The sequence below is a fragment of the Apteryx mantelli genome, chromosome 26 (assembly GCF_036417845.1).
Source record: "Apteryx mantelli isolate bAptMan1 chromosome 26, bAptMan1.hap1, whole genome shotgun sequence".
In the NCBI taxonomy this organism is placed as follows: Eukaryota; Metazoa; Chordata; class Aves; order Apterygiformes; family Apterygidae; genus Apteryx; species Apteryx mantelli.
In genome coordinates, this window is record NC_090003.1 from 6592146 (window position 1) to 6734066 (window position 141921).

At 43.3% G+C, this 141921-nt stretch overlaps 6 protein-coding genes across 16 annotated transcripts; 2 read left to right on the forward strand and 4 right to left on the reverse strand.

The window, feature by feature from the left end:
• Positions 1–7070: 7070 nt before the first annotated feature.
• CORT (cortistatin) lies at positions 7071–8132 on the reverse strand. The gene is made up of 2 exons (XM_067311284.1): positions 8031–8132; positions 7071–7286 (listed from the first exon to the last, which is right to left on the reverse strand). Exons 1-2 carry the CDS (start codon positions 8130–8132, stop codon positions 7071–7073), a joined length of 318 nt encoding a protein of 105 aa, XP_067167385.1.
• On the reverse strand, positions 7212–23733 carry SRM (spermidine synthase). 7 transcript variants are annotated; one of them, XR_010886378.1, is made up of 10 exons: positions 23560–23733; positions 23290–23410; positions 23094–23186; positions 21789–21942; positions 20939–21027; positions 20454–20594; positions 19396–19518; positions 18564–18821; positions 11353–11572; positions 10512–10577 (listed from the first exon to the last, which is right to left on the reverse strand). XR_010886378.1 is itself a non-coding variant. In XM_067311002.1 (8 exons), the coding sequence occupies exons 1-8, from the start codon at positions 23703–23705 to the stop codon at positions 18804–18806; spliced, it is 885 nt and encodes a 294-aa protein (XP_067167103.1). In that variant the 5' UTR covers positions 23706–23733; the 3' UTR covers positions 17432–18803. The 7 variants fall into 7 exon arrangements, 2 of the variants coding, with proteins under 2 accessions (XP_067167103.1, XP_067167105.1); XR_010886379.1 differs by lacking the exons at positions 10512–10577; positions 11353–11572 and adding exons at positions 14526–14544; positions 15222–15286; XR_010886377.1 differs by lacking the exons at positions 10512–10577; positions 11353–11572 and adding an exon at positions 7212–7286.
• A 2911-nt stretch (positions 23734–26644) lies between these two features.
• EXOSC10 (exosome component 10) lies at positions 26645–43010 on the reverse strand. Its single transcript, XM_067310937.1, has 25 exons — positions 42852–43010; positions 42154–42290; positions 41579–41702; positions 40979–41083; positions 40357–40522; positions 39449–39560; positions 39086–39161; positions 38802–38912; positions 38234–38377; positions 37721–37911; positions 36844–37000; positions 36072–36220; positions 35705–35755; positions 34831–34942; positions 34142–34192; positions 33514–33592; positions 33226–33347; positions 32827–32922; positions 32120–32194; positions 31536–31623; positions 30537–30610; positions 29780–29948; positions 29235–29296; positions 27388–27464; positions 26645–26824 (listed from the first exon to the last, which is right to left on the reverse strand). Exons 1-25 carry the CDS (start codon positions 43008–43010, stop codon positions 26794–26796), a joined length of 2718 nt encoding a protein of 905 aa, XP_067167038.1. The 3' UTR covers positions 26645–26793.
• Positions 43011–43534: 524 nt separating this feature from the next.
• Positions 43535–112813, reverse strand: MTOR (mechanistic target of rapamycin kinase). 4 transcript variants are annotated; one of them, XM_067311215.1, is made up of 60 exons: positions 112775–112813; positions 111612–111774; positions 111132–111240; positions 110303–110365; positions 109594–109826; positions 109021–109221; positions 108143–108277; positions 107406–107681; positions 106993–107101; positions 105644–105830; positions 105333–105461; positions 103833–104077; positions 103372–103587; positions 102506–102711; positions 101859–101981; positions 101641–101730; positions 101456–101548; positions 100809–100943; positions 100312–100441; positions 99866–100116; positions 98962–99003; positions 97871–97957; positions 97209–97376; positions 96827–96939; positions 96273–96435; positions 95923–96015; positions 95028–95174; positions 94092–94234; positions 92748–92910; positions 92468–92613; positions 74163–74238; positions 72424–72563; positions 68990–69090; positions 68501–68616; positions 67012–67089; positions 66516–66623; positions 64403–64528; positions 63229–63360; positions 60227–60342; positions 58777–58894; positions 57781–57987; positions 57069–57169; positions 56701–56797; positions 55967–56065; positions 55263–55385; positions 54430–54612; positions 53633–53767; positions 53154–53328; positions 52788–52923; positions 51859–52006; positions 51026–51148; positions 50352–50434; positions 48807–48879; positions 48205–48279; positions 47517–47652; positions 47033–47098; positions 46251–46331; positions 45873–45953; positions 45095–45200; positions 43535–44526 (listed from the first exon to the last, which is right to left on the reverse strand). In XM_067311215.1, exons 2-60 carry the CDS (start codon positions 111729–111731, stop codon positions 44511–44513), a joined length of 7671 nt encoding a protein of 2556 aa, XP_067167316.1. In that variant the 5' UTR covers positions 111732–111774; positions 112775–112813; the 3' UTR covers positions 43535–44510. The 4 variants fall into 4 exon arrangements, with proteins under 4 accessions (XP_067167316.1, XP_067167318.1, XP_067167317.1 ...); XM_067311217.1 differs by lacking the exon at positions 110303–110365; XM_067311216.1 differs by lacking the exon at positions 98962–99003.
• On the forward strand, positions 84580–89728 carry ANGPTL7 (angiopoietin like 7). The gene is made up of 5 exons (XM_067311053.1): positions 84580–84999; positions 86755–86855; positions 87175–87369; positions 88251–88449; positions 89559–89728. The coding sequence occupies exons 1-5, from the start codon at positions 84618–84620 to the stop codon at positions 89726–89728; spliced, it is 1047 nt and encodes a 348-aa protein (XP_067167154.1). The 5' UTR covers positions 84580–84617.
• A 350-nt stretch (positions 112814–113163) lies between the features above and the next one.
• Positions 113164–118953, forward strand: UBIAD1 (UbiA prenyltransferase domain containing 1). Of its 2 annotated transcripts, none has more exons than XM_067311021.1 (3): positions 113164–113381; positions 113711–114271; positions 115229–118953. In XM_067311021.1, the coding sequence occupies exons 2-3, from the start codon at positions 113749–113751 to the stop codon at positions 115714–115716; spliced, it is 1011 nt and encodes a 336-aa protein (XP_067167122.1). In that variant the 5' UTR covers positions 113164–113381; positions 113711–113748; the 3' UTR covers positions 115717–118953. The 2 variants fall into 2 exon arrangements, with proteins under 2 accessions (XP_067167122.1, XP_067167123.1); XM_067311022.1 differs by lacking the exon at positions 113164–113381 and adding an exon at positions 113551–113598.
• Positions 118954–141921: the final 22968 nt, after the last annotated feature.

Below are 141921 nucleotides of genomic sequence, written 5' to 3' on the forward strand. Positions count from 1 at the left end.
TGCTTGCTTCCTGCAGAATCTATGACACGCTGGCTGATACTTTGGTTTCTCATTCTTGTTTGATGCTCAATAATGCTGGCAAAGGTGGATCATCTCATGAAGGCCCCTTTGTGAAAGCTGCTAGTTAAATAAAAATAGCAACTAATACTTATCTGAAAAGAAGAATATGCTCATACACATACAGGCGCTTTCTCCTCCCAGCAATAACAGACCCAGTAATTTCATATTTTATATGAAGCCACAGCAACAAACAACTGCCAAAATGCAAGCCTGCCTATGACTTTACAGTTAAAGGGTGGGAGGGCATTCCCTTACCTCACTCTACTGGGTTTATGTGCTATCTCGCACAGCTTCTGAGTCACACAGTATTTAGACAGTTTTGCTATACAGCGACATTCCCATTTTGGTTCTGGAATGGACTGAAAGGCCGGGAGCGGTATTTCTTCTCAGTTATTCTGCTCCTAGCCCACTCTGTCCCACTGCATGAGAAGCTGCCTTCCAGCACAGAACAAGGTTCAGTTATCCTTTTGGGAAGAGCAATCATAAGGCACTTTCCAGCCTGCTGGCTCCCAGCAGTGGGTAAATTCATCAGCTCACAGATGAAGATGAGCATTGTTTGCAAGCCAATATTTCAGAGCAAGAAAACTGCTGTTTTACTCCCCACAGTTCTGGGCTCCTAAAGTGAACATCCATGGCTTTTTAGGCAGCTGCAGCTCCCTGCCTGTACACCTGCACCTAAGCTTCTGGCAGGGCAGCTCTCACCATGGGACTAATTTACCTCTGACTAGATTAGCAGCACAAGGACAAGGACAGAGGCAGAGCTCTTACAGCATCAAAGGCTTGTTTGGAGATGTTTCCTGACCTCAGAGTTTCACTCTGCAGCAGGGGACTCCCTGTACAGAATCTTGTCCCACCTGGAAGAGTTAAAACTCTGTTTAAGAAGTTATCATAGAAATGCTCTCCCTCCCCTTTTTGTAATAACTGAGCTGCTGCCTATGCTAGGCTCACCAATTAATGCCGACCAATATCTTCAAACCCATCCAGACAACCTGCTCTTGTTCAAATATATATATATAAATATATATATATACACAGTAATTTTTATGTATTATATATATATATAAAAAAAGAGAGTCACGGCTAAACCTGCCATATTTGAATACTCTTTCCCTTTCACATAATGGTGACACAGCTACAGCTGTGTCTAGAATGATGGACTGAAACAATCACCTAGGGGACCAAAAGCCTCCTGCACCATTTCTGGAATGTACAAGCCAGGAGCGGGCAACTTTCCATGGCCATAAATCCTTGGCTCCTTCCTGTCGAGAGGAGGCTAACGTGCACCAGTCAAGCACAGCCTGGTGAAACAGAGAACATTTTTAACAGCACAATTACTTTATAGGGAAACAATCTTATGATAGGAAGTAGGCTTGACCTCAAGCCAAATTCAACAAGGTCCTGCTATACAGACTGCTTATAAGTTTTTTACACTATGCATTAATTGTTTTAAAACAAGATTCATCCAGGTCCTCAAGGTATTGCTAGGAACAGAGACTTCCTCATTCCCAGCTGAATGCCCTAAGCACAGGGCCTTCCTCTGGCACAGCTACTTACTCCCTCTGCACTGTGGTACAGCCACACAATGTCCCTTATCCAGCCTAGCCTATCACTTAAGACTAAGACATTCTCCAAGGAGGAGGAGGAGATGCATTTGAATTGTTCAGATTTCCTTCACCTCCTAAATTCTTCCTCTGAGACTTTCAGCAAGCCCTACATAATTTTAACAAGTGGGAGGCAGACTGGAAGAGGCTGATGTTGGTTCAAATCGCTCTCTCCAAAGCTCCTATCTTAAGAGACTGAAATCCTGGCTTGCTTCATGAGGTACTTCTCTCTCAAGGCTGCAAAACGAGGTATGAATATAGGAATGAGAGCTCAGTCAGCTCCAGAGGTGCTGGAGTCAGCGAAGAGGAATACATAGATCAGACATGTCTGTTGCAAGACAGCTCAAAGGCTCAGTGCAGGTAGTGAAATCAATCTCCTTTTGCGTAGGGTATGACTGCTCCTTAGCAGTCTGGATTACAGGCTGATAGCTTCTAGAGTCTCTGCTTCTATTCCCAGTCTTCTGCAAAGGGCTTATTCATGCAAGGTGATTAACAGCAACGTGCTGTTCTGCATTAGTTTCCATCTCTCTCACACTACATATGCCCTGTGACTCTCAACTATTTCCTGTTTTAGAGACTCAGTAATTATTATGAAATAAAAAGCAACTTTAACCAGAACAGCTATTCTGTAGTAATGTCCTGTCAGAATCTTCAGTCTGGAATTTTCCTCTATGCTGACAAGTCCCAGTTTGCTGTGTATCTCTGGATAAGCAATTTCTACCTACCTGCATTTCAGCTTCACATCTCGGGCAGGCTGTAAAATAACCATTGCCTTAATGGTAACTCTAACCTTTACTCCTTATGAATCTCTGAAGGAAAGCTACATCTCTTAAATCCTTCCTGGAGCAGCAGAGAACACGTTCTGATTCCCCACCTCTCCGGCATTTGCAGCATACAGTTTCACCAAAAAGCACAATACGTAACACTGCCTATCCTTCTGACCTGTTCTACAAAAGCAAACACAGGCATTACAGTGCACTGCCTACTCCATCTTGCTCCCCAGCATTCCCCTCTCAAATCTCTGCAAGTTCTATCCGGGCTCAGCAAAAACAGGGGGGGAAAAAAAAAACGTTGTATAAGACATTTTCCCAAGTCACCAAGAGGTCATTTGTGCTCAGAATTTCCTATGTTGCACATGTCTTACATGAAGTTACTGTGCATTCTGAACAGTCAAGACAGTAGCTTCTTTCGCTGGATACCCACAGGATACAAAATCATTCACGGCCTGCTGTTGCTGAAGGTTTTGCGAATACGGGAGCTCAGAGAAGTAACTGAAGTTAAATCTTCAGAGCCCACTTCACAAGTAAGAGAAGCTTTCAGAGCTCAGAAAGCAAGGTCACTGAAAAAGCTATATACACTGAGTAATAAAGAGAAAATGAACAAAATGGCTTATTCGACTTGTGTTACTCCCACTCAACAAAACAGATTGGCAGAAGAGTCCACAGAACCCCAGGCAGAAGCCTGTGTGGCATCATGGTTAGAACATGACACGGAGCAAAGTCTCTTGGATCAGTCTCCAAATTTCCTACAACCAAGCCCAAGGCATGAGGCAAATCTCTTAGCCTATATTGCCAAGAGAGAGAAACAAGAATAGCTGCGCTTCTGTATCACAGGGACATTGCAGTTTGTTACTGTCTAAACAACCAACTCATCAGATGAAGGCTGTCAGAAACAAGCATGCTGTCAAGATACTTTCTGTGAGCCACTGTGTTCAGTTATAGCCAAGAGCAATAGCAGAATTTCCTAGACTGAGTGAAGAGAAAAAGAATTCCCCTTTGGTACAAACCTGCTTGCTCTTTTTCCAGCTTGTCCAAGTCCATATCTGACTATTCATAACCCATCAACCCCAAGATTTTTTTTTTTTTAATGGACTTACTGCCTTTCAAATACACATGCTCAGAGTCTCTGAGCAGAGCCAAAGATAGATAGCAACATAAGACAAAAGACACCTTGGTCAACCTTGTACTTGATTCTCCCTGCAATCTTAGGCTTAACCTTAATTTTCTATGGATGTAATCAATGTTAGAGGAGCCTCATAGGCCATGCATTGTTTGAGAGCGACAGATTTAAGTCCATCAGCCTAGACAGTCCTGTCTGTCCCCACTAGATTTAACTCCACTTGCCAGCCAGTACCTTTGTCAAGTCTGGTCTAATTATATATCCCTCCACTCTCCCAGACTGAAAATGCACACAGCACAGTATTGACTCCCCCACTAGCTTACCTGGGCAGCATATATTAAAATATTATCTTCACTATTAAAAGGACATACAAACAAGTCACCATGGAGGATACTAAGTTTCAAATTAATACCTAGCTAGTTCCTCTGTGATATCTGCCCACATACACGCATACTTTGATCTCAGAGCAAATGAGGTTTACTCTGTTTTCATTGAGGAGTAAGTTACCTTAAACTACTTCATATTTATCACGGGATAGGATGTGCACACACAGAGTTACCCATGGGTATAATATGCTGTAGGTTCACAGCTGAGCTTGTCCCCTTGATAATTTCTTCACTTGCCCACAGCTTGAAGCATAAGCATGAACTAGCTTGCAGTTAAAAAAAAAAATTAATTCAGTGAACAACACTGTAGCATACACTGAATTAGGAGAGGTCAGCACTGCATGTACTAGTTGACTTTGAGATCTGGAGATAGCTCATATGTATTATCCATTTGCTCATACACACACAAAATCATTCTGAGCTGTGACAAGATTTTAAAATGCACTGGCTATTATATTTAAAGAACAAACAAACAGGGTGCCCCACAAATCTTTCCCTTCTCCTTGACATACACCACTAGAAGATTCCCAATTCTTTTGTGAAACATTTAAATAGTAAATACCCATAGATGACACTACCTATAACCCTTCACTATACCCCACCACTGAACCCGATTTATCATGTAAGCTCCCTAATATTAAACACCATCATTAGGCAGGATCCAGCATTGCTTCAGTCTCAACACACTAACTTACCAAGGAAACTGCAAAACCAAATCCAGCGCAAGCACCGATTTCAGCACTGATGAAAGAAGCTGGCTCAACTGTCTTGGCCCCTATCCACAGCACGTGCACTGGCTGCGCAGACTTCCTGCTTGGTGCTCAGCCAGCGTGCCTCAGCCTGCATTAGCAGGAACCAGCTGCAGGGATGAAAGAAGAGTTCAACTTCCAACTTAACTTCCAACCTTGAGAGCAGCCTGACTCCTCTCTTCCAGGAACCATTAAATAATACAGCATGCATAGTCTGCTGAACAGGCAGTCTCTATTAGGGACAATCTCTTATGTCCCTATGCTGTGGGGTTTCTCATTTGCACCACACACTGTCTTGAACATTATCAGAGACGATATTTAATGATAGATAATATGGCAACTCTTATGAAAAGAAATCTCATGAATTATTATCCTGGTTGTTCTCATACTGCTAAACAGGTCTTAGTAACAACAGCAGTAATATTTAGCTTTATACAGCACTCATCATCCACGTCTTTTTTAAAAAGATTTTTTATTTATATATATATATATATATATATGTATATACACACACACACACATATATATACACACACACACAGAGTAGAGAGTCATCACCCCATTTTAAAGACAGGGAAACTGAGGTATTGAAAGGGAAGCAACAGCAAAATGTGAAAGCCAGCAGCAAAGCAAGGCATAAAACCAAGTCGCCTGTGTCCCAGCTGGGTGCTGTTGGCAACACAGTTGGAAAGCTCCATATCCCATTACCCATACACTGAGTCACTGAGTTCCCCCAGCAAGGATCTTATTTTTCATTATGGAGTGAAAAATAAAACAAGCCACAGGGCTCTAACTCCTCCTGCAAGCCAGAGAAACACAGCCAGAAACTTCTATGGCAAACGAGGCAGTGAAAATGCAGCCTGACACAGAGCAAAGTGGCAGAGACAAGCCAGCCCGTCTGGGTGCCCGAGTGGTTGTATCACTCATTATTCAGGGAGAGCGGGGGGAGTGGGAAGTGTTACTTCAACTGTAAGAAAACAGGCTGGCTGCTGATTAATCCAAAATGCTATGGAGATGAGACCCCCGCCATGGTCAGTGCCCCCCCCCAAAAAAACCAAAGTGTGAAGGCTCAAAAACAAGCCACTTGAAATAGGTACTTTTCAGTTCTCAGTGGTGGCAAATCAGGCCTTGGAAACAGGCTCAATAGCATCACATAGCTGGAGTCTCTACTATGTGTGATTGTTCCCAATAATGTAGCTCAGCTCCAGAACTCAACCTGTTACTGTTAAGCATTAAACCAAATTGAGCAATAGAATTTCATGTTTCACATTTCACAGGGTGAAATGTCCTGACTGAAGAAAAATAACAGAAAAAAAAAATCACAGGACACCAAGAAACTGCAACAGGACCAGGAGCAGTCAGAGCTGCAGGACCGTGGATCACAGTGGGTTTATTTCGGCCAGTTTCCGTTACAGACCCCAGCGTTTCAGACACAGATACGGTCCCGGAGCACCCGGGGACCTGCTGCGGGGATACCTGGTGTCGAAGCAGAGCTGGCCGGCCACGAGCTGGATGCACACCCCTTCGCACACCTCCGGCAATCCCCGGGCCGCGGCGGCAGCTGCGAGCACCGCCTGGCACTTCAGGCATCCACCCCCAGGCCACAGCGGGCACGGGAAGGAGCCCAGGGGACCGTCCTCCCGCACGACCGCTTCTCCCCGCGATCAGGGCAAGCGTGGAGGGGATGAGCAGCCCCTGAGGCCCAGCCCAGGAGCCTCCCTGGTGAGCGCAGGCGGGGGACAGCACGTCCACACACAAAACGCTGGCCCACCGCCCTCCCCACAGCCCGGTGTAGCCCCCTCTCCTGCCGGGGCACTGAAGCACAGGGCTCTCCCCGCTTGGCCACAACACCCGGGGCCCGAGCACGGCCGGGGCGAAACAAGGGGCCCGGGAGCAGGCCGCGGACGCGCCGACCCACCTGGTCCCTCCGAGGCAGAGGGGGCAGCCACGGCGCCCTCGGGAACGGCCGCGCCCCTGCTCCCACAGAAGGGCTCCTCCTCGGAGGGGACAGCCGCGACTCCTGCGGCCCAGGGCAGGGCCCCGCCGGGCCGCTCCGCTCCGGCGAGGAGCCCGGGCCACCCTCGCGCGCAGGCGGCTGCCAGGCGCCCTCCCAAAATGGCGGCCGCCCACCATGGCTGCTGCCCAAGATGGCCGCCGCCGCCTCCAACGGTCCTAACGGCTTCCAACGGCTGCCGCGAGCCCTTCCCACCGCCGAGGACCCGCCCCTCCCCGGCCGGCGGCGCTGCCCCGCCCGGGGCACAGAGAGGCGGACACGGGTCCCCGAGGCGCCATGCTTTATTCCGGGGGTGAGGGAGTGACTAGGGGCGGCCGGGGCGGGGGCGCGAAGCCCGGGCGCGGCGAGGCCAGGCCGGGGGCTAGCAGGAGGTGAAGGTTTTCCAGAAGAAGTTTTTGCAGGGGGCCTTGCGGTCCCGCTGCGAGAGCTGGGCTAGCCGCCCCAGCGCGGCCCGCTCCTCCTCCAGCTTGCCCTCCTCTTCGAAGTCCGGGGAGGCCGCCTCGCGCCCCGCGTCCGCGCCCTCCAGCAGGCCCGCCAGCATCTTCAGCAGGGCGTCTTTCCGCACTCTGGTCTGTTCCTGCGGGCAGAGAGCAGCGGGGCAAGAGGTGAGAGCCTGCTCCCTCGGGGGGCGAAGGGAAGGACCCGCCACCAGGCCGTGCAGAGCTTAACGCCTGCTTAAATCTCACCCCGCCTCGCAATTGGGGAAACTGAGGAATAAATAAGGGCCACAGCAGAGCGGTGCTAGGTGCTGAGGAATTTGTGGCTGCCCGGGCCGCTCCTCCCATCCCCTGTTCCTTGCCCAGCCAACTGGACGGAGAAAGGCATGTGTGCGTTATCATAACCGGAAAAGAGCTGCTAACAAATAGGCGCAAATTAGCTGCAAAGTCCCTAGCTGCCTGCAGTAATTAAGTGTCAGTGAATGCCAAGCTGCCTTTTCTCCTGGAAAGCCCCCGCTCCCGTTTGGGAAGGTCAGGGAGAAGGTGGAGCGTCCCCTGTGTTACTCGATGAAGCGTATCTGAGACTGCAACCCCCTGGGTAAAACGCTGGGAGTTGCATGCAACAAGGGGAGGGCTGGGCTGAGGGGGAGGAGAAGCCCCAAATACCTGAAACAAAATATTTAATCTGTAGAAACAGCTTTTATTTCAAGAAGGTGGGGCAATAGCCTGAACTTGGGGGAAGGCAGAATGAAAGAGGAGTTGCTCGGCTCCATCCCTTTGTAAGAGCAGTTTCAGAGCACTGTGGTTTTGGGCTTGAGGGATTTGCTTCAGTAACAAGAGCTGTGAGTTACGTTTCTCTTAACTTCATATCAAGCAAATCTGACCTTGCCTGAATATTCCTGGTCTTTGTGACTCATTGGCAGAGACAGCTGGTACCGGCTTAGCTGGATAGAGAGTCTGACAGGAACAGATCCCGTTTCCCACATGGATGGGGATCTTTGAAGTGAATTTTTGTGTGAATTCGCAGAAATGCCATGGTTACTGCCGGGATCATTCTGTCTGCCCACTGTCTCTGTCCGCACTGGTATTGACAGGTTCATTTACTAAGGGCTACTTGGTGAGCAACTCAAAAGATGGAGAAATACAGGTAGCAGCAATTATTCTGGGTTTCCTTGACAGAATGTTTGTGGATGTTTTTGAAGCATTTCCTTACCCACTAATTACTTATCCTGTTTCCAGGCAGCGGAAACTGAGGCATAGAGAAGTTAGATGCTGTCTGTAGTGGAAATAAAGATAAAAGCCAGCCTGTGTCCATCCTGATTCCCATTCCCATGCTGCCGGTACAGAAATGTCTGAGCCTTAGGGAAACAGGCTGGGGAACCCAGCTGAACACATCCCCTGGGTCATGCCTTCCTCATGAGCTTCTTTCCTAGCTGTAAGCCCTAGGTTTTGAGATATCTGCTACAGATGAGCTCTGTGACGTTAGAGCCATCTGCTAGAGATTCAGATCCTTAGTAAAGAGAAATAAAATAGCTGTACTAAAACTCTCAGGAGGTGAACTAGCTACTTCAGACTCGGAGGTGGGAAGGAAAAGCTCAGCCTGCTGTTAGAGGATATTCCCTACGCATGATCGGTTGTGGCTATTAGTGGAACTAGGCAGCTCTTGCCCTGCACTGATCCTTTGCTAATATCCTTTTTTCTGATAGCTGCTCCTGAGTTGCAAGAGACCAAGACTCATTTGGCAGCAGCTAGGGATCTTGGCACTGGTGGGTTGTGGGCACACCTTGAGGTTGATGCCCAATTCACTGTACTACTACCAGTGTGTCAGAATGCACACATCCTTCTTCTGCATTTTTACATGTTTTATGCCAGGATTCTATGTATAAGCTATCATACTTCACAGTTAAAGAGATTTGTCTGAGTTACAGCAATGGTGACTGTAAATACTGATTCATCAGTATCTAACAATTTTTCAGTTTGTAAAATGCTTTAAAGAGAATCATTATATCTATTTTGATAGATATTGGAGGCATTATTTTAATTTTTACCAACGCCTTACTTAGTTATTTGTTCCACACAGCTTGTTTCTTTTTTTCCAGCAGCTTGCGCTTCTCAGGAGGAGTTCATTTTTTAAGTATGGGTTTGTTATTGTAAGAATCTACAGCTGAAAGTTTAGTTATCCCCAGAAGGGTTAATCTCAGCCAGCTGCAGAAGCCCTGATCTCTAGCAGAACGCTATCCCTAGTACCTCACACTGTGTATGTTTCTTTCTCACAGCCAGTTTTGTTGTTAATGGGATGTGAGCCCATTCCGAAAGCAATAAGACACTGATGGATGAGCTGGTGCCGATGCTGAGACAGAAAGAATGATATGGATACGCGCAAAGGAGAAGTTAGTGCCTTTGAGACCAGCACTGGGATCCTTCACTTCTCTGGGTAGCTCCTGTCCAGGACTGAAATAACAGCAACATTATGGATACAGCAATGAACTGGACTGGCAGGGAGTCGCACGGCTAACCACAGCTCGGAGGATCTAACGGATGGCAAGGAGCAAGCAGGTGAGGAAAACGGTGGGGCAAACGGCACAGGGAGCTTTCTTGTGATTATGTTATGGTATTGCTTCCTACCCCTCTGGCCTCTTGGGGAAATAGTCCAGCAAAACAAAGTTATTACAGTGCTGTAGCTATTACAGTATTGCAGTTTTGCTGGTTGGTAGGATAATTATATTGCTATAATAAGTTCTGCCACTGCAAAGAGCTGTGCTGGTCCAGAGTGTAATTATTCTAGCAGAACTATGTCGGTATAACTCCCCTTGTGAATACTACTCTGGAAAAAGCAATTTTATTCTGATATAATTACTTCATTTATTATTCCTCTGTTACTTTTCTACTGAGCCCATCTTTTAAACATTTGTCCTTCCCATGGGTCCTATTTAAAATATCATCTCCCTTGATCATTTTACCAATTACATATCTTTTCCCTTCTTTCTCTCCCTGGTACTCTGCTTCATTCTCTCACACTGTACTCTTTCAGCAACCTTATTTTCTCCTTCTCCTGTCTGCTCCGTTCTCTTCTTTGCCAGTTTTTGCTTAGCTCAGACTTCACTTTTGCAGCTCACTGGAGTCTGTCCTGGTACCTTTCCTAAATAAACCATCTCTTAAGCTGTAGTAATAGCTCCTGCTTCAGCAGCGCTGGAAGCTGTAGTGCCTTGCAATATAGAGGTAGAAGAGGTTGCATCAGGTAATGCCCAATTGCCCTTTCTGCCCTTCCCTGGCTCCAGGCTGCTCCTGCGTGCTCCTGTCCCACCCAGCTCCTGCACAGGGTGCGTTATACTCACCCTACTGTTCTGTAACGCGAGTCTCTCTTCTCCGGGCAGCGCAGTGGCTCTCACGCTCCACACCAGCAGCAGAACGGACACCAGGCTGGCCACCAGCTGCATGATGTACAGCCTGTGACTACCGTGCTCAGTTAGGAAGACTCGGAGAGGGAGCTGTTTCTGGGCTCTCTTCTGCCTCAGACAATGGCTGCAGCCCCTTTTATAGCCCTCCCCCTAGCCTGGTGGGTGACGCAGACAATTAAGTCTATATCAAAGGCAAATTAGACTTTGGAGAGGTTGTTAACACTTGGCTGCTTGAGTGGGATACTTCAGTGCCTCTGGGCTTTCCATGTGCCAGACCTGCAGAGCCTGAGGAAGTGAGGGTTTGGGATTCTCCAGTAACATGCTGTCTCTTCACCCCGAGAAATTGTAGGCGCTATCTGTGCCTCCCCTAGTTAGCCAAATTCTTCTTGGGAAGATAATGCTGGCCAGAACAGGCCAGCAGCTTGCACAAACCTCTAGCCAATGCTGGATGATTCAGAGGGAAGATGTAGAACTTCTGGCCACCAATACTGAGATATGGGCTTGGACCCTCAGCCCTTGTGTCCAAGCAGTTCCAGACTCGAGGGGTTTTTGGATCAGGATCTCTGCTTCAAATGATGCATCTTATTGTGGAATCCCAATTTGCCTGGCTTTCTCATTATGGTAACATGGGGATACAGAGGAGCATACTGCAGCTATGCAGTAATATAATCTCTCTCTCACCACCAAGCCTTTCTCCAGAGACACACACCCAAGAGCAAGTCCTCCTCTGACTGTAACAACCAACCCCCATAGCCAAGAGCTAAATTGTTATCCTTATTTAACACATACAAAAACACAGGCAACTGACCTGGCCAAGAGGATGCTGTGGCAGAACGAAAACCAGAAGGCAGAAAAGCCCGTTCCCCATTCCTGCCCCTTACCAGCATCACAGTTCCTGGAAGCAGCATGATCAATCTTTCCCTTCAAGCAATCCAGCTCCTAACGCCAGTTATACCACTCTGGGTGCTCAGAGACAAAAGATGCTGTCTCTTCCATGCCTATTTTAAAAGAAACACTGGATTCCCTCACTGAAAGATACAAAGAAAAAGAACTTTTCTGAGTGATGCGGACTTTTGGGGAAAGGTAGCAATCCAGCAATTTCTAGGAATGAGTTTTCATCAGAAAGCTTTGTAACCTCATTGCTTCTCATCCACTGTTGTGAAAGCTGGCTTCCACACATCGGTTTTAGATGAAACCTTGCCTGTTTCCTTTTAAATTGATCTTGCTAGTTTATGAAAATGTATGCTATTACCTTCATAATGTATTCTGTCATACACTTTCCAGCCTGTCTGGGGTTTGAGATACAGCAGTCAAGTACCAGGCTCCAGTGAGTAAGCAAATCGGAGGGACTTGCTAACTGACCCACAGCCAATTTGCTCGAGTAGGTGTAAAAGTGGGAGGACAGCAAATGGAGAAAGCACAGTCGACTGCTCAAGAGAAATGAAGGGCATGTACCTGTGAGCATGAGATGTGGCTGGGCTGACAGGCAGGCAGGAGTTGGATCCTGTACTGTTGCTTATGAGGCAGGACTAAACCTCATGGGCCTATTAGCCCAAAAGCTAGACAGACCACAGAGGCTGTGCAGCCAGGTCTCCATGCTGAGGGCCATCTGGTCTAACCAAACTGCTTGTTTTATTAAATATGGTTTTGTGTGGAGCTTTGCCTTCTGAATGGAGAGTTTTCTATAATGCCTCACTGAGTGAATGGCATCACAAGTGTGCCTGGAGGGGAGATGCAAAGGGGACTTGATGTGTGAGCTGAGAAGAGCAAGAAAGACAAAGCGACATCCCAGGAGGCAGTTTGGATGACTGTAGTTGTGCAGGACGATGCTTCTCTACCAGAAAGGGATGATGTACTGAGCGAGAAATCATCTTCTAGGGGGTCCACAGGAATGTAAACAGTGCGTCTGCCCTAGGATTAAAGGGCAGTAATAAAATAATAGCTTTCTCTTTAAGGGGGTTGGCTTGGGAGACAGTTTCTGCCCAGACATGCCAGCATCAAACCTGTGGCCCTGTTGACCAGCACACTGCAACCAAAAAATATATTTCTCTCCTGGGCAAGGCTTGGTGTCTCTGCCCTTATGGTGATAAAATTTGCTCTTTTTTGTAACTGAAAAGAGATGAACACATAAGTCCAGGATTGCTCTTCATTCCCACTGTTCCCTATTCCCTGTCACATTGGCTCTCTGACCTTTAAGAAGGCCCTAATTGTTCTTTTACCAACCCTTAAACACCCATTGCTCTGTACAGGGAAGTTTAAGATCTTCCCTTGGAGGAATAAACACTTCTGACAATTCTTGCCTTGATTTCCTCTTACCATTTTCTCTCTCTCAATTATCTGACTCACCCTTCAGAAGTCTTCCTCCTAGATGCTCTCTTCTGTCCAGTCACACATGGTTTGAGAGGGTGTCTGCCACTTTACAATTAGGGTGGATCTATCTGAAATCAGCATGACCGGGAAGATATCTGTGGGAGCCTGGTAAAGGAGGGCATGCTCTAGATGGAAGTTCAGCATAGAGGGTGACTTGAAAAGGCCTGGCTAGACAACAAGGACTTTGGCTCACAGCATGGCTTCAGCAGAGAGATGCAGGGTTGGTTCAGGAACACAGCAGAATATCCTGGCACAGCCAGGTGACACAGCCACCTTCTTGTTGTGATTGAGAGCAAACAAGTAATACGCAGGGGGACAGGTTTGGTCTTTGAGTGAAGAGTTGCCTGCCCTCTCCTCAGTGCGTCTGTTCAGCACTGTCTCAGCAGTGCCAGAATACAAAAGCTAACACCATGGTTGGCACCAAATGCCACATTGAGGAATGAGGTAATTTCTCAATTGCTTTTCTCTGTGGCCTGGATGTTTGCTGTCTTTTGCCTGTTTCTTGCCTGGTCTGAGTTCAGATCCCCATGTTTTCTTGAAGCACGTAGCAGAATTGCACCAGGCACCCAGATCAAAGTCTGGTTCCCAAAGGTGAGAAACTCAATTGCAGCTGAAGGAAGGATTCAAATGCTTTTGCTCTCCCATCACTGGAACCCTTTCTCTCCACCCTTAAGGGCCCTTAGTGGCAAAGGGCAACACAATAAATAAAGCAATAGTCAGTTGTCAGTGGCAAGCCAATTTGTTCACTGAAATCACAGCTCATTTATCAAGCCAGGCTTGCAGTATTCCCTTAGTAACAGCATCGCCTTCCCCGGGGGCCTCTGAGAAGCATGCAGGTGGCCGTTCCAGCCATGGCTTTCATCGGCACTAATCTAACGAACCCAAGGAAGAGACTGCCTCAGCGTGGGCTGGAGCCTACAGTTCCCCACTCATCTCTGTAAGAGCTTCGGAGCAGGTGCAGGGAGGAGGAGGGAGAGTACCGCAGGGATGCTGCTGTCAGAGCATGCACGACTACAAGCCTGTTAAAGCTCTCGAGGGAGGTGGACCTGGGGGAGTTGTGCTGCCTTCTCTGTCCAGCGACCCCAAAGGGGCTGGAGGAGGATGAAGGGAGGGCGAGTGTAACGCTTCGGTGCTACATTCAAAGCTTTTTGTTATTTAAATAGGCATGCAAAGTTACACATTTCAGTTTTTCCACCAAAAATCATCCTCAAAAAAATCAACTAGTTGCTATGAAACACTTCTATTTCAAAATACCTCCATTTTCCACTGAAAATATTTTGCCTGGCTCCAAGCAGGAGGCATTTCAAGCTGTGAAGCAGGTTGATGACACTGGTGTTATTGCTTACTGACATATGAACTGACCTTTACAGCTGAGACCACCAGACTTGTGGTGGCAAGGCTGTCTGGACCAGACTTGGATGGAAATGGCTTTTTGCCACTTGGATTTCCTGAGGGCTTGCATATGCACCGTGCCGTGTGGGAATTCAATCAGAAAGAGCTGACCGGTGACGCTAACACACGGGACTGAGAGATTGTCAGTGCGCGGAACAGACGGCTCCGCTTGGAGAGCCTCAGGCACGGATTCACACGCTGCACACAGGCTGAGCCTCCGGTTATTCCTCTTTCACAGCTGAAGGGGGACGAAACACGTGCAGGGTCACCGCATACATCATCCCGCCCTTATTCCTGGCATGCAGAATTAGCTTTGTTAAGCAAGTTCCCTTGCAGAGATGACCCAGAGGAGAGCGGCGGCGGGCTGCGGCGAGGCGGGGCGGCCGCCGTTCAGTACCAAGGAGAGGGCAGCCCCCCGGCTGCCGGCAGGCTCCGGGGCCAGCTCTCCTCCTTCGCAACAGGCCCTTCAAACTCTATTCGCCACGGAGCTGGCGTCCTTGAAAGGCCTGCCGCTGAGAGCCTTAACGCTTGTAATAATGCCCCTGCCTTTATCTGCTACACACATCACTGTTCCATAATTGAAATTCCCTGGCTCTAATTCCCCACCTTTTGCATATTTTAAAAGCGTTTAACTCCCTCCAGTACGTGGCCGGAGAAGAGCTTTACTTAGTCTTCTCAGCATTTAATTTGGGTAAATTTCTCATTTTACTTTTTAATGACATTTTGTCTGACTCTCTTTGTCTGGACCTGAGCTGCTGCTTCAGGCTTTCGTCCAAACTTTTACCTCTTCTTTCACCTTCCATTTTATCAGAAGAACTTGCCTCTCCCTGAACTTGATGGCAGTTGTTATTACTTTTTGACTGTTTGCTTATTGAGGCTGCTGCTCTCTGATGAAAGATGAATTCTCATTCTTACCTTGGCAGTCTCTTGCTCCAGCCAAGCTCCATCAATAATTCAGCCAGGCCTCGATAACGTAAGCTCTGGATGAATAAGACATGCCAATTAACTGGCTGAAAGGGCTCAAGAGATACAGGCAAAAGATTTCTCTTAATTTTTTTAAGCTGTTTTCTGAAGTTCTAAAAATTGTTGGTTCAATGAATAAAGCACAGGGCAGGGAGTCTGACACCGTTCAAAAGGTGCCAAGAGGCTTAGGCAGTTGGTGTGCTGAAGCCCATCAGGCTCTGCTCCCTCGCCTGCCTCCACCTGCTCCGATATTGCATTGTAAGCTACTTGGGACAAGGCCTATCCCTGATCGCACAGCTCCTGGCTTAATGAGGTGCTGCAACATGACTGCAGCATGTCTACACAAACGGCATCTTTGTGGATCTTTGCTTTGCTTATGAACAGCCTGACATGACTAGCCTTGGGCAAAAGCCAGCTAAAACTCCAAAAGAGTGACTCAAGTATTTTAGTTGCCCACCTAGAGACACTGCAAAGATTGCTTTTGAGTGTTCAGGGCTCAATTATGTACGAGGCCCCATTAGTTTTCTCCTGTTGGGCATAACCCAAATTGCCAGTCTCTTCTGAAACCCCAGCTTCCTGTGCTACAGCATCCCGCAGTGCAACAGCTCAGACCTCGCGCATCTGTGGAAGGGATAATCAATCTGCAGACACGCAATTGCCTGACAGATGACTGCCATGCCAAATACTGTTCTAGCAGCTTAAGCAGCATGTAGACCTCATGGCAGCTCTCAGCCCAGGGGTGACTTTCATTTCAACAGTCATAAAGTGCTTGGAGCTGCTCACATGGAACCAGCTATAGACGCACAAACTCTTGTTCCCACTTTTGCTGCATTGTTAATGAGTGCTTGATTCAGGCACTGATCTTTATCTTCACCTGTTGCAAGGCGCTGAAGCATTTGGAACTGCCTATAAGTAACGGTGATTTAGAATTTCTCAGAAATTATATATAGGACCCTGTGGATAGATCATGTATGATTTGGATGGCAAACAGCCTCGTCTTCCTGCTCTTGTTGCTGGCCAATTGCCTGGGCCACTCACTCACAGCTTTGGAGAGAGCTCAGGGAAACAGAAGGAAGAACTGGCTGCACAGAGGTTAGTAACAGGACTGATGGAGCTCTTCCCCTCCTGGGCACTGTTGTACTCACCCAGGCTGGGTGGAAGCCTTGAATTTGTTACTAGTTGGCAGCTGCTCTAAGGCCTTCCTGGACTACAGTCCTGGCCTTGATTCCCATTCCAGGAGAGAGGAGAAGATGCTAGAGGTAGTTTTCTGTCAAGGATGAAGGGCTGAATGGGGCTCAGGTGCACAGCAATTTAAACAGAAGTAGCTAGAACCAGCCTACAGTACTGGTCTGTTCTTTATAAAGACTTGAGCAATGTAAATGCACAAATAGCCCTCTGCAGAAGGACAGATTTAACTAATCAGTAGCTGTGGGAGAAAGGGAAGGAGACAGTTATCCCAGACAATTAAGAGGCAAGATGTGTGGAGAACTTCACCAGAACCAAGATTACACCCAAGAATACAAAGGAGATCCAGACTCAGCTCTGCAACTTAGCAATGCTTTGCAATATCTTTAGACCACAAAGAAGCTGTGCTGATACTGGTAGCAAAAGAGGAAATTGGGAAAGTGAAGTAGTAAGTCTCATCAGAAAGAGAAGAAAGTAGAAGGAAAAACTGACACTAAGGAGGTCCCTTGCTGAAGGCACTCAGGAGCTGCATCAACTATGCTGTTTATATGGTCACAGTTATGGCAAAGCTCAATCCCAACCATTGCAGAACTCTGTTCCTCCTTGTTTTCTCTTACCAAACGAAAAAGTGTCTCTCAGAGCAACCAGCCTTTTCTTGGCTTCTCTTGATGCCACCTAGTGACTGTTCCTAGCTTGTTCAGCAGCTTGAGTCCAGTGCAAGGCTCGGACCCACGGAGCCACTTAGCCACAGCAATTTTTGCAGAGGAAAAGATGGTGCAACTGAGTGGGGCCAGTGATTGACAGGACCCAAGCGATGCTTGCAGGGAGATGGGCAGCTAGAGAATAGCTTGAAAAGCCAGACCAGAAGCAGTTTGGACTAGAGAATAGCTGGGATAGAGGGTACTGATTTCTAGAGGGTAGAGGATGACAGAAGCTGGAGTTGTTACGAAGTAAAGTTACAACACAGTACAAACAACTGTATCACTCTTCAGAGTTTATTTTTGATGATGTTTGTCATCCCTAGAGACAAGGGAGAGAGGAAGTCAGACCACCTAGAGAGTGCCCTTGGATGTCTTCTGACAAGCACAGCAGACATTCAGGATCTCCATTTCCACCCCCATACTCTTCCCAAAGAAGCATACTGACCCACGCTAATGACACCTTAACCAGAGCCAAGTGTTTAATTGATTGCACTGGAGTGACAACTGCACAGTGGTTGTGCTGGGAAGATACCCACTGCACAGTGGTGGCATGGAGTCTTTAAAACAAAAATGAAGAGGTGGAGGCAGATCCATCTCACAACAGAGTACAATGAAAACAACGTACGCATCTGGGGGTTCTGGGGGCAGCACTGGAAATAATGATGCCTCTTAAGGACTAGCAAATACCCAGGCCTGAGGCATCTCAGCATGATTGAGATCAAAGTCTTGTCAGAACAACTGACTCCCCTTCATCAGTACTGTACAGCAGGCAATGGATCTAAGGTTTGTTTTTTTTATATATATATATATATTTATATTTATATATATAAAGCGCCTATCACTGTATTGATAAACATTCTTTGGAACCACTCTGACGGCAGAGGTAAGAACAGGAGTCAGCCTGTTCGTACCTCAGCACTTCTGTTTCCAACCAATTGAAAAAAAAAAAAAAAAACCCAACCCAAAACAAAACAACCCACAAAACTTTGCTGCCAGCCTGCCTGGCTGGTGTTTAATACTGCTACTCCATCAGGGTTGGAGGGAGACCTATTGTGAATGACAACGGTTTGCACTGTGACTTCTCCGACTGTGCTGCAGAGCAGTGCAGGTGTCACAGAAGGGCAATGGGACATGAAGGCTCTGACCCGTTACCAGTTAAAACGTCTCAGCAGCAGGGAGCTCCCGTTAGGAGAGAGCAGGCTAACTTTCCACACAAAGCTCTTGCTCTCTGTGTTTAAGGCTGAATTAGCGAACCTTCTGGACTCCTCCCAAGTTTCAGAAGATCGCCAGATGGAAATACGTGTCAGTTATAAATATACCATGTCAGTTGAGGGGAGGAGGGAAAAAAGGAGAGGGGATATAGAACAGGTGTAGGGAGGGGAGGAGAAAGGAAGAAAAGACATCTTACGTTTCCGGTACTGGAAAGAACAGTTTTGACCCCACGCGATAAGTCACTGCAGCTTTTCAATAGTCTTACGTGGCTTATGCCCCATCATCTTTCACACATCATCAAAAGGAATGTTGGCTGGCAAAGGGTTAAACAATCCCGCACAGTGGGGAGCAAATCTGCAGTCTGCTGGGAAAGTCCCCACCACATCACTGATGATCTCAGGGTCCAACTTGAAGGGAGAAAGCAGCTTCTCAAGTCTCACACATCACTCAGGGCCTGGAGACAGCCAAAGAACAGAAGTGTGAAGATGGACCTGCCACTGCTCTACCAGTCCTCTGTAGATGCTTGGCTTCAAAACACCACAGTGCCCTCATCCCTAGGACTCTCTGAGCAGGCCTCTATTTCTGGAACCTCCAATTGCAGCCCAGCTAGGAGATGAAGGAATGATGCAGAAATACAGACTGTCCTTCGAAAAGGCAGACTGAACTACACCAGAGCATCCTTTCTTTACCCCAACTGGCAACAGAAACCACAGCCCAGTTTTTATCTAAGACTTTTGGAGCTTTCCAATGGGAAATACCAATTCTGCAGGCTCTTAAGCTTGTTTTTGGTCAGAGAAGTAGAAGTGATCTGCCAGCAAGTCACGGGACACCAGCCCAAAAGGTAGTTGAACTCCAGTCTTCCCAGACTGATTCATGCTCTGCTGTATCATACAAAATGCTATCCTGCTTTGACTTGCCTGCAGAAGCCTTTAGGGCTGCAAGAAATCCTCAGCCCTGTATAGTCCTAGCCAAAGAAAAGTCACACCTCCGTCTTGATGGAGGAACAGCAGCAGCACAGCCTTGCTTACCTTCCGTGCAAACTCCGGCAGGATGAAAGCTGCTCGATGGATGTCAGAGTTGTAGTATTTCAGACTCCTCTCCTCCACTTGCTGCTGTGAGAGCTGCTGCACAGGCTCCCGGAAATTTGTGTTCTACAACAAAGAAGCCAGGTAGCATTGTAGCACTTGGGTAATGAGCAAAGGGCTGTGGGATGGGCATCCCAATTCATGGCAGAGAACCAAGAGGACACCTAGGAAAATGGATGATTTTTTTTTTTCTAGTGTGAGGTCACAGGTTTTGCACAGCTTGAGCCTGAGTTTACACTCCCTATCTCGTGTGACTACCCCTTACTCATGGATGTCCATGTACGAGGACAGGCTGCGTGTGAGCAGTGCCAGACGAAGCTTTCATATTGTGCCTGAGCATCTAACAAGCAAGGCTTTTGTGCTTCAGAGCAGAATCCACATCGGTGTTAAGTCAGGCATGGTACGTGCTGCCAGCACCCCGGACAAGTCAAATGCAGCAGCAGCAGTGCAGCTGGCTCCCTAAACCAACATGAGAGTTGCGTTGCAGGCTAGCTGCAAGGACTAGAACTAGCGAGAGAGCCGAGGTTACCCTCACCGGTCGGTGGCTGGAAACAGATCTTTTCACTGTCAACAGCCCACATGCTGAAACTGAGCATCATTTGGAGGCCTACATACTGGAAGATGCCCCGAAACATCTAGCATGCCCAAAGCCCACTTTACGACAGCCAGTGTCAATAGGCCAAAGCCTGAACAGGCTTTGGAAAGTGATATTGGTCTCCTTCCTTCCAAGTCTGCTGTACTGAGAAGAAAACCATCTCTTCCTTTTCTAAAGCAGCTGGTTACATTACTGCTCAATGCTGCGCTTCACTGAGGCAGGCTGCATTGCAGCTTTGGGGACCTCAGCTGTCAGCCTGGTCCTAGCACAAGCCCAGAGGTTTCTGGGCAGGCAGAGCTCGGTGCCACAGCACAGGCTCTGCAGGATGCATCCTGGCAGGCCTGAGGCAGGCTCTGTGGGTGCTTTCAGGGAACAAAAAGCAGCACTTCGGGTGCCTGAAACTCACCGAGTTCTTGCTGCACAGCATGAAGCCGATCTGCCCGCTGGGATATGTGGGGATGGTGCAATAGGCGTATTCCACCACAGGAAACAGAGACTTGCAGAACTGACGCATCTCCTTAATGAGATCCAGGTGCAGCCACTGGCACTCACCTACAAGGAGGCAGAGAGACAGGATGCAGGTGAGAGCTGCCCCCTCTGCTCTGCACAAGCCTGTGCCAGGTTAACAGTGGTTCCAAGTCCAAACCTGCTCTACTCTGCACAACTCATGTGGGTTCAGAGGCGAGCAGAGATAAAAGATGCCAGTTTAATACAAAGCGTAGTCCAGCACTTAATGAGCTGACAAGTACATATCAAAAATACTCCTGCACCTGGAAGCTGAATTGGATTTCACTCACTGGGTCATGTCTCCCCAAGAAAACAGTCCCCTTTGAGCCTCACACTTTGCATGCAATGGTCTGGCATTAGCTTCTGCCCAGGGAAGACAGCAACCTCACCTTGGCAGCAGAGAATCCCATCTTCTCGCAGAGCTGTCTTCATCAGCTGGTAGTAGGATTCTTTGAATAAACTTTCTGCAGGACCTGGGAGAAAAGGGAGTAAAGAGATCTGTCAGGAAGGGAGTCTAAGAAGGTAGATTCCCAAAGATTTTCTAAATGTCCACACTGTATGAGGACTGTACTGGAAAAGAGATATTTCAAAGAGCTTTTCAGTGATGGAAATAATGTAGAAGCAAAGAGTTTTGAGCCTGGGATTCAGCCCACACCTCATTAGTGAGCCCAGCACCTTTCCCAAAGAAAGTCCTAGCAGTTGCCTCTTGCTTCAGTAAGATTTGTACAAACTGAACTCCTGCTCTGAATTGCCCTTTAGAGATGTTTCTCTCTGTGTTGACTATAGCAAAAGGGAAGCTGACTCAGGCACCCAATGTTATGAAATGAGGCAGTATAACTAAATTTAGTCCCTCTCTACCTCAGTTCTTTTCTTCCGAAATGCAGCAACCTCGCTACAGCCATCTTTAGGCAAGTTAGCTACACCAGCAGCATGTGAGCTAGTGCTTCGTTAATGAGCACATGTGCAAAGCTGCCAGTGTGGTTCTGCACCCCTGGGGGATCCTTGGATTCAAGGATCAACTCACTGCCAGAAGCAATAGCTGCTGGAATGGGGTTTTGAGGAAAGAAATGTGACAGACAGCTGGTTGAAGCCTTGCTAATACAATTTCCTGGTGGTCATCCTTCCCTTTCTCTACCGGAAGAACTAAGTCAGTGACTTTAAAGGAGATCTGGCAGGCCAGAAAAGCAGGAGAAAAGGAAGGAAAGCCGTACCCTTTCACAGGCAGAATTCTTACCCATGGGGTCAGACGAGTCCGTGATAATCACATCAAAGGCTTCTTGATTTTGTTTCATGAACTCAAAACCATCTCCCACATGTAAGGTCAGCTTAGCACTGGAATAGCCCACTGCCATTCCTGGGAGGTATTTCTTAGATACCTGGATCACATCCTGCAACACAGGGAACATTAAGGGGGTCAGTGGGGACTACAAGGAGCTACTTCTCAAGCTACCGTGCAGCTGAAAGAACAATATGTGAGTCATCTCCTTCCATGCCTTCAGCACAGTCTTACTCACTAACTAGACTCTCTAGAGCTGTCAGCATCTTCCAGCCTATGAGCTACACTCAGCCCTTTCCTATGGCCTCAGGGCTCAGTGACACTGTTGGTCTGTCTGTGCCAAACTCAACAAGAGGAATTTGGAGTTTCAAAAGCTCCCTGAGGAACTAAGAGAATCTAGTTACAGATAGGCTGCTCTATACTCCTTTTTCCTAGGGATACCAGTTGCAAAGGTGATCTCAACTAAAGACTTTTTTTTTTTTTTAAATGCAATTATGCCATCAGGTTTCTGGATCCAAGATGAGAAACATCCCTGGCTCTGCCCTATGATTATAATCCCCCATGAGATACAGTTTTCTTTTTAAAATTGTTACAGGCTACCTGCTGCAGTAAGAGAGCTGCTACCCTAGGTCCAGCAACTGTATCCAACACTGCCAACTTGTCACAGCTGGTAGGGACGTGAGGCTACACCTGTTCAAAACCAGGCACGTGCACCTACTTAGCTTGGCAGGCAGGGTACAGGATCTCCCACTGCAGCATTTCTCATTCCTAACGCTGCCTTACTTCCAAGAGACAGCAAAACTTCCTAGAAAAACGTACCAATAGCACAGCAAACTAACCGGGAGGAGGAAGACAGCCCACCTGCTCACAGAAACAAATACCCCGTTTATTCCCTGCTTTCAGTCACAGGAGAGCGCTCGGCAAAGGGACCGTTTCCTTCGGCAGGAGAAGCACTCTGCTCTGCATCACGAGAGGGGAGAAAGCAGCACCCTTGCAAAGCCGGAGCTCTCCTCCTCCTCTAGGATAAAAGCCTCCGAATCCTGCGCTCGGCCCACGCTCGCCTGGAAGGGCCGCCGCCGCGTGCGCGTGGAAGAAAGCACACGAAAAAGGCAGCCAGCTGCCACGTAGATGACTCGCGAGGCAAAGAGGTGGCGCTGCCACTGTCGCGCCAACCGCGCGCCCCGCTGACAAGGGGCGGCAGGTGAAGCGGCAGCTCCGCGGGACGCTGCGGAGCGCGGCCGCCCGCCGCCCGGCGCCACGCACCTCGTCGATCTCGCACTGCACCACGGACTCCACGGCGGGGTGCTTCACCACCTCCCGCAGCACGCCCCCGTCGCCGCCGCCGATGATGAGCACCTGCGAGGGGCGCAAAGCGGGCGGTCAGCGGGGGGGCCCGCGCGGGGACGGCGCCGACCCCCCCCCTCCTCCCTCCCTCCCTCCCTCCGCGGCGGGGACTCACCTTGCGGGGGTCGGGGTGGCTGCAGAGCGGCAGGTTGGCGATCATCTCCTGGTAGGAGAACTCGTCGCGCTCCGTGCACTGGATCACGCCGTCCAGGACCAGCACGTTGCCGTAGGTGGTGCTGGGCACAGCGGGGAAGCGCGTTGGAGCCGGGCCGCGCCCAGGGCCCGCGGCGGCGGCCGCCGCCGGGCCCCGCCGCATGGCGCGGCGCCCCCCGCCGCCCCGGCCGCCCGCCCCGCCGCCGCCGCCGCCGCCCCGGCCGCGCCGCACCTGCGGAAGACGAGGATCTCCTGGTAGCGGGAGCGCTGGTGGTGCAGCAGCTCCTCCACCTGCAGCGACATGGCCTGCCCCGGCCACAGCCGGCACGTCTCGCGGAACCAGCCCTCGCGGATCAGCGCCGCCGCGCCGCCCTCCATCCCGCCCGGCCGCCCGCCGCGGCCCCGGGCCCCGGCACCCGCCGCCGCCGCCGCCCGGCCCGGCCCGGCCCGACCCCGCCGCCGCCGGCGCGGGAGCCCAGCTCAGGCGCCCACGCGCCGCCCCGCCCCCGGGCACCGGCGCGCGCCGCCGCCGCGCCCCCATTGGCGGGCCACGCGCCCGCCGCGCCCCCATTGGCCGAGAGCGGCGGTGACGCGGCGCTAGCAGGGTAGGGCGGCTGGCGGCCGCGGGGCCACGTGGGGCCGCGCGCCCGGCCCCCCCCCCCCCCGGGGGTTCCCGGCGGCGCGGGGCCGGGGGGTCCCCTGGGTCCTAGTGGGGGTCCCACGGGGGGGCCGTGAGCCTGGGGGGGGTCCCATGGGTCCTAGGGGGGGTCCTATGTGCCCCAGGGGGCTCCCCTATGGATCCTGGGGGGGGTCTCATAGGGGGGCTCCTATACATCCTGGGGGGGATCCTACGGGGGGGTGATCCCATGGGTCCTGGAGGGGGCATGGGGGGGCGCAGGGGGTCATGTGTCCTGGGGGGGGGGTCCTATGGGTCCTAGCGGGGGGGTTTCCCAGGGGGAGGCTTGTGTGTCCCAGCAGGGGTCCTGGGGGGCCCCCACCAGCCCCTACCTGCCGGGCACAGCCTGCGGACGCCCCAGGAGCGCGGCCGTGCTCCCCGGTGCCGCCGGCGTTGGATGGAACACTGCATCCGTCCGCGAGCAAGGACGCAACCGCTGCGGTGCTGAATAAAACATTTAATTAAACACAGAGGATTTAGCAGTCTGCAGGGAAAACACTGCAACTGCACCACTGCCATGCAGGAGCTCAAAGCTCCTGTTCAGCCCCCCTCCAAAGCATTAAAAGCCGCATCAAAAAGAAGAATCAAGGCTGGAAAAGGTTACAGCATCGGTCCAACATACACTTCTATACAGGGAAGGGTGCGCAGCTGCTAGATGCTGCCTGTTCTCTAGAAGTCACTTGGTCTTTTCTAAAAACAGCCGGGCACTAGTTATTATGCCGTAATTAACATGTTGGGGTACCAAACAACTAACAGTTTTGACTACCGCGTCAACACACCTTGACTCTTCCAAAAACCTCAGCAGCCGCTATGGAGCGCACTGATGGGAACAGCAGAAGGCACCCCAAAAGGAGAGAGACCCAAAGCGCTACACACTCGAAAGAAAGTCGCACTTGGAGTTTTTAAGGGTTAGATGTTATGAAAGCAAATTCCTTTCTAATGTTACTGTGACCTGGCGTGCATTCAGAAACATTACAAAACACATGCCACATGCTGTGAAGAGCAGGCTTTGGAAGAAACGCACCAAGGTTATACCAAGAGTCATTCTCCAGCCAGATTATTAGGCAAAGGTCTTCTTGGACAACTCCCATGTGATAGAAAAATCATCTTACATTATGGGATTCTAGCATTATAACTTCATCTGAATCATAGCTGTAATCAGGTGAATAAAACAAGCATGGATTTGCTACTGACCTTCTTTAAGGACATTTTTAAAACCGATGGTAGCAAGCCTCAACTCATAAAAAGATCAATTAAAGAGACTGAAATTAAGACCATCCCTGAAAATGTTGCATTGACTTGTAAGTAGAGGAGTTAAAGAAACTACAGAAATAGCAGAGGTGTTAAAGCTGAAAAGAAGGGGAATTGGCAACCCCAGCAAATACTTCTAAAGAAAATTGCTATTTAACTGCCTCTTTTCAAACACATTCTCCAATATTCAGCCATGCAGACAGGCTTCACAAGCAGAAGTTCTGCCATTAAGATGCTGCTTGATTGGCTGTGTCCATACTAAGATACCTAAGGAGGAAAAAACCCTTCTCTGCTCCTTCCACTGCCTACTCCCTTGAAATATGGGAAAAGATTGAAAAATCTCACAGTCTTTGTAAAGCAAAGTCCTCAGGTTGGGAAGGCAGAAGGAAGTTTTTGCCACTACCCACTTAGCCCTTGCACCTGGGCTGGCAGTCAGAAAAGTCAATTCTCTCATCGTCAAAACAGATGAGCACGAAATGGAAAAGCTTTAGGCAGAAACACAAACCACAGAGCAAAGACGAGGCCTTGGGAAAGGAAACAACATCGAGTGGTCCAAACAGCGACCGGGAATCCAGGACACAGCTCTGCCACTGATTTAACATGGCTTCAGCAAAGTCACAGCAGCTCTCACCTTTGGTACTCCCAGCTGTACAAAGGTAACATTGGCTACCTCTTCTGCAGGAGCATTACCAGCCTTCGGTTGTCAGCATCTAGAGTAGGTGGTGAGATCCTTGAATCACATTTTGGGCTGGTACTCTGTCTACAAAGACTTCAGGATCGCTCATGCTGGATATTTAAAACCACAAAGTGTCAGTAACAGCTGTACTGAGATTGGGTTGCAGCGCTTTCCCCAGCTCAGCACTGTACTGTATTTTTACCTTCTACCTAATCATATTGCTTTCACTCTGTATCATTATGGTAAAACAGTAACTACTGGTCTCCAATTCAAAAAGTACCTGAACTCCTTTTTTTTTTTTTTCTTAAAATAAAATCTTTCCTTAAAAATACACAAATACTGCCTTGAAAACTCATTTTCTGTATTACCTTGTCTTGTAAAAGATGAGCTGTGTGGTTCAATTTGTAAACAAGGTCTAGCATAAAAGACATAGCTTGGCTGTATTTCCTCCTCTGGAGCGCTGTGGTTTGAGTCGCATCTACAGAATCTCTCAATTATTGTTGTACTGGCTTTAGAGATGCCAAGAGGTTTCTCCATACGCCGCTGACACGCTGGTTCTGAACTTCATGCAGCTCCAGGCAGTAAGAAGTTTAACCTAACTGGATTTGAGGACACAGGGTAAACTTTCAAAATTAGAAAAAAAAAAAAAAAAATGCAACATTGTGAGTTCAATTAGGAAAAGCACTGGGAACATAAAAGCCAAACCAATTAAGATGTTTTTCCTTCTGGAAAAGAAGCATTTTAATGGGTTTAAAAAGATTTCTGTACAAAAACTGCGCAATGACTGATATTTGCCTTCCCATGGTGACAATAGTTCTGACTGTTTTGTTCAGCAGCAACTCCCACAGGTCTCATAACATGGACTATCTCTTTGGCCAGTGGTGCCTGGAGCCCCTGCAAAAGACAGTTGCAGAAAGACTTTAACTCTCACTCTAAATTCACTCTTGAGATTAAAAACCTACGATAGGCCACAATGATTCTATTAAAAGAGAGTCACAATGCAGAACCTCCCTCCCACCAACGCAATGTTGCTCTTTTATGACTAAATAATTCACAAGAATTAAGCCCAGGAAGCTACAATTATATTCAGAACACAAATGTTCATGTTGGCCAAAACCATCTTCCTCCCAAGCTAGCCCATATTCTCCCCCCCTTTACCTATCTTTGTGGCCAAAGAAAGCGACTCCCACATCTATGAACTCAAACTTTTATCTCAGGACTTCAAGCTTTACGCCCTGAATTGTCTTTAATTATATTAATCCTGAATAAGCTTTTTTTTCTTTCTTTTGTTCCTGTAAGCTGACGTCTAGCTACGAAGCGTTACACAACCTCTTCACGCTACATGCGCGCTTAAGCTCCCACAGCAGTAAAGGACAATTGCTGTGCTCTGCCCATGGCTCCAGGGGCCCTGAGTGAAAACCCTCCACCACGGCGTTGCCAGGAGGCTGACAACACACCTATCAGCTTTCCCCGCCAGGTAGGACATGCTTCGGTTTCCAGCCGACTGTTGAAGTTTGTTAGCTCCAGCAAATTTCTGCATGAAAGAAAAAAAACACATCAGTGAGGTCGCTGCCAAATACGGAATATTCCATGTGATACGTGTCCTGTCATATCCCTCCTACTTCAAGGAGCACTGCTCATTTACACAGTGAGCTTTAGGTTTGAGCTTTATGTTCTTCATATGCCCTTGCATTGAACGCACCTGAATGAGAAATTTTGTCCTACTGGGCTAACTTACAATATATGAGCCATGATTTTCCACTGACAACAAATCTTACCCATTCAGACAGAGGGATCAGTACAGGTTTAAAACCCTGCTCTCCCAAATTCACCGTTAGGTTGCTCTTCTCTTCTGAAACAAGTTTCCACTGACATGGTGAAGGGATTGCACAAGAAGCTGCATTTCCCACAGTATCAGGCATAAATTTGTTCAGCTTCTAAAATACCACTTTTAGTTCATCTCTGAGGTTCCCTGGTACCGTTTGCCCTTCAGTTAAATAAGCAGGAAGGCAGCATGCACAAGAAAGAGGCGGTAATGCAAGAAACCAGCACGAGAACTTAATTTATGCCTGCACACCCGATCAGTTCATGCACGAGCACCCATTAGCTCATGCCTGAACGCCCAGTTGCACCACGCAGGAGCGCCCAAATAGCTCACGCCTGAGTGCTGTGCAGGGTGTACATGGTGGGGTTAGGATGACCTGTGGTGGGGGGAAGCTGCAGACTGCCCTGCGCCGGTGAAAGCCACTTCCAGCCAGCTCTGAAGGAGGTGCAACATCCCACTGCACGCCAGAAACATCAGCCTGGCAGAGGAGCGTGTGGTGCCCTGGCTCAGACAGAGTTAAGAAAGAGTGGTAGCCGTGAGGAGAGGAGACACATGAGGAGACAGCTGAGACACGTGGGGAGATGCTGGAGAAGACGTGCGGGGCGGGAGACGTCCGAGGACAGTTCAATTGGAGATGCACTTGAGGAGGGAGGCGCTCAGTGCCCAAGGGGTGTGCTTCTGACACACTGCGGCTCATTGGCAACCCATGCCGGACAGGGATAACCCTGAGGGATTGTGGCCCCTGGGTAGCCCAAGCCGGATGAGCAGCAGGAAGCAGAGAGGAGTGGCAGGCAGAAACCAGCCCAACCTCCTGACCACCCATCACCTCACTGAAGGAACTGGGATGGACTGTATGTAACCTGTGGCAAAAACAAGGGACAAGACTAGGAAGCGGGAAGATAGGTTATTGGCTTAAGTTGAGCCTGGGGAAGAGGGTGGAAAGGTGTTTCCCTACATGTTTGATTGACTGTTTATATTTTCTTTTTTTCTCAATACCAAATCAGTGATTAGAAGTTTGTGTTAATTAGCAATAAATTAAGTAAAAATTCCCCACGTCAAGACAGTTTTGATCGTGACAGTAATTGGTGGTGAATGTGGGAAACATCTGGACCTGCTGTGGCTTGGAGTAGCTGAGTGATTTTGAGACTCCAAAAGGAGCTTTGAGTTTGGTTTGGGGAATCTGGGCTGTTGTGTTGTGGTATAAGTGATGCGCCCATTATGTATGGGGGTATAGGTGCAAACTATGAGTAAACAGGTGGGAAATGCAGAGTCCATGGGCACCCGAGAAAGCTCGTCCCAAATGGGAAGAGGCTGTAATGCAAGGTACAAGCTTGTGATTGGAAGTTGCACCTCAGTACCAAATGGCTGGTAGGGAACACTCTCCAGATCCAGAAAGTCCTCTGTCTTCCCCAGCGAGTCCCCAGCTGGGTGCATGCTATCATCTACATTTCTGTTTCTTGTTTCATGATGCATCCTTACCTTGCCTGTGTAGGCCTGCTTGGCAGGGTCAAATTGGGGCGACTGCTTTGATTTGCTGCTTCCTAAGGGCGAGAAGAGAGAAGCTGTCAGTGAAAATCCCCAGAAAGAACAGTACGTTCAGTGGCGCTCCTCTGATGATCAGGGAGGTTTCACTGTAGTCTCCCATGCTGAAAACAAGAACAGCCTCTGAAGGGCAGAAAAACCTTTTGAATATATGCTTATTACACAGGAGTCAAATCTCCTTTGCTTCCTAACTCCTTGTGTCCAGGTAAATAAATGACTCTCTTCTGCAGAGCGAAGAGCCAGACAATATATCTACAAAGTAACCCCCTCCAGGCTCTTTCAGGATTTTGTTTCTAACTCAGAAAAGAGAAGATAAACTGCCCATTCACCAGGTTAATTCTTTTCATCTCTCCCCCAGTAGGGTAAATGCATTATAACAGTTTGTACTGCACTGGCATCTACATTCACGCACAGCCTTCTCAGGGCAGCCCAGCAGTATTTTCCACAGCCTGCAGCACTCTAGCAGGAGATCCAGATCTTACCTGCAAACACTTTGAAGTTGGACTTGCTGTAATCAAAGGGGGTGAACTGCTTTGGTGCTTCCAGCTCCTCTGGTTGCTGGGAGGCTTTTGGCCGTTTCTTCTCTTGTTTTGGCAACTCTGTTCCTGTTTCACTTATGATTCTCTCCCTCTTCTTATTAGCTTGTTCCTGCTGTGAAAGCAACCCGCAGAATGGAAATAGGACAAGTTCAGGAGAGGGGAACGAAACATCTCTGTGCAGGCACGAACACCAGCATGCAAATGAATTGCCTGGCTAACCTGGGCCCTGGTGACAGCTATTGCCTGTAGCAACACTAGAGCAGAGAAAAAGATCTGTTTTCTTTGGGCCTACATTGCCTTCTTCTCATAGCAGTGACTTTCCAGATAAAAAAAGCAAAGCTGACATTTCACAAGATACTAGAGGTTGAGATCTGCTGTAGACCCACAGGCAGATTTGGGGGGAACCTAGGAAAGCGAGGAAGAAGGAAACAAAGCAGGGGAAAACATTCCCTTCCAAAGATATGGAGGGATGTGAAGATTTGCACAGCAGATTTGAACATTACAATCACTAGGGGCTTGTAGGGCCAGAACCACTGAAAGATTCCTATGAACAGATCCGTCATTCAGGTCACCTGAAATCAGCTGCCTTCCTCTTGGGCAGTATGTCAGTGCTACTGGGGCTCAGGGTTTCATTGTGAACTGTGTTAAAGAGGTCAAAAGAGGCAAAGGCTGGCAGGAAGCAGGGAATTCAATGACATACCGCAGCTTGCTGACGAACAGACACAATGTTTTCTGTTGCCTCTTTATACACCTTCTGTGCCTGGTCACGAGCAGCTAGGGAAACAAGCAAGCATTACTGTAAAAAGCCAGAGCACAGTAGTCACAAGCTTAAAAAAAGTAGGCAAATGAGGTTGTAGCAAGTCTCAGACTGAACACAGCACAATCTCTGTCAAACAGAATCTCATCCATCAAGAAATTCATCATCTAGGGTGATCTTACGACTGGGAAACAACCTATCTGGATTGAGAAAAGCAAGCTAACCAACACAATAATTTCTTGGGGCCTTGCAGATTTATATGAAACATCCCAACACTTGAGCTCTAGCCCTCAGAGTTCATTAATCATTTCTACCTTGGTGAGGGAGTTGGAAAGAGACAGTCTGGAATACTTGAAATTAAGCTGACTGGTCTTACAAGCAACATGCGACTGTTGAACAAGGCACTGAGCCGCACTGGCAGAGGTGTGTGTCAGAATACGCAGCATCAGCCTACAGGGTAGCTGGTTCTGCTCCTTTATTAATCCCTTAGCTTCAACAGCAGTAGATGTCAGTCAGCTGGAAATATAAAAAGGACCGTGCTGGTCTGCCAGCCCCAGGGGGACCATCTGGTCAGAACACAACTGTGCGCTGCAGTAAGGCCAATATTAGCACTCTGAGCTGCAAGGACTGTCGCACACACTTACAGCTGCAGTCCTGCTCTCTTCCTTTCTGCAGAGGAGCACCTAAGGCTGCCATGGAAGTTCTGACATGAAAGATAAATACTTTGCACCTATCATTCAAATGCTAGTCACAGAAATGAGCTAGAAAAGAATTCAACTGCCTCCAAAAAGGATTTTGCTTAGTGTGAGTCTTAGATAAAGAGACTACCATGAAGATACTGCAAGCGTGTGTATGTTGAAAGGAGAGAAGGTTCAAGGGCTTTAAAAAGGCCACAACTCAAAACAAAACTAAATGCAGTGAGGAGGGGAAGATTGGCTCTACCTGACTGCTGGGCTGCTTTCTTTTTGGTCTCATCCTTGGACTCCTTCTGTACTTGTGCCTGACTCATCAACTTCCATCGATTGCTGATCTGCAATGAAAAAAATTACCTGGGATCACTTTCTTTGAAGTTTTGTGACAAAAGAGAATTTATAAACTCGCTACCACATGCTAGCCTTCATTAAGAGTACAAAAGATCAAACTGGATTGTAAAAGAGATTAAGATCTGCTGCACCAGGTAAAACAAAACCACGTGCTTTAAAAATTCTGAGCCACAACAAGCCCAGTAAGAACCAAGGCAGATACAGACTTCAGTTGTAGTTTGTAGCTTTGACATACAGAGAATATACAATGGAATGTCTCCTCTCCCTGGATCTTAGGAGGACATGAATGCTGTAAAAACAATGAACTACAGATTCAGAAACATGTCAGGTTTCTCAAAATTTATCTTTTTTTTCCAAGGAGAAATAAGAATCCATGGGGGGGGAAAAAAAAAATCCCTTATGTTCCAGAGGATCCCAAAGGAAAACAATCTACTTGTTTGTTTCTTTCATAGTACTTGGCAGGAAACTTAGCATGAGTCTTACTTCATAAATTTTTGATGATGGGTCAAACTTTGCAGATTGTGAGACATAGGCAGGATTCTGTTCTGAAGGTAAGTACTGGAGAGAGAGGGAGAGAGAGAGAGAAAAAATTTTTGCTTTAAACACAGCACGTCACATTAGTGCTTATCAGCTCACAGCTAAAACGCTACTTAAAATGTGCCAAATCAAAAAGCCCATACTTAAAAAATATTCTACAGGAAGATCACCTTTTAGAAAAAGAAAAAATTACCCAGCCTAAGGCCAACAGAAATGTTAAATGAAAAAAAAACACCAGAAAAGCAGTTGTTTTGATATTACTTCCTAACAGTCTTCCACTCCAAATCTGTAATATTCTCCTGTTCTTCTGATTTCTTAGAAGAGTAAAATGAGCTCACTAATTTTAGCCATAAAGCAGAGATGAAAATGTGATGTGAATTAAAAATCAGACTTGATTAAAAAAAAAAAAAATCAGTAAGAGAAGTCCGTTTACTACATAGAAACACAGATATCTAAGAGGTTGTTCAAGACATTTTGGAAACAAGCCCACACGCATGTGCTTTACAAGGAGGATAATCTCTTGACTCCAGTAAGAGAGCAGTAGCTGATGCTATATCAAGATCATTCGGACATGCCTGGAAAAAGAGCTCAGAGCATCCTCTGCACTAGGTGGTTTGCCAGTGCCACTATAAACAGGTATTGAGAGCTTTTACCATTCTAAATGGATTTTCAAAGGACTCCATTATGCGCTGAGCTTTCTGCTGTGCAGTGGTTAAAGCCTTCTCATTCTCTTCATCCTCATCACACTCCTAAAAAAAAAAAAAAAAAAAAAAAAAAAAAAAAAACAGGGAAGAAACATTAATCTGTTTTGGTTTTGACTACTCATTATTTGCATGTTACTTCTCACCTTATCTGAAACCCCAGTGAAGGCAGTGACCCTGTAGAGAGGGTTGATTAACTTGCTGGCCTCCTAACCTAGTCCTCTTGGTTATGCCGTATGCTTGACAGAAAGCCAGTACATCTTCCGTGCATGTTCCCACCTTACTACTTCTATGAAGCACTATTACACTGTTTTATAAGATTATATTTTCTAATACAGACATGTTGCTTACACTGAATATGCTGACAGTGGCAGTAGCAACAAGGCATGTTGACTCTGGCTGAACACCTTGAATGTGCATTGTCCCCTCACTGTCTGAAAAGAGACAACCACGTTGCAAAACTGGTGCAGGTTCTGCATGAAAAGGAAAATGAGATTAATTTTTTATTAAATATTTGTACACTGTACTGCTCTTGTGTAATGAGATTTTACTGTTAGTTTCATCAGCACAGCTTATTTCCACATGTCAAAGCCACATTATGTCATTACTACCACAGTTTTGAAGTTAAGTCCAAATTACCTAAGGCAGAGTTGTTTTGAAAATCATCCGTAGGAATCCGGGAACTGTCATGAGGTCCAAAAAAGGTGTTCTCCAGCCTCTGCAGAGAAAACCAAATTACAAATGCCATTAGTACACTATCCCATGAATGTGTAGGTATTTTTACATACTGCAGGAATGCATTAATGAAAATTTAAGTGAAAGAATAAAATTCAGAGACTAAATATTCTTATATAGCTCAACTGCCAGAGCAGACTGCATCTGGCATCAAAACTATATCCGTGCAAACATCTGCTGGCTAATGGAGATGCTTTACTTCATAAGCACAGGGAAAATAAATGAGACAGCCATAGAAACTCATCTGAAACTTCCCTTCTTATAGATCAATACAGACTAACACACATGAAACTGTCTAGCAGCTAGAGTGTTTGCTGATGAAGCCTCAAGTGCTATTATCTTGGTGGCTTGTAAAACACCAGTTTACAGCTGGTAATGTTACCAGGCTTCTAGCACAGAACATTAAGCCAAAGGGGAGAGACCTGTAAAACGGAAGAGAGCAAACAATTTACAGAAGTTAGGATTTTTCTGCAATTGTTTCCGAGTTTAAGGCTTAACACATTAGGTAAAAAAAACATTAGGTATGCAGTACCTCAGAAGTGGAGAGAGGTGCTCTCCTCTTGACTGCCAAACCAATCTCGGACTAGAATGGGAGAGGAAAACAAGTCAGTTAAAGAAAATCTTTGAAGCACCTGCCCTAGTTCTTTCAGGTAGCCTTCTTTATCAACATTTTCCATAAGCTAGCAGTGCAATACAATTACATTCTTTCCTCTTCCATTGCATTGTCTGCATATGGATGTATTTAAACGGTTCACATCGTAAAAACAAGTTCATGCTCAGAAATGGTTTTGTTTCACCAAAGGAGGAGGACTATATAAACACGCTGATGACAGTTCATCTAATGAATTTCTTAATGGGATGGGTTTTTTTGCTTCACTATAGCTGAAAAAGGTTTATGAATCCACTCATACGGCCAACAAATTCCACAGGGTCCAGTTGTTCCTCACACATGATATACAATGTAAGGACATGCCTCTGTACAGACAACTGCACCCTGGGCAAGTACAGTCTGCTCTTTTACTGCTTTAGTTCTCCAGGGAACTACACTGCATGTAAGCCAGTAGGCATCAAAAAGCAGGCAAGAAAAAGTTGCTACATATCTTTCTGTTCCCCTATAGAACACTGCAAACTTCAGCATCGTCACAGGTCACCATTTGGCTCCGGGACCTGGCTTACGGAAAGCAAGTGATGAGTCTCTCATGTGCTAAGAGCCACTCCTACCTTGAGAAGAGGCATCTCTCGGGCCTGCTGAATGAGAAGATGCAATTCATTAATCTGCTGGCGAACTAGTGGTGGGACTGGATTACAGCAAGCAATGATGCCCTGGGGTTCTCTAAAAAGAGATGAGAAAAATTCAGTGTGCTATATTTATGGATGGTATGTTAAGCATTTGCATTCAAAGGATGTACAACCAGATATAACCACAGGCCTGACTGTGACAAAATAAGGCAAGACAGATTAATCTGTCACTGTTTATTATCTGTGATGAAAAATTCCTCTATACCAGGTTTCTGCAGATAAGGAGAAACCATTAAGTCAGCTGTCCTCTCACTCATCTTTTCTGTGGTCTGTCTGTCCTGCTTTCATTTCATTTCTTGTTTGCTACTCATCTGCAGAAGCACAGCCCAGCAGTGGACTTGCATTTAAAGGTACATTTTTACTGTTCTCAGGTATAGATGTTAGGTGGTGAGTGTGAAGTGTTTGGGAAAATGTACAAATTGGGTTGCTGAAAGAAATCTGCTCCTACTCAACTCCCTTTAAGAACTGAACAAATAAATAAACGTTTTGGGGGGAAATCAGCCCACTCTGGCTTTGTAGTACTGTAGGAATCTCAGGGGGTATGTGTGACACAGGGCAATGGATAGGAATGTTTTTTATCAGTGGAATAAAATCACAGAGATATGCATCCCAGAAGAAGTTGGGAGGCTTCTGAAGGAGTACTGCAATTTATTTCTGTTGCAAACTGAAGAACTCTAGGGAAAAGCTCTACTGACAGCTGTAAGGAATTGGCCAAATGCAGAAGTGATTATATACTAGGAAACTCTTTGTTGCATATTAAAATCATATGAGACTACTCAAGGGTGAACAAACTTACTTGGGCAACTCCTCTGCTATCTTCAGTAGCATGTGATTTGGTAGCACGTATCTACAACACAAAGAGGCGGTGTGAATGTAACAGCATGTTAAAAACTTTTAAAAATACCTTTAAAGCATATTACTTTGCCCCAGTTACAAGTTCTGAAGTGATGAAATCAGTTAAGAAGAAATTAAGCAGAGCTGACCTAGAAATCTGTAAGAATTTGCTGCTAACATACAGGATTTCTTCTCTGAACCGCAAAAAGCAGCCTGAGGTAGAACAGTAATTATTACAGGGTACAGAGTGGTTCCTCCTCAGGGCAGAAACACAGTCCAGCAGGCTCCTTTAAGTATTAAGCCAGTGTCGGTAACAAATGCTTGCCTACCCTGTACTCTCATCCTCTTGACGTGCCATCTTGTCCCTCCACGCAAACAGCAACCTAAATGCTGCTAGCTGCTGTGTGTTGAGGTGTTTTTTCTGCCTTCTGTAGAGCTCAAGATAGGACTCATCTGAAAAGAGGGGCTTGATGTATTTCTGGGCAGAAAAAAAGAAAGGCTGGTGATCAGTATCAGTGTTGTGCTTTCTGGGTTGCCTTGCTTCATTGAACCAGACAGCATCTCACACGGACATAAGGGCAACGAATAAACTCTAGGGTAACATGGCTTGGAGTTTTACCCTAAACTGTTGGTAGGACCTTCCCCTGAAAAATATGCATCTTGTCCATTTGGAGAGGAAAAAAAACCCACAAGCAATTTCAGGAGCAGCCTGAGATGTACAGTATCCTCCAGCTTTACTGCATTAGACAGCACCCACATTATTTTTCACAGGGCACAATATATTTGTCTCATGATGCAACTCCAGTGAGGCTTTGAATGTCCAGCAGAACTGGAAATGTAACATCCATCTGTGGAAATGCATACCTGAAAGCATCAACAGGCCAAGGAGCACCAGCATTCAAAAAACAGCAAGAGGGCATCTGAACCCAAGGATTTCAGTTGGTGAAAGAAGTGACTGCACACAAATGAGTTTGTAAAACTGTTTTCAGACACACAAATAGAAAAAGTGTATTTACACAACAGACACGAAACAGTCAAAGGACTTTCTGTCCTAGCGAGCCCACATTCTGATCCAGATAATCCAAGCAGATGAAGCTTTACCTTCAGGCAGATGTCCCTGCTGCGTTGCCACACGATCTGCAGTTGAGTGGGCTGTTCGTTCCCTCTCTCCCACAGCGCCTCTCTCACTTTATCGTAGATGTAGAGCAAGTAGTGAGTGTCATCGCGGGCATACTGAATCATTTCTTCCGGCAAAGGGCTAGAACAAGAGCCACAATTACACCGATACGTTTCAGTTGCCTTGCCAAACCAGCATTTTCCTTTTGCAGGGCACATTAGAGCAAACAGCATCTAAACCCCACTAAGAACTAACCTAGAAATTCTTCTGTTTCCTTCCAGAAGGATTTTGTTTGGCAACAGCAGTGATACCCTCCATTCAGGTGACATTTTGTTCGCATGTGAGACAACAGGATTGCTGTGTAGCTAGTAATCAGACGGTGGAAGTGCCTCCAAAGCTATTGTCACAACTCTTCTCCCTCTGCAGAGCTTACGTAAACTACATCTGACATTTCTGTGGGCTGCAGTGTCCAAACCAAATCCAAGCTCATTCTTCTATCAGCATACTACTCTATCTAGTGTAGGCAACTGAATGTTTTTGTGGGGACCCTACCATAGCCAAATACTGACTTTCTCCATAATACTACAGTGATTAAATACTGTTCTTGCTGGTTAAGTGAGCTGCTAGAAGCTTTGCACTGATTTACCCTCCCTGCTCTTCCCAAGAAAAGTCAGTTCCTAAAGAAACGTGGGGAAGTGTAATAATAATAAAAGCAGAGACAAGTAAATGCTGTGCTCATTCACTTTGAGACTAACCTGTAACTATGGGGCTTGCAACCAGAAAGATACTCTTGCTCTAACAATACAAACAAGGCTAAATGCTACCACTTGGCTCCAGGCCATTTAAGGAGTCAGTTTTTACCGTATCCGCCAGTCAGCCAGCTGGTACTGCTTGTCAGCATCCACATTGCAATACAGCTTTAGCAAATAGTCCAAAGAGTGCTTGCCAAGGTTGAGGAGACGAGCAGCTTGGTGAGTATCAAACATGTTCACCAAGTACAGACCAAAGTCTTTTTGCAGCCATTCCACATCTGAATCAGCACCGTGAAGGACCTTGCAAAGCAACATAATCAAACGCATCAGAGAACACCAATGACGTGAAGAACGTTTCTAACTCCAGGCCTGCAGCGCTACAGCTTCATATTCATGTTTCTAGAAACATTTCTTTCCTCTCTATTCCTCACTGTTATATATAGAACTACTAAATGATTGCACTTGGGAAGTATCTCCCCACACACATTAATGAAACAGGCACATGAACGAATTGTAACGAAAACAGGGCCAAGAGACCAAAACGGAGCATACGAGTATGCTTTAGACTACAATAAAGCTTACGCTAAAAAAAATTGGAATTATGGTTAATTTGTCAGCTGACCTTTACAATTGCAGGGTCTGTGAAGGTCTCATTGAGAATGTTCATGTCACTGCGTAGCTCCAGTGTATCAATAATGAAGTCTTCTGTTCGGGTGGAAATCTGCATGAGACATGTCAAGCCCAGGAAGCTCCTGTAGGAATGGTGCTGAAAAAGACGGAAGAGAGATGTTATCCAGGATGCATTACAGAAGTAATTTTATAAAACAAAGAACACCCCAAATGAAGGAAGAAAAAGTAATAGAAAGCTTCTTGAAGCAAGATAATCAGATGAGCAAGTTTTCTTGGGCAGTCACTAATATGACAGAAAGCATCATGGGAGGAATTTAAAAGAAGAACAAATTTAGTGTGAAGTGTGTAGTAATTCATATGATAGGAAAACTTATAATACTGCCCACAGTTTGATTCAACCTTCTAGGTAACATTTGGCAGGTCAGGGTCATGATTTAAATCCATGTAATAAAGTATGTTATAAAAAGATGGAGAATGAGAAAAGACTACAAAAATATAATAGCCTCCTAGGTGCTAACAATACACATGTAACTTGTAAACAGAGAAGGTAAATTGATTACCTCTAAGTCCAGGGCAAATTCTTTACAGTTCATAAGCTTTTCATTTAGCTCTACCAGCTCATCCAGTGTGCTGATAAAATGGCAGGGTGTTTCCTTGATGGGCCTGTACATCTGGCAAAGCAAATTATTATTATTATTATTATTATTATCAGTACCGCCTTCCCCAAACTCGTGCCCTTTGTCAATCCCCCACCCCCCCAACACACACCCCAACTCTGAAATCTGTCAGGCAGGTCCTGCTGTAAACTTACTGCATCTGCTATTAAATTAATGTGGACACCAACCTGGAGTTCTGGTTTCTTGAGAACTCCATCTGGTGGAGAAAAATGCTCCAGTTCATACTGGTAAGGGTGAGCAAACCTGCAGAAATTAGGAAAACAGGCACACGCTAAATTTCAGTTAACTTCATGAAAAGCCAGAGCCTTTGAGAGATACGGCAGTTTCCATACTGACTAGAAATTCTGTCTCTCGTTAAGCGTAGGTTTAAAATAACTACAGATGCCTAAAGCAAGTCACACATAACACAGTGTGCAGACACAAACACATGCAGAGCTGCTACGCATGAACACCATGGGCACAAAGGGACCATACAAGTGCATGTTCACCAATGGCACTCCAAGCACCTTGCTGTCAGTTTAATTTCTTACATGTCCTGTTCAGTTTGCTGTGTCCTCTGCTGGTGGATGAAGTCTGCCAAAGCAGCTGGTACATCCAAGTCTTCAGGGCGCTCCTTTCGTTCCCGTCCGCTTTTTGTAAGGGCTGAATGACCAATATGGAACAACTGGACTGGGTCCCACACACAACAAGTTCTCAGCCCGCTATTCTCTCCCCTCCACCCACCACAGGATCCTATTACAATCATTAAGTATCAAAAAATCTTAACAATTCAGACCTGCAGACCTTTTGCTGTCAGCAAGATTTCTGTCTCATGTGACAGCTTGGTTCTAAGTATTATCAGTATGTTGTTAATCAAGATGCAAGGTGATTCTGCACAAGAGCTTGGAAGGAAATTGCTCTGGTTTCAGAAGAATCTTTCTATCTTTCTCAGGTATCTACCACTGCATCAGTGTGGACTAAAAATGAATCATCAGCGGCAGAATGACAAGTTGCCAAGACAGGGACGTTTCGCTGGCAGCTTTGATAAAGTAGCCAAAGCCAAGCTAGGTCCAACCATATGCCTGCCCCCATGCACACACGCTCATTAGAAAGATTACAGCCCATCTTTAAAGCTAGCCAGACTTATAGACTAGTCAGCACTACTTCTGCTGTCAGAGGGACTCTCGTCAGGGATGTCTGATGGTGGCAGAGAAGAGTAGCAGAATATCTGTTTGGAACAGATTATTTTCTGTACATCATCAAGAAGATACTGTAGGCTGACTGACCCTTACACCACATGTACTTAAACTAATAGAGTCACACAACTTACTACACCTAAATAGTCAATGTCTTCTTCTGCTATTTGTTCTTACATCCAGTGATTTCTCTTCTGAATTGTGAGAACAGATTTATACTAAATATTCTCAGTAATTTACCCAGCAAAAATTAAATCTCTTACCTTCAGGCAAAGGTTTCAGAGCATTTGGCTTAATAAAAAGTTTAGGTACAAAGGGTGTGTTGGAATTGTCGATCTTTTCCCGAAACTTAAGCTGTGGTCGAGAGATATTCTTGGCATGAAGCAATCGGAAGGTTTCAGACTTTGTTCTCTTGTGGGATTCTCCCCCCTGTTAAAAAACAAAACAAAACACACAAGTAAAACTCACATCACTTCATGGCTGTTCAGAGTCTCTTTTACTCAGACTGACCCAATGTTCAGAGGAATAAAATTATACCCCAAACTTAAAAGCGAGCCATTCTTTTGCAGCAAAAATCTGGTACTTGAGAACAGTTCTCTAAACCAAGATCGTCAATTCATATGAAAGAGTAAGAGGATGGCTGTTGTGTGCATGAAACTGAAATGAAACGTGTGCATGAAGGCACACTGAATCCAGAATTAAGTTTGAATAAAGAGAAAAAAAAAAAGAGGGTTACGTTTGAATAAAGAGGAAAAAAAGAGGGAATTCGCATAGCTACAAAATCAGAGGGAACACTTCAGTACAAAACTCCACTGGAAACACTGTAGTGTCAATGCTGGGAAAAATGTTCAAGATAACACAGCAAACTGAGCACAGAGGCCTCACCTTGCGGTTCCAGCTGGAAATGATTGTCTGTGGGAGCTGCAACCCAGCGGGGAGGACAGGCTGCTGGTTTTTGTTCACTCCTGCTGCTTCATCCAATAAAATACCCTAAATTCCAGAAAAGGAATTGGTGAAAAACAAACATCTGTTAAATCTGTACTCGGTCGTTTGAGTCAGACTGAATAAAGAAAAACACACAGATGCCTCCACGGCCATTTCCTCTCAAATCTGTGCAACGCGAAACAGCCAAACGTGAGGACAGTATATGAACATTAGGGGTTAGGAAGAGCTTCTTCAGAGAAGCAGCTCTATAACTTTAGAGAGCTGTTATTAGGTTATAAGATTTTTGTTCCAAACTGCATTTAGTTTCCTCGCAGGTCATAAATTACCTTCCTCCCCTTTGGGCCATACCCATCTGCTCAGCTGCTGTGAACACAAAATGATACACTGGTCTAGCACATGAAAACATTTTTAAATATAAAGGGAACACTGAAAAAACATTAAACATAACTGTAATGTACTGTCACCGAAATTCTTGTAATGAACAAAAATTGTGGCAGCTGAATAGTTTATAAGAACAGCATGCAGGAATAATTTACTTACCACTCTTTCAAGAATGACATCATTCGAGTCAACCAGCATATCAAATTTATCTTCCAGCTCTGTCACTTTTTTGCGATCTTTGATGTGGCTGCGGCAGCCATGGTATTGCATCACCTTGCTCATGCTTCCAAGAGGAGAGCACAGTGATTAGCGATCTAAAGGCAGGCACGGTGAACACTAAACCATCCAACTATCTTCAGCTTTCTACATTTCGGAATTTTGAAAATAAACCAAATGCAATACCTACAGGTAACACTGTGTGAGCAACGAACATAATAAGCACCTGTATAATGCTAACTGCACTATTAATTTCTTAGAAATCTCATGACTTTCTCAACAGATGGCCAATAAATTTTATATTGGCCCCTGCTCCACAGTTTTTTATCCAAGTGATTATGAAGTATCCTTTTAAAACTTGTTACTGTAAATTGCTAGAAAAATGGCTAAAAGTTAGGTACATGGAACAAAATATCTGCTTATCTATAGTTACTCTGGAGTTTCCAGCAAAGAGAGCTAGTCCCTGTTTTGGACTGGAAGCTATTAGCAACAGCACAGAGATGCCAGTGCGCCCTTACCAGTGAAGGAGCCTGTCTCCTTGCGTTTCGCAGTACGCCCGAAATCCAGGGAAGCTCCGGTAGAAGTCATACTCGTCGCCAGGCTGAGGAAGCCCATTAGACGCCTTAGTCGCAGCCACCACCGTGCCAAGCGCGTACTGGGCAAGAGACAGCATATCATTAGTGTTTTTCCAGACTGCTTCTTCCTTTACCCAGGAGAGTGTTTAATAAAACACTGTCTGAACTGCATAGTTAATTCTAACATATAACATACATATAACTCTATATACATTTAAACACATATAGATTAGATAAAAAATATCATATAAATTGTAAATACACGTTATATACATGTTATTACATATACAGAGAGTGTATATAGACTATAGAGTATTATATATAGTATATAAGTTAAACAAAACATATAAACATATAATTCTAACATATAACATCATCAGGCTTTTTGAAAGAAGTAGGTTTATATTCGTTTAGTCTACGTGACCTACTGAAAACTGCGGAGGGGGTTTCCTGGGGCCGGGGGCCGTGCCCGAAGCAGGAGCCCCACAAGAACTACAACTCCCAGCAGGCCCCGCGGCGCCCCCGGCCTGCCGGGATGGCCGCCGCCGCCGCCGCTCCCTCGCCGTGCCGCGCGCAGGGCACGCCGGGAGCGGTAGTGCGCGGCGCCCGCCCCGCTCCCCTTCCCCCCCTCCGCCGCGCACCTTGACGAAGGCGTCGGCGTCGCCGAAGCCGGGCAGCCCCGCCGCCGCGCTGCCCCCCGCCGGCTCCGCGGGCCGCCCCGCCGCCTCATCGCGCCTCTCCTCCGCTGCGGGGCTCCCCGTCGCCGCGCTGCCGCTCCCCCCGCCGACGGCGGCCGCCATGTTGCTCCCGCAGCCACGCGACGCTGCGCCGCTCTCGCGAGAATACGGGGCCGAAGGGCGGTAGGCGGGGTGGCGGCGCATGCGCAGTGGCAGGGAGCGCACCGCCCCCTGGCGGTGCGGCGCGGCCAGCGCAGCTCGCGGGACCCCGCGTGGGAACCACCCGTGGGAACCGCCCGTGGGAACCGCCCGTGGGAACCGCCCCGCGTGGGAGCCGCCGGGCAGCGCGGCGCGGCCCCGGCCCCGGCGCCCCAGCCCCAGCCCCGGGCCCCAAGGAAGCTCCTTTCTTACCGCATGGGCATCTCACTCGCTCACTCCTGGTAATTCTGCCTCCGGCTGCTACCAAAAGGGAAACAGAGGCAACAACCTGGACTGGTGCAGAAAGAGACAAGCACAGCTATAGCAACAGGAAACTTTAAGAGATACCTCAATCATCGACTAAAGGTTTACGCCTGCTACGAAGTGTAATGCTGCCCTGTCTCTTCCTAAGAAGTGCTTAGGAATAAAGACGACAGTCGACATTTTTAACATTTTGGTGTAATTTATTGGCACAAAAATATTCAAATACAACATGGCATCTAAACATGGCTACTCTTTGTTGTATTTTGTGCATTTTGCTTTTAATATGTTTTGTTCATAAATCATAACTTTATCTTCACCCTCATGTTTAATAACCATTATTTTCTGTTTCAAGTTATGACCAGTTCTCCTCACTTTTGCCTCTTAGGCTGAGTATTAACTTTTCCCTAGTTACTTCCCAACACTGCTTTTTAATCCAGACCCTGTGGGAAGCTCCCAAGTGGTATTTCAGTGATACCCTGCATCCACGTTGCCACTGATCAGTCCACATAGAGGCACCATACTGTGCTTGGCTCGAGGTCTTCAGTTCTTAGACCTGCTCTGATATTCTGATCTAGCCTGAAACATGACTCCTCCGCTAATGTAACGAGCAGATATATAGTTTTCAACTTTGGGGCAAGAATCAGATTTGAAAACAAGGTAACAGAATGGTAAGATTCTCCTTCTCCTCTCTTTCTCCCCAGTTTTCCAGCTCATCCTCAAACCTAAACCAAGTCCCCTGCACAAGGGCATTGAGTTCACTGCAGCCACACCAACAGGATTGATCAGGGCAATAATTAATCTGCAAATGACTTAGTTTAGTTACATTGCAAAGTAAGTCAAAACCCGTATATAGTTATTTTCAGTGGATCACCAGTTCTCCAAAGACCAAGTGGAACCATAGACATCTGTGGTACAATCAGTCTTCACTGTCCTGGAAACCCAAATCAAGTGTTGTGTTTTAGACAGCTTGTGTTTTTCCAACAGCAGCTATAAATTGGCTTAAACCAACTTTTAATATACAATAACTCTTTTCATTTACATTTCAAAATATTTGACAAAGGCTGTATTTCAGTCCAACTTTCTGTTTGTGTTTGTAGAAGAGTAAGTTTGGAGTGCAAAAGCCTCCGGAATAAAAGGCTGTGGATACTTTGGAATCTTCTGTTACCAGAAAGGACACCTAAAGAAAACAAAGATATTGTAGTAGTGCTTGTCTTGCATATAGTTTCACAAAGACAATGGTGAGGAGGACTGAAATTCCATACTGCCAAAGCACCTTTTAAAATATTTAGCATAGGAAAAGTTGACTGGTGACCCCCATGCTTCTTTCCAGTTAACACAACTAATGTTTAAAAACACCAAAAAGATCTATTTCCTTAAACATCATCCCAAGCTAGCTAAGTCTCAAAATGACAGATACTTCTATGTTTACTTTAGAATACGCATTTCTTCACTGTAACTGAAATCATTGACAGACACACACCTACAACACCTTATTGTAAATACTTAAAACATTTGGGCTGATTGTGGTTTAAATGTTCAAAAATCCCCTCTACAACCTACACCAACTTACTTGCTTGCAGTGGAATGCCCTGTCACAAGCCTGCAAAACCCACCAGAGCAGATGCAACATCTGGTAAGGCTCATACATGTAACAGCGTACACCAGAAGTGACATTTTCCTTAGCTGTTCCCTGCTCAGAGTATTCACTCCAGAATTTTGTAAGTTTAGCTTAATGACAAACTCACCATCCAATGTAGCACTGGCAGAGATTCTCATGCGAAGTAGCTTGCTTAATGAGCAATTCTACTTGTGTGGGTACATCAAGAGTTTCATCATGAGAGAAGTCTCGACCTTTAAGATTAAAGGAAGAAAAAACATAAGAGGAAGGTACAAACCAACCAACATAACTTGCTTTGGGGTGGCAAGTTAAGGACTAATAGGACTTTTACTACCATTCCCTTATAGTGTATATAAAATGCAAAATTTTTAAAGATGGAGAATTTCTAAAGCTGGTTAGAGTCCAGAATTCCATGTTTTTTCCCTTGCCATGGTTTCTTTATCTTCTTCTTCAAACAATGGATAAGAAAATATTTGTATTCTCCAAAACCAGATAATTTTCCAGTAGCTGGAGTCCTGGTCCTAATCACTTCAAGTACATTATTTGAGGAAGTGGGGGAAAGTTTCTTATAAACCCTTAAGAGCATACAATTTCACATCTGAATACTGCAAACTAAAAAGCCTGGCCAAAGGAGAAATTAGACCTCTGTCAACAAGCTAAGACATTTAAAACAAAGTCTGTTTAATTACAGTCACCTCCATATTTTATAAACCAGGCTCATTTGTACCCAAATTCAAGCACTGGTACAGTAGGCTTTAGATAAACATAGGAAAACGCCCTCATCCAGTTAATCAAAATATTTTAAATTAAAGGATTAACACACAACTCAAATACTAAAAAAGTTAGTGCTGGTCCATCTCATCAAATTTTATATTTATTTTATATAAATATAAAAACATGCTCACCAGTGAGTTTATCTCGAACCCTGTTGATAATTTGAATTGCTTTCTTATTCAGAGCTTCTGGCTTCACTAGACCGTCTCCTACTAAAAGACAAAAGTAAAAAAAGAATGAAGACTTCATTTGAACAACAAAAACATTTGTCCTGCTATTACATCTGCCCTTCTCAAGTGCCATTCTGTGAACTAACAGTCCCCAAAACCAGTATGTTTCCTGTCACACTTTTTTTTTTTGGGGAGCTGAGAGCACAGGTACTATATTTCTTATTTATGCTGACAAGGAACTGATCTCAGGTAATTGCATCTACATCACGATGAAGTTTTCTGATCCAAAAACAATTTCTGCAACAGTATGAAACCAACATGATTCATAAAGAAACTTACTGAAGGAATGGATGGATTCAGGCACTGTGGTCCCAGTTTTCTTATGGGTTGTCTCACCCAGTTCCACACTGTCCAGCATTTCTATTGAAAAAAAACACAGCAACATAAATGTTAAACTCAAAGGCAGGTAAAGTAACATTCCTTTGATAGCATTAACAGAACTGTTAACCTGCTCCTTTGAAAAGCATATCCAACTGTCACAAAGTATACTGCATGTCTTCATTGCTAATGGAACTGTACTATGGGAGTAAACTTTTTTTTTCCCTGCTAACATACTGAAAGGCCTGATCTGACCTTTAGGAACATTTTGTGTAAAAGTGTAATCGAAAGGAATTTAAAAAAGATGTACAGTTAACCTACAATAACAATCAAGTAAATATGTCAATTTATTGAACTCTCCATATGAAACAGTCACTGTTCTTCAGTCCAGTAGCAAGCAGTTAAGATTCAATGTAATGCTCTTAACACTCATTCAGATGAGTGATTGCTAGGTTTTGCCTAGTAGTATTTATTAGCTCAGGAAATAACTATCACATATCAATTATTCTTTGGATTACACCAGTTTGTATGTGCTCCAAAAGGGTGTTAGGAGCATCTGTTTTTTGAGATGAAGTACTGAACTCACTACTTACAGTTAGACACAGACTCTTAAAAACAAATAACAATAAGCTGTATCTCTCTATACTTTTAAGGAGAAAAAGGACTGAAAATATTTTTACCAGTTTCATACACTGTTAGAAAAAATGCAAACATTCATGAAATACACCATCTTTTATACTCACCTACTGACTGACTAGCTGAGTAGGAGTCTGTTCTCGTTCGTGAGCGCTTATTGCCTTTTGTATTTGCTGCAAGAAAATAAAGAGTTGAAAAGACTGAACTAGAGGTTCAGTATTTCATAGCAAATTTGTCTATTCACAAACAATACAGGTTTGATCATCTTTTTCCTTCTCCAAATTTTATTCCACCTGAAAATAGCTTTTCATCTCCAGATGACAGCTAATACTAAAACAATCCAAATGATTTGGTTTGTAGCTTTAGTTCAATGTCTGTACTTAAGGGAAAAAAGATTTTAACCACTGTGGTAACTTCATATTATGATTCCTAAAACTGGGTGTTTGCACAATCAGTGCTTAAATATCTACAGTTTAAACAGACTGACCTTAAACAGACATTTGATTTCAGGCGTTCGGATTTCTTACATGAATATAATTTTAATCTGACTGATGACTCTCCTGCTATCATCGTTTTATCTGAACAACTTACTGTCCATCAGCCTCCAGTTCAATAAGGGATCGTATACAAAGGCTTCTAGCACAGCCATGACACTGTCCTTGTGCTCGCGCAGGACCTCCATCACAGTGTGACAGGTGATTCTGTAATTACCATCTAGGCCCGTCACCTTCAGAAGAGAAAGAAGTGAATCAATCACGCTGCTTCTTTCACTTTGCAACTCCAACCCTAACATTCAGGGAGCAGGAAATGGCTTGTGCTTTGAACTGGAGTCCACTTCCACTACACTCTGTTCATTAAGAGAACAAGACAGAGGTACGTTACAATTTAAGAGGCCCCTTCCTTCTGATTTACTGATGTATTGATTGGAGTAATGCAGATGTGACATCAGGTTGATCATTGTAAAGTACCACGCTATTGGTTGTGCTTGGTTGATGCAAACAACTATTTAAAATGAGGAAACTACGGAAGGCCTGAGAAATTGGAGAAAAAAAATTTTTCCCCCCCCCTCCATCAGTGAAAAGTTGCTTTCTACAGTAATGTGCTGTAAAAACGATAGGGGATATTTTAACTTACAGAAAATGAAGCTGAAATATTAAGACCTCTGCTTCTTGCAGGAGTGGAAAGATTCAACCACAACAGAAAGTACAAGAAAAAGTGAGAAATCAGTGCCATTTTCCCAGGGAACAATTCCCTTCTTGTCAAAGAGGGGATACTTCACCTCCATAGCATTTGTCAGCATCCTTGTTAACCGAAATGGAATCTTCTCTGGGAACTTTTCTCTCGTCATTGCAACCTAAACACACAATGGTGGACGATTATTAAATTAATAGCTAACTTATTATTTAAGAGTTAATAAGCACTGTTTTTGGTTGTTGTTTTTTTGCTACAACCTTAAAGGTTGTAATTACAACTATGAAATATGTCCCAGATTTACGTTCCTCAGTTTTCAGCAGTTTTTAGGAGAAGCTGGATAATTGACTTGATAACACAAGGAAAACTTAATCATGTGCTCAGGCTGCTAGTGTCAAGTAACCCAGGCTGCCTATCAGCAGCTTAGATTGCTCTAAGAAATTGTATGGGAAAGTGATGTTAGCACTTCTTTGCTTGCCCCATAGTGGTTAACTAATCCCCATGACACCCCTCTGAGATAAAGTACGTACTAATTGCATTTTGCCTGTAGGCAAAGTGAAGCCCAAAAAAGAGCCAAAAGGCTTGCTCAGGATCACACTCCAAGGTCAGTTTGTCCTGGCTTGTAGATTAATTTCTGTTGCACCAGATGTGATATATTGCAGAAATATACATCCAAATACAAAGATTTACCTCAAAACAGTCCCCAAAGTCAATATGTAGGATCTTTCCGCTCAGTCTGTCTAACATCAGATTGGAAGGGTGTCTTTGATGAAGGAGTAGGAGAAAAGCCAGAGTGACAGATCATTAGAAAAACATAAATTGAATCACAGCTCTAGTCTGAAATGATATTTATCTTCAGGAACAAGAACAAGCAGTGACAGCATGCCTGTCCGAGACCTTCAATCTCAAGATGAACAAAATAGCTTCCTGACAGTGCATCTATCACATTATTTTTGTAATTACCTCTCAGAAGTTACCAGAGATGATCTCACCTTGGAAGACAATCAATTGGATCAGAGCCATCAGTACATTTCTTGGATTTGAACATTTCTTTTTCAGTCAGGATAAATTTTTCTACTTGCTTTATGTTTTTTAATGTTTTCAGTATAGAAAAGCATAGTGAACTATGCCACAGGTGAAGTAATGCAAACTGGATTATTACCAGAGCAGGAGAGAATCAACCTAGACTAGGAGAAACCAGGATGCTGTTATTCATGCTGACTTGGTTCAATTTTGATTTAATTCAATTTTCAAAGGTTTATACTTTCATTATAAAAACCTTTAAGTTTAGGAATAAAAAGATGCTATTATGAAAACATTTGAGAGGTCTTCATAAGTATTTTGGAAGTTATGAAGTCCTCTTTTGACAGTAAAGCACATACAAAAAAATCAAACACTGTTCTTTTTACCATTTTTTTTTTCATTATTCACCTGAGCTCAGTTATGATGTCTACTTCCCTCCAGAACATGTCTGCATAGCAGATCAGAAAATGCACTGTGTTAAGTAATATTTAAAATCAATGCTAACTTTCATTTGTTTTCAGTCATGCATCTAGACCAGCCTTTGGGCGGTATTTATGGGGACTTCATGTGTCTGTAACAACTGCTATGAATGAACACGGCACTAGAGTTTTTCCTGCCTCACAGAATAATATCCATCAGGCAAAAAGGTGTGGAAAAGAGTGTTATTTAATGCATTCGGATGCAGAACCAAAAGACCTCTGACACTCAATGCTTGCTGGACTTCTTTTTGTTACTTCAGAGGATAAGAACTGCTGCTTGATAATAGTGCTTCTTTCCTTCCCAAAAAAGCTAGAGGTACATGTGCACTCCTGACAGACATCGCAAAAAAATGCAATCTCATATGCATTGAAGTACACAGAAGCCTACAGACTGGCTGCAAGAGTCAACACTACTTCCTTTTTACAGAAAGGATGGAGAAAGATTTCCCATTCTGTGAATGAAAGGCCTGAATTAGAACTTGTGGTTCTTGACCTAATTTTGTGTATATTCCTCCCAAAATGGAAGAAACTCTTATTTGCACTCAAGACACACAAACCCTATATGCAGTGGTGAAAATAATGGTGGCACAGTTAGGTCCTGAAAGATGGCATCAATTACAACTCAGCAACATCCACAATAGAATTTGTTAGCATAAGAACAGATCCAAGGAATGAACTGACAGGCATACAGTCTCTGCTTGTATTTAAAAGAAACTTCCTCAATTTCACTTACCTGTCCCCGAGGCCCAAAATGTACCCAACCATTGACATCACAGCTAGTGAGCGAGTGTAATTAGTTCTTCTGTCAAACCACACCTACAAGTGGAGACAAAATAGAAAAAAGTAAAGCAGGCAGGCAGGAGTTGGCTTGCTTAACCTATTTCTGTTTCTTAAGAACAATTCCCCAAAATGCACAGAAGGGTACCCGCAACAAAGCCAGACAGACGTTTCATGTTTCAGTTTATATTTTAATTTATACAATAACTAATTGGGTTTTGCATGAAGCCAAACTGTTATATATTTAGGTCAATACGCGCCACAGCCTGAGGGGATTCAAACAACCCTAGAATTAGATGCCTAAGCAATTAAGAGGGAGCGATTTCAGAGGCACTCTTCTTTCCATTGCATTGTATTGACTGATGTCAATAGCTCAGCACACCCATTGCTGCAAACATATTTAGGATCCTCTTTATCTCTCCCTATGCACAATGATCTTGTGCTGTGGACTGCACTCTGGCAGCCAGTGTGACCTGAGCCCTATAAGGCCCCTTGGTGGATACGTATGCTTCAGGGATTAATTTGGAGTTTATGAGGTGCAGTTCACCCACCTCTCCCACACTCTCCAGAGAAGGCAGTTGCATGTTATGCCAATTGCCAAACATAAGCCATTACATGTGCCTAACTCACCTCCGAGCTTGGACTTTTCAGCCACAGCAATTTGGCAAGGTCATCACCAGCTGTGTTATTGACAGCATGTTCAAATACTTCTACCTTCTGCATCAAAGTCAGGTGGTCATAATCTGGAGCCATCTATAATTGAGAAGTGAAACTCATCAGCTAAAAGCCTCCTTTGATCCCTGGTTGTAATATGAGAAACATGGTAATCACAAATAATTTAAAGATAAACTTGATACGAAATTATTATTTGCAGACAGACTAGTACATTCCCAAACACATCAAGATGACTAGCCAGCAGTGAAGAATTCATTTGAAATGTGATAGCAAACGATTCAGCATCCACAGACTATTTCATAGCCATATGTAATTTAAATACTGCTGAGGTAAATATGTTTTGAAGACAGTTTCCAAATACATCTTCTGGGTTGGCACACCCTTTCCTTATTGGCAGCAAATTCCAGCTTTTCTAGTGATGTTCAGTTTCTCCAGTCTGCCTAATTTTTAGCCTTGCTGCTTAGACACAATGTTTGTAAATGCCAGCAGCATGGCACCTTGTATGAGGCACACCATATTCATGCAAAACTCCAAACACATTTTAGTTACCAGATGGTAACAACTTGCAGTCACTGCTAAAATAGGAAAGGAGAAACAAATAAACTTATGGCCAATTTTACCCTTTTGTAGTATTTTAGAATTTTCATCTGATGTTCTTGTATTTATTACTGGTACCAATAACCATCAGAAAATAGCTAAAGGAAGAAGAGCCTGTACACCACTGTTCTTCAGTGAGCACTGGAGTCCTAAAAGATTGTACCAAAAAAATCTGCAAGCTTTTCCTTTACCCTGAGCATGATGCGATGTTCAATATTGAGCAGGATCTTTTTCTTCTCTCTGTAATCTCGGATGAGTGCGTGCAGTGTGTCACAGTGGGGGACCCAACCAATCAAGCCTGAATTTGTAGACAGTGGAATAACAGCATATCTCTGGATGCTACAAGAAAAATGGAGAATCAGAGTTTAAAGTGTTGCATGAATTATTACATTTCAGAATGCTTAAAACTACCACTAAAATCTGAATCTGATCCAAATTGTCTCTTTAGTAGTTGCCCTGTTTTTCTTTTCTTCAAACAGAACAGGAACATCCATCTGGATAGACTGCCATCAGATACTCTAAGGACATATTCTTGAAGCTTATGCGGTGTTCACCAAAAGACTGCTTTTAGAAGATGCCTGCTAGGTCACCCACAATGATCTATAATTTGCTCAAGACATTTGATGTGTTTGTGCTTGAAACACAGTGCACGCAGACTATTCATCAAGCAACTATACAGCAACTGTAATAAGAAGTCCTTGACAAGAAGTCATGATTTCACAAGACTTGCACCTCCCGAAAGGAGGACTATCATCTACGGTATAACATCAGTGCAGTAGTTGCTAGGCCTAGTAAACCAGGAAGACTGTTAATATGGTCTGCTGTCAGGCTCCTAGGCCAGTACATGAACTACCTTAAAATAGAAGTTATCTCAAAGACTATGACTATTCACTAAATGGGACTTGAATTAAAGAAAAACAAACAATCTCTTCAGGATACATTTCATTCAAATTTGAGTTTTATGAATGCCGATTTTTTTTTTTTTTTAATGACCTTAGTGCCAAGATGCTCCTACTCCTCACAAACCAGCTGGCTGTGCTGAGGGTTACTTGGAAGCTGCACCTACGCAGGACATCACTTTTGCACAAGCAGGTTCAGTGGTTACATCAGTCCCACATACCTGAGGTTTTTACGAAGAGAAGTTGGGTCATTTGCTAGCAGAGTGTTAACCAATCCAAAAAGCTGCATCACTCTTTCATCTTGGCGAAGGTCCTCATGACCTTTCAGAAGGAATACAAACTCATGCCCGTTGCTTCCTGCAAAAGAATTTATAGGGGGAAAATTTACACCTGCTGAACAGCTAGAGAAAAGTAAATACACGGGCACTCAAGAACTGGAAAGCACAGCAGTCAAACTAACTGGACTACCATAAAACGCCTCATTGGAAAAGAAATGTTGGAGAAGTTTTACCTGATAAATATGCAGTTTGAACTAAAAATAACTGTTTAAACACTAGACTAGCGAAGTGAAAACTGGTATCTCTTACCCATTAATGTTAATTTCCTGGGCCGCTGCTTGGAGGTGATGACCTGCAGCGAGGGTGCAATGGACTGGATGCGGATGATGGGCTGGTTGGGATCATACGTGCCTGGCACTGCCAGTTCCAGGTCTCGGCACATTAAGAGTTTTGGTGACACGTATTGTAGTTCCAAAGAAGTGAGCTACCAACAACAAAAGAAATACAGCCCCCCCCAGCATTTCAGTTAAATCTCACTGAAACATCTGAAGAATTCATACTGTAGAAGGGGCCTAAAACAGTTCAGTCAGCTGTCAATACATCGCTTGCTTGCAGAAAGCACTGCATAAGCTGCGACTTCGCAGCTTACGCAGCTTCTGAACAAATCATATGCAGGTATTCCCAGAATACCAAATTTGAATATTTTGAATAAGCAGAAAATGAAATAGAAACAGGTATTGACAGCTCACACTGTAAGACCCACGACAGAACTGTACCTCTCCCCCCACCTGAGGCAGCTGCTTTGAGATACGCCTGAACACGTGGTAATAGAGATCCCAAGCCTGGGTCAGGTCTTTGACATTTCCTGATTTCATGTACTTCCTGCACCATTCCTGAGCTTCCATTAGATCTCTGCCATAGGCCTATGGAAGAAAAGATGAAAAAAAACAAGAACAAAAAACCCCACATTTCTACAGACTACAGTGGAACAGGTAGAGACCACTTAATACCTACACAGAGCATCATGGTCTATGTTCAAATTGCACTACAAATATTTGATCCCAAATTTTCACAACATCTCAGAATTAAGAGACCAGGAATTTTTGGCTCCAAGACCTGCACTGAGTTTATTGGGCAATATTACAAAGTGGCTTCACGATAGCAGGCAGCAGAAAGCATAGGATCACCCTTTAACAGTACACTCAAGCTCGAAAGAATTAGTTTTGCCAGCTTGAGAGACGTCATCTTTACTATCAGTGCTTGTGGCTACTGTGAAGCAAAGTGGACTTGCATTAAAAGGATTAACTGCAAAGCAGTTGCATGTTTTCCAGGCCCCACATGACACATAGCTGACAAGACTCCAGGGCTATCTGTACTATTATGTTCATATAGTACTGTAGTCACCAAAAAGTATACAGATCCAAAGATAAATATCGGTAATGAAATCTCAGCTAATGTAATTAGTCCCAAGAGCCTCACTCTGTGTTAGGTTGTAAAGGTCCTTGGAACACATCTGGGAAAAGTGGCTGTCCCGCCTGCTTTTGAGGGCAAAGAGAAGGTCACGATCTCAGGCATTTGCTGATACCTGATTGAAGGACGTCTCTTTTAAAGTCTGAGGCCCACGCTCCATCATTGCGTGAAGTGGTTCCAGCACCTCAAACATTCCCTTCACATTCCTTTCTCCAAAGTATAGACGAGATGCTTCTTCCAACCCTTCGTGCCACATCTCATGCCACAGGATGGCTACACGGATTAGCTCTTCACTCACCTGTTTTAGGACAGGAAAAAGATTAAATACCAAAAGAAAAATGCAATGACTGCATACTGATGTAAAAATGCAAAATTACCACCTTCTCCAAAGATTATGAAATATTTCTTGCTGACCGCTAGAGGGAGCCACAAAAACTTCCCCAATTACATTACACATTTTTCTGCAAAAAGTTGACCAGACTTTTTGCATGTTATTTGTTGCTTTTGAAATTGTATATATATTTGTGTAACTTGGCCTGGAAATATTACTTTTCATTCATTCATAAAATCCTTAGCAATTGAATTACTCTTTCCATGTTATGCACGGTAAGGTTTGTTTCCACTTCTCATTAAGCAAAAATTTCTCTTTGTGGAATAATGTTCCTTCATGTATTTCTTCTCTAAATTTATTCAAAGGAGACACAAGAACTGAGTGACTGTTACTGTCCTTTTTACATAAAGGATTTTCTTGAAATTATATACTCTAATACTATAATGCCTTCCAAATACAAGAATACAAAATAATTAATTGTACTTGAACAAAATTAACAGTGAACAGTCATTTCTAGTTTAGTGAGGGGGGCTGTCTATGAAAACCACAAATTTAATATACATGTGATACATCCATCCCTGAAATGCAATATACCTTACGGTAGACAAAGCACTCACCATCATTGCCTGCTGCACCAGAGTGTTACTGTGCTCACACATGTTTTTCAAGATCTTATTTGCAGCGTTGTGACGTGCAGTAGTTGTGGATTTAGAGGCCACAGTCAAAGGATAAATCAAAGCCTATAGTGACATCAACCAATAACATTTTACAACCATGCAGGAGAGCTATATAAATTGAAGACTAGCAAAACATTAGTAAGTGGCAGTCTTAGGGCAGGACAAGAGAAAGCAAGCCTGCTTCTTGAAAGAGCTGATAGGAGTTTGCCATTTGAACTCCTACAGTCTGAAAAGATCAGATTTTAATTTGCTGAGTAGCTGAATGACTTTAAAAGCTGGTGTCAAACAGGAGGAACAGAAAATTCTCTAGCCTGTTGTGATTTTCCCCAATGTGGGAAGAAATTCAGATAAAATATCTGTGGAGCAATTGCTGCCTCTTAATAGTCAGTTAATGAGGTTAGATTTAAAAAGGTGATTTTCACTATCCAGTTTCCTAGTAGAAAACTGCATGGCTCATCTACCCCTCCTGTCCATCTTTCCTGTGAACAGGGCTGAGATAAAGGAAGGAGAAGCAAAAATAGTCCCCATCTCCCCCTGCTGTGCCTTTCACTGTAGACATGTATGGCAGGTGAAACAGAACATAAAGGAAATGCCTTAATTGTCTAGGAGTTGATGGAAAAATCTTCCTCTAAGCCACAGGTTACCTGGGGATGGTACCGTCCAATATCTGTGAGGAGCTGGTGAATGAGACGCCCTACTAACGGTCGAGGGGTGTCAATTCTTGCAATGAGCTGAGGGATAACCTAATAGAAAGGATAAGAAAAATAAATACCCCAGTCATCTCATGTTTGCAGCTCACAAGCTGTCTGCTCTCTGCCAGAGACCTCACAGTCTCTAAAGGAGACAGGAAGACTCATCATTCATTTTTGAACTAGTCAGAGGATAACACAGCAAAGTTCCAAACAGTGTCAGGAACGCAGACCAGGTGGGTGAGAGGACAAATATAATGTGCAAAACTACTACAGGATCTTCCATACCTTGAATGAAGTGTAACACTCAAATTAAGTAATGAAGCTATTTTTACAAGACTCATTTGACAAAGTAATCTTGAAATAGACCCACAGTCTGAATTATATTAGAGCAGCAAAGCGATGTTTTATATTTGGTCATCACTGAATACACATCATCTCTAATTTTAAAATCTTTACTCTTTCTCATTCATATGCAATAATTGCATATGAATACAGAAATGCATGCAAGAATGCTACTCCTGTCTCTCTTCAAGATGCTTGTTAAATAAGTTACAAATTGTACTGCTAATACACTGCTCTCATCACTCACCTACAGAGGATTATTTGGCAAAGGATCATTACAGATATTACAGATTCCCAAACTCCCTGTAGAACTGGGAGCTGTCCTAGCCCTTTGTGTTCCTTACCTGCAGCCAAGTATCTATTTGGATTGCCTTGACTCCTTCAACCAAAGCCTCGTTCACATCAGGCCAGTGACCATAGTCAAACCACAGAGTAAGGACCCTGAAAAGAAGAAACACATTCATCAGGAATGAAACAGAACATTTCAGTCAAATATCTTCAGATCCATTTACAACAGACTCTTCTTCCAAGAACTAAGAAACACAGGATAAGCACGTAGGAACATAAACTACCTTGGACCGAATATTTAGCATCCACTCAATTTAGCCATGAAAAAGAAAGTAGAAATGGGTTATACCTCATTTTAAAGCATGCACTTAAAGCACGTTCCCTTATCAGCTAGATTTTATTTACTGTGTGCTGTATTATATACCTTAGAGTGTCTTGTAGGTTGTTTCCTCGAGACAGAGATATGGATCGGAAGAAACCCTGGACGGCAGGGACTGTATACATCAAGAGGGTCTTGGATAAATCCTTTTGGAATGAAAATTGCTACATTAGCTCTACACAAGGCTATCCATCCACATGAAACCTAAACTAGGCAAGGGGGAGAAGGGAGAACTATGCAGAAACATAGATCTAATTCACACTATGAGTGACCTCTGCTCATGTTCCTTGCAAGACTTGATATTTTGCTTGACTACACACATATATCTCAGCCTGGCAGGGAACATAGTCAGAAGTCTTAGTATACTTAAATTGGCAAAAAATAGGAACAGCAAGCAAGACTAAAAGCTACAATCCTCCCGTAGCTGGTAAGTAAAAGACAGGTTCCTGACAGTGTCTTCTATCATGGAGTGCTTAGACAGGAGTATTTGTTACTGCACATCATATCACCTATGACAACTCTCTATGACTTTGCTCTTAGTTCCCAGCTAATCTATGGTCATTTTCATTAATTAAGTCCTCTTCTCTTAAGATTGAGTTAACCTGAACTTCCTTGCTTTTGCTGTAAAAGCTATGGGCATATATATGAACAACTTCCAAAAACCAAACACACATAGTAGCTTGTTCTCCACCATAACCTTTTCCTGTGAGTGAGCAATAAGTATCGATCTCTCAACCTAAACAGGGAAGAATGGTACCTCAGTGACTTTCTTCTGCACCGGAGATGGGATGGGGCTGTTCTCTGTGCTTTCTGCCTCACTCTCACTGTTGCTGCCCTCTGTGTTGGCACTGGTGATGCTGGCTCCACTGGCATGACGTAGTTTCTTCTTCTCATCTCTGGCCTGGTTCTGATGTTTGTAGTGAAGCACAGCTTCAAAGTTCATCACTGCCCATGCATGCCAGGCCTGCCAAAAGAAGAGAACTTCAACAAAAATCAGAGGAAAGATGAATCCTTTCTGCAACCTGTACTGTCTAGAGATCAGAGACGTGGTCCCAACTTTTCAAAGCCCATGGACAACGGTAGTAAGTAATGCCCTGCAGACAACACAGTGCTTTGCTTTCTCTCTTTCTCTATCAACTGTAGTTTTCATTTCCTTATTATCTTGAATAATATCATGGCAAGTACTTGGCCAACAACTCCATGTTGGATATTGTGGCATCAAAGGAGCTCTGTAGCAAAATTTGTGTCACATTGCATTCCCATATTCTTTAATTTTTCAAAGCTTAAAATGAAGAATGGTATGTTAGAATTAGGGGAGGCTTAAGGAGACAAGATGAAGGAGAAGGCTGCCCCAGAGGAGATCTGGCATCAAATATTAATTCAGAACCCTTAAGTCAAAGGCTCTTTAGAGAGTTAGTAACAAGACTCTTCCTAGTTCAGTATACTAAGCAAAAACAGCTTAAAGTATTTCAGCTTAGATTACCCTTTCTCCTTCACTGTTAATTGACAGGAGAGAAAGTCCCAACTGCAAGACTAGTAACCGATCTCTGGTCTAGTTATCCTGGCCAGATAAAATTCTAAACAACCACCTCATGGTTGCTACAGGCTGCTTTCTTGGTTTCTAATCCTACTCACAGTAACAAGGCAGAGTTAAAGGGCATTTTCCTATCAACATCTTCCTTTCCTGTATTATGGGGTGTGGTCAGATTACTGATCTCCCTGCAACTGTGCCTTGAACCTTTTCCTTACTGACCTTGTACCAGTTGCGATCATGCTCTGTTGCAGCACTGTAGTATTGCAAAACTTTGGGGATGGTGCTCTCATTGATGCCTTGGAGATTCAGTTGCCACTCACCCAGTTTCAGGAAACACCTGATTAAGCAAAAGGATTATTAACTCTCAGACAGAACGTAGGATGAAAATGAAGACTTCTGGATTAATAGGCAGACTTCTTATGCAATGTCTGAAAGACGTTGTGTGGTAAACACCCTCAGTAAGCCTCTTCTGCAGACAGGCAGCATACGTGGTAGCTTCAACGGGTAAAGTTCAAAAACCCTACATTCTGTTTTTAAGTGTGAAGCAAACTAGCTAGCTAATGGTTTCATTTTTAGAGGGTGGGGTAGGGATCAAACTTTGTTCCTCCTTTATATCCGTTATAAAACTGATTTAAGAAGTTAACAGGAGCATAAAAGGATTTGACTGATAAAATGCACACAGCCTATGTGCTGGCTAGCTATACTTATCACCCTACGAACTAGCCTTCTGGAGAGAACACACAGTGACAACCAGCCAGTGGAAACGCCGCAGAAGTGCTCTTGGGCCAAGCCAGAGCCTCGTTAAGTCATCCCCTCCCTGAGGGAAGAAAAACAAAGCATTTTCACTGCAGCAGGGTGGGGCTGTGAAGGGCTGTGCAAAGCCTAATACTTCACTCCCTCAACAGGTTTTAAATACCACAGTCGCACATCTGTGCTTTCTATATTTTGCAGTTTCCAACAAGCCTTGTGCAAGAAAAATTTTGTGCGTAACTCATCGCTAACCTGCCTTCCAAGATAGTCACTACGGGAAAAAAAAAAAAAAAAAAGCTGTTATCGGGTTCCCAGTCTCATAAAAGAGAATGAGATGCATGGCTCTCTTTAAAAATTCCCTTCAGCAATAAACACTATGCAATTTCTTATTTAAATGGGAAACGACACAATCAGTAAGGCACCCATAGATACGTGGAAGAAAATGGAGATTATTAGATGTATTTTTAATGCAACAATATTTTAAGAGACTATCACATGCCGGGTACCCATTGCCCAAGGCACTGCTGTCGTACTGAGGGCACCAGCTGCCAAGTACAAATATACGAGGCATAATAGAAATGCTCCTTTCCTACGGAGTGGATCCCCTAAAAACCAAAGAAATAGTCATGCTGCGAACTCTGCCTTCTGCCAATGAGCCACAGTGCAGGAAAAATACAACCAGTTTCCAGTGACACATACAAGCTTGTTTACAATGATTTGTCACAATAACATTTACTGAAATCATAAACAGATAAGGATGTAATACCAAACTGCTCTCTACCAACTAAACAGGAAATATTCTGCTCCTCTCAAAGTGGAGGTTTTGTCTGAAATGCCTGATCTGCACAGACCCTGCAACCTCAGGAAAGACATCAGTGTCTCCATACAGGTAAAAGGTCTCCAAAGACCAAGTGCTGACCGTGCCATGAGTTTGTGAAGTTCCTGCTTGTGCTGCTGGTCCTCAGTCGCAATAGCATGCTGTGCCTGCTGCTGCATTGTCTGCACGAAGTGCTGCATGTGCTGGAACGCGTCAATCTGTAATTGGATGACGACAGTGGTAAGGACCGTGGGGGTTAAATGCAACTTCACAAGAGAGAAAGACAATGTGGAAATAAATTTTCACAGGAAGTAAAAACTATAGTTCTGTTTTCTTTCAAAGCCTTTTAACCATTTACAGCCCTCTAAAATCAGTTTATAGTCCTGGTCTGTAGCACTAAATAAACAAAGAGGTTAGGGATTCTTAACAGCTTATAAGTCTGGACACTGAATTGCTACACTGAGGAATTAATAACTGCATCCTTTGATGCTAGGCTCAGCTTCATGACATACATATGGTTGGTCATGTTTTTGACTACAACACAAGCTAACATTGTGCTCTGATGCACAAGAACCCAGCTCTGGCAAAATGACAAGGTAAATACTGTATGAGGAGAAACCTTCAACAACAGAGAATGTCCCATTACTGCTCACTCAAAGTGAGATTCTAGCAATCAAACAGATGTCTCATTTGACTTGCAGTTGAACATACACATCGAAGGCAGTCCAGCAATCCCAACAATCTAACAAATGTTCATAGTTTACAAACTGTACCTGACCAGGTCGGTACCATGACAGACAGGATCACAGATCCCTGGAAGCTTGTCTATACGAAGCTACTGCTTGAGAAAATTGGTTTGAGAAAATACTGGCTAAGTGAAAACTCACAGCTCCCCGAGCTTCCCTCCTAACTCCTGAGCTTCGTCTAGGCTTACAATGCACACCACGGAATGAAAACTTTGAGGTGTTTCAACAAATGAAAATCTAGATTTCTCCTGAAATTGTTTAAGAAGTACAACTGTACATTGCTTCTTTGCCAGCAGATTACACAGGCAGTAGTGCTAAAGCAATTCGCGCTACCAAATTTTGGGAGAAGACTCTCTGAAATTCACTGAAAAGAATTAAGGGGTAAGAAAAGCTGAAGTTAAAGATTTAGCAAAAGAAGTGTGTACGCTTCACTGGAAGCAATTAGAGTAAAGCTCTTGCAAACTGCAAGGTCATTTCAGGTCAGAAACTGCACAATGTGCTACTAGGAAACCAATTTGCTTCTGCTTCATATGGAGGAATGAGCTACTTCAGAGAGAGACAAGAATCACCTAAACTGGAATGACTCATCTGTCTGGTTCAAATGTCAATATGGAGTCAGCCATCAAGAAAAAGGGTTTTAGCCCAGGGCAAAATAAAGGAAAGTCACTCTAACATTAATGGGGGCATTCCACAGCTAGTAACCTACATCAGTCAAGTGAACATACTCAGTTACATAAAACTCTCATCTACATATGTAACTAGGTATAGGTGAATATTCTTTAGGTAACTCAAAATAGGACATAGGGATACATCCAGCCATGTAGTGGTTCTGGTACCAACATAGGAGAATTCCCTACAGACACATCTCATGTTTGCTATGAACAGGTTAAGTTTCACTCCAGACCACAGACTCCATTGTACCCTAACATAGCTTCTTCTGCCACAAAGTTGCAGCTTTAACCTGAATTTCAAAAACAAACATGTAGTTTCCAAGTGCTTACAAAGGCCTCAATCATGGAGTCAGCCCTCCCAGCAGAAAAGTGCTCAGAGAAAGGTTAGGATTTGTGTGCAGGTCTAGAATTATTTCTATTTTGGGTAAAGCACTTGTAAACACGCACACAGCCACAATATGTTAGAAAGAAGGAGAAAAAGCCCCTGTGCACAGAGCTTACGTACTGCAGTAAAATATGGAATCATTCAAGGAGCAAGAGGAGGTGATTCTAATCACAGCTGTCTCCTCCTCATCTTTGCTGTTTTGCTAATCATATTTATTTCCTGTCTTCTTGCAACATTTCAGGTACATTCTCTTTCCCTCTTCCTTCTCTTACTCTTTGTGCCTTCTTTCATTCTGCTTTCTACAACTGCACCATTTCCTGAATCTTATCTGCCTCTTTCTCTATCACAGGTTGAAGACAGAAAAGTCTCCTTTCACTCAGAGGCAAGCACAGGAAACCCACAAACTCCTTGGGTCATTTACTGAAGAAAGTAAGGGATCATCACACTGTTTTACAAAGCCAACAGAACAGGGCCTCATCAGCAGCTCCTTCTGCTTTTTAAATTCAAATAAAGAATAGTTAGGTCATGGCAATGATCCCATAGCAATGGCTCTGCTCCAGTGCTGGCAATCTCAAAGGCAGGAAAAACAAAAAAGATGTGGCAGAATATGAGAATAAATGGAGGCTTTAATGTATATTAAAAAAAAAGATAAGTTATCCAGTCTGGAGATTATTGGATTTGAGTATGTAAATTCTCCCTGTGTTGCAATGTCAAAAACATTCACCATAGGCTCTTTGGAGCCAAATTGTTCCCCTGACAAAACCCTATGTACTTTTCAGCTGTCTTTCAGTTAGAAGTTTTCGGTCATATCCTTAAAAAAAGTCAGTTCTGCTCAGCAGCTAGGTACAAACTGTTCAGGATATTTTTCTCAAACTGGGGAGAAAAGAGAACTTTCTTCCCTCTTTCAATGTGTAACCCTGACCATATGGACAGGGGGGAGATGTGGTAATCATCAGCACAGTGGCTCAAGTAACAAGCCTACACAGTAAAACCCTGGTGAGGACAGTAGAGCTACTACCGACCATTAATCTTGGCTGCATCCCTTGGGTTCCTGATGCTGTTTTACCACAGATAATCTTTCCAGGCAGGGAATAAAATTAGGGTTACTGCAGAGTTTTAAAATAAAACTTCAAAAACTTCTCAGTAACAATAAGGAAAGGGACTGGTTACTCTTTTTTTAGGTGAATAAAAATAAAACCTTCAGCCTTGACTTTATTCTGTGGGGACTATGGAGAGTTAACATATACAGCCCTGCATGAAACCTAAGCAATGAAATGTAGGGTGTCATCCGTTCTTTTGTACCTTACGTGCGCTCTTCCACATGTGTTTCATATATGCATAGGTCACTTGGGGATGTACTGTTGGCAGTGGGTGATCCAACTGTCGAGACGGATCTACTCCCAAGAGCAGGACGAGTGTCTTATGGGCCAAAGCCTAGAGAAAGTGGCCAAGAGAAAAAGCTGGTTAAAACCAAGTTCATTCTTACCTCTGTTTCACATCCATCCCTGAACTGCCTGCCACTTAAGAACACCTCCGTCCCGCTGCAGAAAACAGACATAGACAGTCCATATGAGATAGATCTGGGGGCAGCAAAATAAGGCAAGGCTGCCAAAGAGGCATACATATTACAAGTGGCACACAGCAGGGCCTGCATATGGCTAAGAGCTGTGGTATGTCAAGAGAAGCATCCGTGAGAGTCCCCAGTTTCCAGTACTGGCTTCCTCCTGAGTTTTGAGCCAGAAACCACTGTTTCACCATAACAAAAACAAGATACCGTCAGTGACATGATTAGCAACACCTGTCTCTGGGAAACAGATGCATAATACCTGATTTGGGAAAGATATGTGCTTGATAAACTCATCGTATCAATTCATAAGGGAGCAAGGATGTAACAAGTCAACTATTCCTGCCATGATCTATCCTGAAAATAAGGAGAGCTCTCAAACAGCAGCCTCATCACCACTTTCTGGACATGTAAGAATACCACATGACAGACCATATGTCTTCTTCTGGCTCTGAGCATTAGATTCTCATTTCCAATAAATCCATTGCCAATAAAGAGTGGGAAGTCTCTGATTCAAGTATTATTTGTAATAAATGTTGTGGTGAATGTTCAAATAGGATCGTAACATTTCATGAAATTAAAATAACTTTCTACATTTGACAAAAAGTGGCAATTATTGATAATAGCTGTCTCTGATAAAGTAGTGCTACACGAGAACTTTCAGGAATAGCACGCAACACAAAATTGGCTCCAAGTCTCTCTCAGGTGTAATGCTAATGCAACAGAAATAATGCTTGGCTACAAGTGCTTAACTCTGTGGTGGTCAAAGTTTCAGCAACTTCTGACCAATCTCTTCAGAGGAAAATCCATCCCATTTAGATGAGAGTATTGGAAAAGCTTATGGTTGAAGTGACATGACAAAGTCAGTTATCTAAAAACCTACTGTAGAGGGCAGGGGTTCACAAAGCTCACCAGTCTCCCACTCTTCCCACACAAGCTGGCATACTTGAGCCAAGTTCTCATGTCCTCGTGAGGATTCACGACAAGAGATCGGACCATCAGTATTCTTTGCCAGTCTTCCACAATCCGTTGACAACCCTGGGAGAAAAAAGCAAAAATTTTAGTGTTGTGTCTCCAATATACTCCCCACAGCCTTAATTCAGAATCTGAAGGGACTTTTCCAAGATGGAGAGATTTCAGTACCCATAATTCATAGCAGGCTATTTCCTCAAAACTGCTGTGTGTGAAAAAGTCCCTGACCCTTATACTCCACAGTCAAGACTGCATGAGAAGCCAGCTCAGTGCTCCCAGTCTAATGATATCCTCTAATGGAAAAAGGAGAAAAGCTTCTAAAGCAGAAATGCATCCAAAATCAGGGAAGCTATTTATGCAATTCCAAGACCAGTCAAGAGTTTCATAACCCTTCTGAACCCAGTTTTAAAGTTTATTTTTGGTTTAAACTGTGACAAGTCTCAATATGGAAATGGTACAAAAACAAATGGTTAAAAAGATATCTTTGTTATTGCCTTTTTCCTTCTCTTTGCACAGTGCCATTAGAGAGGCTGGCATAACTGGACTGACATTCTGCCAGAGACTGCAGTGCCAGCTGCTAGTGCAAGCACTGTTTGGTTATTGTCCGCCTGAAGGAAGAGCCACAGCACCACAGTCAGTCAGAGCAGGATTTGGGTCTGCACTTGGATGGTTCAAGGATGCTACAAAGAACTAGAACTAGAACTGTGGATGGGATGGACACATCCAAACGCAGGGTGCTGGTTGCACTGACAGTCTTTCAGGGTAACAGTGATGCTCTGAAGTTAGTATCATCCAAAGATGGCTTAGACTTAGTTTTGTAGTAAACAGAGGGCTGCCCAATGGTAACAAGCACCTCAACGCCAAAGCATCTATTTCTTTTCCATTTTTTTCCTTTTTTTCCTTCACAAAATTGAGGGCAGGGTAGTCAGGCAAAGCTTGTTCTCTGACATAGAAACAAACATTCAACATATTCATCCAACATGCATTTCATAATTATTAAAAAGAAGCTATAAAATGTACGAGAACTGTATGTACTGCTTTCAGGACCATAAACAGCTGTATTCAGACATTACGCTTCCTGTCACTCTCAGTCTCTCCACCCCAGTGGAATGCTCCTGAGCTTTTCCAGACAGGAATGCTGTTGGGAGACTAAAACCTTTGTCATAGTTTCCCAAACAATTTAAAAATATACAGCAGCAACAACCTTTCATAAGCAGGCACATACAGCAGTGACAGGGAAAAACACTGTGTGGAGAGGGATTCTTCCTCCCAGGAGCATATCAAAATTCAGTATAATTTGAACAATTCACCCTGATGATGTTTCTTGGTATTTTTTTTTGGTTTTGTTTTTTTTTTTGGGGGGGGGGGGGCAGTGGGCCTTGTAAAGATCACCTCTTTAAACAGTGGTCCTGTAAGTACTTCTTCATATAATGACATGCACTTTCAGTGAAGGGATCCTTCCTGTAAGGAAATCACTTCAAAATATTTGGCTGATTTTAAGTATTTACAGCTGCTTTGGGTTTGTGCTGTTCAGGGTAAGAAAGGCAGAAACTTCTCTTTAAATACAAGAAAAACAGTGTTGCTAAAAGGCATTAAAAAGAGGACAAGGATAATCAGCGGGAAATATTCTTGTACCAGGCCAAAAGGGAACAGGACAGTCTTTCACAAATATGTGAATTCTGTGTCCAGTTTTCCAGAATCATGAGATAATTTACTTCTCTTTAAAATGCAGCCAGTCAGGTAACTAGTTCAAACTAGCCTTATCCAAACCAGTATTTTCAGGTGATATCCAACACTAAGACAAGCAGCTTGGAGATGTTACTTGCATCTCCATTCCACACACATCTATTTCAAGGCTTAAAACATCCTACTGAGGTTCCAGTGACACTACCTCGAAAGACAGAAAGCCTGTAACCACATAGGCATAGATAATGTTGGGACAGAAAGAGAAACGGAAAGAAAAATCTGCTGAGACATCACACCACAACTTGCAAGGAAGCTGTTTGTGCTCAGCACATCATCATCTACATCCTTGGTCTTTGCACAGATGTACCTGCAGTCTTTCCCACCATATCTGGCGAATGATCTCGCGGCGTTCTGGTACCAGTTTATACTGGATAACCTCTTCCAGCTCTGACAGCATCTGGCAGGATACCATAGCCTAAAGGAAAAAATCACATTTCATTCCAATCATTACAGAACAAATCTAGAATTAAGGAGCAATACTTTGGCATCAAAATCTTAAGTATATATGCTGTCCAACAGGTGAAGGACAGACTGCCCTATACCGGTATCTAAATGACCTACTGACCTAAGCTTTCTAAATGCCAATTCTGATTTTTTTTGAGGGGTGGAGCTCATTTTGGAGTTTAATATGTCCCTAGGCTGCTCCTACAAAGTTATATTCATCATCTAACAAGAGCTATTTAGCTTGTGGGCCTAAACATGTCTTATAATTGATTAAAAGACTATTAGGACATTTTAAGCAACTTCTAGAGGTAGTCTGAAGCAGCAATGAGGAGAATGAAGGCTGAGAGCTAGACGCTTACCCCATAGGCTCGACTGTAGCTCTCTCCTGCCATGGCAGTCAGCTCAGCATCTAGCAGATCTCTGGCCTTGTCAATGCACTGAAACAGAAAGATTTTTGGGGGTGGAGGGAATTGTTTTGTCCAGAGAAGTCAACTGTTCCAACTGCTATTCATCTGTTCCACCTCACAAACAAAGCTGGCATTACTTCTGTTCTTCAGCAAGGATCAGGAATGGATGTCACCCCATGGAGGAAAAAAGAAAAGAAAAAAAACCCACCAACAGGAAAGGAGAGTGTCCAGCAGCAGGTATGGTGGAAGTCAAGGGGGTTTATCATCTAAACAGTCTGTAAAGTTTGTCTTTCTATCAAATAAAAGTTTGCTGTACTTCTGATCCTAGTGTCATTGCAAGATCATCAGCAGTAACATTTACAGAGAAAAAGAAGTTGACATTTTAGTTCAAGAGAATCAGTTACAAGAAAGCCTCAAGAAATGTCTCTCTGAAAATACACAATGACTGAAAATGGGTTTCACTGTTTTATGTGGCCCAGCAGGTTTTTATGAATTTTACAGGACCTGCAAATTCCATTTCTCTCTCTGCAAGTACAGCATGCTCTTGAGGCATGAAATAAGGTCCTGCTCTGGTTCCAGTCATTCTATAATCTCTCATCTGCAGTTTTTCCTGTTCAAAGTGTTAAAGGTTAATCACAAACTCTAGCCCTTTGAATGCCTGTCTTATTTTATTGTGTACATCACTCAAAATCTATGTATGGGTTTTGACAGAGCAGACTGTATTGCTCCTTTATCTAGGTTGGCAAGTCAGCACAGAATTCTGAGAAATGGTACTTGAGCTTCCTTGGAAAGTAAACTATGTGCTTCAAATCTACAGAGGGGAAAATCTGTCTGCAAACCTTCTCTGTATCAGACAAACATACCAATATCACTCTGCTTAATGAGCTTCTTAATGGACTTGTTCTTTGCCTTGAGGTGTCTCTTTCAATTTAAAATTTATCACTGCTACCAGGAAAAATTAGAGCAAAAGTTCTTGTACTTTATTCACATGAGTGCCTCACTAAAAAGCTGCAACAGACACAGACGTGCCCAGAATAACCATGGAGGATTTTGTGTGTGTCTTATGCCATTGATGCTTTCTATCAAGTAGTGTTCTGCAGAATGATATCCCTGCAGGGATGTTCTATGCACCTTTTGTCTGCCAAACAGACATAAAAATACAGAAGCCTAGGCATGACTAAGGCTCTTTGTGCTCTACAGCTCTGAACCAGTACTATCTGTACAGATATTCACTGCTGTGTTTCTAGAAACACAAGAGCTCACATGAGCTTCTAGAAATACAAGCTCAGTCATTAAGGTCTAATACACCAATGCAAAGGAGGTTAGCAGGTAATTCACAGGTTATAGCCAACTGTTTTAAAGTGGCATGCCTTTCCATGCAGGGGTGTAGCTTAGCTCATCTTAAATTAGGTTTTGGGAAGCCAGCAAGGAAGGTAGTTACCTGCTGAGCCAATGAGAAAAGGTCTTGATGAAGAGCCAGCACAGCCCTGTAGAAGGCACCATCGTGGGTGTCCCTTGGAATCATGCAGGTATATTCTTCCATGCTATCCCACTGACCTGCAGAGAAACAGATACCTTCAGCAATACAACAGCCCTCTCTGCAAGATAAGAACAAAACTATGCTTAAATATAAGCAACTAGGCCTGAACTCAGTACCGCATTGGGTTCATCTATAGGCTCCCTCTACATATATTGTTTGAATAGAAGATTGATTCCTGTTTGAGCCAATTCAATATGATCTTTTAAAATAAATCTAATCCTACTTCAAGATAGATTTCAGAAGATATTCAGTTAGTATTGCATGATTAGGTACACTCATTATGGAAGTTCTAGCATTTTTGTAGTTCTGAAGTTAGTTAAAAGTATTTGGGCTTCCACAGTGTTGCCTGTCACATACTGTCACGTAAGCATGGCTGGAAGGATACGTTACCTAGACCCCAGGCAGCGGCAGCAGCCATCCTAGCCATCTTAGCTTGAGTTTCATCATTGACCTGTGTCCACTTTTCACAGCATTGCTGGTGGAGCTGCCCCCTATGAAGAATCCACAATTTCTGATCAGTGAAAAGCCTCTACTAAGAATTGTGCTTTGTGTGACAGCCACTTTCTACAGGCAGGAAAAAAAAGCAGTCCCTGGGATTCACCTCTTTTCCTCTGGCCAACTCAGACATAATGCTACTCTGATGACAAATCACCTATCATCAGAAAAGAATTTAAAACACACTATGCTTTGAAAACATAAGTCCAGAAAAAAGTTTGCATTTGTTCCTCAGAAGTTACTAAGACCTATTTTAACAACTGAGCTGTCAACTCCAGCCTACAAATCCAGGAAAAAAAAAAAAAATCTAAGGGAAAAAAAAACCCAAAAAACAAAAACCATCAAACAAAGGACATTTAAAACTTATTTGCAAGCGTCAATACAAGGAATATAGAATCTGAATAGTTTGTGTGTGGCTCCCACTGTCAAACATTTTGGATAAATACAGCAAGTTTGAAGACAGAAATTACAGTATCAGTGCTGCAGTAATCTAGTATGAAAACTTGTCATGGCAGGATCTCAGAGGGGACTCTCTCAATCTTTCATCTCCAGCAGAGAGGAAACATCAGGGTGTTTTATATTATTTCTTTTAAATCAACTATGAATGCTCTGTTGATCAAACCAATTTTTCTGGGTGTTGCAGGTTCAGAGTTTCTCAGGCTGGATACTCTGTAGCAGCGGAGTAGCTTGCCAACTGTGAGGGAGTCCAACTTGCCCTTCTACTATCATCCTCTCCTCCCAGAAAGGAAGATGAATTAGAGAACGGATGGGCTGCCACAGGCAAGGCAGTCACTCTGACAGCTTAATGGCCCAGGAGGAAAAACAAATGAAAAACCAAACCACAACGACCAATAGCAGTAAATCAAGACCTAGTAGATGCTAATGAAGAAGAATGGCTCTTGCGGACATAACTACATCAGGAGACAAATGGCTAAGAATATTTTGGCTGTACTTTCAAAATGTCACTGCACAGAGTATTGAAATAACGATGCTGCGTAGTATCAGTTCTAGAGGAACTGCCATACACTGCCAAGCAGATTCAAGCAGCACAAAGTCAAGTTCAACGCTACTGAAGACAGCGGCGGCCAAACCAGATGAAGGGAATCCTCAGTCTTGGGATGATGCCTCTATAGTCAGCTGCGAGGGAGGAGAGAGCACTTTGCAATGGCACTTCTGAATTGTGAAAAGCATCTGAATACAGACGGGTTATAAGCAGAAGGGAGTGAAGTTTTACAGTGGAACATACATAGTAAGCCTGTCTCTAAGAATATGCTTGTTTGTGTCTATTTTTTGCCATAATCACATTAATTCCTGCATTACAGCTCTGCACAGTCTTCTAAACCAAACTGATGTTTAATTTCCCTTTTAAGACATCACTGTAAATATCATAAACATATTTACTTCACTAGTCATATCTGAATACTACATTTAATTTTAGACTCTCAGGCAGGTTCTGGAATCTCTCTGCCATACATAATATACAGGTAACATCACAGAAGGCATGAAAGTGTTCCCTGCTTTTTTAAAGATTTAATTTTTTCAAATGTTGCAGGGAAAACAGAAAATTCAGGTTCTTTCTGAACACTTCCAGTCACCTCCTGTGGCACAGATTTTGCATTAAGGTCTTCAAATTTTAGGCTCAATTTTTTGACACACCTCACTGTCTTTCAGATCCTTCTGGAAAAAAAGAACAGTGAAAAAGGGTGAGAATGCCAGAGAAAGCCCCATCAGAAGGGAAGGAAAACAAAAATTCGAGCAAGGCGGTTTGTACAACATACAGGCCAAAAGACATTAGAAAGAGAGAGTAGCACTTTTTTCTTTTTCCTATAAGAACAGGCATTATCCGGACACAGAAATTCCCTCTTTTATGTCAGAAAAAGATCGACTGCAAGCCAAAGCATTGGGATAGTCCTCATCACTACACTGTCAACAGATACATAATATCTAGCCCCAACAGAGGAACAGAATCCTTTTGTAATATATTTGTCACTAAAATGTGATGAAGCAGATGGTTCAGAGAGGATAATTTACACAAATACTTGTCCTGCAGGAGGGAGAAATTCCATAAATCCCTGGTGGGAACTACCTACTTCTTAGAAAAAAAGATTGAGAAACTGCCTAGTAAGAGATTCTACATTTCTTACTAAAAAAATAAGCCCAGCCTGCCCCCTCCTCCTGCCCAACCTAAAACAAAAAGGAGGTAGAAAAATGCTGTCAGCATTTAGTTTTTTCAAACAGCTCTGTTTCTCCAGCAACTCGAGCAGTAAGACGAACTTTGTGGAGAGGTGTCTCCTTCCTGGGTGTCATCCCGTGGGTTCATGTCAGGACACATCAGCAGAGAGCTCTAGTGAAACGGAAAGCTCAGCAGAAAGGCGGGGTCTGAACCAAATCACTTATGCCCCTGGGTACAACCGTACGCTACAGCCCCCACGACATGTCCTCTCCAATTATCCTCTTTGAATCGAGGCGTGCAAGGAGAAAAACAGAAGCTCCTAGTTAACTAGCAAGTTATAAGTTATTACCAGCTCTTCCTCTCATGAAAACTGACTCTAACCAGTTATATTTTGATAGCACAGATTTAACACAGGGTTTGAAATACCAAATGTCCACAAAGGCAACACTTAATGGATGCTAACAAAGAACAGTAATGAAAGAATTTCAGATGTCTGAAAGAGTTGGTGAAAGGGTTTTAAAATGAGAGCAGATTATTTGGCATAACCTTACCCAGATGATTACTGGGAAGCAGGCAGTTTTGCTAACAGTTGTGCAAAAGACTGTGCATTCTTGATAAGCACAGGTCCAATGATGACTAAACGCAGAAATTTCTCATAGTTTAATCATGGAGATAAAAGGAGCTCATTGTGGTCCTGTTTTCTAATGCTTGCTTTTGACAAGTACTGCCCAGCTCATGTTTCCCGAGAGATCTTCTCCATCTATAATTTCTTCCTCCATCACAAATGGGATTGATCTGATCATAAGGCTACAGATCCCATTTCAGATACTTCTTATCAGATGGCCCTTTCCCAAAAAGCCTAGAGATCTTATTTCCAATGCTGACTTTGATGAATATAGTGAGAAAGCACTGGAAATCCTCTAATGTTAGGTTAGCAGAAGTAAATAGTAATTCAGGTAAAAAAATTTCACCTGGATGACAGCATCCAGAGAAGAGTTAGGCACCATTTTTAAAGTAGAGTAACTTGCTGAATTTCTGAAACAAGAGGAAAACCTATAAAACAGAAAGACAGGAGGAGGCAGCAGATGACCTTGATATGGCACAGACTGCTTGATATAACTGGCCTTTTCTTGATCTTTGGCTATTCCTTTCTTACCATTCACCAAGTGCTTCCAAGCAACGCATCCGTCCCAGCATCAGCTCAGGATCATCCTTGTTTGTGTCCATCTTCTTGTCATAGGCCACCAGAGCATCTTCCCATTCATGGAGCTTTTCATACCAAGTAGCTTGAATTTCCTGAGGGATAGAGAAAAATCAGAAGGAAGAGCAGGATTAATATTCACCATTCTATAGCAACTATTGCAGCTTTTCCTGGAACATCCAGTGCCTGTGTTTATTCTAAATATCCTCACAGACTTCTGTAATACAGAGAAAGACTTCAAGCTAGTGTGAAAACATGAATCCTGAGTATTGTTCGACTTGCACAGAAAGGAATTCAGGTTCACCAGAGGGATGAATTCCTTATCATCTCCCTATTCACTGCCACTGAAAGACAGCTGGGCTGTATCAAGTTTGTCTTTTTTTTGTTTTGGGTTGGGGCTGGGATGGGGGGGAGAGAAAGCACAGTAAATCTATAAAATACTCCACTTGCCATTATTGCACAGGCTTGCATTTAAACAAGAACAGCAGCCCTGTGTTCAGGAATGAAGGAACTAAATGAAAAAGACTAAACAGCACAGAGTGTATCTGGCTACCGCTAGGCCATTTTTCAATACAGCAAAAGTATATGATGTTGGGGTCTAATCATGACCCTCACAGGAAAAGACTGTGGTTGGTAGCAAAGGCTCAAAAAATAAGCCAAATGATGATCCTCACCAGCTGCACAAACCTTTCTTCAGCCTCCCATTTCTAGATTTTATTTCTAATTTTCAAGAAATAAAATGCTTTGGATCTTTGATATTTTTTCCATACTGATCTCTGCCAATGTTTCTTCTGCTCAGTCCTTGGCAGCTCTTGTCTTGACATATGCTGCAAAACAGATTCTTTTCCCAGCCCTGTGGGCAGGGTCAGTATAAACCATGTTCTGCACGTCACAGTCTTCCACTGGTGACATTTATATACCAGTCCTTTAAGTTCTCAGCTCAGTCATAATATTTCAAGTAGATTCCTGAATGTAGTGCTCACAGGTCCTCTTAATTTCTTTTCACTGCTTATTCTGGCAAACTCTGCATTTAGAACTACATTACTGTCAAAGAGCGAGATTAGAATTAGGTAACATGGAGCTCTGCTCAATCCACCCCAGGAATCGCAAGATGCTGCAAAGATGTTCTGAAGTCAATTTTTATCCCCAAAGGGACCTTTTTTCTAGTGTTATAGTTCTAAAAAATATATAAAAAATAATGAAAAAGTTTCTATTGTTAAACACTTGAGAGCTACCACTTCGAGGAGCTATCCAGTGCAACATTACCTCAGATTTCCTTAATTCACACTGCCCCTGGGAAAACTGTATGGTTCACATTATTTACCTTGATCTGCCCTTTCAAACTTGAAAAAGGGCTTCCTCCTTTAGATACTGTGTACAGTCAGAGCTAAGGCCATGGGGCCATTGATCTTCTGGCCTGTATGTCATGTGGTATTATTGGTCACCCACTTACACTACAACAATCAGATACACCGACAAACCCCTAGATTATCACTTCACCCGCACTGAGATCTCTCTCTCTACACGGAACACAGCAGTTACTTCCACAGGGCATAAGCACAGCAAAATTTCACAGATGCTTAGAATAATGCATGAAGAGAAATTAACTTCATATTTTAGAGCGGAGAACAAAAATAGGAGTGCAAGATGCACACCCACAGGAGGAAACCAAGAGCCACGGAGAAGAGACTCACCAGCTCCCCAAAGTGCTTCATGGCATATTCCAGTACCCCCGCAGCTGCTTCCGGCTGTTGCAGTTTATTGTTAATGCTGAAGAGGTGGGAAGAGAAAGACCATTTAACACGGTTATGAAGTATGAACTTCTACTTAATGATACCAAGCTGTATCAGTTATAAATATTGATCTTTAAAGCTTTGAAGTGAATGATTAGACTATGGAAGAGACACAATGGCTACACGTTTGCAAGACAATAGGTGCACATATAGTCTCTGCACGTATTCTCAAGACTTGTTACGCAAAACAGCAAGTGTATATCACTACCAATTCTAAAGAGCAGCCTGCACAGGGAGAAAAATAGTTGCCAATAGTTTGTGAGGTGAAATTCTCCCAATTTCTCTCCACCAGGTATGTCCTTGACAAGTTTCATTCATTGCGGCCTTTCCCCCTTACTCTTTTTCAATTCTGCTTCTGGAGAAGTACTTGCTGGCTGATCTCTGCTTTTCTTTCTAAATAAAAGTAGAAGCCAAAGTGATTCCTGATCTACCAAACCATGCAAACTACCTTACAATGTAAGGCACTTTTCACTAGGCCAGAGTGTGAAAAATATTGCAGGTAAAATGTGCAAGTCTCCTCGGCACATGCGCTGTGCTCATTACAGCCACTTGCAGAATTTCTGACCATGTTCAAAGTTTTACAATAACTTGATATTTTAGATTAATTTTTCAACAATTGATAAAAAGCACATGAAATATGTAAAAACAGAGAAACAAGAGACAAAAGATCATGCAGCAGAACCTGAGGCTGTGCTCGAGACTTCTGGGATTTCTTGTGTGAACAAGAATTTACTCAATGTGTATTAGCAGAAAACACACCTAAGTGAAAAATCTTTTTTCAGCTTTAGCTTACCATTGTAACTAGTTTCCTGGATCCAATGTCAATAAAGAACTGGACCACTAACATTGCATGCTGGAAACAAAACTGAATTGCAGGGCATTTTCTGACTACTGATCCAGTAGGAATCGCTGCAAAAAATTGTGATATGATGCCTTTCCTCCAGTATTCAGATTCCCTTTTGGAAGCACTTGCGTAGGACGGCAATTCACTTCAGCGCTCTACTCACACGACAAGCAAAAGAATATCCCAGAAATGCACAGTTGTGGTGCATTTATTTCTTAGGAGAAAGGGCATATGAACTGTTGGTGCTCAAGGCATAGGTGTTACTAAATCAGCGTCAGTGGAAGCATAGCTACAGAGGAAAGGATATTCCCTTCCTAAAGAATCACCAACAACTCTGCTGGAAAGGGTTCTTCTGATCTTTTGCTTCTTCTAATTCCCTGGCCACCGTTTTTTTTTTTTTTTCCACTTTGCTGCCATTAAAGTATTCAGATGAGATTTAGCACAGTGATCAGAAAGGGCAAAGCCTGAGCAAAGGCTAAGACGACACCACAATCACACTTGCGAAAGACAGGCACCCAAAACCGGGAAGCACTTGGAATAAATCTGTGCTGTTTTTAGCAAGAGAGTCAAAGAACTTATTACCTCCACACTTCCCAAACAGCAGCTAGACAGTAGTGCCTTATAAAAGTGATAAATGGTTGTCATTTTTCATATCTTGATGATTTAAAGAGCCACTGGCAGACACATCACTTCCAGCATGTCAGACAGTTAATTACTTCCAACTTATCTTTCTTCTCAATGGTTCCTGACAAATTGGCCATTATCTTTTATTCTTTAACAATTAGCACCCCTCTTTTGCTGATGCTCTCTGGTGCACTCAATTACTCTTTTTTTTTTTTTGTACTTTCTTGGCTGTCCAATGTAGAAAGAAATGTTCCATACTTAACCAAAGCAGTGTGCTGTTAGATTTAGAGAAAGAAAGGGGAAGGGGGGGGGAGGGAAGAGAAGATAATACCTTGATTTAAAAGAATATATGACAGTAGATATAGCATTGTAATGCCATTATCCACCATAAAGTAACTCTCTTGTATTAAATAATCTAGTCCACACAGTGTGCAGAGATTAAGCTAGGTAATTTGGTGGACCTGTTAATCAATCTTGCCAAGTCCTGCATGCAAATATGCCAGAGATGCTTTGAGAAGATGCTTAAGAGTCTACATCAGAAGTTCATCTTGCCATGTTAGCTCTTCTAAATATAAAACGGTAAACTGATTACACATCACTTTGGATAAATAAGAAGGGGAATTGTCACACAATAGAGCAGAAAATAGTTTTTCATCAGTATTGACTTGCCCACTTTTTTTTAAATAGTGAAGCACCTCTTCACATCTGCCTCCTAATTCATTCACGCAAGCTATCATGCTCACACGTACACACCATACACACTGAGATGGACTTTGAGGAGGCTTTGAAGCCTGTGAACAACTTGTTGCCTGTCAGTTACTTCAGAGAGAATGAAGTGGGAGATGTGAAAAGCAGGATAAAGGTTTGCATGAGAAGATGACAGAGCAGGCATCCCTCTTTACACAGTGCTAACATTATCCTTTAGAAAGCGGTTCCAAAGATACAGTAAATATTTACTGATTTTCAATTAAGTGCTAGAAACACAAAGCTGTTTTTATGTATAAACCAGAAGATTCAAACACAAAATCCTCGAATTACAAAAAAGAAACAAGCCAGTGACTGGGAAATCCCCCAAATCCCCTGTGAATCATTTAGTGTTCTGATATAGAGAATTAAAAGAGTGCTTACAAAAAACAGGAAAAAAAAGATTCACTGTTTCAGCAGAAATGGACCTAAACACCAAGAAGCACAACAACCATTAAAAAGTACAAGAATCCCTCCAAAGCAAGGCTCATGGATCAAAGTCGCCTTTATTAATATGGCTGAACGTTCACTGACTTACTTCTGAGTAATAAAACCTCGGTAATCAATACATCATTGTGCTATTCAGTGTTACAGGCTACAGGAAATTCAATTGCATGCAGATTAATTAAGTTCTGACCTTGACTTTTTTTTTTTTAATTATTCCTTAAGAAGTGGGATTTCTGCTTTCTCTCATCTGCTGGATTCAGCTTTGCACTCTCTGCTCACTGGAGGTATACTGACAGCTCCAGAAATCACTACTCCCACAGCTGCCTGGGACATGCTTTCACCAGACCCCCAACTCTTAGGGTCCAAGTTCTTTGCTAAGAGGGGGCCTGCAGCTTGCATTTCTCTTGAAAGAGCATTTCCGAACGGAGCCCTGTCAGCCCGTTCAGAATACGTGTTTAGAAATCGTGCCCTTCCGTGCTTCCCTCCCCTTCCAGCTTCCCAAGGTTAAAGCGCTGCCCCCCGCTCTGAAGAGGCCTTGTCCTCAGGCACAATCTTCTTAAATCCTATAACATTCTTAAGGAGTGACAAAGCTGTTTTCTAGTTATTGTGCTGGAGACGGGACAGAACAAACAACCTTACAGAAAAGCATCCAACACACAGAAGCAGCCCCGAGGGACTAATATTCCAGCCAGGCAAAGTTGCCAGTGGGTTTCAGACACAGTGTTGCTGCTAGGAATCATGGATTAGGATCAGGGGGATGTAGTCTCCTCCTATCTGGAAAACGATAACCACAAAATCTTTTTGGATTAAAGGAGAAAGTGGGAAAATATCTCCCAAGACAGAAACAGTGTTGCTGGCCGACCCAGCAGACAGTTACCTAAGTCTTTCTTTACTGGATGGTGTTGTGGCAGTTGTTCCTAATTCAAGATATGAGGGTTACTATTAAGGCGAGGAAGATTCTCCGTTGTTCTCCCGTATCCCCTAGGGTAGAACAGATCCATCTGTATCAAAGAATTTTTGTTTAGAAGCCAGCAAAACCCACTACCACCACCTCCGCTCAGAGCAGATAGGCTCTGCAGCAGGCCGTAAAGGAAGGCCGAGCAATCTCCTTTGCTGGAAGTTTTTAGGTATAGGTTTGACAGGTCACAAGCTATATAGTCGATCTTTCAGGGATGGCCTGAGTACATAGCTATACTGCCTGGTATGGACTGGCAGAGGCTTCCAGTATTGCATTCTTGTAAGGCCAGAGTTACAGATTAGGCAAATGTTTTGATACTGAAGACAAAAAAGTCTAAATCTATGCTTACTGTGCATATACGTGGCACATTTAACATTATACAGGGTTTGTTATATTTAAGCACTGCTTTTTATCTGCAAAATTAAAAGAATACACAGAAATCTGCTTCCAGTTGTTTAAAATTAGAAAGAAAATTTCATCAGAAACATCCAGTAGTTTCCCGCTTATATTGGTTATTCAGTGCACAGGCCTTACATTTCTGCCTTTCTCCTAATATTCCCTGAATGATTTTTGTTAGATTGACAAGTAACATCTCTAATGCACTTCAACAGTATCTATTTACCACCTTTAAGTTATTTTTATGAGACTTTGAAATTTTTATATAAGGCACACTATTTTGGCCTGGACAGCAACTACTTTCCTCCTTCCAGGAAGCTGCCAGAAAAGGTAAGTTCCTTGTGAACCGTTTTTGCTGAAGCGAAACTCTCAACTAAAATATTTCAAAGCTAAGTCTCTTAAATGTCATATGTATATAAATCTTTTAAATAAAGCAGGAGCCATCTGCATTGCTTGTTTAATTAGATGCGTCAGTACAGAAGGATGAAAGACGGCTACAGACACCGGGAGTCAAGGGAGACAGCGGGAGACTTCTGCAGCTCTTCGGAGACAGAGCTGTCCTCCTGTCTGCAGGTAGGCAATTAAAATGGGAGACTGCAGCAGCAACAGAACTGTCCAAGCCATAGCAACGAGATTTTGACAGGCTTTGAACAAACGCACTAATTTCACGGTTTAATACCTACCATCTGATTTCATATTGTATGCAATAAACAAAATGCTTAAACCTCCCCAACAAAACAGAACATAAGATCCTGACCTTTTCCTTCAAAATGAGGATTAGTCAGCTGTAAAACTGATTTCCATCAATAGTTTTGTATGGGTTTGTCCCACCCCAAGTTTTGTGGAGAAGGAACTACGTCGCAATGGGAAACAGTGACAAACTCCCTGATCTAAGAATCTTGGACAAAAATCTCAAGTCTTTGAATTTTACTACAAGTGAAAGGTAACATGAATATATGTTTATCTAAAACACAGCAAACTTCTGAGCTAGAATTGCAAAAAAGGCATACACATTATTTAAGAGAAATACCCTCCAATCACTTGTATATTTTAAAGGCTATTTAAACAGAAACCAGACATGGATTGGGAATGAAAAACAGTTCTCCTGACATAACAGCTGTCTTCAGCAGGAAAAGCACTCAAATGACAAACTTTTCTCCTCCATCAACCCCAGGCATAACGTCTAATGTTTACTAGAAATATTCTCTTTTACGTGGCCCTTGGAGCTTTCCAGTCCTCCCTCATCTCTGCAGGTCTCCAACAATATTTTCTGTCACTCAAAATTTATTAAGTTTTCAAGAACTCAGAAGTAAGAGAAAGCGCACAGGATTCTTTCCCATCTTCTAAACAAAAAACAAAAAAACCCTCCAAAACAAAACACACACACAAAAAAATCCCCCAAGCCCCCAAACATCCAAAACCAAAAACTCCACAAACTGTTTTAACAGGACCTTTTCAGGAGGTCCCAAACCTAACCTTCTTCTAAGAGGGAACACACACTTTTTTTTTTTTTTATCTGCAGAAAGCATCTCAAAAACTTGGTAAAGGAGCCTTATTTTTGCAATAATGCAGCTTGCACGCAAAGTCTAGACAAGAAGCTAAATCGTTCTTTTTATAGTCTCTACAACTCTGTTTAAAAAGCTCTTATATCTCACAAAAATTTTACCCACCTAAATTAAGCTTGTTTTTCTTTCTGGAGAACTGCGGAGAGCTTGCCTGTGGGATTAGAAGTGGAAGGCATTGCTGCTTTGTGGATCCTTTGGGGAACAGATAATCCTCTGGCACAGGGAATTGGGTTTGTTTGCCAGTTTCCCCAATTCTACGGTTTATTTCTGTTTACGCATCCCTGAGGCCTTGATTCAACCAATTTCAGAAAAACAAAACAAAAAAACCCCAAACAAACCCCAAAATACAATACATCTCCATCATGCCACTAAAAATTATTCCCATGCTGGGAACCAGTAGTTTTGGGAAATCAATACCAGCAAGGAGTTGTTTTCAATAAACAGCTGTGATGATTGACTGCTTGCAGGCCAGACTAGCTCTCCCTTGCCCTTTTCAGCAAGGGCTCATCATATTACTTATAGGCATTAAACTGGCCAGATTCCAATCTTGATATAAATGGTTGCAAATCAAATAAAAGTGTTCATGACTTTTGAAAGGAAAGGCAGTAAAAATTAGTAAAATAAAATTCTTGGCCAGCTCTGCTGCTCATGCTACAAAAAGTTTCTTATTGCCTACTCTTTATTAACTAGGTTCAATGAAGACGGGGAGGAAAAAAGTTACCAAGAAAATGTTTATGCAAAAAAGCTGAAACACAGGGACAGTGTCTTTGGGTATTGGATATATGAAGAAAAGATCCAGTAGGGAAAGGCAAACATCACATACCGTTCTAGGAATTGCATCAGTGGTTTGTTTCTCAGGCCTTTCTCACCTGCTCCCTCTATTCCTATTGTATAACTTCATATATATTTACAATAAGTATTTACAGTAGACAACAATTTTATTTGACTTTACTAAGGATTTGGCCATTAATGTAAAACTATAGCAAGGTGCATATTAGAACGTTCCGAACATCTCCAAAGCCAGAGCTGAACAGTTGCACACTCCCTGGCTGCCTGGGAGGGAAGCACCGAGTTTCACAGAGGTTCTGCAGAGCGTGGACTTCCTGGGGTGTGCCAGCAGAGAACAACTGAGGACAGTCTGCCATCTCAGCAGGCAACAGGAACGCTAGCTGCTAAGCTTTTGCTGGATGCACATTGTTTTGCAATGACTGGCTACCAAATAAATAGCCACAGGGCACTGAGCTTTTCTGCTCATCTCAGCTTCACATGTGCTAAAAATTCTGCCAGAACCGCTCCCCAGAGAAGGCAGTCATTTACACCCATCTCTGATTTAATCTGGCCCTCCAGGGACAAGCCATATCTGGTTCTAATTAAGTAATACTAATATACTTCTCTAATTAGATAACATCAACCAGCAGCCAACTTTACAAGCGTAGGGTATGTGTTAACTGCAACCAGGTTTAGACTCTAATCTCCCAACCACTTCAGACCTACGTCCTTAATAAAGTAAAAAAGTATTTGCCCCATGTTCTTGACTAAGATTTTATCATTTTAGGTGCCATGTAGCAGAGTTTCTCAGCATACAAGATGTACCCTGCCCCTATTAATGGAGAAAAACTAGAGTGAAGGATTTCAAAACAAATGACTGAACTGTTATTGGGAGAAAAGAAAAAAAAAAAAAATAGGACTAGGCCCTGCCTGGTAATTGGGGAACCAGTTTCACCCTACTTGTGCCCACAACTACGCTTCTTTCCAAACCACAATGGGACGCTGAATTCAATTTCGAAGTACACCAATACATAATGGTGGAATCAGTTGCTGCAGACTGAACTTTTATTGCTGATCTTATCTGGTAATGACTAGCATCAATAGCTACTGCTGCCTAAGAGGCTACTGCTCCGTTCTCTGGGCAACAGGGAGAGATTCATCTTGCAAATACTCATAAAGAAGTCAGGTTCAATTAAGGCTAAGGTTCTCTGCCAAGTGAGATTTGTCTGCCCTAACCTCTCATAATTCTTCCTCAAAAGTAACAATGGACACAAACATTTGTGCTCTTTTCCTTTCCTAGTATGTTTGTTGCTACTTCTTACACAGGACAGACAAAATGATAGACTAAAGGAATATCACCTCTGTTTTAAAACAAGCAAATCAAAGTATGCAAAAAGCAGATGGCTTGCCTTAGGATACACAATTTAGGGGCTGAACCCAAAATAAAACCCTTGTCTCACTTTCACTTAAATACTTCAGTATAGAGAGGGAATTCAGAGACCTCTCTGCACTGTTTTTTACAGAACAATATCTGAGTGCAGCAAGGAGTTTGGCTAAATCCTGGATCCTTCCAAAATTTAAATCAAGAAAGAATGCAAGGACCTACAAGTGTCTTCTCTCTTCCAGATCTGCCCCTCGTGATCGGGGCGGTGGGGAGAGGAGTTCACAGACTACAGGACAAAGAATAAAGCATTATGATAAGGTGGAGCAGCAGCAGGGTGGACCAGGGTCCTATGTAGCAGGATAGGGGTCTTAGCATGGTGGCTCTCTGGGGTAGAGAAACCAGAGTTTGGCCTGTCCTATTCTTTGTTCCAACTTCAACAAAACATGTTTCTCATCACAGAAAGCCTGAGAAGAATTTGCCCCGGGAATGACAGAAGCTCCAGCTGGAAGAGGGCTCAGACAGGATTACAGGCAGAACAAAAAGGTCAAGCTTTCGTCTGTGTGTAGTGGCACTTTCTGAAGTAAAAAAAGTAATTTTGTTATGGAAGTCTTCCGGAAAAAGCAAGTGAAGCCAAAGGTCTGCTGTAAATACAGGGATCCTCGTACTTTCCCCAAATAGTATAGTACTTGACATTCCAACCAAAGCAGTTTGGCAACATCTCAGGTCACCAAAACCACACGGGAACCTCACATGCTAATACTACAGACAAGAGGGGGGTTTGCCTGAAGTATGGCACACAGGCAGAGTCACCCATGATGAAACTCAGGACATCCACACTGACTGTTCAGAGATCTAACTCTGATCTCTCTTCCCCCCTCCAAGAAAATTCAGCATAGGCAACATCTGTAATCACATTCCATCCCTCCAGTGCTTTGGTGCTTTCATCTTCCAAAATTTTTGCACCCTCTGCAAAAGGTCCCTCACTGCTGTTCTGCAAAAAAGCAAATCAGACCGGGAAACAGGCATCTAGCAACAAGCGTAACAAAGCCGAGGGGCAAGAGAGGCTGCACCTACAAGAATTTGTGTTCCCATTGCTCTGAAGTGAACTGTCAGATCAACAAGGCTTTTCTAATCTTGATTAAACAGAAATCCTGCTGTCTCTTTGGCCCAGTGAAAGAATTCTAGATGGTACAGGATGGCTCAGTTGCTCCTTTTACAAAGAAAATGAGAATAAACACAAGATGAGCTTTTTCTTTTTTTCCCCGTTGGACACCAACTTCTATGGCATTTTTCCAAACGAGCAAACACATGAGCCATCTACCACTTCATTTTTATCTTATCTCTGTCCCAGTCAGGAACTTTGCAGAAAGACGCAAGAATCCACGTGCTGAGCAGTTACAGAACAACCTGCCTGTGGAGAAACAATTTATCTGCAAGGATCTAGAACAACAGCTGTTGTCCTTTTGAAAAAGGCTGCACCATTGTTGAAACGCTTCCACTTTGGGATCAAACAGCTATATCAACCTGCTAACTATTAAAGAACACAAAAGAGAAGACTGGAAATCACTATCTCAGCCAACTGATACTTGACCTATACTCTGAATGTCTGAAGATTTAAGATTTATTCTTAAACCTACGCTTAATATAACTGTGGACATAGAAGTATTTTCCTCTCAAAATCATATTAAGAACCTGGCCTCCACAACACTGGAGTCTGACAGACTGATAATATATCTTGCAAAAAACCCATCTCCTCTTGTCAAATTTTAAGTACTCTGTCTTTCAGCATTACTGAATGTCCTCTTCCACTATGAGTAAACAGAGGAACAGGATTTGACTTAGCCATTTTGCAGACTTCTGTCCATTCCACCCTTAGAGATCTCATTTCTAAGAAGAACAGTACTCAATTCTACAAAATAAATACTCCAGGGACAACAGTGTCCAGACAGAGGAGGTTCAGAGGCTGAACAGATGAAATGGCTAAAATATTCTCCAGATTAAGAAATACTGCAGACACAGAACCACCCCCCACAACTTCCAGGAAATATATTAGTAGGACTACTGCAGCTAGGGGCATCTGCCAGGCAGTTACCTTCCTTGAACTATTATACACTCATCCTGTTTGGACAGCCCCTTCATGTCCTGGACCTCTAATGCTCCCATGTTACTAAAGTGCCAGAGTTAGTCACCGAGAGGGCTACAATCCAATAGGCAACAATTACTGGAAACTCTGCTCACTTCCTAGCCCTCTCCCCCACACCTTCAGGACAGAAGCGAGTGAAGTCTCCCCTGCTCCCCCCAAATTTTCTTGGCTGAAGCCTGTTCAAATTTCACCCTGTAAACACCTGACATGAACAGATGAAATGGGAGGGGCCAGAAAGCTGTACATAGCTGCAGGGCAGTGGAGGTAGACAGAAGAAAGTATTTAAGATGCTCTGAAACAGACTTCCAACGTTCACAGACTCCTACAGGAGAGGACTGAAAAAAGCCACTTCTTCAGGCTCCACCTTCAGAGACTCACTTCACTGGAAGAGAGCTAGGTACCAGTCAGCTGTAGCACTTGCAGAAAGTTTCATACCTACCCCAGCTGCATTCAGTTGGAAGTTTCCTGTTGCTCTGAGCAAAAATGCCAGCAAGATCCACTACCCAGCTGGTGTGGCTCTGCATTATCACGGTGTCCGTGGCAATCTATCCAGCAGCACTGCTGCAGAAGCCTCCTAAAAGGAGAACAGTCAATGGGAACGCGCAGTCCAAGATGACAGGCTGCTGCGATGAGATTAAAGAGCTCAAGCTGCAGCTGGCCAACCTGAGCAGAATGCTGCAGGAGCTGAGCAAGAAGCAGGAGGGCGACTGGGTGAACGTGGTCATGCAGGTGATGGAGCTGGAAGGAAGCACCAAGCAGATGGAGTCCCGCCTCATTGACGCCGAGAGCAAATACTCCGAAATGAACAACCAGATAGGCATTATGCAACTCCAAGCAGCTCAGACGGTCACACAAACTTCAGCTGGTAAGGAGGGAGTCCAAGCTCCCCGATGCACCTCTTAATGCACAAAATGAACTAACCACTAGCTCCTAATGCTAGCATGTCCCACTAATGTAGTCAGTAAGCATGCAAACTAAATACTTGTGGTCAGAGTATTTCTGCAGGCAGGTGATCCTGAAAAAAAACAGTTCAACTTCATCTGTCAAAAGTCCAAAAATCCAGCTGTGTTTTAATATCTGCATGTCTAATATCAGGGAACGGAAGAGCTGAACAGATGCTGTATTTGTGCAGTGAGGGATTCAGTTTAGCATCACATTTTCTGAACACTACAGTACCAATCTGAAAAGAGTGGGAGCTGGCTTTGGCAGAGAATGACTCTGGCAGTTATATCCTCAAAGTCCACAGTGCTGTTGGGGGGACCAGAGGCTGTTAAAACAATCAGAAATGCTTTTTAAGCACTACTGGACATTTGTAATCGTATCTTTATGACTATCTCTGAAACAGAGCAAAAAAGCAACCCATTATTGGAATGGTAAGTCTCAAAAATTCAAGACTGTAAATGATGCAAGATGCAACTTCTCTAATATAAGTCTAGCCAAAATACATTTAAATTCAAAAGTTCAAAATTTTCTCTTCCCTGAGGGAAAACTTCACTGCATATAGTGATTGCGCAGGCCTGCATTAGACATAGAATGCAGGTGTATTCTGTAGTTCAGCTACCTGCAAAACAATAGTTTAATAGCTAAAAAACCAAAAGGCATCATTAAGTTTTGGTTAGTTTTTCTTCTTTGAAAAAAAAAAAAAAAAAAAAAAAAAATCACTTCAACAGTCTTAAAACTTCCTTAAAGGGAATGCTGCTGTCCAGGATATAGTTGGGTTTGTAATGTAATATTTCCCTCCCCCCCCCCCCCCCCCCCCGCCTCCCAAAAACTTCTAAATTTACTAAATTTTGCTTTACAAACAGTACAGCTTAGCTGGTTTTGACACACTGCTCACTGTTTATACTAAGTCTTAAACAAAGGTTTTACCATAATGAATTTCATTGGAGCTGTCATAAAGGTTTGGAAAAATAAAATAGCACACAGAAGAAACTGGCCCAGAAGGTATTTAAACAGCCATGTCTCACCCCACCAGGTAAGAGTAACTTAGTCTGTACTATACTGAAAGCTGTCAGGCTGGATAAAGCCTTGCCTCAGCTAGTTTCTCTGCCCTGAGAAGAATCGCTGTGCATATCAGCAGCCTTCAAGTCAGCTCCTGCACAGAGAGAAAAGGAGGCTTGCACAGACTGACAGATTCACTGAAGCTAAAAGCCACCACCCTCGGTCACAGGCGCCGGTACAAAAAGTGCTGAGCAAATACGCCTCATTCACAAACTCAGCTAATCGGTTAAAGCGCACAATTAAAACCAGCATCTTGCAGCATGCCTGGCCATTCTGCCAAATAAGCCTTTATTATTTGTGGGGAGAGCAAATATATACCATCTCACCTCCTAGCACACAGCAGCAATGTGAAAAGAAAGCAGACATGTCTCTAGATAGGAGATTTCTATGCTGCTGTTTAAAAAAAAGAAAGAAAGAAAGAAGGCATGCTTTTTTTGCAACTTCTTTTTCCAATGCATGCATTGATCAAAACTAAACTATTCAGAAACCGATTAGACCCTGGGGGAGTCGTCTTCACTTAATCACCCCTTGTACTACAACTCAGCTTTACAGAAACCACATCTATAGTGGAGCACTCCATGCTGTTCATATTCTTATTTTCTCGTTCTGATTCAAGTAGATGCTGTCTATGACTGCTCATCACTTTATCAGAGGAACTACCGAATCTCTGGTGTTTATAAGCTACCCCCTGATGAATTTCTTAGGAGTCCAGATCTGGAGGTAAGGATGTCAAGTATACAGTTATTTTACATATCTTTTCAAATATAATAAAAAAATATTTATCTTGGAGTCTTACTGCACACATATTGAGTGATGCACTTTGAATTGGCATCTGTATGTAGGCAGACTTGGGAAAGAGGAGAAGAGTGTACATTTGAGAGGGAAAAGTGGTTCAGTCAAAATTTTTTCCACAACTCTTAAACAAAGCAGTATGTTCTTTAACAGGTGAAGTCTGGAACATAGTGTCCTGCCTTTTTCAACGGCACTAAGCCCTACTAAGTCTACTGATAAGTAAACACTGCATTCACTCCCGTTCCAGGTGTTCTGCGACATGGAGACAGATGGAGGTGGCTGGACTATCATCCAAAGACGCAAAGTTGGTTTGACATCTTTCAATAGGGACTGGAAGCAATACAGGGAAGGATTTGGCAATATTCGGGGAGATTTTTGGCTGGGAAACGAAAATATCTACCGGCTTTCAAGACGTCCCACTGTTCTGCGAGTGGAGTTGGAGGTAATTAATACTCTCTCAATTTCAGCAGTTAAAAACCTTCCTGTACAGAGAGATTCTCCAGTAGCAGATAGAGTCTCTTATCTCCATAGAACCAAACAATTTGCATGCTTTAATTATAAGAGAAGGAGGTAGGATGGACCTAGTGATAGATTCAAGGATAGGACGGATGTATATTCTCCACTGTATAAAGTCATTAGGACAATCTTCTGTCTGTATACAGATTGCATCTCAGGGAATTTGTGGGCTCTAGAAAATCCTGCAGAATCCAGTGGAAACAGAGATCAAACTGTTGACCATCTCAGATTTAAATATTCACAGGGATGTCTGATAAAGATTTAAAAACTCTGAGTCTTTGCCTTTTCTAACACTTCCTTTCAGTCTGTGTACTAGAGGGTTTGCATTGTATTACCCTAGAACAATTTCTACAGTGTATTAAAGGCTGCCTGGTCTTGACTTGGATTAGTTTACAGCTGCTACAATAGCTTTGAGGAATGAGATATGTATAATGCGGGGGGGGGGGGGGGGAGAGCTGAAGGGCTTTATATCCAAAAGTCACTCTTTCAGGGAAGAAAGAGTGACTTGAGGTAGCACACTACAAGACAAGGCTGTCGAATGCAAGAGCTGCACACCAGGTTTTCAAACCAGCATTTTTTAATACTGGTTTAATACCAGTGCAGATGTGACTTGCAAATATGATGCCCTGGTTGCTCAAGGAACTTTTTTTTTTCCTTAATAGAGAAGTTTCTGTAGTCTGTTTCTAAGACACCTGAAAAATCTAGGACAGAAGAGACACATAGCATGCACTGTATGTAAATACAGAGGAAGAGTCTTTTAGCAGCTACTCTAATAGAACTTGTTTCCTCTTCGCTGTTCTGTGGCAGGACTGGGAAGGCAACATACGCTACGCACAATACAAACAATTCGCTCTGAGCAACGAATTAAACAGCTACCGTCTTTTCGTGGGGAACTACACCGGCAACACAGGGCGCGACTCCCTAAGGTACCACAATAACACGGCCTTCAGCACAAAGGACAAGGACAACGACAAGTGCGTGGACGACTGCGCCCAGTTCCGCAAAGGTAAAGCACACGGAAACGCCTTCCTGGCCTGAGCGAGCTGCCGGGCAGTCTGCAAAGAGCCTAAGACTCCCTCTTTCTGAGTAACTAGCATCCGAGTGGCAAATCAGGGAACCGGTGAGCGTTTCTGGAGCACACACATTTGTTACATGGGAAATCTGGCGGTTAAGGCCGATTTACGCAGAGCCAGCCTGTATGCTATAGACACGAGCACTTTTCAAATGAGTTAGTGTATGCTCTCATGTCCTTGCTCAATATCTCACCAATGCCTACTGTTATCTAGTGCATTTTACTTGATTTATCTGCCAGATTACCTCAGATGCTGATGTATTTCAATGATGCAGGAAGTTACTCCTGTATATCTACAAGGTTTTAATTTTTTCTTACATTTTTATTATGTTTCAAGTTCCAAATAATACAGATGTTAGGGACTTTTGATTATTTTCCTGGAGAGATACATGCACCTCAAGGTTCAACCTGAACTCTCATCTTTATTCTTACTCTATTAAGAGCCCCTAATGAAGTTACTCTTTTCCATTCAGTTTAGAATCTTTATATGAGGTCTGTCACAAAGATAATTTCTTGTTCACTGCATCTTGTCCTTTTAATTTCCCATTCTGCCCCCATGCAACATATTTATTTTATATATATATATATATATATATTTATATATATATATTTATATATATAAAATGTTGCTTAGTTGCAGAGCCCAGAAACCTTCCAACTGCCTTAAAATGACCAAGCTAAGAACCCAAATTAGTTTCCTGTATTAACTCTCAAAGTCAGAGACAGAAAAAAATGGCAAGGAAACGTTCTAAGATGAAAAAATAACTAAATGAAAAGCTACTGGACTAAATTTGACTATGTAATTGTAATGCCTTTCTGCATTTAGTATATGCCTGGACTCTTAAAGGAATCATTCAGCAGATGCTAAGCTTTGAATTCGTCTGTAATGCCAGCTATTAGGGACATAGCTTCCAGGGATTAAATGCTGCATTCTGGCCACCCCTCTCCTTGAGGAAGGGCAATAATTCATATTAAAAAACACAGAACGTACCTGTTTTTAAAAAATGGCTCATCAGGAATCTATTAATTTGTTTTCTGAAAAGGTGGATATTGGTACAACTGCTGCACAGATTCCAATCTGAATGGGGTTTACTACCGCAAAGGAGAACACACCAAAAACATGGATGGCATCACCTGGTATGGCTGGCATGGATCAACCTACTCCCTGAAAAGAGTGGAGATGAAGATACGGCCAGAGGATTTCAAACCTTAGAGAGAACCAATATTCGATTGTACAGCTACATGACACCGCTGCACAGAAGGGGGCCCCGACAGCTCAAAACCAGCCACTTCAATTGTCCACTTCCTCTAGGATGGGCGCTAACGCAACAGCTACGTACTGGCTCTATACACACAACACCACCAAGGCGGACACCAGCCAAGCAACTAATGTTATCAGGGCTCACACTTATCTCCTCCTCTTAAGATTCTTTCCAAAGGGATAAATACTGTGTTAGAATAGGCTAGAACAGTGGCTGAGTGACCCCTTCCAAGAGAGATTCACATCATACATTCATATCATACAGTGACATACTGGTTTCAAACCACAGAGGAATAGCTTATCAGAAGTGTCCCCAATAAACTGTTCTTGAGCGCATAGTAAATGACTTACACCCCCAGAAAGGAAAAACTACACTCAAAACATTTGGATAATGAGTACCATCCAGGTTCTCTCCTGAAGTCTTACTGCTATCTCTTGCTGCTGCCACAAGTAAGTATGGAGAGCTGCAGCCAGCAGATGATATTACCTGGGAGGACAAAATTGTCTCATATGTGCTGGGTGATCTGCGGATAGTGATAGAGCCACAAAGACTGATAAATTAGAATGCAGCTTTCTTGGCTGCCCCCAAACTACATTCAGGTTAGAACATAAGAGTACTATACAAGAGTAAATCTAAAAATCCTAACTCGAACACTTAAAAACACTGCGTTCATAAGTAAAACACTACTACATACCAGAGAATCCACAAATGCCAAAGAAAAATTATTAAAACATACGGGAATGTTTGCTAGCATGATACCACACCGAGCAATATTAAGATCTGCTTTGAATACCCCCCCCAAAAGTTACCTGGACATTTTACATTGAAAATCCTTATGTTGTTTTTCCCTTACATAACACTGGGTTGAAAATAACTGTTAAAAAAAGACTCCTCCAGCAGCTAAACCATTGCTTGAATATGTTGGAAAAGATGGTTATAGCTAATATATCTATTTTCATTCACCTTAAAGAGGGCTTAAATCTAATTTAAATTGTTCTGTCTTGTGTGAAATTTGATAGAGGTGTCTTAGGAATTGCCTTATATACGTTTCACTATTCATACTGTAAATTCCAACTGTGTGGAACTATAGTTGGAACTATTTTAACTGTGGTCTATAAAATGGAATTTCTGAACTTTTTCATTTCTAATAAATTTTCTTTCATTTTTAACCCTGCCTTACTCCAAGTCTTTGCTCCCTAATTTGCTTTTTGATACACAAAGAAATAGCTGTAGAAGTGACTGAGGTCAGGAAAGAATACATTGAAATTCTGTATTTTCCTCACAGAAACAAGAGAGGACAAAGGATGAAAAAATAATAGGAGGGAAAAGCAAAAAAGCATAATTTCAGGGAAGTACCTTTAAAGGGCTGAAAAATCTACTGCATACAGACAAAATTAAGTTTTTGCCCAGCCAAAATCAATTTGTTCACCTCAGATGGTGGAGTTAACTGTCCTGTGACATGAAACTAAGATTAATATTTTAAATCAGGTATCGTGGCACTAAATCCAACCTCTTCAGTTCTGAAACCAGGAGATGTGCCACTGAGCAGAGCAGCTGGTGGGCAGAGAAGTGGTGGTCAGTTATGCAACTGCAGAAAGTTTCCTGAAATTATCATACAAGACCTGATTTATTTATTTATTTATTTTAAAGAAGGATATTCAGCCATCTCAGGAATTTCGGCTTGCATGCCAAGACTGAATGACACGTCATTCTGGCCTTTCTATGCCCATTCTTTGGGGTCAGACTTTTGAGCTCTAATGGAGAAAGTAGTAACGTGTCTGCATGATGAAAATAGAAAAACAAACTCTTGAGATTGCAACATGGCCCCTTCGCAGGGCCTTTGTTTTGTCATTAACTGTGCAGATATTTCAGAACTAACATCTTTCATGGTGGTATCAGCTGCAAATAACTGAGATGCAGCCCATACATGAACATCAGAAGGGGCAGAACTAGTACACTGCCCCATTTCCTGCCCCTGAAGCAAGCTGGACAATCATAAGTGAGCCAACTGTAGCCTGACAGCAGCTATTAAAAAGCAAATTACAATCATGAGATGTTAATAGGATCTAACAGAATTTTAAAAACTGACAGCATTACATAGATGTTATCATCTGGATTGATAAACAAGAAGTTTTGGGAAGCTGCTCTCTAAATTTACATGTCCCGAAGTGAACTGTTGAAATCATTTTTAGGCTAGCTCTGCTAGGCCAGTCACAGGAATGTCCAAAGCTCAGGACACAATACACTCTCCTGCTCATTATAATATCTTCTATGCGATCATATGAAGCTTAGGTAAAAACAGGACTTACTTAAGCTAGACAATCAAAAATTCAATCAGAAATTTCAACAAGGACTTCAGCTATGCTGGCTTAATTATCTGCAGGTGTAGAATTCTCTCTTATCTAAGTCACAGCCAGTCTGTGTAGTCCCATACTGAACTTGAAGGTGAGAGGTAGAAATCAAGAGAGTTCTCACCTTTTCTTACACAACGTGGCTTCTACCAGAATTTTAATTACGCAGTAAGAGCAGAACTCAGCCGGTGGGAGAGCACATCTGCAAATTAGTCTGTAAGCCTACAACTGAGCTTTGCGGCAGATAGTCGAATTCTAAAAATTGTCTACATTCAGCCTAATGGTATCCTAAGTTGGGTACTGGTGTGAGAGCAGAAATCTCATCAGCTTTGTTTCTACCTGATGAGAGACTCCAGAATGGCTGGGGTGGGACCCTTTTGAAATTCCAGCTCCTTGTAGTGAAGGGCCTTGGCATACGCTCGACATTTTGCTGCTCTCTCGCCCAGGAGGACAATACCGTTATCATCTCTCAAAGGCAGCGGGCCCTGGAGAGGAGCACATACATCAAAAGCAGGATGAGTACAAAAAAGGAGAAGAAAGTATACATAAACTCTTCACACTCTTTTCATACACTAGACCAGCCAGCATTAGAAAAAGGTTGCCCTGACAGCATCTCTACCTTATCACTGTGTTCCATGAATTCTGCCAAGTTCAGCAGCGTCTGAGTGACCTCTGCAATGTCCTGAGAAGTCAGGGCCAACTCAATGCTTCGGATCAGCTCATCCTGCTGGTCTTCATTCAGTTCGGACCAGCATGAAACGAAAGCAGCATTGAAGAGATCTCTGAGGAGGAAAGCAAAACAGAGCGAGATGGGGATTCGTTATTCATGAAAAAAAGTCTATTTGACGATGGACTTTTCTTTTTATTAAGAGAAAGCAAGCTACACAACGCATTTACAAGTTTACCTGCAGTACATGGTGGTTAGTCTTTATAAAGTTAACTTTTGTACCAAATACTTAATGAGACCTGCTTTTAAAAACACACACTAGCATGAGATACTACGCTAGTAGAAATATTGTACCACTGTATGCTATCAAGTATTTTAGGCTAGAACTGGCTTTTCATAGCAGTGAGGACATTCTTCTGCCCTGAAGAACCAGATCTAGTCTGACTTACATCACAGGTGAGCGCAGCGAGAAATTAGAGAACTAATTTCACTGGACACACACATGTATTCCCCCCCCCCCACACACACACTTATGTTTTCTGTGCTCGTTAGACAACTGCAATAGCTGGGGGTTGCATTATTGGCAAAGCTTGGGGAAGGAAAATAAAAGGGATGAAAAACAGATACAGCAACAGTCCTTTTCACTGCTAGCACTGCAGAGAAATACACTGGAATGGATTTGAGATACATTTACTAGTATGCATGAAGGACACTAACAGTACTTTTGTCTATCTAGGAAGTGCCGACCTTTTATGATGCTGTTTACACTTCTATTTCATAAATGTTAAAACTTGTATTAAAAAAAATTTAAGCAGGAATGAGCAACACTTTTGTAACAATAGCAGTCAGATTCCTATGCAATGAGATGACAAGTGTACATCATCAAGAAGAGATAAACAGGCAAACTGCTTAAAGAAACTCCAAGTTACTCCAGACATACTGGTCACAACAGAAAAACCACAGCAGCTTATTCCATACAAAGAAATTTTTATCTACCACAGCAGATCCTAAAAACTATTTCATACTCTGCTGTTTTTCCAGCTTCACTTTTATGTGCCTTGTGTTATTCCTAAACTAATATGCAAAATTCCACTGAAAGATTTTGTGCACATCAAGGAGCTGCCAATCGGGAAGGCTGGAAATGAAATCAAGCTCCCAACTGTGTGATTTGTCCCAAAGCAGGAATCACCTTTATTTAAAGGAACCTAAGAACTTTTAAGCAACTTTCTTTTACCTCATATTATCTGGCTTGCATCTGCAATTTCAAGTGGTCTGAAAGAGACAGAATTACTCTACCTAGCCATGGGATTATAGGCCTGAGCCAGGGCCCAGCATGAACGCAAGGATGGTGAGGAGGAATCCTTCAGCAGCTCCAAACTCAGTCGTCTTAACCATTCCAGCCAGTCATCTTTGGAGACTCTTCTTGCTGCTCCCCAGGCCTGTAATACAAAGCAAAAGAACTCAACTACCAGACGAGCCACAATCCAAAAGCAGAAGAAATCCATCAACAGATAGCATTACTTCTTCATAGCTCCAGATCACATCAGCTGAGATTCCCTTTTCAATTCCTTGAATGGATTACCATTATGAGATAATTTGTAGTAATTCAGTCTCATTTCTAAGATATCTACCCTAAATGTATTCCTGTCATGATGTAACAAGTATTTAACATGAATAATTCTTTCCCTACAAAAGGGCACCAACAGCTGAAGCCACAGTTGAAGCATCAGCTTAAAAATAGCTAGTGTGCTTAGAATCACATTTTTCAAATCTGTTTTTCAAATTGGTTCAAACTAATCCATACTCCTACTGACCTAAGTGCTATATGCACTTACTGTTCCAGTTAGCCAGTTCTTATCTATCAAGCTCTACACTGGCTTCAAGAGAATATAATAAACACTAAAATATGACAGACAGTTTATAAAAAAGGCAGAAGCTCTGAAATAGATGTCTCTGGAAGCTACATATGATTTCCTGCAAGGAAGGAAGTCTTGCTCATACTCCACATAATGAGAAAGTGTCAAGCTTACTTCATTGTCCTGTACAGTCTGATATTTCAGCTGCTCCTATCTGTAAAGTGCTCAGCACTATCTTGACCTGTCTTACACAGAACCAGCAACAGAAAAGAGATGTGAACGTTATTTAGATGCACTGAACAAACTCCTTAGTTGAGACCAAATAGCATCTCCCTTCAGTAGCAAACTCATCACGTGGAGAGTTCCACAGTCCTACCTTCTGCAGGTTGATGGTGCTAACATGTAATTTCTTCATAGGACCTGTTTCCACAGGACCACTGGCCAAGGTTTCTCCCTGGCTGCTTCTCAACATTCGATGCTGATAGATCAGGGGATCCTCCTCTTCGTCAGCTAGAGTATAGCCCTGCAACAAATGGCTCACAATGAAGACCACACCCACATATACAAAAGCAGTTTTCCACACAAGCTAAATCTGTGACAAAGTCAGGGCACTATCCAATTTTACAGCTCAATTTGGGAAGGGAGCAACAGCGTTTCATAATACTGATTATTACACCTCATTAACTTGTGAACTTAAATCATATTCCATTTCTATTCAGGTAACTTTTAAGAAATCTTAGCTCCTATTGCTGAAAGGCAAAGAATAATATACCACTGTGGAATAACATTCCTTAAAACAATCATTGATGCTTTTATTGGTCTCACTAGTAAGTCCAGAACAGCAGTGTGCTGCTTGTCCTACATCAATTGGATTACAAAGCAGGTATTGAGTTTTTGAAATATGGGACCTATGACAAAAAAAATATCGAGAGAGAACAGGTCTCCTTAAGCCCTGACACTGTGAGAACAATAGGGAAAACCCAACATTTAAAAACTGCTGAAAGAAAAGCAACAAGACTAGATACAAGCTGAAGTTCTCACCCAGAACTTTCAGTGATTTTTCCTGTAGGAAGTAATTGATATCAACTGACACAAACTTGTCCAATGCAATCTCAAAGTCTCATTAAAAAGATATATATACTTTTCACACAAATATACCAACGGTTTTCATTTTACGACTGCTGCTCACAACAGTCTATAGCTACATCAGTTTTAGCATGAAAACATTCCAAAGTATCCTTATGCAAACAGCTATAATCTTGTCAACTCACCTTTACAATCCTGCAGATAAGAACATCATAGCGTTGATGGTTAATTCTGTGTCGCACCAGAACTTTGTTCACCATCGGGATAAAAATCTGGTACTGTACAGGGAAGGTATCAAAAGCTATTTACTCAGCCTCACCATGAGCAATAAAATTCCACCTTCATTTCATTGATCTTATAAGAAACTGGTTCTGAAAATGTGATTCCAATAACTCCCGATTCCAGAACCAAGAGAAGGAAAAATCTGTTTTCTTTAAAATCCAGAATGACTGTATTACAAATATTCAACTTTAAAGCCTTGATCTTTGGGGCAGTCCCTTCCTTCGTAAGCTTTCAAACCTAAGAAGAACATTACCTTCTTTCCCAGCTGGAAAACCAGAGAGGAGAGTGTGTCCATTGCAGTTGTCCGTAGCTCAGGGCTCTGATCTAGTGTTCGCACAATAGGATGAATAATCCTTGAAGCATAATCAGTGAAATCCAGGGACTCTGTCAAGCGATCCACTGTTTCTAGAGCAGCTCTGAAGTCAGAGCAGAAAGAAGGGAAGACTTGTTATCTCTTGTGGTGCAAGACAGGAGAAACAGGATGATTTAAAAATACATCGGCAATTCATGCCTGGACCTCCTAGGCATCAGCAGTAACAGGAAAAACATAGCACCAGAACGCTAATTAATGTGGCCAGGACTTGCAGGACAGCTTGCAAGTTGCAGTGACTAAAATACTGGCAGGTGAGAACCAGAAAGTAAAAATCTATATCCAAGAAAAGCTAACAATAGCACTGTGACATAACATAGAGAAAACAAAGCCTGTGAAAGGAACTAAGCAGTATTTCATTCTACATAGGGCCAGAGCAGCCACTGAGGAACCCAGAAAATGCAGACAAAGAAGAGTGCAAAGCCACTGACACTTACTTGCGAGCAACCACTGGGACATCCGGGGCATCAAATAACTTTACAATGGGAGGTAGTAACAAATGAAGGTAGTCATCCAGGTTAGCTCCAAAGAGCTGGATTGCATTCAATAGCTGAAAGGAAAGAGGACCCAATATGACTTGAAGTCATGAAAGGAATGCATTTTAAAGAATCCAGTCTCCAGTGAAAAGTTTCTTTGACTTTGCACTCTAAACAGAGTACTGCCTGCACCATTTCACCCCAAGCCACTGCTGAACTGTACCTACCCAGTCTGCTTGCAACACGCACATAAGCACGGGAAGGCCCTGGGGAGCATGGCACACCAGGCATGTACCTGCCTAGGCAACACCAAACCAAACCAGCTGAGGCTTCCCCCACTCACCTTGACAGAGACAATGCGACTCTGGCTATTGTCATGCATGAAGACCCGTAACATGTGAGGAATGAGCTGAGGCAGATAGAGCTTGAACTCTCCTCCTAGAGCCACCACAATTTGCTCAATAAGTAAGATAATTGTGCTCTGTATGGAGTTGTTCATGACCCAAAAGTCCTGTAGAAGGAAAATGAAGAAATTAAAGAAAATCTCCTTCAGTTGAGTTGTACCAATTACAAGAAAAACAATCTGCAGGAGACAGTCTCTAGATAAATTCAAACTTGCAGGGAAGAACTATACTTCCCTTAAACAGTTCTCTATTTAAGTTGGCATTTTTCATCTGTTTTTTAAATACTTAGGGTCTTCAGGGTTCAGTAGAACCTACTTATGGACTCCAAACACCTCTTGTTAAAACGTTCCTGAAAGGATTAAGTGCACAAAACCCAAGCGTTCAAAGGAAGTTAGACACAAACAGTATCTAGGAGCTCCTCTTATTTCAATTACTAAGAAGAATGTGCACATATCATTTAGCTGTTGCTTCAAATACATGTAATTCTCTTTGGAATTTTATGCTTAATACGAATTTATGAAGTAATCAATACATTTGATAATGACAGAACCATTATCCACATTTTCTGACACCAAATTGATAGCTTAAAGATTAAACTCACTCTCATAAGGGTGACGATTTCATCCATATAGGGCCGAATATGACTTCTCACAAAGGACACTAACATCCCTAGCTGCTGGAACAGGAACTGGAAGGAAGAAATGAAGAACAATCACTAAAGCTATCCAAACATCAGAGTAACTCTGGGTAAACTGTGTTTCAAAGGCCAACTGCAAGCTCATTCACCAAACAGCATGCATAGCTACTATATGCTCAAAGTCTGGGGCTAAATTCTTGGCAGCATCAGCTCAGGTTTGGGGCTCTTGTTTTAAATTCGCATCCAAAAATTTTATGAGCTCAACGCATTAGACAGTCTTGCACACAAACAGGGATCTAGGTAAGCAAATTCATGTGTCAAAACAGACTTGTTAGCACAAACACCAAAACTTCAGCTACCACATCTTTGTAATTTAGGTTTGAAGGATGCTCCCGAAAATTTAGCCCCTAATCTTTTTCCTCTGCCTGTAAGCCAAACTGGCAAACATTTTAAGATACTTTTTCTGTACTCTTTCCCATCCCCACCAAGATATATTGGTGAAAAGTTACTGGGGAAGAAAGTTTGGTCCTTTCCAGATATATCACTGGGATTTTTTTGAAAAGATGGCTAATTGTACCATAGGAGAATTTTGACTGAGACAATTTTATTCATACATACCAAGACAGTTTTGCAATTCCTTTTGCCTCTACACAATCATATGCACTCACTCATGGCAATGATTTTATTTTTGAGATTGGTACAAAACAATATGTGGGTCAAATCTCCCTGTCCACAAATGAATGTATATCCTTTTTTTTTGGTCTGGGAAAACAGGAATATGTATGTTACCATCTATTAAATTCAATTCTTTCATGCAGTATTTGAAGACTATTTATAGTGACAAAATACAGTCAAAGTGGAGCTTGAAGAAACAGAATATGGGTTTTTGTGAAAACTAAGAAATAAAATCAGCTGCTTTAGTGAGAGCAGCACATCTATATTTATCCAAAATGAACCTGAGTTCCTGCACTGTCCCTTTTTTGGTGTTGTGAGAGGATGCTTACATACAGGACAAGGACCTGCCTCCTTTAGGCTTTAAAGTCACGTGTACCCACCTCAGCTCTTCTCCCCAGTACACTTTCACCATCTTCTTTTACCTGAAAATTTTTAAACAGAGTGTGCACAACTGCATAGCTTTCAAGCAAGTTAGATCAGTCAGGTCTAGGAGTTCAGCCAACCCAGGCACATGAAGTGTTTTCCTTCCAATCTGAGTAGTAGTTCAGTCTGGGAGAAAACAGCGGTTCTATAGCAGGGTTGGGATTCTGTTAAGGGAGCACCCATCCCATCTATAAAATACAGGACAAAACTAGTGCAAACTACCCTTCCCGCCCTAGAGATGGTTTTCAGAGCCTGAGGAAAAGGCTTGCCAAACAGTAGCCATCTCTGGTTAGATGTACCTTCGGCCCATTCTTAACCTGACACAGTTCCCATTTCCTTCCAAAACTGCAACTCAAGTGGGAAGGAAGCGAAAGCGCTGCTGTGGAATCACCACCCACACTGCTTGAAAAGTTAGCAGACTGTAGCAAACTGAATTTTCTTCCTCACAGATGAGCCAAAGTACATGGTTGCATCAGAAATTTAAAGGCTTTACCTCTATTATTTAATAACTCTGTTCACAACAGTGCATTAATGCAGAGATCACTGAAAGCTTTGGAAGCTGCACAGGCTGTTTTCCTGAACTAGACCAGCTTGATGAAGAAACAGAACCAGATATTGGCCATCTAAGGAGTATGCTCAAAAGCAGCTGTTTCAATAAGAAGCAGAAAAACTGTTTCCACTGGATATTCTGCCAAATGCTCACAGGAGAGAAAAAGCAGAGCTGTACCTCACTTTTGCAGCATGGTTGGCAGCAACACATAGCACAGGAATGCCGAAGCCAGTCACATTCTCTTTTAAATGGATTCTAATTTTAGGGCAGTGGAATGGGAAGGGAGAAGGAGCGGTCCCTAATACACTCACCTCTCGGATGGCACCATCACAAACCCGTATTACATTAAGGAACGTTGGCATGACCTGGGGCAGGAACTGCACGCACTTCAGCCCAAGAGATTTGAAAATAAAGGTGATGGCCTGAACTACCATAGTGTGGTGTTGGGACAAGGATTGGTCTCGGAAAATTCTCATCAGTGCCACCATAGAGACAGCTGGATAGAACTCATCCAGAGGAAGGTTTCCCATGTTCACCAACATCTCACTGGTACTGTAGTCCGCTAGGAGGAACAAGGCAGTGTCAGAAATTATATATTAAATGCACTCCAATACCAAAGTTCAGGAAAATCTGAATATTAGGTGAAACATATTTACATTAATAACTTGTCAAGAAAAGGAGACAAGCTGGTAATGAAATCAAGACCTGTTTATACATCACAAAGTTATCCACTTGAAAAAGAAATTCAGATGCTTACAAGAATCCTGGCTGGATTTAGACTCCGAAAGGCTGACAGCTGAAGCATCCCGTGACTGGTCAATCATGCCAATGTTCACTTTGTGTTTGTAGGGGTCCAAAGCCCCCAGCAACCCTAGTACACGAATAGCCTGATATGGGAGAAAGAAGAGGAAAATTCATCAGAACTCCATCACTGAGGCAAAAGTCAACACATGAACCCAGGGGTATGCAAAGCTGCTGAGGATTAAGGAGAGAAGATCTAGAACTAAAAAGATGACTTAATGGAGAAAACATCTTTTTTTTTCTTTTTTTTTTTCCTCCATTCAACTGCTGGAGGCCCTTTCACTGACTCACATTTCCATTTTCTTTTAATTCTGCTTATTGTACTTCTATCAGCCACAACAATGATCTTTCCTTTATTTATTTTAAAGAAATCTATTCAGAGGCATTTGTTTGACTGCCCTCTCTTTTTCAAAAACTTTTAGATATGACTGTGAGACAGCTTCATGTTCATACCTCTCTTCGGGTGCCCTGGTTTTGCTCAGTCTTCAGGAAGTTCAGAAGCACCTCAAGCAAAGTTGGGTACTTCCTGTACGGTTCCACCACATAACCAGTGCTGGCCACCAGCTGCCCCAGTGTCCAAAGAGCCACCTGGAACAATCAAGCCCAGAGAAGATTAGTTTTGATCAGGGAAGTTACTATGTCTCCTGATCCATGAGTTGTTCAACTTCTTTAAAGTCTCTCTGAGCATTTTAGCATCACACTGCTTCCTGTGGTCCATAGTTCAAAAGCCTCTACAGAGAGATTTTTTAAAAATAAGCTACAGTAAAGTTAATAATCAACAATGTTAGAATCAGAGTGATTGACATAATTCCTCTCAGAGATGTAATCTGAATAGACACCAATAATGAGTCTGTGCCAGAGCCTTCCAGTAAAAACTGCTTCCTTTCTTTTTTTCTTTAAAAAGTGCATCCTGTAGAACGCCACAAAAGCCAGGCACTGCAATCCCTGACTTGATACTTTAGCATAACCGAACATGCCACAGGAGAGAGACTGAGTGTTTTAAATCTTCATTTTAGCAGCTGTGATGGGACACAAGGATATTTTGTTACAGCTTTGGTCACAGAGGTTGGCATAGTTTAATGCAGTTGTCAAACACTTACTTGTCTTTTAGCCAGCAGGGAAGAATCCTGCAGCATGTCCATAATTATAATGAAGAGCTCATCCACCCACTTCCTCATCTCCAACCCACTGACCTATTGGAAAGACAAAATAAAAGTCTTTCATCTAGCATTGCTGAAAGCTTGACAACTGACAAGCATGGCAGAGATATCTGCATGACCCCTACCTGCGCGAGTTCCCCTATGGTAGCTAGGACATTGTTAATCACCCCTGGATTTGGATCTGGATCAGGGTCCTTCAGTTTCACAATCAGTGCCTGGTAGGTAACACAAAGGGCATCGTTAATTCTTGAAAACAAAGATCTGCAGCTCCTGATAAAGGTTAAAGAGTGATACATCCACTTGCTATGTAGTCTCACTCCAACAAAATCAACAGGAAATCTACCTTAAGGATCGGCTCCATATACGGACGAATGAGGCGCGGAGCATTAGAAACCAGGTGACCCAACATCCTGGCACTTTGCTCTTTAATCCTGCCAACACCACTGTGTTCCAGCTCCGTTAGAATCTGCAGAAAAGATAATAGAAGCACGAGAACAGGGAAGAAAGTTAAGCAAAAAACACTTTGGATTTCCTCTTCTCCTGTCCAGTGCCAACAGAAGGAGAAAGCAATCTCAGCACCCCATCAGTTATGTCTAAATGCAGCTAAAGTTAATTAATATAAAATGGAATAGATGGCTTCAAACAGATTTAGTTTTAGGAAGTGGTGCTATCCATGAACCTAAAAACAGTACAGAACATTCTTCCTCAATGCACACAGAAAGCACTCCAGGCAGGAGGAACAATGAATGTGGGGAGCAATGGTGACTACTATCCTCTCTTTTCTCATACATCCCTAGAGCTTCAGTTCAAACATCTACCACTAGAAAAGATTTGCTGAAACCCACTAAACTGGGTGACAAGTATCTTCCAGAAAGGGAGATATTCCCCCATGTACTCACTACAGCTAGGTAGGCTGGTTTCTTTAACACCATCATCTCAATTTCAGTTACCAAATACTCTATTTCCACTGCAGCCATCCCTCTTCATTACCTGAATTAACATCTTGCGCAGGAAAGGCATGACAAAAGCAGGGTTCATGCTGCTCAGGCGACCCACAGTACAGATGGCCAGCTCTCGGATTTCAAATACTTGATCATTCAGGGCCACAAAAAGAGCTTGCAAATTTTCCGCCTGGGCAAGGTGAGCATCAAAACGCTCATCCAGAGAAGCCAGCACGCAGAAACGTATATCAGGGTCTGCAAGAACACATTTGTTTGTCTTCAGATGTAATAAACTCCTGTTCTGATTATTGTCTCTGTTAACACCTGGCCTCCAAGATTTTTCACATCAGGGAAATGCAGAGAGCTTCCCCAGCATGAGATTGCCTACCTCAATCTTTTACCCACTAGAAGTAGGATAAGGCAGCCCAGCAAATTCAGTACTGCTCAATACTACCACAATACTCAGATCAGCGCAATGCCAATCTCTTGCACCTACAGGTAGTATCTGGAGCCAACATGTAGAAAATGAACTTGTCTCAGATGACCACATTACAACTGAAAGAATCAAAAAATTAAGGAGGAAGATTCAAGGAAAGGGACCAATCCCTTCCTGGGTGATGAGATTGAAGGCCATGACACAGAATATCGTGAAAAGTAGTCTCAGGGCTCTACCTAGTGCCAAGAATTACCAAGCGCACAGTTTGAGCGCTTTGCATTAATGTTCTGTTAATACCTCAAAAATCAAGAGGTGGGAAGCAAGACAGGGAGACTCCTTTTATTTCTTTTTGTAAATAATAGCAGCTTAATTTACTGTCAAATATGTCCAAACCCTACCACAACCATTATTTCATCACCTGATCAGGCACTATAATTAACATGTGGTAGAAAAATCCTTTCTCCGGACCCCACACTAACCTGGGTCTGTTATTCCAACCACAAGCAGTTTGCTGAGGACATCGGCCACCACCTGCACTGCAGTCTGACTGACCACATGGGCATGACCACTGATCAAGTGGATGGAGGGTGTGAGCAAGCGAGAGCAAGTGCGGGCTGCTTCCATCCGGATCTCCTTGTGCTCGCTGTTCAGAAAGTGGTCTGCGCAGTGTCGAACAAACTGAGTCAGAGAATGGCCTACAAAGAAAAAGATGGGAGTTTAACCTGGTTTTACTGTTCAATTATTGTTACAAACAGGAGTTTATACTTTAAAGAAAGTGCTCTCAGAGTACTCCTGCTATTTACACTCTGAAGCACTAGTGGTTACATCCTACATTCTTTACTGCACGGATGCACAGCTACATTGTTAGTTCATGTGTGCAAGCTTTCTGAGAGGGGCAAGTGCATCTCATACCCCCCTGCTTCCTTATTTCACGTCTTACCTTCAAACTCAAAGCTGCCCAGTGTGCGCAGGGCAAGGGTGATGCTACCCACATCACTGGCCTCAGGGATGTTGGTGAGGCTAGGGGAGGCCAGCTGGTGGGCAAGGCCCTTTGGCATGCCTGGATGTCGCAGAGGTTTGTGCATTAAAACAAGGGAGAGCATTTTCAGCAGCCCATCCTGGATATCCTTCTTTAGCTGGGGGATCTGACGACTCAAGTCGTAGAGCACAGCTGTTAGAGCGGGGCTGAAGGCAAAAGGCATGCAGACAGTTATTAGGACAAAAGCAAGAAGAGGTTTTCACCTTTTTATTTATGCCTTTGCAGGAGATAATTGTGGGCATTCACAAACCACAGCAACAGCTGCCAGCAGAGCATAGTGGTCCTCGTACGAACTCAGGCATATGAGCCGAGTTTCTTCTATGAACTTAGTGAGCAAACTGCTTGGATCCCAGCCCCCATGACTACAATTAGGTAATACCAAGAATGATTTGCATGGTGGAACTCCAGATGGGACTTGTCTGACTGAGCCATTTTTAACAAGTCTCCAAAATTTCATGCACAGCAGAACACGGTTACAGATCCGAGTGATTCCTCATACTTGTGCTTTTTAGACAAAGGCAACTAAATTCACTTCCAGAGGGCAACATTAATCTAGGCAGCTTCATGCTACCTGGATGCTTTCTCACAGCAATATGAGTTAGGAAATTTCCAATAGAAATTGTCAGACTTGCATGCTAAAATGAAAGAAGCTAGGAGCAAGTATTCAGCGCTTCAGCTCTCTTTCCCTGTTAATGTGATATGGCAGAAATCTGCCAGCCTTCAGAAGCTTTCTGAATTTTTGCAAGCTGTTGGCGAAGATGTTTGAATGGTGGGAAGTAACGACATTGAAAAAGACCTAGTGAACTCAAAATCAAAAAGATTTCTTTACACAGAAGCCAATGCTCTTAAGTAACTCAATAGATACATAACACTTAAAACAGATTATCCCTCTGAAAGAGCAATACAGATCGTTTAAAAGAAATAACCTTTCTTCTCAATCTTAACAGAAGTGCACTTAGGCAGCTGAAGTAATTTAGCCTGCTACAGCTAAGGCAGGAGGCTCTGTACTGCATAGAAAATGATTTGTCAGCTTTTCGGAACATCAGGATTTGCCCTTCTTGCTCTTTTCTCAATAAAAATCAATCTCATAACACAGCTATGCTATTTTCATTTGACTTCTGGAAGGGATGGGTGGAGCTCTCTGGAATCTACTCTACACAAGCCACTCTGTGCATCATTTCCCCCAACACTGGAAGACAGACAACAATATGGCTTCTGGATGTTTGCTAGAAAAGCATTTGATGGGCTGTTTTCCAAAGTGGTTAAAAAAGCCAACTTGTTTCTCAAGCCAGATTGCAACTACTGGTCCTTTCCCTCAAGATGCACAACCTCTCTTTCTGCCAGGCCAACAATGCCATCCAGTGGCTAACATAAAAATGTGCTTATGTGCCTTGTATTTACCTTAGGCCCACAGCCAGCATAGGTTCCAGAAGCTCTTTGATGTCCTGCTGGATGCTGGGCCCCATGGCTCGTGCCAGCATACTAATGCAGGTGAAGACTGTGGCATCAACCTGCACTGACTTCTGCCTCCTGGAAAGGGTCCACATAAAAGTTAATTAATTAAGAGGAGTTGCAATTTTCTGAACATCTTTTCTCATCTGAGCTCTGTGTTATCAGTCTAATACGATAATTTGATCCCAACAACACAAAAATGACGCAAAGAACAACTGTTTCAGTTCCTTTCACATACTTCACAACCTTCACACACTCACTTGTGGGCAAAGTCTTTTGGTGGAAGAGCTGCTTTTATGATTTCAAGGACTTTTGGCAGGTAAGCTTGAAACTCAGACCTCACAGCTACAGAAAGCAAACCCAAGGCCTGGAAGGCTGCTGTTCGCTCCTTCTCCTTCTTCACACAGCTGAGAACATGGTTCATGGTGTCTGGAAGGTACTGATCAGCTGCCCGCAATAGAGAACAAGACAGATATTGGAGTTCCTTTAGGTTTATAAAGTTTCAGTTCAGAAACCTAGACAACCTGAAAATAGCTGCAGAATTCAGCATTTACTGAGAAATAACTGTGCAGGTCAGTAAAGATAAGCAAGCACAGATTAAGGAAAAAGAAGCTCAACCCATTGCCATCCACCTTTATATCCCAGAAAGCCAGGACACTCATTACTCTCTTTCATGTTGATGTATTTTATAGCTGGTGAAGCCTAAAGTACTCTTGGCTGATTTAGTAAGCAGCTGTAACTGAAGCAAAACACACTTCTAGTAGATGCATCTCATCTGCAACTAAGCCTTTACAAGAATGAAACTAGGGAACAGATTTTGTCTGTATTCAATTTACTGATATGAGCAGTGGCAAACAAACATCACCGTATGATAGATTTTTCAAATCCCAGAAGACTTTATTTTTTAAAATAAGTTTCAAGAGAATGAAAAAGTTACGAGATAACATGGCAACAGGAGATCTGAGACACCTCCTGCAGACTCCACACACAAACAAGAGCCAATTTTATTTGTTATCACAGTGACTGGCTGGAAATTTGGAATAACAACACAAAATTTGTTTCAACCCACTTAGAATAGCTTGGTGACTTGCCCCCAGCTCAGATACTCTCCTAAGTTTGCTTGGCACAATCAATTCAATTGCTGAAAAGTCAGAAGGAATTTCCCTTTTTTCCTTGAGATCTCCCAGTAGGTGCAATAGAGAAATGGGACGAAGACATTGCTAATAACATTAGGGCTACACTGAGTGAGAGCAAGAGGGCAGAGTTCAACCCTAACCTTGACATGCTGAGAAAAGACATAAATGAGGTTCTGCTTCTTAGGATATCGGTCACAGAATTCAGGCAATGGTTTTCAATACATTATCTTCACCAGAGCAACATTTTGGCATCAGATACCAAGTCACATTTATTTAAAAAAAAAAAACAACAACCAACCAACCAAAAACCCTGTCCTCCCACCACTTGCAAGGAGGAATCTGTCTGCTCAGCTTCCAAGCACCACATTTCTACTACTGCATTGCCTGCCCAAGCTCATCGGGACCAAAGAAAGCTGGATAACTTCCAGCCCAATTTCAGCAAAGCTCTAACATCCAACCATCTGTCCCCTCACCTGTGAATGCTGAAGGACGGAAAGCAGCCAGCCGTGGTAGCAGATTGAGAACTGTCATCTGGATCAAAGAATTTTTGCTGGTTCTGCACTTGAGAACCCACTGGCACACCTGAAAGTAGATGGATTGGGCTTTAAAGGTTGGCCGCTGTCAGCAGTGCACAAATGCTTATTATTGGGGCACCTTAAGGTATTATACTGCCATTTGGCTTTAGAGTCTGTTAGGGAGATTGATAATTATGACTGCTTCCAAAGAAAATAAACCACTTGTTCCAAGAGGGACAGTGACAAAGCCAGGACATGTACAATCAATGAGCTTTGATGCCCCAGTTCAATACCAGGTAGCATCGTCTCCTAAATAAGGAAAAGAAGGGTGTTGAGTATGTTGGCAGACAAGTTCAAGAACGAATACTTACCTGATCGAACTTCTCTTCCATTAGATCCCTGCAACATCGACTTTCTACCAGTGTAGATTTTGCTGGGACAGGTGAGGCTGCAAAACCCATGATTCCCTGATGGGCACTGTATCCCAGAAGACCAGCCAAGGCGTTTGACTGAGAGGGCTGAAGAGACTGGAAGCTAGTGAAGGGAGTGATGTGGCGAGGTTTGGTACTGAAGCCCATCAGGTCTTTGCAGTACTTGTCATGCACAAGCTGCTGCTGAGTGATCTCCTCCATCTCCTCTCTAAGGCGCTGGACACAAAAGAAAAGTACGTTAAAAAAAATTTAAAAGAAAGTAGCTGAATAGAAGATGTCCAACCTCCAGTGCAACCCAAATCTTCTAAACAGCATCCAGGATCACTGACATCCAAATACCTGTAAAACATCAACTAAGCTATAATCCAGCAAAAATATTTAGGTATCTAATATGCAAGCAATTGCACCCTACATAATTCTTTTTCATGGTAATTAATCTAGTTAACAGCACTTTCCATCCATGCTGAATGTCTACTCAGCCCAAACTCGTTGCTGTTATTTCTCTTCCACCCTTCAATTTGTAACAATCAAATGCTCTGGGTCCATGTCCAGACGATCTTTCAGCCCAACAACCCCCTTTCCAACCTAGCAGATTATTTCCATGGGTCACTGAGGTACTACATGCTGCCAATCAATCTGGCAGCCAAGAGCCATAATCACCATCTTGTTTTGCTCACCTCTCCCTCCATACTGCTGATTCTCACAAGCTCATTGAGGATCAGTAAGGCACCATGGATTCGGTCATCACGGTTCATCCCTTTCTCCTTGGCCAAAGTCTCATCAAAACCTTTCTCAGCCTCTTCATACGTATGCTGGGAGTGGAGGGGGGAAATAAAGATCACAGTCATTATAATAGAAGCAAAGCCTGTGGAAACGGTAAGTAGTACAGCAAGTCAAGAGTTACTGACATCCTGTAATTTTCAAGAGCAGCCACAAACCTCAACTGAGTAATAGCAGAGCATAACACGAAGAAATTGAGTTTCACTCTGCTGCAGAGTGCTTTCAACAGCCCTGATCAAAAAGCCAGTCAGCCACGTCAAGGTACAAACTTTGTCAATAGCTGCATCACATACCTGACAATGAGGAATCCAAGTTCTCAACATTTAACTGCACTGTCCAAACCTTATTTAATATTATGAAGCTTGAATTCCTGTGACATGACAGCAAAGCTAAGGTTCAGACAAAAGAATCCTTACCTATTTCATTACACTAATAAAACCATCTACTAGTAAGAGAAGATGGCACTAGAGAGAAAACTGTTTGGCTGTAAAACTTGGTCAGGCTCAATGACTGAAAGTGAGTTAGAGATGGTGCAATAGATTCTTGATGGAATTAAGGCTCTTGCTTGCTTTTGTAGAGGGCTAAGGGAACTACATAGCTTGGATGCCACTATGTTTTCAACCCTGATTGAGGGGAGGCAGTTTTCTACAGTCAAACCAGACATACTAACACAGGTAAAGCAGTTTCTTAGCTTAGACAGCTCTTCTGGTACTGTCACTTGATCATTTGCATTGCATTATAAAGAAACTGTTTCGAAACAAAATTATTTTCTTACTCTGTACCACTGGGGCTTCTGCATCTCTTTAGGCTCCCGTTGAGTGGTGAGGATAAGGCAGGCTCTTAAGGCAGAAACAGCTCCCTCTCGGATGGCCTGTTTGGGATCCCACACAGCCACAAAAATATTGTCAAAGAACGGCTGCACTTGTTGGAAGAAGAAGGTAGGCACGCTGATTGCCAGCTCACGCAGGACAAGAACCTGGAGATAGGAAAGAAACAGTAGCAGTCTGTGAAGATGAGCACCTATAGACAGACATTGTAATTTCTAATCTGTAGTATCACTTATTTAGACTGTTAATATCTGTGAGCCAGAGCTGTTTCCAGCTCTGTCCTTTCATGATACATAGCACAATGGCATCTCAATCTTGTTTAGTCACTGAGCATTACTATGGTAGAAATGATGAAGAATCAATATATCTGCTATGAGTATGTCACACATCCTCAGACATGGACTGGCAGCCATTGCTTCCCAATTAGAGCTCTTCCACAGCTTTCTGGGCACATCTACCACTGTTCCTCAAGCCTAACCACCCCATTCCAGGACAGGTGAAGATAAAAAAGGACCACTTACAGCTGCATGCCTTCGACCTTCATTCCTGTCAGCTCCCAGCCATTCCAGAGCTCGTTTCACCTCAAACTCCACATATTCAGCTGTGAAGGTGTCACCAGCCATCGCAAGCCTCCCAATAGCCTTGGAGGCCATCTCCATGACAACAGGGTCATTGGATGGCAAGAGGTTCCGCAGGTAGTTGGCAAACCTGCCGATACGGGTGGCATTACCTCCTTCAACACCGATAAGACTTGCTGTGGAGAAAGGAAGCAGGGCTGTAGGTTCCACCTAAGAGTCAGTAGGGCAGACAGTAGGTAATCCCTGGATGAGAGTTAGTATTCCCTATCCATTCCTTAAAGATTCCCATTAACTCTTCCTAAACTGCAAATCCACGGAAAAATCAAGCAATAGGAAAGGGTCACCATTCTTTCAAGCCTGAACTTGTTAAGTGGACAGGAAAATGTATCAGGTAGCTTCATAGATTTTCCCCATTTTTAGTTTAAAAAGAAAAAGTACATCCACCCTGGGATCACAGACCCATTCCCAATAGAAAGACATCCACATGCAACTACTACAGCTGGTCCGTCTCAGTAGAGAGGTCAAAGACTGAATGGACCAAGGAAACTGCTCTCCCCCTCGCCTCTAGAGATGGTCTCTCCAGGCCAGGGTGGAGGCACGTTGGCAGGGGGCAGTGTGGCGGAAGCTTGCACTGCCGGTGCCTGGGTTGTACCTGCTCTGTAGATAAAGAGGCCATCAGTGTCCAGGGTTGTCAAGCCGGCACCTTTCAACAGCACTAAATTCACAGAAACAATTTTAAAGTGATACTGTCAGCTTAAAATCAGATGTTGTCAATAAAGATTTCTCTAGCTAAGGGACTTCCGCTGTCTTCAAATATGTTGGGGATGGAAGATTATGTCTGTGAGCCTAACCCATAGGCAACTCCTATTTGATTATTAAAAAAGCAAATGCTACAATATGGGCTACTTGCTTGGAAGCCAAAGTATTTATGCAAGCTGATTTCCCTAAGAGCCACAATGCAGGCAGTGCTGCCATATCACAGTGAAAGCACAACCAGAGCAACTGATGGAGCAGCTGATCAGAATAAAAGCAAAAGCTATGCGAGCCCCTCTCAGGGATGGAAGCTGCTGTCACTGAGCCAGGTGAATTTAAACAACAGGAATCAGTGTCCTCAGGCAGAAGGGAGCTCGGCAAGTCATCCCACCATGATACATATAAGTGGGCAGCACAAACTCTGTTTCCACATGAGCTCAAGATCAGAATTTTCAAGTGTTCGGCACTCACATTAGATGCTCTACTCCCAGAAGAGCTCAGTGCCCATTGACCACCAGGTTTTCAGCCACTCTCAGCACTCAGCAGCTCCCATGCTGACACTCTTGGACAGATTTTCAAGAGAGCCCAGTGACTAGCACGCACCCAGCGTACTAAGCAGTCAAACATAAGGCCCCGATTATAAGAGTTCATTCCTTTTGAAAATCTGTCCCTAAAGAATAGTTGCATGAAGAGAAAACTCACCAAAGGCATTAAGCACTTTCACTCACCTATAGCCAGAATGCCCCCCTTCCTTTCATTTGCATCAGAGCTAGAGACCAGCTCAAAAATATGATGGTTCAGTTGATCATAAAACTTGGTAGATTCTTCTTGGCTCATCTGTAAAAGGAAAAAGTTCAAATCAACTTTCATCATTCTCCACCACCACAGACACCCCCAAAAAGTCAATGCTTTCAGGTTTCTTAAACACAAAGAAATTAAGTTAACCATACATTACAAACACAAAATGGTATCTCTTCTTCATATCCTGGACCTATCAGGTTGTATTTATTCTGGTGCTTGGCCACCACCTGTGTCACCAATTCAGCCCCCTTGCCTACACACCAGGGCAAAGGTAAGCTCCATCCTTTGCTGGACCTGCTCTCTAACACCAGTTTCCATATTCCAAAATCTCCACCCCCAAAGTACCCAGTCAATGCATTACACTCATGTGATAAACAATGGTAAATTATCTCATTTGCAGGACTCACTTCGCGGAGCTCCATGGTGACATAGTGCTGCAAATCCTTGGCAGCTTTTGCCCTTGTCTCTTCGCTGCGACTCTTCAAGCCATTGGCAAATTGCTGGAGAATGGACACAGTGCCTGACATGATGGCGGCGTGTTGGGGCTTGGCGCATCAAGTCCTGTAAGTGCTTCAGAGAAAAACCTTTTTTTACTGCTTTCAGCTATTGCATAAATCTGAACTTCTCCCTCGATGCTGTCCCTACTGACTGTTTCCAAAATACACATCCCAATGCATGAAGGAAGGCTGTGCTAAAAGAACATAAAAAAATATAAATAACGACTAGTTTCCTTAGGCCCTAGAACACTGTGATAAAACCATACCATCTCATAGTGTCGTGACCCAGCTCCCTTGCTCCCTAGTTCCTCAAATACGTGCCGATAGGTCAGGTTCCTGATCCTATGGGGATCTAACCCTAAGTTAAAGGACATGCGACAGCTGAAAAGACACCACGGTAGAACTAAGCTCCAGAATTACTCTATAATAAGTAGGCAAAATAAGTAGCTCTATCATTATGTCGTTATCATATTTGACTCCTCCATGAACACCTCTACCCAAGGACCTCCCCAAAAGCCTCGCTGTTCTACCAGCACAAGGAAGACGCAGCACCCTGGGCCTGGTAGGCGTTACATCCTCCAGCGCATTTATAACCGGGACGTCTACTTTTAGCAACGCCAGTCACCGCAACAGGACGTTCGCGATCCTAACGCATAACCAAACTTTGTAGCGAGCGCTTCTCCTTGGGAAAGACAATTTTCTTTCCTGAAGTTTTGAACCCCCACATTCTCAGGTTAGATAGACCGAAGCTGCGCGCTTGACGCAGCAGGACGAGGGATACCCCACGCACCCCCACGCGGCCGCGGCGCCTCCCGCGGGCTGCCGCCGGCCCCCTCAGGGCCGCCCGGGAGCCGCGTGAGGCGGCAGCGGGCCCGCGAGGCGGCGCCGGGACGCCGGTGAGGTGAGGTGAGGCGGCGCGGGCCGGGCCGGGCCGAGCCGGAGCCTCCCGCCGGCGAGGCCGCGGCCGCGAGGCCGGTGCCGCTGACAGGCCGCGGGGCGCCGGCGGGGCGGGACGGCGGAAGGGGGAGTTATTCCCGCCGCGGGGACCGGGAGGCTCCGGAAGCCGCACTCACCGCCTCCGCCCCAACCGCCGCCGGCTCCCCTGCTCCGGGCCCCTGCGCCCTCCCCTCCCCCGCGCCTGCCGAGCCGGCGAGCCGCCGCCCGCCAATAGGCGCGCCGAGAGGCCTTGACGGGCGCGGCCTTGGGCCAGTAGAAAAAGAGGAGAAGGGAAGGAGCTCTCCCGGCCCCGCCCCTTTTCCCGAGAACCGCAAGGCGAGACCGCGGCGGCCCGGCCAATCATCAAGCCAGCCGGGAGTAACTGACAGTATAGGACAACCAATGGGAAGGCCGAGCATGCTCGATTGGTGAAAAGTCGGCTCGGCCCCCCCCCTCCGGTAAAGAGCGTGCGCTTTCTGCGCGTGCGGAGGGAAGGGGGCGGGGTTGCGCCTGGTGTGCGGTACTGAAATGTGTCCGGCTTCGCGTGACAGGACCAAGGGCAGTGGGGTGGGGGGAGACGGCGGAGCCGTGCTCTGTTACCGTAATGGCACGTATAGCAGCGCCGCCGTGTCTGTCGTCCCGTGTGCTTCGAAGTGACCACTAACAGCCGTGCGTAACGACGCGGAGCGTTTAACGCTTACACCGGGGCGGGAAGTACCCATGGGCCGTTAAGGAGCTTCTTTGGTGCGTAGGCCTCCCCTTGCCTCCTCTCCAGCTCGCCACTGAGGCGGAACCCGCTACGCGGCGCCGCTGCGGCGGGGGGGGGCCGAGAGGGGGCGCAGGGGGCAGCGGCGGTTGCGACGGTTGCGGCGCAGGCGCGCGAGGCGGCGGCGGCCGTTGGGGCGCGCGAGGCGGCCGTTGGGGCGCGCGCGCAGCGCAGCGGGGCGCCCTGTCAGAGCGGGTGAGGGCGGCGCGCGTGGCCCCTCAGGCCCTGCCCGCCCGGCATGGCGGCGGCGGCGGCGCTGCCCCGCGGGCGGGCGGCGAGGCTAACGCGCGGCCCTTCTCCTTCCTAGGTGCTGTGAGGCGGTGCGGCCGGAGCCGCGGGCCGAGCATGGGGTCGGGAGAGCTGATGCAGAAGATCAGCATTGGCGCAGAGAGCCCCCGGGGCGGCGAGAGGGGCGACCTCGGCTCTGGGCTGGCTGTGGCGGAGAGGGGCCCCCCCGGCTCCTGGAGGCAGAAGTGCGCGGCCTATGTGCTGGCCCTCAGGCCTTGGAGCTTCAGTGCCTCCCTCACGCCGGTGGCCCTCGGCAGCGCGCTGGCGTACCGGGCCCAAGGAGCACTAGACCCAGGGCTGCTGGTGGGAAGCGCCGTGGCTGTCCTCGCTGTGCACGGAGCGGGCAACCTGGTGAATACTTACTACGACTTCTCCAAAGGCATCGATCACAAGAAGAGCGATGACAGGACTTTGGTGGACCAGATTTTAGAGCCTCAGGATGTAGTCCGGTTTGGAGTCTTCCTTTATACTGTGGGCTGTATCTGTGCTGCTGGGCTCTACTGTGTCTCTACGCTGAAGCTGGAGCACCTGGCCTTGATTTACTTCGGGGGACTTTCCAGCTCCTTCCTTTATACTGGAGGTAAGTGCTATATCCCATTCCCTGTGATTCTGAATGTGAACATGGGAGAGTTAACTGATTTATCTAAGGGCTTCTAGAAGCTCCAAGTTATCTAGTTAACTATTGTACAGATATTTGGTGATACTTCCCAGAGTACTGGTACTTAGACTCGTATTCTTTGTCATTGGTTATTTTGGGAAGGTATAGACACTCAGTTCTTCAGTTGGAAAGTAGTATTGAGACATTATTACGTATTTTAGGTGCTCTTCAAAACTGTTGCTGAAACTTTGGATGATATGTATCTGGTGTCCCTTGACTGTATAGCTTCACTACATATGTTCTTTTACATGAGTAGAATTACATTATACATTGTGTTGAAATATTTTGTTATCCTTCACTAGAAAGAGTTTCACTGGGACTGTAGAATAGTTTTTGTATTTCTTTTTGCTAAGAAGAGGATGTTTTTACTAAGAAGAGAATATTTGTACGTAGAAGAGGATGTTTTTAATGTCTTCCTGGGCTGGGTAAATACAAACAAAATATTTTGCTTAGGAAAGCAGTAAAAAACTTCTAACAGTCATGTGAGTTTACTTGAAAGAGCCTTGTCGGTTTTGTGTTTTGTTCTGAGCATTTTATCTGTTTCTTCAGGATCTGATTCTAGTATCACCATAGAGAGTACCTTACTTCTATTGATTTCTGTGGAAATAAGGTACTTCTTGATGCAAAGAGGGGTATTAGAACCTGGCCCTTAATTTTGTCAAGTCGTTTGACTAGAGAAATTCAGAAGTTGCTTTTCTTTTATTACCATTAGAAAAGAAATAAAAGAGAAAATATTTCTCAGTTTTAGCCAAGTATATGCTGGTTTTTTTACAATGCTTCTGTGGGAATGGCTGATCTGTTTAAAAAAAAAAAATCCATTCTCTTCTGTAGTTTGAGTCATTTGATGACGCTTCATTTTATTCTTGTGTCTTGCCACAGGAATTGGATTTAAATATGTTGCACTTGGAGACGTGGTGATCCTGATCACCTTTGGGCCCCTGGCTGTCATGTTTGCCCATGCTGTGCAGGTTGGTTATCTGTCTGTCTCACCACTGCTCTACGCTATCCCACTAGCTCTCAGTACTGAGGCCATCCTGCACAGCAACAACACGCGAGACATGGAGTCTGACCAACAGGCGGGTATTGTCACCCTGGCTATCCTCATCGGCCCTGCCTTCTCCTACATTCTCTACACCGTGCTGCTCTTCTTGCCCTACCTGATTTTCTGTGTGTTGGCCACACGCTACACCATCAGCATGGCATTGCCACTTCTCACCATCCCAATGGCATTTTCACTGGAGAGGCAGTTTCGGAGTCAGAGCTTCAACAAAATTCCTCAGCGGACAGCCAAACTCAATCTCCTCTTGGGGCTCTTCTATGTTTTTGGTATTACGCTAGCACCGGCCGGTGCTCTCCCCAAACTGTAACAGGAGCTGTAGAGTCAGGCCTCACAGCTCAGTATTAACACCAATTAACAGTGGTTGATGTGGGTGGATGACCTGTTACGGACAGTGGGAAGAATGGAGAGACTTTCTTGAGCTAATGATTTTGAATTTTATAATTTCTGGTGTCAGTTAGTTTGTACAACAGACTTCTGAAAAGTGCTTTGTCAGTTCTTTGGAAGGGATGAACTGCGCTGCTTTGCTTCAGGGGGAACAATGCAACATGAGAACAAGAAAATGTTTAAAGAACTTCTTCTGCCACTGAATTCAGAGGGACTTTCACTGTTAACGGAAGTAAGACTGAGCCTCAAATATAAACTCTCCTTTCCATTTACAAGCACAATGATTGCTCTGATGACTCCTTTACCACAATCAAGGGCTTCCAGGGGCTCCTGCGTGGTAAACACGAAACACTGCCAAATGTTTAGTGTCACAACAATGCAGGTGCTATCACTTCACTTCCTTGTGACCGTAGTTCATCTTCATCTGTTGTATATTTTAATCTTTTTTTCTTTTTTTCCTAGCCAAATTTTGAGCTTATATTTTCCAGCCCCCTGGAAGACACCAGATACTCATGCGTTCCTTGTTGCCTTTGCTTATTCCTTATAGTCTATGTGTTTCTGTGGTATGCTGATGCTAAAATGGAGCATGACTGGCCCACTGCACAAGCTTTAAGACAAAAAAACCAGTGAACTTATATCCCTCTAAGAAAGTCGAAGTCATAAATGCAAATTACACAACTGAAAAGCCCTCAACACCTATGAAAACCAGTGGCTTCCACTTCTGCATTTGCTTAGGATTTACTCTCTGAAATGACAGTTTTGGAGTTAAGGGGATCTGACAGACAGGGTGACAAAATTCTCTGGCTGGATACAGATTGATGGATATTTGTGTGGGAACACAAATTCTTAGTTTAAAAAATGGATTTTTCCAGTTGTCGTTCTCTATTTAGAGGCCCAGAGTATTATAGCTTAATGTCCTATTATAAGAAGCCCTGTAAGAAGCTCAGGTGGCAGCAAAGGAGAAAGATACAAGATTAGCAGGAAGAAGTCAGGATTATTGCATTGGCTCTGCACAAAAATTGGGACTGGAAAAGGGAAGGAATTATTTTTGCTAACATCTTCTTTTTCTAATGGAGTCCAAGGTTTGCGTGACTGAAATCACGTTTTTATGATAGGTTAGCTGTGGAGTTCCCCACCTCTTTTCGTCTCTACACTTTATGATGTGTTTTTATTTTCTTCTGCAAATCTTGCCGCTTGATTCACATGGCCTTTTGGAGAATGGGCTGTTTCAGCCAGTGTGTAGCTGTGTGAAAAACAGACCAGGCCAAACTCAACTGGGAAATACCAGTGATTTTCAGTGGTGCCATAACCTAGGATGAATTTGGTCCATTCCATGTTTCCCGGTGGCAGCTGAATGCTCTTCTGAGCTGAAGAAAAAGTATCGGTTTCCTATATGTGGGATTTTGGTGAAATGTTTGTTCACAGGAGTTGTGAAAAGGTTGGCTGGAATCGATACAGATGTTGGACGGGAGCTGCTGGTGGCTAGAACACAGTCTTGCTTTTGAACTAAAAGGGAGTGGGCTTTTAAATGTGAGCAATAAACTACCAACAGGGAGCTTAGCATTATCCTGCATCTGTCATGGGTAAATTACGCCCTTGTGGTGTTCATCTGATAATATTGGGTGTTATATTAGTGGAGCGTACTGACAGCGGTAAAGCTGAGTTGATGCGAGGTTACATAATATAGGTAGTTCAACTGTTTTTATGGCTTCGTGTTATCCACCTGTTGGTCTGCTGCTTCACTGCTGAGTTGTAGTCGACTGTAAGGATTCTCTCCAGGAAGATTTTACAAGTCCCAGATTCACCTTTTATTAAAATTGGGCAGATGATCTCTAATCTCACTAGGCACAAGCCAAAAGGAGGTGGACTTCAGCAACTGTGTGCTGCTTTCTACAGCAAAAGATTTGGTTAGATTAGGATCAGGATGAGAAGATGCTGAAGTTCAGCTCAGCCAAATGGATGGAGATACCCAGAAGCTTTTGGAAGCTGCTTTTCAGATAGACATGTACAACACAGTGTCTACTGTTACTTCATTGCACACCTGAAGAAGAGCCAAAGACATGGACCTGAGTTGGTGAATCTGTTAATCTTACACTCGGGGATAGGTGGTTTTATTAGGTTAATCCAAGCATGGCTTTGTTGCTACCCTTCTTAGCAGCTGAGTGCTTTGTTTTGTGATAGCTTGCTCTTGTATGCTATCTGTTTAAAAGAATGGATAGTTACCTTTTTCTATTCCTTTTCCATACAGTGGAGTACTCAAGCTAAATTCCTTAAAGTAACTAAAACATGGCTCATATGTTTGATAACTACAATTCTTGTGCTGGTGGAGAGAAAAATCTAGAAAAAGATTGTTGATGGAGTAGCATATGTAACTGTAGTTGTATCTAAGCTACCATTTACCAGTAGAGAAAAGCTCCCTGTGCGGGATGCCTGCTCACTGCTGGGAAGGACCAGCATTTTTTGTTACAGAGATGAAGCAAGAGTCACTAGTACTTGTCTGGGTGGGAGAGTTTCAATGCAGTATAATACTAGGAATGGGATGAAAATCCATCTAAAATGCTTTTGATTCCCTGGCTGTAAAAAAGACTATCATTCCAGGCTTTTAAGGATATCGATGATAAATAACACTGTTTCTTCATCATGGCTTTGAGGAAGTTGTCAACTTCTCTGGATCTCAGAAAACAGAGCTAATTTTTTGCCTACCTCACAGGGATGCTGAGCCGACATCATTGTTGTGAAGAGCTTTGAAAGTAAAATGTGCTTTATCTCTGTGTGTTTTTCAAAAGCATGCTGATATTAGAAAACCTTTAGGTATAAACTAATCTAACAGATGATTTTTAACCAATATAGGTAGACCAAAATAACCTCCACACAGACACTGGGTGGTAAGAGAGGTTTCTTTCTTGGTTTGTTTTACGATGAGGATGCTGGGTCTCTTTCCCTACCCCTCTCATCCCTGTCCCATGCTATTTCCCCCAAATATAAACTTTTCAAGCTTTTTTCAGGTCTCTCTTGAAGAGCTGCGTGCAGTGTGATGAGTCTGCATAGGTAGATGAACAGATTTGTAGTTCACCTGTTCGTGTGTCCTAAAACATGTCCTGGCCTTTCTTCTTATCTAGAGGAAAAAATCAATAAAGTGTCTGAATGTTAATCTGTTAAATATGCTGTGTTTAATTATTTTAAATCGCTCTGGATTGTATTTCTGCACATGTATTAGAGCATCCTTCTGGAAGGAGAATGGTCTTGGTCTGCAGTGTTTGTTTATGCTATAGGTGCATGAAAGTGCATACTTCTCTGTGAAAGAGCCCTTCTGTGAACCACATAGTCCTGTCCTTCCATATCATGGGATTAAAAAAATTCAGTAGCAGTGATCATCTCATACTAATGGCAGACTTCAGCGTTGTTCCAGCGTTTTCATCAATAAGCAGAATTTCCTTTGATGCAGTTTTCTGTGCCACATACTGTTCAGCATTTGTAATGAGATTTCAGCTGAACTTTTAATCTTTTTAATAAAGATGGACTTCCTCATCATCACCTGTGTGGTCTGCCCTTCTTCTAGTGCCATGGTTTCTGCTCCTGACTCACTTGCAATGATTTTATTTGCTCCATAGGACTGCAACAGTGTAAAACTTCCCTTTTGTCTGTCATAAATCAGCTTAAAGCATGATTTGAAATTTTCCTGCCTTGGTCACTGGTGCAGTGTGCCACATGAGTTCACGCATACTTAGCCTGAGGAGTCCTTGAAGTCTTATTTGTCCTACTTGCTTTCTGGCTGTCTTCATACATGGTTAAAGTAGTTTGAACAGTCTAGGCAGCATCCTCTCAGCTGTGCTACCATCTGTTTTCTGTGTTGCACACAGCTGAAAAGAGAAATACAAAAAAGATGTGAGAAGGATTTGTGAAACATGGTGATTTCAGTTTTTGCTTTGGTGCATTCTAGCTTAAACTTTCTCTGAGACAGAAAGGAGGATGTTCCTGCCGTAGAGTTTAGTTATTATAAACCATTGTGGGGCTAATGTTTTTACCTCCAACACTGTCTTACTATCTTTAGGTGTTCTGAAGTGATTTCCTGTTGGAGTTTACAGGACATCAGCAACTTTCTCAGGAATTTAAAAGGTGAGGTGACAGTCCTTTATTTTTTGCAAGATACAACATGAAACAATGCTGAGTTTGGAATCAAGTCTGAGTCCTTAGCTTGTTTTGCTGACTTGGTTTGTAAATGTAAGCAAATCACAAATTTTTCTTTCTTGGTTTCACTTCTTTTAGACCTAAACATGCTTATTTGTGTCTCGCTGCCTTCCATATGGGCTTTGAAAGGCTTGTTCTGTAGAAAGCTACATGAAGGCATAGGAAACTTAAATATCGGCTTTATTATACCTTCTTTTTCTCAGGAGGATGATGAATGTCTTGAAACACGCTACAGACCCTGTACAGATGTGTTGTAGGCAGTGGTGATTATATGCATCTTTCCTGCATGGAACTGTAAGATGAGGTATGGTAGGACGGAGATGGCTTTCTTGCCCTTTTTATTCCTTTGGGCGCTGCTTCTGTTTGTGCACTTTGAGCCCAGGAAAGCCCCATCAAGTTGCATAAACTCAAGTTTCAGGTACTTCCAGTGAATTAGTCAAGGTGTAACTGAAACCATTTATGCCTTCCTAAAGTCCATTTTCAGGTCAGTGATGACCTCTGTGCAAGGGCTGTTTTCACTGTAGCAGGGTGTCCTCTTCAGCCTGTCCTGGGGCCTGTGATTCAGTCCTGTCTGGAAGAAAATGTTATTTTGTTGGGAGTCATTACACAAAAGGCTTTTCTTCTCAAACTGTATTTTCATTTAACAGGCTGCTGGCTTGATAGCTTCTCTTCCACCCTCCTGTATATTTCACTCTGATGTCCTTGAAATAAGACTGATGTACTCTGCAATAAAGAGCTGTCAGGCTAACTTTGTCACAAAAGGAGGCTTGTCGTCTTTCTAATGAAAAACTCTTCATTCTTAAGGCAGGTGAGACGTATTGCCTTCTGCTGATACTTGAAGAAGTCCCAGAATCACAGTAGTTCCTTCCTTTCTCCCACCCTATTTTGACTCACACTTTCAACCTTTTAAACTTGGAACAACATATATGCTGCTCTGCTTATGATTAACTGTACCCATAGCTGTGGTCTGAGGTGGCTGCTTTGGACGGAGGTAATTTTGTCCTGACCTAGACTTGCCTGCACACAGGTATGTGCTGCACATTGTGATTCAAAGATGACTTACTCCATTAACTTCAGCTAAACTGGAAAAAGTTGAAGTTAAGCTAAAGTTGCATTCACCAGTTTAATTAAACTTGATTTTTAAAAGATTGTATATAAGTATATCTATAAATGTAGACAAACACTTTTAAGAAAATGTGTGTCTCAGCATCTTCCCTTTCTTTTTCATCATCAGCTGATAGAGAGACATGTCACACTTCTCAATGGAATGCCCTTTGTACAATAATTTTTGTGTGAGTGTAAGGTTAATGGTGAATGGAAGAAACAATAAAATTACTTGAGGAGGATTGCATGACCTCTTAAAAACACTATCTGGCTCGTCCAAAAACTAACTTGGGAAATGGACAGAGCAAATTTGGATTGTGCTGTTGAAGTAAGGGTGTGTACAGATTCCCATTAAATTGTATATGGAGATGGGGTGGGTGCACTGTGAGAGCTGCAGGAGCTGGGCTAATTAGCTGAGTTCAGGGTAGAATTAAAACTTTAATTTTAAAGCTCTTTAATCTCAAAATTGGAACATCACGTCCTGTTAGCAAAGCTGAGGCAAATATATGTTTGTCAGACAGCTAGGTGTGGGAAATATTTTTCAGCATTTCTGAGATACATATTTCAAGGCAGGCCCCATGTCATAGCATTTGGAGATGATTTTAGAGGGTAAAATGCAAAATAACACAGCAACCAGATATAAATAAGCTGAACTCAGAAATCCTTCCAAAGAAATATGATAAAGCTCTTTGAATTTGAATTTTGAACTACAGATCTGCAGAACTCTACTGAGCATCCTTTAACAAGATGACATGTTGGGTCTTCTGTTGCTACTGTAATTGTTCTGCACTTGCTCTTAACACATACTAATAATCTGTCCTGGTAGCAGGCATAGAGAGCCAGAAAATGGCTTAATGGCTCAGGCTTTATTTTCCTTTCTGTTGTATAGTTTGTAGTCTTTTTGTGGTGCTGTCACTTCTGCCTCCTTGTCAAAACTGGCCCAAGGTAGTGTTTTTTTTCCTGTGATTTGTAGTTTTTAGAGAGTCTGCTCTTTAGAGGTGCTCTGCTTTTAGAGGGTTTGCAAAAAAAAAAAAAAAAGGGCAACAACTGAAGAGCACGTCTATAATAAGTCAACTTAAATTCATTTCAAAGAGTCTGGACCTCTCGTAGAAAAAGTTTAGGGATTTGCAAGTCATGCAAGGTTGAAAACCTTTTTATCCAGTGCCTGTCTAGGTGGAGACTGTATTCTGGTTGTCTGCAGATGGCAGCATTGCTCTTCCATCACTGCTGTGGTTCCCTGTGGTACCTGTCCCCTGGGCTGAGAGGTGCTCCGCCGCATTCCCAGGCCTGCAAAAGGGGCCACATCACAGGGCTAGGGTTGTCCTGATAGCTTCAGTCTCGTTCCACAGATTGTCCTGATCGGCATTCTTTTGATCACCTTTCACACTGCTTCCAACAGGCAGCAGAGACAGGAACAGTTAAAGAAGCTGATCTCCCTAGGGAACTGGTTCTATTCAGTGTAGTAATAACTGTAGCTTCTAGTTGGGGCTAAACATGCTAGTTTACTGCTGTTTCAGGTGGCATCACTTGAGATGGCATTCTGAATGTGTCAGCTAACCTGTGTTTCCTTCATTAAGAGCTAATATCTTTGCAGTTTGGGCAAGGGTGGTAATGCTCTGTAGGTCAGATTCACGTTACATTTTGGAGACTTCTCTCCTGGATAATAGAAGTAAAAATACCTTTAATTGACAGGTCATAATTACATTAGTTTACAGAAGAAAACTGCTGGTTCAGGAGTGCCGAACCCATGCTCTCTCCTAGTGTTTGCTCAGAATCTTTTTGGAGGAAGGGAATTCATACAGATTAACAGGGCATTACCAGTTAAGTAGAATGAAGATGCTTTCATCTTAATGGCTGGAATACAAGGGCAAGCTAGGTTTTTTTTTTTTAGTAGAATTGTGTAAAATGCAGACTGTGCCTCGCTATTAAATGAAGGGAGCAAATCAGTCCAAAAACCCTGATTCCTCAGAAAAGTCGTGGACCAGATTGTAGTATTGCCGCTTCTTCACTGTTCTACAAGGTCAATCCAGAATCCTAGGCACATGTTTTATTACGAGTTGCAAAATGTTTTATGCAGCAGACTGTATCATTATCAGAGGAGGCTGGAAGGGTGTCTTCCTGGATCTGTTGTTTTAGGGGTTGTGCAGGCTCAGGTCACTGCATTGGTCAGCGTTTCCTCTGGATTCAGGAGGATTTATTTACAGCCATGAGGACTAGATGTTTCTTTGTCTTTTTTCTACAGCCAGTAGATCAAAAATCTGCAGGACAATGGAAAAAGGAAACTTTTCCAATAGGTACTTAAGTTATTTCATTTTTGTCTCTAGTAGAATTCATGTTAGCTCTGTTTGCAACATTTTTTAGCGTAGTCTGGTCATACTGCAATGGGTTTTCTCTGGTGTAAGCAAGCTCTGAAGGTAAATGGCTGCAGATGAATTTCTAATGTGGAGATTATGTTTTGACAGATACTTCTGGCCCAGGCAGGTAGTGGCCGAAACAGGCATTTGAAGAAAGCCAGTCAGCTCTATCTTACATTTTTAAAGCCTTTGCTGATGGATTAATAAGCTTATTCTGGTCAGATGCTTAGGGCTAAGCTTTCAAAACAGTGTGGGCAGGCTGTGCATCATGGGCAATATGCAAATATCTCTGGTGTGGGGAAAAAGTGCAGTGTCTGCACACTGTACAGACACTGTGAAATGCATTTCTGTTCAGGCAATTGCTTTTAATGGTCACATCTTGAAGCACTGTTGGAAAATCTTAATAATTCTACCAAGCTTTTAGCAGCTCGGACTATATTCTCCCCATTTCTTGGGTGAGTAAACTGAGCCACTGCTGTTTAATCAAGGTCACGCTCCTTGGAGAAGAGTACATAAGAGTTCTACTTTCTAGTCTGTTACCTTAATAACTAGGCCCTTCCCCTCACATATTAGCTTGTCTTTTAGATAGCTAGTAGATTATTTATAAAGCAACCAAGGTGATTTAATTATATTTGGAGTTTTGCTCCTGCTGAATTATGCGTTTAAGGAATGAAATGCTGCTCTGGCTTTTTAAAGCTATTTTTCATTTTAAGGTAGAGTTAAATATCTAGCCAAGTTAAAATCTATAGCTCCCAGAACTGCTAAAAAATTCATAAGGCTTAATAAAACTCTGGCACAGCTGGCTTATTGCAGCTGTACGTCTAAAGAAAACATAGGGCTCAGCACCGCATAGAGTAATGCCCATGCTTTACTGTTGGAAATAAGTCTTTTGCTCTTGTGTGTAACTCAAGAGTCAGACCCAAAATGAACACGTTTATTAGTTTTCTTTTACACCTTCTGATGGTAACTCAATACTGCCAGTGCTTATCCTTTCTATATAGTTACCTTGTAGATCACAGGAAGGTCCATGTTCTAATCCAGATGTTTCAGTGACTATCTGGATTTGTTTGAATGAGAAGTATTTGAAGGACATAGTTCAGCAGTCCTTTACGGTCAGCTGAAAGGGTACCTTCTCACTGAGACGTAATGGATAGGCTGCTTCTGTGCTTCCGGGTTCTTTTGGAGCGAGCGTGTGGCTCACTTCAACATTCAAATCTCATTGAACTGTGAGCAAATGTGTGTTACCAAGTAAGTGTGTGTATTCCCTTAGAAGCAAACCTATGCTTGGGCATCTCTCCAAGACTTCACATCTTCACTTGAAGAGGTTTCATACTGGAGTTCACAACCTCTGCAAATGAAGACCCAAATTTTTTTTACTTTTTAAAAAACAGAACAAATCCAAACAAAACTATAACCCCTGGCTGTCCTCTGCTGGTTTCTCGTCAGGCTGCCAAAGCTAGAGTGGTTTGAAGAATTAAAAATCCATAGTACCATTGTGCTTTCTCATGAAAACAAAAAGGAGGAGAACCTGCTCGTTAATCAGATGGCTCTGTCAATAATGAATCAAGATGAACTTGCTGGCAGAGTGATGTGTCACGTAGGCAGTTTATCAAGGAGCACGGAAAGCAGTGAAAACATAACAAAAACACAAAGACCTTTCTACACTTAATAATTGAAAAGGACCTGGCGTGCTGCTTTACGAGCTTGAACGTGATGAGGGCCCAGCAATTGGAGGAGAGGCTAGGGACTGCCTCCTGCAGTCTACCTCTTAGCTGGTGCCATTCGGAAATCTTGTCCTAGGCCAGTCTAGTACTGGACGGCTCTGCTTTTCTGGCAGTGATTTTAAGTGCTAATTTAGGTGGGAGACCCTGGTGCCTGCTCTTTGTCCTTGCTCCATTTTGGCAAAGCTGATTCAGTCCTTATCCAAAGGAAGGTTAGAAAGTTGATCATCTCCTGGAATGGATCCAGAATGGAATGGATAGAGAAAGGGGTTTGTGCAACAGGCAAAACACTCCTGAAAGTCCCACTGCACTCGGGCTTGATACACAGGCACTTCTCAACAAAGCAGTAATCTTGCCACATGCTCACCTGAGAATCTCCCTGCTCCTGTCAAACGTTTTCCCTTTGATTGTTAACGTTGGGAAAAGTCACGTAGCTTAGGCCAAAAACAATTGTAATGGATGTTTCTTATGGAAATAAGGCCAATTTAAGAGAATTGCATTTGTCTATTCACCCCCTCCTAATAACTTGAGTGCCATTGACAGTTTTAAGAAGATTTGATAGAGGTAAAGCAATCTCAAAAATACTAAGTTACTTCAAATTTAGTGAAAATGCACAGCTTTGCTGAATAGAGGGACCGTAATTATTCACCATTTTTAAATGAAAGGCTAAGGTAGACTCAGCCCCTAGCAGACATCAGGGAATCCATACAGGACCTCAGTTTTGAGACACAAATCTGTAGAAAACTTCACTGGTTCCAGTGCTTACAGACGTACTTGACTTAACAGAGTAAGGGTCCAAAACTGACTAGTACAGAGAGAATATTTTCATGAGACTGAAAAAAAAAAAATCAATGAAAGCAGTTTGTTTAACTTCAGATCTTCCCCTGCAGCCTGAAGGATCTGATATTGCTACATGTTCCAAGTTCCTAAGAAAAGAGATGATTTTTCTTTCGTCTTAGCTTACATAAATCAGTTATTCAAAACTACAGAGAAGTCTGTATTTTTTTTTTCTTTCTGCAGGTCCTTGCTAATTAACAACAGGCCTTATTTTCTGCATGTAGTGAAAAACAGAAGAGAGAGATGGTAATTATGTCAGTTAGTCCCAATAGGACTGGTTGCCAGCTTCATTTAGAGAAGTGGAGATTTGCTGTTTAATTGCTAAAAGAGTCAGCTTCCAGTATTGGAAGTGATGGGTGTCAGGCATAGACCCGTGTGCAAAATAGGCATCACATTTGTCTGCTCAGTTAATAGGCTGACAGGTCTAAGATGTCTGCAGAACCAGAGCTTAATCCTCCTGTTGCAGGTGGCATATTTAGCCTTCTGGTGATCCACCTTTTTCAAGGAAAGCTAGTGCTAGATCAGTGCCCAGTGTGTTAACTGGGGAATGCTGAGTAGCCCAGCAATTTTAACAAAGGAGGCTAGAGTCTTATTCTGTTAGGGCAAGATGGAAAGTTCTTTTAGCAGTGGTTTGATTTGTGCTGGGAACAATGCCTTGTTGCTGATTTTGCACAAAGGATAAATAAGATGCATGTTTTTCAGCAGTTCCAGTAAGCTAAAAAAGAAGGCCTGCTCCTTGAATGTGCTGACTTATTAGTGGTAAGGGGATAAACTGAATGCTTGTTCTAAGGGGCAAATGCAGCCAGTTTGCATCCTATGTAGCTTCTGTTTGCAAATAAGGCTGTGAAACATCTCTGCATTATGAGAAACAAGCAGTTTTTTCTTTGACCTAGAGCAAGGAGGGTCTAATAAACTATCTTCCCCATCTTGTTAGCCATTGTCCCAAGGGTTAATGAAATGACTTCAGATAAATTAAAAATTGCTCTCTCTATGGCACTAGGTCACTGTATGCCACAGCTGAGTCGTGTTTTAGCCTGTGGGGATAGTGCTACTGTTGTATAAACCTTAGCTCCAGTCAATATAAATAAAGTAGAACCTGGGAATAATGTTCTATAGATTCATGTGCTTTTTTTATGTTCTGGAGTTCAGTAAAGCCTTAAGAGAATATTTGTCACTCTGCCATACCATTCTTCATCTGGTCTTTCTTCTTCCTTAAATTAGTTCTTAAGTAAAAAGTTAATTAGCTACCCCAAAGTACAAAGCTTCTTTCCCAGTGGTGTGCTGTAGGATTTCTATAAAGTTCCTCTCTGCATTAATCCCTCATAGTATTACTGCTCCTTTAGACCTTTGCAGTTGACAGTTCAGGGAAAAGATGGAACAACATTTACACGTGCAGGAAGAAGAAGATTAAGGGGAAAGATCAAGAAGGGAGTTGGAGAGGACAGTTGTATATTACTGATCTTCAGTGGCTGAATTCCTGTTTTATTTCTTTGTGCCAGAAGATTTATTCCATTTTTTTTTTCTGTAGCTCACAAAATAGGCTGCTTTGTGAGCAATAAGGGGTCAGCATAGAATATTGAGCTTCCTTGCCTCTGTTCTCTTTTCAGCGGTGATAGCCTCAATTCTAAAATCTGTATCCCAACTTACCTAGTTTTCAAGGTCATTGGATCCCAGGATTTTAATTTGTTCACAGACAAGAGGAAGGATGAGCTGGGGAAACTCAACCTAAACTATCCCAGGCTCTGTAATAGTTCTGTCAGTATCCCTACATGAGAAGTGGCTAAATGCCAGTCCTGCTGTTCTATGAAAAAAATTATCCCTTATATAGAGGGAATTTTAGCATTTTTATACAGTGCTGCTTCATCCAGAGATATGCAGTGTTTTCACAAAGATGTTGGTGTGACTCATATGATTGAAAAGCCTGGAATTTGGAGAAGAGAGGTGACTTGTCCTCATGTGTGAGCTTTGCATTTCCTTTCTGAAACTGCAAATCCACTGTATTTGTCTACTGGCCTGCTCAGTGTCTTCTTCAGATCTTTGTCCTGGGAAACCACTAAACAGGAAATTAGCCTACTCCCAGTTTTTATTACCAAGAAATGAAGTAACTTACTGTGAAGAACTGAGAGCCAAAGGGCTCAGAGATTGGCTGAGCCTGATGTCCACACTTATCTTTCGGGAGTGGTTTTGCACAGTCAACAGCACTGTATGCATTGGGAGGAGTCAGATATTCCATTTCCATTCATCCCGAAGAACTGCCAGCTGATAGACTTTGTTTTAGAGCTTTAGAGACCCATAAAATAATTAACATCCTTTCTTTCTTCCCCTACCCTGAAACTATTTATCCTGTCTTCCCTTTTCTCTACTCCCTTTCCTGAAACCTCAAAGCGGGGTGCTCTTGAGCCCATTGAGAATTAACTTATTGCTAGATGTTTAAGGAAAGCAGCTAAGTAATTTTGAGGCCCTGAGTGCCTCCTGAGGATTGAGACATAAAAAGAACAATATCAATCTCTAATAAACTAATCCACAGGAGAAAAAACTGATTGTTTTCTAGAGATATGTCTGCTTGTTTTTGTGGGAAAGAATGTGTGTGTTGCATTCTGTTTTGTGTAAAAAGCATCTTATGGAGGAAAAGTTAAAAAGAAGAAATGTTTTCAGCATTTAATCTTAAAAGATCTTAAAATCTGTACATTTTAGGGAAGACTGAGTTTGATGTAGATTCTCTCTTTTATACTCACAAGCTGACCCTCCTAATCACTGTTCTGCTGTTGTTGTTTTGGGGGGAAGTCAAACTTCTGTGAGATCCTGTCTGCGCAGGGGGAGAGGAATGCAGTAGAATGGAGTATCCTGCAATGGGAATAGTGCAAATAGCCAAAGATTTTCATTCTTCATCTGCAAAACAAATGTTTTAAAAGTAAGATTGACCCAAATTGTCAGACTATGCTGCTGTATATAAAAATGTCTCGTTTGGAATTTGGCTAGCTTTTTTTGGCTTAATTTGGCTGACATAGTAGCATAAAGCATCTTGGGAATGGAGCTGGTGTTGGAAAGCATTACCATCAAATGGAGCCATTCCAGATGTGGATGTCAGAAGTTGGCTCCCTGTGACAGGAGGGGCTTTTCACATTACTAGCACAGTGTTTGTAAAATGTCGGTGGCCAAACACAGCCTGTGGCCTGTTTTTGTCCTTGATGTGCAACAGCCATTCAAAGAGAGCAATGTTCCAGCAGGCACTGCTTCACCATTACTGGGATGGCAGCTCACTCGGATAGGAAAAGACAGCTGAGCGCTGGGAGTGATGAACTATGCGTGTGATACCTGTCTGTTAAAGATGCAGACAGCTGCATTATTCTGTGTCCTTGTAGTAATAAATCAGTCTGGGGCCCGTGATCACTTAAGGGACCAGCTAGAGGAGAAGCCATTTACAACAACAAAGTTGATGTGGGTGAACACTGAAGTAAAGGCATAAAGGTGAAGGCAGTGCTTGCTGGAATGGTCTTCTAATGCATTTCCAGAGCCTGTTCCTGGCTGCGGTTTTACAGGTGGCAGCTGAATAAGAGATGGAAATGAAATAGGTTCATTATCAAGTCCTTACACTTCAATTTGCTGTAAATTGTTCCAGCCACTGCCAAGTGAGTGACAGTAAAGAGAGTCCCCTGGCTTGGTGCCTAGCTCATGAGTATAATTTCAATCAGTGCTCACTGTAGACATTCTGGACAGGCAGAATAGTATGTATACGTGGCTGCAAGGCAGGACTGAAGTCAGCTGGCAGAGCTGTGTGTAGGGAACCAAGAGTGGGAATAGAGCAGAGCTGAGGGGACTTGGTGGAGCTTTGTAGAGTCCCAGACCTGCGCAAGCTATGTCACTGTTGAAATTAATCATCTGGGATGTGTCAGGAGTCCAGAACTCCTGCTGGTCATGTGGGACCCAGCTAGCAGCAATCCTCTGTGCTCAGCCCCTGTCCCTGATAGCCTGTTACCTTACTGCATCACCTAATGTTAGCTGCTTTGCCCCGTGCTTTGTCCTGGGGCAGGATTCTGTGGCTGATGCCACAGTTTATCTAATTGCCTCATGAACTGGGATTCTGCACTTGCTAGAGTTCAAGGTTGGGCTGTAAAAATCTGCTCCAGTCTGAAATCTGCCATAAACCTCGTTACACACCAATGACTGTATTTACCAGGCTACAGGGGAAAATAAGCTCAGACATAGATAAAGGAGGAAGTCTTGGCTTCTGACAGATTGTTTTTTTGTTTTTGTTTTCAGCATAGCCCTTAAAAAGTCTCCATATTTTTTATTGCAGGCAGTTAGCACACTTGTTAGAAATCCTTTTTACTTAGTGCAGTGTACACCTTTGTGGTCTGCAGTGACTTGGAAAATAACAGCAAGATGTTCTCCATGAGACAGCACTGGTGTGTGAGAGGGTTCAGGCAGACCCTTGGCCGCTCAAAAGGTGCGGTTAACAACTTGAAAAATCATCCATGTACAGTAAATCTTACCCATATTAACAAGTCAGTGGGTCAGTCTGATTTATATCCTTCTTAAGCGGTTGAATTTTCTTTTCTTAATGCTCTTTTTACTGCCACAACCACTTTAGGTACCTGAAAGGTGATGTCATTTTGTCTGATTATCCACATTCTTCATTCCTCTTTTGGCACCGGTCTTCGTCTAGTGTCTCATTTAGAAATGAGTTCCTTGAAGATGCTTTCTTTCCCAGAGATGAATTCCTATTCCCTGTTCATCGGTAGAGTCCTTGCCTGCAACATTTACCAGTTGTTGATAGCAGCAATGCTACCAAGAGGACACCGGATATAATCTGGATTTCATGGCCTTCTGTGAAATTGATCCTCATATACCATTGCTGATTTTGGCTCAAGATCTTTGTGGTTTAAGGGTAGATTTAAGACCATCTGTGTTTCCTGCGTATTTCCTGCTGGGATGGGGATAGTGTGTTTGGCTTGTTTTCTGTGTTTTGTTCTGCATGTGTGAAAGGTGTTTTACAAGAGGTAGCTTGGTTCCACTGAACACCTCCCCATCCCCCAACAATGCTTTTCTGCTAACACTACTGCTTTTCAATGACATAAGCTTGAAAAAAAACTGACAACACAACAGGAATTCTACTTAGACAACTTATCTTCTGAGCACTTCATGGTGGACTGCTGCATCTGGGCTGGAAAAGTGTTTATCTGGATCTGGTTAGACAGGAGCAGGCTCTTGCTTACAAGTAGTTAGCCAGCACCCTCTAGAGAATGGGCTTTTTCATCCTTTGTGTTTGCAGATGTTGTGGGCTGTTGTTCTACAAAGGCTGGGAGAAAAGCATATTCCACTGTTCCAGTAAGAAACACAAGTTAGAAGCAGATCTATCAGCGCCTAACTTTCCTGTATCTGCAACATCCTTATTTTTTCCCTCCTGTGATGATTTTCAAATTATTACCTGTCTCTTGCAGGCAATGCTGGAGCCTGCACCGGATCATATGATATCAAATTAATTGGGCACCTTCTGTCCCAGCAGAGTAAACTGAGATCATAACCTTAAAGGGATTAAGAATCCAATTATCTGGAGAAAAAACCACCAGACTGAAGTGTCCCTTCTAACCTGTCATTGCTTAGTATTCCAAACCTGTACCATCTTCCTGTGCTGAAAGTTTCAAAAGTCACCTAATAAAAACAGATTAAAATTCCCCTTAAATAGCTTCCATAAAGAAGATTATTATCTAGTGATAATTCCATCTGGGAGCCTGCCTTGAATACGGTCTGGATCCACATGAACAGAAAACAGCTGATGACTTTAAAAGGCTACTCTTACTTACAGGCACTTTAGCGCAAGGGCAAGGCAGATGGCTTGTGTGATTAAGCTTTGCACTTCAAAAACCTAGGAGGAGACTTTCCTCTTCCCTCCCCCCCATTTCATGTTTGATTGATTTATGGAACTCACCATTGCACAACAGGATTGAGAACTGTCTAGAAGAACAAAGCTGAAGACAGGGTTGCAGATGCAGGTAAAAGGCAGCTGCTTCATTACTTTGATTTTAGCGAGTACCAAAATAAGCACTTGCCTTGCAGGGTTTAAAATGATCATTGGGTCAAGAAGAGGTTTGCCTCCACAGTTTAGCAAGGCATTCAGCACTCATCATTACTAATTTGTAATTGCCTGAGTGAACATCTCTTGGTGCTACAGATGAGAGAGAGTGAGAGAGAGATGATTTTGGCCCATGAATCCCCTCTGACTGCGTGTGCCAGAAGAACAGATGCCCTCACCAAGGGGGATTCAGAACTTTTTATTCTCTACAGCAATCTACTTGTTTCTGTTTACAGAAGAAGTGTATGGCTGTCTGGGTTTCCTGTTTCTTAGGAGAGCTACAGATAAATGGGTAGATTTACTCAATATATAATCCAGTGGAACAGTATGATATGGAGCAAGTAAGAGAATATGTGAGAGATGGAGGATGCAGGTGAGAAAATGAGAGTGTAAGAGGTATCAGGAAAGAATCTCAGTGTTATACAGAGGCCCAGTCATGCTTGCGACGGTTGTGTGGGCTGAAAGCACATCTGTTTATAACAGAGGGGTCGCATTTGCCAGACTGCTCTTTAAGGACCTACCTAACCTGTAGATTTCTGCAGAAAATTCTGCATCAGCCAGACATCCACTCTTGATCCAGGAGATGGTGAAGGAAGAAGATCAGGAAAGCCCAAGAATGCATGAACCTAAGTACAGAATTCCAGCGTGCCTTGGGAATGTTTCCTTCCAACAGCAGGACAGGCAGAGTGGGAACCACTGCCTGCCCACTGCTTGTTCTCTGCAGGATGCTGGTGTATAGTGGGAAGCTTCCCACCAAAAGGATTAGGAACATATATAGTTTGTTCTTGTCTGGGTTTTGAGCACAGAGCTTACTATGCCCATTGTTCTTTATTAGTTTAATATATGTTGACGTCTCCAAATAAATGCTGGGGACCAGGTGAAACAGATGAGATGTGACTAAGTTCTTGGATGATTGATAATGAGCAGGGACTGGAAAATCAATTGTGTTAATTCCTGGCTTGTCACTGGGACGGAGAATTAATGAGAAAATCCGTCTAACTTAATGGTATTTACACATTATACAGAGTGTGATAAAATTGTCTTCAGGCACCACTTGGCATAACAATTATGGGATTATTGTAGATTCAGAGGCAGGAACAGAAATCCGCAATCGCAAAAACTCCCTTCGCAAACATCAAATGAGATGATGCTGACCAGCAAAAAGCTAGGAGGGCTGAAGAGAAAATAGACAGGCATCATCCTTCACTCCTTGTACTGTGTGCTGCAGAATTGATTTCAGGAGCTGTGAAATTGGTGTCTGATGGTTCATATAGTGTTTGATGCTGTATTTCTGATAAACGCTGTGCCCAGTGGGAATCCTTCCCTCCAGGAATCTTAAAACACTTTGTAGACAGCTAGGAGGCTGATCATCTTGCAGTACAATAGGTTCCAGATAGCTGTTCAAAACTGTTCAAAGACTTGAGTCTCCCATCTTCCTCTGAGTTAGGGAGTGATCTTCAATTTTCCTTACTGGGCATGGAATCACAGAGAGATCAAACACCTTATTTGCAGAGTTACTGAGCCACTAATGATATCATTTGAGTTCACGGGTAAGCAGCACTGATGGCTGGGCTACCTGTGGCTTGCCCAAAGTCTGTCTTTGGCTGTATCAGGGGCAGAACAAATCATCCTGCTCCTACAGTGTAGTGCCACTGAATTCCCTGGAATCACACCTGATTTGCATATACGTGGAACAGAATCAAGCCATTTGTTTTCTGGTACAGGGCCAAGCCTATTGCCACATTATCCTTTCTCCCTGCTCCAGCCAAGGCCCAGTAAGGTATGGACACAACTGGTTTTAGTTTGTGCCAGACCAGCAACAGTATTATGTCACTGACAGTGAGCCAGTGGTGCTAGTTTCCCTACACTGACCTGCCAAAAATGAAAGGTAGGGAAGGTGCAGATGGCTGTCAGACTCCTACAGAAATTTGTGAAGCTGTCAGTAACTCCTCTGCACAGATAGCAACCTACCTGCTTGCATGGGTGGGGAATGCTGGTCTTGATCATGACTGATGGAAAAACAAATCCAGCTCCCCAACTGCCTCCTGTCCACCAGGAGTTAATCCAGCCGAGACAGCATCACTATAATTGATGGTGTACTGCAATATAAGTCATCCATAAATCCTGTGTATTCAGAACACCTGCATCCCTCTTGCTCTTTTTCTCTGCCTCTCCTTGATGTTGTGCTTCATCTGCCCTCCAGTCTACATTTAAGTATTTTGACTGTTTAAAGTCCCAGCAACAGGGCTTAAAGTCCCAGCAGTTCCTAGGGCTGTGGAAAGGGAAGTAAAGGGAGATGCAAAAGAGAGACACTAAATTTGTTTGGTGTTTTCTGTTTAAAGATTTGGTGCATGTTCTTTTCTTTCCACCTCGGCGTGTCACAATCAAAGTTGAGCTGGAAAATTTTGGAAGAGGTGGAAAAAAGGTTCCCCTTACTGGCAGGCAGACAATTACATGGGAGAGTCAGAGGGATGGGCCAGACCTCAAATGATTCCAGAGCTGAACTCTGTTCATTCCTGAACTGCATTTCATAGCCTAGAGGGCCCAATTTGAAAATCTGCATTTGTGTCCAGAGTGATTTGGACTTAAGGAAGGCATGTTTTCCCCTCTTTGAATATAATCAAATTCAGCCCTGACAAAGCCAAATGAAGGTGGCTGCTGTGGCTGCCAGCTGTAATTAAGAACAGAATGTTCTCTGAGTAAAAAGAAAGTGAAATCCCGAGAGTTAATTCTCTTGATTTTTGACAAGTTTGTGGAAAGCTGGCTCCTTAATCCCCAGGCTGTGTTCTGCTTGGAGTCCCTCTGCTTTCATGGACTTCTGCTGTGCCTGTCTGTCACACAAACAGCAAACAGGAAGATCAATGAGCAGATTATGCTGTACCTACATGCCCTGACATACAGGTGTGCTGCCTCACAGTGCATGAATACACAAACTGAATTACTTGTGTCTAGAGGATGCAGGATTTATGAGGTTTTGGAGTCAATCTGTAATGACACATGGTCTGCTTGGTTGATGTGCTGAATGTTGTTATTAGCAGCAAAAACTACTGTTATGTTTTGGTAGAGGATTCTCAGCACTGAGAGCCTCAGAAGTAAAACTCAGTGCAAGTCTGTGCCTACTTACTGAGGGAGAAGAAGGCTTGCTTGGTACTGAGGTTTATGTTCAAGAGGTAAATTATAGAGGAAAATAGTGGTTAAGGCATTAGTCTGCAACTTGGCAGGCTCATGTTGAATTCTTTGCTCAGTAGCAAATTTACTGAGTGATAGTGCGTCAGTTGCTTCTCTTCCCTGGTCTCAGTTCCTCATCTGTAAAATGGATATAATAGTTCTGCTCGACTTGCCAGAGTGTAGTGATGACAGATGTGTTAAGACCATGCAGTACCAAGATACTATTGTGATGAATGCTCAGTCAGTAAGAAAGATGGAAGTTCAGACCTTTTGCCAGACATTTTTCTCCCTAGGTCATCTCCCATGCATGGTTCAGAGGAAGGGCTTGCTGACAAGAAGCTGAATCAGGACTTCCTTCCTTTTGTTCTGGAGATTCCAATTCTGCTCTTGTCTATAAGGGGAATTTTGCCTCCTTCTGTTCTGGGCTTAATCGCTGGAAACTCTGCAGAGCATGGTAAGACTGTGAGCAAAAAAGATTAAAAAGCAAAAGGATTAGAATCTAAAGGGCTCATGTGCTTTGTACTCTGGAGAATCTGCTCAGGCTGAAGCCTCTTGGAGAAGCTGCATGTATCTCTATATTAGTGCTGACAAGGAGGGAGTGTCTGTGTCTCTATTATTAAGACTGAACAGCTGTGTTCCTGGATGGGAGGGACACCTGCCTGAATCCCTTCATCTTCTGGAATGCATTATCATGGCAAGGTCAGAGAGGAACATCAGACATGGGAAAAACTGCCAGGCTGTCTCAGACACTGTATGCAGGCCATGAGAGCTTTGCATGAGAGAAGACACCAGCAGATGAGTCACTGGTTTATGTGACTGATGTGCTAAAACGGGCTTCAAGGAGTTCTGGGTTCTGTGATGATTTTTGGAAAATTGCTTCATCTTATATAATGTTATGTACCATGCTTGAAGACCTGAGATTGGTACAGAATGAATGATAGTCCTGAGTGCATTGTCATCTCTTCCAGAGGCCCTCACCCCAATCTGCTTGCCTCTACATCAGCTCATAGTGGAATGATAACCTCTGCCACCAAAAGCTTACAAGATCTGCTTCTGTGCAAGAACCAGTAAATGAGCCAGGAAACTCTTCAACTAGATGAATCAAAGTGTTGTGGATAGTTCAGAGGACGCTGGTTAGAAATTCTGGGTTGTGTTCATGGTTCTGCTGCTGTAGGCAGGTTAATTTTTCTGTGTATACATTTCTTTAGCTGTGAAATGTGGATGATGAGAATTTCAGCAAAGTAAATAATTCTTATCCAGAAGGTACAAAAGGGGTCCTAAATTTCTAGCCTGGAGCTGCATTCAAGTTCTTCTTGCACCACAAATTTAAAATATGACTTTGAACAGCACTTAGGCCTCAGTTTCTTCAGACAATTGCCTAGAGGGTAAATACCTTGAAGATACAGCATTGATTTCATGGAGAGCTGGAAGCTTAAACTGGAGAATCTAGGCCCTAGATAACAGAGTGTGTTTGATTGGGTTAGCTCTGTTTTCTTTCCTGGGGGAGCCATGAGAAGATGTTGTCTCTGATTCATTGTTTGGTGGCCGTGATTCTTTTGAAAAAAACATTGTGAATTGATCATGAGTATGTCTGGTGGCTGAATACACACAGCTACATCCTTCTTATGCCAGCCTTATGCCTTGTTACCTGGTCAAGGTAATTAAGGCCTATTAGTGCACTCAGGGCCCTGACAGAATCTCCTGGAAGATAGAGCTCATAGCTGAAAACGCTTGTGTCTTTAAATGAGTGAGATGTCCGTGGTGCTCTCTGCTTCTGTGCAGGCACCCAGCTAGACACTGCATTGACCCTGAAGAAAAATGGGATGGCACCCACCACTGCCTGAGAGCTTCTGTCCAATCTTAGTCTCATTGGGTTGTCCTCTTACCCATGATGTTGTGCTTTGCACATCAGTGTTATACACAGCTATGGAGGCAGCCAGATACTCAGAGATAAAAACCTGGTTTATTGCTCTGTGACATCTTTTTATCTACCTCTGTTGCTCAATTTTAGCATCTCCTACTTAATGGAAAGCCTTGTGCTGGCAGCATAGGAAACCAAAGTGCTCTGCTGCTACAGAACATAGAAGTAACACAGATTCTCCCAAGCTGCACAGTCAGTGTGGTTCAACCAAATATGCTGGCACCATGCTGTAACATGTAGAGCCTGGTCAGTATGTGACTACTGAAAAGGCACTGTTAACACGTGTTAGCTACTGACAGCTATAGTAGGAAACGGAGGTAAGAGAGCTGTTACATTGAAGACCCAAGGACCTGTCTGTGATGAATATAAAGTCAATCCTTTTTGAAGCTTCTGGGCCATGGTTCACCCTGTGTTTTCCACTAGCTTTATACCTAGATCCCCAGCTTACTGCACTGCTAGTGATAGTACATTCCTGTGATCTTGTAGCATATGCCATGCAGCCACTATCAGATGTTGACACGCTGTAGTTACTGATGTCTTGAGAGAAATTCCATCAGGTGACTTCAGGCAGAAAGGCTCTTCATGCCAGTGCTGTTCACTCCCATGTCTCTTGTGTCCAGTATAAAATACCTTGCTTGCAGTATCGAGATTGGCTGAAGATAAGATTTCAGTTCCATCGCTAGATGGAGCTCCCAACGTAAGAAATACTTGACTAAGAAGAGCCAAATGCTTCATTATTTGGACTAAGCTGGCTGTTTCAGAGGCCGGTGTGGGAGGGGTTACAAAGCAATTTGTGGGGGAAAGATGTAATGTGAAGCGAATGGAGTGCACTATAGCAGTTGGAGCATGTGTTAAAGGAAGGGGGGTCCCAGAGAATGTACGGAGCAGGAGATGTAATGAGGAAGCATGAGTCTGAAAGCTGCTTCTTTGGGCTGAAGATCAAAACTGCAATTCAACAAGGCACACTTCTGTGAGGATTTGCTCTATTCCATATATATGGATAGTTTGGGCACCTGTTGTAAAAGCATCTTGTGGAAGTACGACTGGTAAAGGGAATTACTGCAGACCAAGGGCACCTTAGCAAGCATAGGTGTATGTGAGCCCATCATCTCTGCAGATACATGAATAGAATAGAAGGGCAAATGATCATCCATTTGCATCAGTTTGTTTCAGCCTCTCTCATACCCCAGGCAAGTTGTCTCACTGACATCACTGGGAGGAACATACTCTCTGTACAAGGGAGGTGTCAATTTTTTTGTGTTCACTTTCCATAACATTCATGCAACCTCTTACTAGGCAGGAGGGAAAGAAATTTTAAATTGTTTCTGTCAGCATCAACATCAGCGTCAATCAAAGAATGCATCGTTTGTCAAATTAGGAAGCAGATATAATTCCAAATGACAATTGTAACTAAACAACCTAGCCTCAGTAGTAGCCAAGTGGTAGAGAAAATGAAATTAGTGAAACATTTTGATAACTAATTTCAAATAACAAATGTGTTAGCAAAATAAAATCTCCCTCTCTCCAGAGATATTTTACAAAAGAAGGAAGAAAAACTTTGCTGTGATTTTCCTGGCTAGCAAGCGCTTTGGGGCAGACATCGTCAGGGGGTTTTGTTGTTGGTGGTGTTGTATTGCACCTAGAACATGGAGTATCCTCTGCCAGTTGTGGACTATGAACATGACTACATTCAAATAAATAAGAATGGACCACAACTAGACTAAAGGTGCTTATAAATAGGTAGTAAAGGCTTAACAGGTGACTAGTGTCTGAGCATTAGGTGTTACAAGTTGGTATAAGGCACTTCCATCATGATAAAAGTTTATCAAAAATATGTCAGTCATTTAATAATGAATAGATCCTTAATGTTTGGTAGCCACATTATTAGTGCAGCTCCAACACACACAGTGATGAAATGTTGATGAGAGCAGCACCAGGGCAATTGAGCCAAAGCTCAGCACCTCGATGGGCTCCACATGCAGCCTGTCTCTGGAGATACAGGAATGCAATGGTCTTCACACTTAAATGACATTGGCCTTTCTAGGTACAATTCAAGAGGGAAGAATTCTGGGCCCAAATCATCTCTGATGTGGTTGAATTGGCTCAAGCGGTATCGTACTAAGGGCAAATTTGTCCTATTTTGCCATTGCTCAACATCCCCGGTGCTTTAAAGCCAGCATGGGAGGGATGTCATCTCTTGTTGCCCTCGCATCTCTTTGAAGCCAGAGTCCATCTTAAGCCATATTCCTCTGCAGCCAGCAACAGCAGCAGCATATAGTGGCTGTAGTATCATTCTTTAGTTTCTTAGTAGCACAGTATAATGACTAGCTCTGTTACCGTATCACTGACACAGAGCATTACTAATTATGATGATTAATGGGTTTAATTTACTTAGAAAGAGTAATGTGCAATAATTCTGTTGTCAAAACTGAAAATCTGGAGTTCCAGCTTTGGATCCTGTCAGCACTGTTGTTACAAACCCTTTTGTGTTGGAGAAAAGTCATTGAGAGATGTTATTTCCTACATGTTTTAGAATACAAGCTGCTTTGGGAATTTTCCTATCCACTGATAAGGCAGCTTTGCTGCCAAAAAGGCTTCTAGGAGAAATTCTGCCTCACTTTTTCTTTCCTACACTTAAAATTTTCTTTAGCAATGCTTTTGTAAACATTTCCATTTGAAAACAATAAGAAATATTTATCACTCGTTGTTCAGAGGTAAAGGCATCTACATTTTTTTTTGTAGTGGTAGAAGAGAGACAGTACTTGGTAGTAAAGAATATGAGTGGTATTATTCTAACTGAGGCTACTGGCTGCACAGGCTGTGTAGTTCTGTGTTTTCCTAGGTCCCAGGCTACCTGGTACTGCCTGTTGCAGGTCTGCCTATCTCCTAGACTGGAAGGAGCAGTAATGGAAGAGATTGTTTACCCCAGGGTAGTTTCATGTTACCCCTGTTGTGTGTTGTCTGAAAAAAACATTACAATTATTTGTAATGTCAAAGCCTCCAAACCGGACTGGGGCCCCAGCTGAGCTGACGCAGAGGTGGTGTAGTCCCTGCACATCCTATGTCTCCCTAGGACAGCCTGTCTGCTTTCCCCATCTCTCTCTAATACCCAGCTCTCTCTGGCTGTGACTTTCCTTCATCAGACAGTTATGTTTCTGAGATCATAGAGATCATTTCTGTGCTTTATAAGCAAGGCAGAAGAGGTCAGATACAATGCACCATTTTCTGTGATTCAGGAGTCTTTACAGCTTTAATTGTTGATTTAATTATCTCTTCCTGTGGGCAAGAAGCATTCCCTAGAGGTAACACAATAAAAAATCCACATTTCCTCTCCCAGCTGTCATTCTAAGATCTAGCAACCCTGTGCTCACAGAAGCTATAAATAAACCCTGTTAAACCACAGTGACTGTTCTGATTCTAGTGAGTCACCCAATTGACACAGCTTTAATCTGTGTATCTCTGCCTCTTCCTGTTACTTATCCAGTATCACATTTTGTTGTGATCTGTGTTCATGTCAGTACTTTGCAGCACAGTCTATGTCTGGTAAAGAAATAGCTTACATACTCACAGCACTGTCTATTAAGCCTTAATGCTGCAGGAGCATTAACTAATTAATTGCTCTGTGATAGAGGGGAAACTGAGGCAGAGAAAGGTCACCCAGCATTACCCAGCTGATTATTGAGAGAGTCAGGAACAGAATGTAGTTATGACCCCTTAGCCATTGAACTCTGCTTTCTAATCTAAACGTAGTCTAGTCTGTGCTGTATATGGTATAGGTGTTCAACCTTTCCTCCAAAATCTTCTGTTAAGCTGCTGGCCAGGGCAGTTATCCTTTAATACTGATGCATGTGAAGGTCACAGTTGCTGGCTCATGGTCTTTTTAGGTAGGCAATATTTCTCAGGTACACTCAAGGAAGGAAATACAAGTGATTCATAATATTTAGCAAGAAGTTTTCAGAAAATCTGTGATTTTTCCAGCCAAATTCAACTCTTATTGAAGCCCATAGTTAGATTCTTCTGGCTTCAGTGGGTATGTATGTTCAGGGGGTAGTATGAAACTATTATGCTGCCCAGCACTGGTGTGGCAAGGGGTTGAATGCATTAAAATGGGGTAAGTTGCTCTCTGCCTCCTGCTCATAGCAGTGGACCAGTATCACAGCTTATTGCAGTGGAGGCTGTTTATCAGTGATGAGCGAAAAGGTGTCTGATGCGCTCTGCAAGGCACTTGGAGAGCCAGTTGTTTTGGAGAAAAGCCCTTGCAGAAAGAAAAGATATTACTCCAGTTACGAATTTCTTAAGAGCTGTGACCCAGGCAGCCTGCCTTGTCCCAGCTGAGCCATTCAGAGCCGGCACATTGTGCTGCTGGGATACCCTGGGAAGAGCACTTGGTCCCTGCAGAGCCTTTGCTCTGTGCCCTCTTCTCTAGAGGCGTGGGAGCATGGCTGGGCCAAGCTGGGCTGCTACCCTGCAGCAGCCTGCGGTGCGTGCTGCTGGGCTTACATACCAAGTGAACTGCCAGCTCACCAGAGAGCTTGTTCAAATCTTCAGCTGCTTCTTCAGCTGCTTGTTCCCATAAAAAGGGAACGTGAAACCCATAGGCCATTGCAACAAGGGACTTGTCTGTCTGTTGCAGTCTGTCTCTGTCTCTCACCATATGCACTCCTTCTTTTTCTCTATTTTCTATCCTTGCTTTTGAGTGGCCTCTTACTGCTTGTGTATGCAGTGGAGGAGACAGGGTGCAGGATCCTCACTGAACCTAGTG

Bases quoted from the DNA above. Each gene is read 5' to 3' on its own strand.
- CORT (XM_067311284.1), bottom strand. From the start codon at position 8,132: ATGTGGGAAACGGGATCTGTTCCTGTCAGACTCTCTATCCAGCTAAGC. The intron at 7,287-8,030 runs GTCAGATTTGCT...CTCTGCCCGCAG, and splicing joins ACCAGGAATATTCAGGCAAG to GAACAGACCAGAGTGCGGAA.
- SRM (XM_067311002.1), bottom strand. From the start codon at position 23,705: ATGGAGGGCGGCGCGGCGGCGCTGATCCGCGAGGGCTGGTTCCGCGAG. The intron at 23,411-23,559 runs GTGCGGCGCGGC...CGCTGTGCCCAG, and splicing joins GAGATCCTCGTCTTCCGCAG to CACCACCTACGGCAACGTGC. The intron at 19,519-20,453 runs GTGAGTTTCAGG...TCTTTGTTGTAG, and splicing joins TGCTGTGCAGCAAGAACTCG to AACACAAATTTCCGGGAGCC.
- EXOSC10 (XM_067310937.1), bottom strand. From the start codon at position 43,010: ATGGCGGCCGCCGTCGGCGGGGGGAGCGGCAGCGCGGCGACGGGGAGC. The intron at 39,561-40,356 runs GTAAGAGATTTA...TTGGTCATTCAG, and splicing joins TCTGAAACCTTTGCCTGAAG to CCCTTACAAAAAGCGGACGG. The intron at 26,825-27,387 runs GTGTGTTGTCAG...TGTCTTTTGCAG, and splicing joins CTGGCGGGGAAAGCTGATAG to GGGCTCCAGGCACCACTGGC.
- ANGPTL7 (XM_067311053.1), top strand. From the start codon at position 84,618: ATGCCAGCAAGATCCACTACCCAGCTGGTGTGGCTCTGCATTATCACG. The intron at 85,000-86,754 runs GTAAGGAGGGAG...TGATTCAAGTAG, and splicing joins GGTCACACAAACTTCAGCTG to ATGCTGTCTATGACTGCTCA. The intron at 88,450-89,558 runs GTAAAGCACACG...TTTTCTGAAAAG, and splicing joins CTGCGCCCAGTTCCGCAAAG to GTGGATATTGGTACAACTGC.
- MTOR (XM_067311215.1), bottom strand. From the start codon at position 111,731: ATGTCAGGCACTGTGTCCATTCTCCAGCAATTTGCCAATGGCTTGAAG. The intron at 68,617-68,989 runs GTAACGTATCCT...GTTTCTCTGCAG, and splicing joins TGCCGCTGCCTGGGGTCTAG to GTCAGTGGGATAGCATGGAA. The intron at 46,332-47,032 runs GTGAGTATAAAA...TTTTTTCAATAG, and splicing joins CTCAGCTAGTCAGTCAGTAG to AAATGCTGGACAGTGTGGAA.
- UBIAD1 (XM_067311021.1), top strand. From the start codon at position 113,749: ATGGGGTCGGGAGAGCTGATGCAGAAGATCAGCATTGGCGCAGAGAGC. The intron at 114,272-115,228 runs GTAAGTGCTATA...GTCTTGCCACAG, and splicing joins CTCCTTCCTTTATACTGGAG to GAATTGGATTTAAATATGTT.